This window comes from Lutjanus erythropterus, chromosome 6 (genome assembly GCF_056507025.1).
Source record: "Lutjanus erythropterus isolate fLutEry1 chromosome 6, fLutEry1.hap2, whole genome shotgun sequence".
NCBI lineage: Eukaryota > Metazoa > Chordata > Actinopteri > Lutjaniformes > Lutjanidae > Lutjanus > Lutjanus erythropterus.
This window is the reverse complement of record NC_139322.1, coordinates 42,934,471-43,077,734: the sequence shown is the minus strand read 5'-3', so window position 1 is coordinate 43,077,734 and position 143,264 is coordinate 42,934,471. Positions and strand designations below refer to the sequence as shown.

The 143,264-nt window shown below is 39.4% G+C and overlaps 5 protein-coding genes across 6 annotated transcripts in view; 3 read left to right on the top strand and 2 right to left on the bottom strand.

Moving 5' to 3' along the window:
* The window catches only part of foxp3b (forkhead box P3b), a 29,705-nt gene extending 29,079 nt beyond the window's left edge, over positions 1–626 (top strand). The window contains exon 13 of the mRNA XM_084722012.1: positions 248–626. Within this exon, the coding sequence (XP_084578138.1) occupies positions 248–305 (58 nt within the window). The 3' untranslated portion in view covers positions 306–626. The remainder of the gene's footprint in view (positions 1–247) is intronic.
* Positions 627–3,710: 3,084 nt separating this feature from the next.
* On the top strand, positions 3,711–12,415 carry trappc6b (trafficking protein particle complex subunit 6B). Its single transcript, XM_084722011.1, has 6 exons — positions 3,711–3,988; positions 4,099–4,166; positions 6,743–6,860; positions 9,989–10,072; positions 10,227–10,320; positions 12,179–12,415. Exons 1-6 carry the CDS (start codon positions 3,908–3,910, stop codon positions 12,208–12,210), a joined length of 477 nt encoding a protein of 158 aa, XP_084578137.1. The 5' UTR covers positions 3,711–3,907; the 3' UTR covers positions 12,211–12,415.
* A 4,384-nt stretch (positions 12,416–16,799) lies between these two features.
* Positions 16,800–19,499, bottom strand: LOC146326246 (guanylin-like). Its single transcript, XM_084720091.1, has 3 exons — positions 19,425–19,499; positions 18,593–18,782; positions 16,800–17,054 (listed from the first exon to the last, which is right to left on the bottom strand). The coding sequence occupies exons 1-3, from the start codon at positions 19,497–19,499 to the stop codon at positions 16,990–16,992; spliced, it is 330 nt and encodes a 109-aa protein (XP_084576217.1). The 3' UTR covers positions 16,800–16,989.
* Positions 19,500–36,706: 17,207 nt separating this feature from the next.
* LOC146326245 (beta-lactamase-like protein 1) lies at positions 36,707–47,922 on the bottom strand. Its single transcript, XM_084720090.1, has 7 exons — positions 47,727–47,922; positions 47,439–47,577; positions 44,020–44,123; positions 43,770–43,927; positions 43,125–43,330; positions 38,313–38,418; positions 36,707–38,158 (listed from the first exon to the last, which is right to left on the bottom strand). The coding sequence occupies exons 2-7, from the start codon at positions 47,542–47,544 to the stop codon at positions 37,180–37,182; spliced, it is 1,659 nt and encodes a 552-aa protein (XP_084576216.1). The 5' UTR covers positions 47,545–47,577; positions 47,727–47,922; the 3' UTR covers positions 36,707–37,179.
* Positions 47,923–79,443: 31,521 nt separating this feature from the next.
* Positions 79,444–139,933, top strand: ephb2a (eph receptor B2a). 2 transcript variants are annotated; one of them, XM_084722009.1, is made up of 16 exons: positions 79,444–79,531; positions 113,310–113,374; positions 113,690–114,374; positions 119,519–119,674; positions 122,968–123,303; positions 123,616–123,740; positions 125,135–125,297; positions 125,426–125,534; positions 127,258–127,322; positions 130,871–130,993; positions 131,308–131,555; positions 134,161–134,376; positions 135,222–135,371; positions 137,601–137,794; positions 137,896–138,051; positions 139,661–139,933. In XM_084722009.1, the coding sequence occupies exons 1-16, from the start codon at positions 79,444–79,446 to the stop codon at positions 139,767–139,769; spliced, it is 2,988 nt and encodes a 995-aa protein (XP_084578135.1). In that variant the 3' UTR covers positions 139,770–139,933. The 2 variants fall into 2 exon arrangements, with proteins under 2 accessions (XP_084578135.1, XP_084578136.1); XM_084722010.1 differs by lacking the exon at positions 79,444–79,531 and having other exon boundaries at positions 113,306–113,374; positions 127,255–127,322; positions 134,161–134,383; positions 135,151–135,371.
* Positions 139,934–143,264: the final 3,331 nt, after the last annotated feature.

Genomic DNA, 143,264 nt, shown 5'->3' with positions numbered 1-143,264 from the left:
TTGAAATCTCAAGAGTTAAGTTATCATAGGCATCCATTTTGCCATGAAATCCTCTGTTTTAAAATTAAGATTAATTGTTAAATCTATGTAATACACCCTTTTAACCATCTGTCTGACATGATGTCTGACTTGATTCGATGGGTTAGGGTTAGGCAGTTGTGGCTGCAGCCATGCAGTTGTAATATGCTTTCTTTGCAATAAGAAATAGGAGATACATTAAATATTTCTGTGTGTGTGTGTTTTTCAGGGACTGTCCTGTGAAGTGGCTTAAGTCCTACTCTCATTACTGTCCAGAGGATCCCTGAACAGCAGCAGGTGGCAGCACTGAGTTGCAGCAACTGAGTCACATCTTCATGCACTGAAGAACTGAAGAATCTGTATAAATGTCTGTTGGGTTTATTTTCATATGACTAGTTCAAAATGTTTGTATCGTCTGTAAAGATGTTTTGTATCTGACATCAGTTTGTCATCAGCTTTTTTAACATGACATGTTGTTGCTAAAGCACAATTACAATATCAAAGGCAATGAACTAATTAATTAATTCATTCATAATAATTAATAATAATGTAACTATTTCATAGAATAAAAGAAATAAGTATTGCAGAATAAATTAAGCCAACCTGTGTGTGTGTGTGTGTGTGTGTGTGTGTGTGTGTGTGTGTGTGTGTGTGTGTGTGTGTGTGTGTGTGTTTTGTCTTCAGCCTGATCACATTCCTTCAGTCAGTAGGTCACAGGTCAGATGTCTCACATGATCCCTCAGTGCACTGAACGGAGAACATCCTCCTACACTCCTTTGTTCTTTACATCTGTGATCTTCACTTTCATGAAGTGACTTTCCCTCCAACAATCACCCATATAAAAACTTCAAAGGCAGATCACAGCATTCTGTGACATGATTATTGATACCGAAACATACTAGGAAAGTGAGCAACACATTGAGCAACACAACAACATCATAAATTTCAAGTACCGATGTGATGGTATCCTATATTTTTCTTGCTTTCAGCAAATCCCATGAAAAGAGCCAAAGCTACAGTGTGTTGGTGTGTTTGTCTCTCAGCACTTCCTGACTTCCTGTCTCGGACACTAGAGCCCACTAATTGCTACTGAAAACATAATTCTTTAAAAGTTATAATCTTGATGTCCCCCAAAAGCCTTAAATCCAGGACTCTTACAGACTTACTGGGAATTCACCTCAAAGTCTGTGAGTCTGTCAGGGTGGACATTAGGACTGTGCCAACATTTCCTAAAGTAATTTCCTAAAATAGCTGTGCACTGAAACTACTATCTGAAATTCCTCAGGGAAAAGGGAAAAAGTGCCTATGTTGGAAATTTGGTATTTCCTGAAGCAGATGAATCCACATTTGCCAGTGCTAGTGAGTATTTTGGGCAGCAGGACAGTATATGTGAGACTGAGTCAAAAGTTTTTTGTTTTATTTTGTTTAATTAATTTATTATTATCCCTACCAGGCTTTCGCCTGCAGGGGATCATGTATGATATTATATCTTAATGATATTAAAGGTCAAATGTCAAGGTCACAGTGACCTCTCTAAACATTGTTTGCCATGACTCAAGTTTTCATACACTAAACATGAAAAAATTGCAAACAAACACCTAAAATGATGACATTTTATATCCAAAATGTCAAAGGTCATAATGTTCAGCCCTCTATCAGTCCTCTGTAAAAAATAGTCTGTACGTGAAGACAGCATGTTTCTCACTGGAAATTATTCACCAGAATCACACATGTATAGTGAGAACTTCCAAGTCACTTTATACCTTTATTAAATTCCTTCAAAGTTACAGGTCAATATAGTGGTAAGTGCTATATTTAAATTCCTTCAGTGTCTTCACTTCATACACTATATGAGTCTGGACAGACATGGATGTAATCTGTAACTTGACTGGTTGGTGGAGACAAACAACTGTCAGGCAGTAATTCTATTTTCTGACTACTCTGTTTTATATGACCATTAACAGCTGACTTCTCACTCTTCTTAATCAGCCACCAGTGGCCTTAGTCCATGTCTCAAAAATATAAACATTGCCATTCAGTCCATTAAAGAAAAGTAAGCTGAAGACAGTCTGGAGGCAGTTTTATGGATCTATCTGGACAACTAAAGGAGAGCACTACTGCAATATGTTCACATACACAAAACAGATAGTAAGCTGACATTAGTGTGCAGAAACATGTTTTTCTTTTTCTAGTGTGGCAGAAGCATTGCTGTATTTTTTTTATTTATTTATTTTTTTTACTGATTTGTGTATATTTACAAGTATGTATGTAAGTATTTACATTGCCAGTGGTTACATATTACCTCAGCATTTTTCAGCTATTATGTTGATCGATAGAATGTCCCATAATTTAATTTAATTTAATTTAATTTAATTTTATTTTATTTTATTTTATTCACAGTTGATCCTCCAAGCCACCAGGTGGCAGTAGTGCAGCAGTACTGAAAACATAATTCTTTAAAAGTTATAATCTTGATGTCCCCCAAAAGCTTTAAATCCAGGACTCTTACAGACTTACTGGGAATTCACCTCAAAGTCTGTGAGTCTGTCAGGGTGGACATTAGGACTGTGCCAACATTTCCTAAAGTAATTTCCTAAAATAGCTGAAAAGTAAGCTGAAGACAGTCTGGAGGCAGTTTTATGGATCTATCTGGACAACTAAAGGAGAGCACTACTGCAATATGTTCACATACACAAAACAGATAGTAAGCTGACATTAGTGTGCAGAAACATGTTTTTCTTTTTCTAGTGTGGCAGAAGCATTGCTGTATTTTTTTTATTTATTTATTTTTTTACTGATTTGTGTATATTTACAAGTATGTATGTAAGTATTTACATTGCCAGTGGTTACATATTACCTCAGCATTTTTCAGCTATTATGTTGATCGATAGAATGTCCCATAATTTAATTTTAATTTTAATTTTATTTTATTTTATTCACAGTTGATCCTCCAAGCCACCAGGTGGCGGTAGTGCAGCAGTACTGAAAACATAATTCTTTAAAAGTTATAATCTTGATGTCCCCCAAAAGCCTTAAATCCAGGACTCTTACAGACTTACTGGGAATTCACCTCAAAGTCTGTGAGTCTGTCAGGGTGGACATTAGGACTGTGCCAACATTTCCTAAAGTAATTTCCTAAAATAGCTGAAAAGTAAGCTGAAGACAGTCTGGAGGCAGTTTTATGGATCTATCTGGACAACTAAAGGAGAGCACTACTGCAATATGTTCACATACACAAAACAGATAGTAAGCTGACATTAGTGTGCAGAAACATGTTTTTCTTTTTCTAGTGTGGCAGAAGCATTGCTGTATTTTTTTTATTTATTTATTTTTTTACTGATTTGTGTATATTTACAAGTATGTATGTAAGTATTTACATTGCCAGTGGTTACATATTACCTCAGCATTTTTCAGCTATTATGTTGATCGATAGAATGTCCCATAATTTAATTTTAATTTTAATTTTATTTTATTTTATTCACAGTTGATCCTCCAAGCCACCAGGTGGCGGTAGTGCAGCAGTACTGAAAACATAATTCTTTAAAAGTTATAATCTTGATGTCCCCCAAAAGCCTTAAATCCAGGACTCTTACAGACTTAATTTAATTTAATTTTATTTTATTCACAGTTGATCTTCCAAGCCACCAGGTGGCGGTAGTGCAGCAGTACTGCGCTCTTTTCTGCAGCGCTCCGCCCCCTCGGCTCACCGCCCGGTGTGGGAAAGCAACACGGAAGCAGCAGATAGCGTTAGTTAAATGTTTATGTGTAGTACAGCTCCTGTACTCATCTGTGAGCGTTTTATTTGTCAGCGTATGTCTGTAGGTTTATGATGTTGGTCCCCATGTGAGTGACCTGAGGCAGGCAGACACACAGACACAGAAGAAGAAGGATGGCAGACGAAGCTCCTTTCCAGTTTCTGCATAACGAAGTGATTCAGTACATTTACAAGTCAGCTGACAGCGGAGAGACGGTGAGACACAGGCAGACAGACAGAGAGACAGACAGACGTCTCTCTTCTCAACACTCACTTATATCGTTTACTGCAATGTAATGTGTGTTTACTGTCTGTCATTGATGCAGGAGAATGGAAGAAATATCACCAAACTGGAGAGCATGGGCTTCAGAGTCGGTCAGGGGCTCATAGAGAGGTAACAACATGTCCTGCTCTCACAGTGTGGACTCGCTGTGTGGGATGTGATATATGATATGTGATATATATGCTCTGGACCTCTGCAGAGGTCAGCATCTGTCTCACTGTGGGTTCTGTAGTAAAGCTTTGGACCACCATTACAGCATAACTATGTTTGTAATACATCAGGCACAAAGCAACATAAATAATTTACGAGATGGGAAGTGATTAAGTACAAATACTTACTGTACTGAAGTAGCGTTTTCAGGTATCTGTGCTTTACTTGAATATTTACTTTTCTGACAATTTTTACTTTTGCTCCATACATTTTAACATAAATATCTGTACTTTCTACTCCTTAGATTTTCAACACTGGCTGCTTACTTTAGCTTTAATGCATTTTAGGGGAATTATTGGTTATTATTATTTTGCATCACTGCGTCACATCAACACTGATTTCAGCCTGACAGGATTGGAACAATGTAACACATAAAAAGGACAAGTCCTTGGCGTATCCATCAGTACATATCACACACCACAGAAGTAACAAGATGAAAACAACATAAAATAGATAGCAAGATGAAAGGAATGTTAACAAGATGAAAAAGATGTAACAAGACGAAAATAAAGTAAAAGGTCTAACAAGATAAAAACTATGCAAAAGATGTAACATCATGAAACTGACAGACGTAACAATCCAAAAATAATGTAACAAGACTTAAATGAGGTAAAAAATGTACAAAACGAAAATGACATAAAAGACAAAACAAGACAAACACAATGTAAAAGACATAAAGCAATAAAAAGATGTAACAAGTGGAAAACAAATGTAAAAGACAAAAACATCATAAATTACATAAACAATACAAAAATGTTGCAACAAGTGACAAATGTATCAAAACAAAAATTACATAAAAGATATAACAGCCCCAAAATGATTAGTATTTTAAGAACATTTAATGTGCAGAACTGCAATAATAATTAGAAAATAAATGCAAAATCTTTTCAAATATATCAAGTATTACCCGGCTTTCATCTGACATGATTTGCAGATTATTGTTCTCTGCCTGTCTGATTCTTAACCAGAACCACATGCATATAATGGCAGTTGCACCACTCTTTTTTCCAGCTCCTCTTCCTCTTTGTTGTGGTCACTGTAGTGAACTGTCAAAAACCAAAGGTGCCTGTAAGCAGTCTGTTTAGCTTAGTTTGCCATATAACTTTAATTTTCTATCTTTCTATCTTCTTTTTCTATCTTCTGTCTCTTTCTATCTTTCTTTCTTTCTTCAAAGCTCAGAAGTTACTGATTCATTCTATATTTGCTTTTAACATTTTTATAGCTCATTATCATGTTGCTTTTTGTATAATAGTTTGACCTGTGACACTATTTAATAGTGCTGTAAATACAACACAGTGCAATACAACACAATGTCACCATACCCTAGACATGCAAAAGTGTTTTCTCCAACAGAGCTGGGTCAATAAGAGGACAGTGCCATCTACCAGACTCACAGACGTGGAGTGAGAATCAGTACTATGCTTTTGCTTTTGATTTTTGTGTAGAATACATTTAAACAGAACAGACAAGACAAACATGACGGACAAAACAGTGCTAAGAGTATAGCTACAGGTAATGGGCTCTCAAATATTAGTAGGACTTTACCAACAAGTTTACGTATGGTTTCCATATTATTGTCATATTTCCAATTTTTATTTCCTTTTGTAATATAAATAATCAAGAGGGACATAACTTGACATATCTGACTTCCATTAAGAAAATGTTGGGTGGATAAGAAGACCTCCAGCTGACAGAAATATGCTGTTTTTTTGTTTTGTTTTTTTTGCATCAATAAATGCAAGATTACAGAGTTTCCTTTGATGGCAGTCGCCAACAATAAAGTTCCCAAGCAGACAGAGAAGTGGAATTGGTATTAAATTGACTCCAAAACATGATGAAATAACTGAAGATATTTTCTCCCAGAAGGGGAAAAGTTCACAAAAAGACCACAACATATGCAGGAAAGACCCCTGTTGCTGTTGGACAAAGTGAGGCTCTACCACAGTGTCATGTTGCAGTCAAAATTAATAATATAGGGCAAAGTCATACTAGCGTACTTTCTATTCTGTTTATACCTGCATCTCTGGAGCCACATGTGGCTCTTTAGTCCCTCTCTAGTGGCTCCTTGTGGTTATGGCAAAAATTACATTCATTACATTTTAATTTTCATTTATCATTGGTCTCCACCCTAAAAATGAAAAAGTTGAGAAAACTTAAAATTTTAAGGCAACATACTTCAATAGATTTTTGCCTTGACCTCTAAAGTTAGTTGTCTTCTTGAGGCTCTATAAGCTCATTATGGATGCAAAATCACAAAAACAGAAAAGTCTTCAGGGAAAAGAGAGAATTCAAAACTTGCGGTCCAGACAGATTTTCTTTTTTCTTTTTTAGGCCAAAAAGGGCCCTTTTGACTGTAAAGGTTGCAGATCCCTGGTTTATACCCTCCGCCTGTATATCTAGTGACAAACTAACACACTGGGCCTCAGTAACGACCAGAGGTACAAACATTTCATCTAAACAACTTTTCTTGTCTCTAGGCTGACTAAAGACACAGCTCGCTTCAAAGACGAGCTGGACATCATGAAGTTCATCTGTAAAGACTTCTGGACCTGTGTGTTCAAGAAGCAGATTGACAACCTTCGAACCAACCACCAGGTGACACTGAGCTCAGCAGACTGCACTGTGAGCCAGCTTGGGCTGGACCCTATGGCTTATCAATAATATCATATAATATATTACTAATATTTTTAAGCTATGCCTTAATGTACTCTACATACCTTGAGATATGCATTTTCTCTATAAATAACATAACATTAATTCTCAAATATTTCAAACATGTATGATCTTATAGAATATGATGCATTACTTTAGATGAAACTATCCAACAGTAGATGAAGTCATTTTAAAAAGCCATTATAAATAAATATTTATAGCAGTGAAATGCAACATACACATAAATGCAGCAGTAATATTCATCTAAAAACATCAGATAATAATAAATCACTAACAGGGAACATTTCACTGCACAGTGACTTCTTTAAGTAGATTTTAATAGTAATACTGACATATTTTTACCTTAGTAAGGTTCAGAATTCAGAACTGTTACTACAGTGGAGTGTTTCTAATGTGGGTTTGATATTAGGGCTGTGTGATGTGGATAAAATCAAATATAATACTTTCACCAAATACTTTAACACTGAGGTTAAGGCAAATACTAGAACAGTCTGGTAAGTTCAAAAAATGACATTACTTTTCTGTATTGTAGCCTTTAAAACCAGGAAAACACAACACTTATGACTAGGGGTGTGTATCTCATTGACTGAAACCGATTCAATATGTATGTCGATACATATTCAATGATACAAGGTAGACTTGCACCGATTAATCCGCAATGCTTGGAATCAGGCTGGTTTTCATATGACCGGCCCTGATCGGTGACCGGCCGGTCAGCATCACATATCTGATTCTGTGCCTGTCATTGTCACACACGTGTTCTGCACGATGGTCACGTCATGTGCGCAGCAGACAAACTGACCGTGATATCACCACAGTGCTAATAACAGCTTACACACACTCAGATACATGATTGCTTGAAGATGGTGTGTGACAGACAGAACAGGATAAAGAGAAGACTAGGGATGCAACGATTATAGATTTTGACTGTACGATTATAGTCTGAGGAATAATCACGGTTTCACGATTATCACGATTATTATGCATTAATTAATTTCACAACACTACTAATGAAGTAATGTATCAAATCACATGAACATTGTTTAGAGATTTTAATGTATTATTTACTGCTGTCAGAAATAACACAGTAATCAAATAATACAGTACAAAATAATAAATAAAGATAAACAAAAAGTCTGTCTCTTTCTTTGGAATTAAATAAAAGTGACCTCTGCTCTGTAAACATGCATGTCAGTATTTCCTTTTTGAACAAAACAAATGGAGTCAAAGGCTGCAGGATGTCTGTCTGCACGGCTCTTTTGATAAAAAATATCACAACATTATTTAGTCATTTCAGTTTGTGTATTCTTTCTACATTTCTTTTGGACCTGAGTAGAGAACTTAAAAACATGGTGGAAAAATATTTGAAATAAAGTATTTTAAGTATTATTATTAATATAAGACTAAGATTAACTTTACTGATCCCCCAGGGGAAAATGTTACTCATGTGGGTAATAAACTTAAGTGTTATTGTCATCAACTCTCATCCATGGCTGTTTTTTAAATTATTATTAATTTAATAATTATATGTGTATATATATATATATATTTTTTTTTTTTCCTTCTCTGGTGTTATTTCTTTTAAGTTCCATTTGCTCTTCTGAAGTACTGTAATTATTAAGATTGTATGGGAGTATGGGATTAATGTACTACCTTGATACTAAATAAAATCAGTTAAAAAAAAAGTCTGATGCATCAGATGCATGAGTGAATTGTTACTCCCCTACTTATGACATATCACCACATAACAATATCCACAATCTATTCTCAAATCACAATATTAACATAATATTGATAAACACTGCCTCGCCAAAAAAAGTCACCACCTTTAAATAAGCAAATAGGTAAGATCCTTCCATTGGATAATTACTGCAGTGATTAATATGTTTCAGCTGGCAACAAATCATTGAACTCTAACTGATGCAGTGAGTAGCTTCTTATTTCTTAAATAGGTATGTCAGAAGACATATCCTGTGGTCAGGAAAAAGATGTTACTTAAACTCAAATTATTGGTTTGCATCAAGCAAATAAAACAACTAAGGAGACTGATGAGACTACTAGAACTGGGTTAAGAACTGTCCAACACATTATTAAAACCTGGAAGGATAGTGGAGAACCATCATCGCCCAGGAAGAAACGTAGTCGGAAAAACATCTTGAATGATCGTGATCAGAGATCATTTAAATGTTTGGTGAAATCAAATCATAAAAAAATCAACAGTAGAACTCTTGGCTATGTTTAATAGTGAATGTAAGCGCTTTTCCACGTGCAATGTGAAGAGAACTCAATGGATTGGGACTAAACATCTGTGTAGCCTTAAGAAAACCACTTATCAGTGAGGCTACTCGGGGAAAAAGACTTCAGTTTGCTTGGGAACATAAAGATTGGACTCTAAGAAGAGGAGGATGAAGTGATGCTCCCATCATGCCTAGTGCCTTCTCTACAAGCCAGTGGGGGCAGTGTTATGATCTGGGGTTGCTTCAGTTGCTCAGGTCGAGGTTCAGCAACTTTATGTGGCCAAAAAATTATGTCAGCTCACTACCTGAATATACTGAAGAAGCGGGTTTTTACATCAATGGATTTTTTCTTCCCTGATGGTGCGGGCATATTCCAAGATGACAATGTCAGGATTCATTGGGCTCAAACAGTGAAAGAGTGGTTCAGGGAGCATGAGACATACATACATACATGGATTGTCCACCACTGAGCCCAGATATTAACCCCCCTGAGAATCTTTGGGATGTGCAGGAGAAGACTTTATGCATAATAAATGTTGTGAAATTGCATAAGCTTATCAAATACGATGCCATGGCAAATGCGTAATCATGCATAATCAAAGCTAAAGGTGGTCCAACAAAATATTAATGTGTGACTTTTTTTGGCCAGGCAGTGTATTTCCCAGCCCTAGAGGCAGCAGTGCTCCACAGACTCTGACCACTCAAACTTTATTTTAAACAGAGCTAACATACTTTGTGTTTATGGGATATAAATGTATTTGTCATTATTGTTGACTAGTCTGTCAGTGCTGATGTTGTTCTTGTGTGTTTCAGGGTATCTATGTTCTCCAGGACAATAAGTTCCGGCTCCTGGGTCAGCTGTCAGCTGGGAAACAGTACCTGGACCAGGCCCCGAAGGTGCATTACTCTGCCTGTATTGATCTGTTCTACAAGGCTCTCTGTCATCTCAAATACTGTTTCTTTTTGTGAAGCATCTGATCTCAGAACAGCATAACTTCAGACTCACATTGAGAGATCAGTACTTTAAAACTGTGTGTCTGTCTGTGTGCAGTATCTGGCCTTCACCTGTGGTCTGGTGAGAGGAGCTCTGTCCAACTTGGGAGTGAAGAGCATTGTGACTGCTGAGGTGTCCATCATGCCTGCGTGTAAGACCTGAATCACTTGTCCGTCATGCATTCATAGACATTCTCACAAATTGTATTCTTTGTCTTTGAAACTTGACAAAAATAACAAAGGAGCTTAAACAAAACAAAAAAAAAACTGTTACCACTGGCAAACTGAGTTTTTCTATTTTCCTTAGGCAAACTCCTTCCACTGAAAAACGTGATGCTGTTGAAAGCTCAAAAATTCACACAAAAATGAAATGACCCATTTTCAAATGTAAAAAACAACTGGGAAAAAAAACCCATAAAATGTCTCTGTACTGCTCCTCTGGTGCTGTTCACACACTGTCACACTCCACACACCCAGTTCAGAAAGTGTCCATGTGCACACTGTTTGAACTGTGGCTGAAGTTAAGGATCTAAAGTGAAGGTTCAGGCTAGAAACAAAACGAAACGTTGTCTTTCAGGTCAGCTATGCATATTGGGGCTTTAGAAACTTGGATTACACCAGACAAGCAGTATGGAGGCATTTTATGTTTTTACTCAGTTGTTGTTTTTTCACCTTTCACCACTCATTCATTCATATTGTTTGGGCGATTCTATTTTCCTGTGAAACTCCAGCAGTGTTTTGTGGACTAAAAAAAAACTAAACCTGACTTCAGTCTGCATGTGGATGAGTAGATAATGACTGAATTTTCACTTTTGGCTTAACTATCCCTTTACATTAAAACTCTGTCAGACATTTTTTTCAGTGTTGGGGACCAAGGAGGTGTCTCCCTGTGAGAATTGTTCTTTCTTCCTCCATGACACCTCATGGGCTCTGTAGTTTTTAGTTCATCCAGGTTATTGAAATCTTCCTTGTCACAATCTCACCACACATACAGCTGAGCACGGTTTTAAATGTTTCATGGAATGATTTTATGGTTTCAAATGTGTTTAGTGTGACATGAAACAGGATGTCTGATCAGGGCTTATCAGGAAATTGAAATTGGTCCAGTAATGAGGGACTGCAGCCATCAGTTGCAAAACGGGCGACACTCTAAATCAGTCTCTTTTCTTTTCTGATTCATTCTGGCCAATTGCAAACTATCAAAGTATGTCCACTGAAAGTGCTTGTTTTTCCACTGACAAGCTCAGATTGTTATTCTAAATGTCTGACAACACGATGGAAAGGATCCTTACAGAGACAGAGCTTTATCTTTAAGAGTAAGATACATTACTCCATCAACAAATACAGCAGTTTTACTCCACAGATCATCATAGAACACGACAGAAACAAAATAAAGCTCACCAAAACCATGTTGGTTTCCACTGTTTTGACATGCACCAGCTCTGGTTTGGGATGTGTGTTTTTTCAGCAGATATGATAACTGATTATTACCTTATGGCTGATAACGGTAAGATAACAGATAATTTCACAAGTTCATATTACCTGTAGATGATGTTCACATGAGGGTAAGACAGTCAGATGTAGTGAACATTGATTCAGTATTCCACAACTTTGACCAACACCACTAATTCGACAAAAATAAACAGTACTGACTCTTCAAATTTAGTTTTTCTTGTAAAGTTCATCAAAAAATTCACAAACACACTTTGGCTTTGATGGGGCATTTCGACTCAGAATTAAAAAACTGAAAAGGCATGGCAGTATTGTTGGAAAGTGAACAAACCACCCGAGCCATGCTGCTGCTCCTCCTGTACATTAACATGAAATGACTAAATTAGATATACAGTAAGAAACCAATATGTCAGTCCTGCACTGCCTTTGTGAAACATTCTATCAAGTCAAATGTTTGAGCCTGTGTCAGATAGCTGGGATCAATCAAGTTTGGTTTCATTTTTGAAATAGAATAAATTGTGAACATGTTTTCTTCTCTTTCTGCTGTTATCTCCGCAGGTAAATTCCAGGTCATGATCCAGAAAATGTAGCGACCAGAGGAGGCCATTCCACCCTGCATTCTCTTTTGCCTTCATATATCCTCGAATTTTTGTCATGAAAGGGACATGGCAGCCATCCTCTTCAGTCAGATATACTCATCTATACTTTGTGGAATGCAGTGATGACTGACTTAAGTTTTGTCTGGACTTAAACCGTTCAGAGCTGCTTTTTCTGCAGAAAAGAGGGAAACACAGTCATTATCCAAAGTGCACAAACACTTTCTAACGCCATGATGCAATTTCTGAGAATAATTATCTAGAAATGTTGTCTCTTTTTGACTGTATATAGTTTGTGAGTGATTTACGATTGTCATTATGGAAGTGCTTTGGCACCTTCTGATGGTGAACTGCACAATGGCAGTTTTAAGGGTTACGCAGTATGTAAACATTATTAAAATAGAGTATACTGACAATTATCGATAATTGTGTCAGGGTCGATCCATTTTTAGGATAATACGTGTGTATTGTCCAGGCCTTACAAGTTAATCTATGATTATTTGAGCTTTTCAGGAGCCTCTTTTATGTTTAAAGGAGCAATATGTCGCCTTTGTGTGTACAAAAATGAGCACTGCAGTCCAAATAGTGAGTTTTAGCCATAGACTGTATAATGATTTGGTTCTAATATACGATCAATGGTTGAAGCGAGTTGTTCCCCCTTGCCCCTTCCTCCACAGACAGGGCAGAGACAGGCAGGTTGCATGAGCTCTGCAGGAGCACAGGATGCACTCTACCTCGTAAACTGACAATAACAAGCGAGTCCTCCACTGTAAGTTGATCAGCTGTCAGTTGTCAGTCGTCTGTCAATGTGAATTTCAGCCTGTTATCCTGAAAACAAAAACCCACTGCTCTGAAATAACACTCTGGATGATGAGTAGCTGCCTGTCTCACTGCCTGCCAAACTCCATCAACATTTTGCTCAATTTAAAAGTTATTAACGTCTAAACATCACACATTGTATAAGATTATTAATGGTTTCTTATTACTCATCAACAGACACTTAATCATTCAGCAGAAAACCTGCATTAATTTGAACTCTAATGTGAAATTAATGTGAAAGAGACATACGAAACAGTTATTCCACAGTGGCTATTTCAAAAGAGGATGCCACGGCTGTAGGATTCATATCAAGTGAAGTGAGTATTTCAACGTAACATGTTTCCTTGATCTTTGATGACACATTGTAGTGATTTTATGATTAATTACAGTAAATATATTGCAGATTTATCCTTTCAGTGATTCATAAAAAAAACCTAACAATATATAGACCAAAAATAGATACATAAAAATAAGGAAATGAGTCCATACTAAACAGCTTAGATAACATTTCAGTTTGTTCACAATTCAGTCTTGGAGCATACTGTCTTCAGATGTGTCAAACTTTGTGTGTGATCACAGTGCTCCCCACAGAGTAAAGGCACTCACTGTAGCACTGATAATGGTCTGCAGTCCTGCTAAAGCATGAAGGAGCCACAAACTCTTTGCACAACTTTATAGATGGATTTTGTTTTTTATGAGAGTTGTTGGTTTGAACCTGGACTCCATGTTGAATCAGTTGCAATAAATTCCAGTATGAAATCAAACTCTGAGCTCCTCAATGTCTGCATCTTAGATGCCACCTTAGATTCATATTCTGAATGAAAAACAAAAACAAAAACCCATTCAAGTATGACAAATTGTTTGTTCAACTGATTATTAAAAAAACGGATATAGTATAGTATGTACTTTATTTGTATACTTGATAGGGACAGTGCACATAAGTGAACATATCTAGGCAGGTAACAAAAACAGACATTACAAATGATAATGTACAAACACAAATATACACAAGACCTGTAAGCAGGTCTCAAAAAAAGACATTTTTAGAGCAGAAGACCAGATGCTGCTGACTTGAAAGATTACAATTCTGATATATTTTGGCTCTTGACTGTTTGAGCTATTTGCTAAAATTTCATAACATTACCTTGAGGTAAGTGAGTGTCTTTATGCATGAGTACTGTTAGTACAGTTTCACCATTAAAGCTTAATGAATACAGAAGGCAACATTGTTTTGGTATAATTGAGAAATCATTTCATAAAATCCTTTCAGGTTATTGTAAATCAGGTGTTATATTCGTTTTGTTTAATTATATAGATTCGTTCAGTGATATTACGAACATACAGCTCAGCAACTTTTCATTTTTAATGTCTTTCCTCAGTTTAAAAGCTCTATCGCTCATAAACAACCTTGTTAGGACAATAATTAGTTAAAGAACGGTGCGTTTTACAGACAATTTAATCTGAAACTCTGAACATAACCTGCTCCTGACCAGGTTATGAGTTTAGCATAAGTTACCATGGTGATCTAGCCAGGTTAAAAGAGAGACACCTTCGTGACACTGAAAACCCTGGTTTTAGACTCAACATAGCTCGCTAACTCATTAATCTCGCTTTGTAATTCACCCCTCGGGGCGAGCCACGCTGACATGGACCCAGCATGAGCCCAACTCGCCTCCAAGTGGGCTGCAGTCACGTTGCGCTGACCGCAGCCCAACGGTGGCGAGCCTCCTCTCTGTCCTCCTCCAACAAGTGTGTTGTGATACTGAGGTCATATGTGTGCAGGAAAGCAGAGAGAAAGACATTTTTAAAAGTCTCATTATGTTCAGCTCTCAGTACTTCTGTATCTTCACACTGAATCTTTATGTGTTTAAATGTAGTTTCTTTCCTCTGTAGGTGTTTTTTTTACTGTCAGGTGTCTGTTTCATTACACACAGTTGATGTCTGTCGCTCTGTGCTTGCTCATGATAGCCTCAGTAAACTGATGCTTGCGCACCTGAAGCGTATGCCACTACTGGGAGGGGCTCAGGACACTGAAAATGAAACCTAGCTCAGATGAGACTCAAAAATAAACCGTCTTCAGGCTTTCTACCTACTGCAACTTTAATGCATTGACTTCCACTGCACTGAGGCCCTTTTCATCTTTTTCATTGCTGCCCCTCAGAGAGCTATTCCAGCACCGCCCAGATGGGAGGGATCAGTCCACCACTAAACTCCAGATCCAGATCCAGTCCCATGGTTGATAGATTTGTTTTGTTTTTTAATTTCCCTCCCCTTTTTTCTGTCTGACGAGCTTAGTCTTTGTCCTATTATTTTATTTTATCTAACAATTTCCACCGCGGGGTTGGGAAGTCAGGCTTTCCCCATTCATTATTAATATACTTTTTTATATTGTATCTTTGCAATTAGGTAACATGTGACTTATCAGTCCATTTACCTGATGATAATATGAAAGTGGCTGAGGCTGTTACATTAGCTGTGATTTTCTCACATACTTGACCTGTTCCTCTGAGATAACACTGGCCATTAATGACGTAGCTGCTGCACTTTAAAATCCAATTTATCATCTTGGAAATCTGACAGACATATTGGCGACAAAAATGCAAATGAAAATGTAAATCCAGATTGTACTCTCTTATGATTTTAAAAGTAACAAAGTATATCACATAGTGTAATGCATACTTAAATACAAGTAAAATTATAGACTTGAAAAAATACTGGTACCCAAAACACTATCTAATTACAGCAATTTGAGGAGTTGAAATAAGTTACTTCCACACCTGTTAAACTCACAATTTTTAATTAATATGAACTTTACTAAACACGAATTAATGGTTTTTATACTTAAAATGATTAAATTCTGTTAACTTATTGCAGTTAGAGGGGTAAATAAAAATTCTGGTTGATATTTGAGTTGGCTTAATGAACTTTAATCAAAAAAACTTCATGTATCTAACTCCAATTGCCTTAAACTTTTGAGTTTATGAACTTAAAAAAAATGATTGCTGAAGCAGACCCTGACACCTCACAGCCGACACCTCCATGTGTCCACTCAGGTCCTGTTCAACTGCCCCACATCAGATGTTAGATGCTGTCCAGTGTCCAGACAACCACAGACACTTGCACAGATAGCCTTAACAGTTGCCAAGATTTCAGTGGCACTTAGAAAATGAATTAGGGTAAAATCAATACAAAGTAAAAAATAAAAAAACAAAAAAAACTAAAGATATGCAGATGAACCTGTTTGATTTGTGATGTCTTTCTTTCTCAATGAAAATTTTAAAGACTGCAATCCTCTGTAAAATATTGAAGATAATATTAGAAATATTCCAAATGATAAAAAATATTTCTGTAATTTAAATCCTATTATATATATATATATATATATATATATATATATATATATATATATATATATATATATATATATACATATATTCTCACTACTTGACCTTTGTCATGCACAAAGACAAAAATGTTTTAGTCAAATGTAAGTTGTGTCTACTGCCCAAAATAGCAATTCAAACCTGTTGAAACACCTACAGAAATATATATATATATATATATGTATATATGCACTTATACATTATTTTGCACAAATATGTCAGCACTCAAACGTGCATCAGTGTGCTACTGAGTGTTCTTAGATTCTGTTCTTATCTAAGAACATATCTGACACAAGAAAACTATGGTAAATGCCAGAATCTTTGTCAAAACGGCCAAAAAATTTTCCTCTTAAGAAAGGTTGGTGAATGAGGCCCAATATCTTTTGTGATTTTCAAACATTTATTGCTAAACTTTATCCTGATGCACAAAACGTTGACCAGGTGTATTGAGAACATTTATAGAAGACATACAGAACAGTATAATCAATGAGAACTTAAACATTTTATATATGTAATTCTTGATTTTAGAGATATTAATATGTGAAGGATGACACCAGTGCAGGTATCCCTTTCAACAGCCAGTGCAGGCAACAGATTCACAGATCTCACAGGCGTCAGAGCGGGCAGCCACCAGCGCTGGAAAAAGAAAAAGAAAAAAAAAAACATGATTAAAAATAATATTAGAATGTATTTTCTGGTGGCCAAGAATGTCCACAGCTTTAAAATCTCAAGATGCATCAAATATGTGGCCATTCAGAACAGCTTCTAACACAGTTTTCTTTAGATGTGGTTTGATCATTTTTATCTGTTAAACAAATTGTTTAATTTTGTTTAACAATTTGACCCCCAAAGCCAATAAAACCTAATTGCTAAAGACTTTATTACTTCAGGTGCATTTTTATATATATGCACACACACACACACACACACACACACACACACACACACACACACACACACACACACACACACACACCAGTGCTGGTAGAACTAACAGTTCTAGCAGTTTTCCCATCTTTTTATACCAGGAAGTGAGACAGGGGTCCTTAGGGTGTAGTTAACCCTTTTTATGCCTGATTAAATCATGTTTTTATAAAAACTTTAAAGGGCAACATTTCCATCAAAAATTAAAATAAAATAATTAAAATAAAAGCACATTTTTATATTTATGTTATCAGTAGGTATTGTTAGTTTCAGTGTTGTGCTAGTTACTGAAAACCAGTAACTAGTTACCGTTACTAGTTACTTTATTTCAAAAGTAACTCAGTTATTTTACTGATTACTTACATCAAAAGGTAACACAGTACTGTTTTCTTTAGCTCGGTTTCCATTTTTGCGTATTCACTCTCCAGGTACTTAGAAAAAGTGTTTCGTCCCATTTGCCATGTGACGCCCGGTATCATGCTAACTAGCTTCCTGAAAGCAGGCGACTCCAGAATAGAAACTGGCTGCATGTCTTCTACAACATACCTCGCAATGGCTTTATCAACTTTTTCCTGGTTAGCAGGAGCAGTCATCAGTCACGTGGACACATTAGTCATTAGATTACTAGTTACTGCAAAAAATAACGGCGTTACTTTGTAACGCGTTAGCCCCAACACTGGTTAGTTTTAGATTTTGAAGGCTTTTAACACATTTTTAATTGTTTAAAGTTTAAATCCTTGTCTGGCACAAGGCTGTTTTCTGACAGAGCAAATTTAGAAATTAAAAGAATTAAAGCAAATCAGAACATTTTATAAATTACATAAATTTCATATATATGTGATCCTAAAAGGATACATTTTCATCAAAAGTTTGAATTAGAGTGTTTTTTAATTTTTTGGTCGGTCATGATTTGTCTTTATTCTCATGAATGGGTAAAATATTGTAGTTTTCTGTCAAGTATTTTTTGCTCTTTTATTCCCCAAAGCATTTTGTGACCTCTTTCTCAGATTTATAAAAACCCTACATTGGGTTTCATCTGGATGGACTGTTGGTTGGCTGAGCATCTTACTGCATGTCTGTATATCTGTACCTGTTGGACTTTGTTAAAGTCAGCCTATGTCACCATATTAGCAGTGTTATTATAGCTGATAAAATGATGGACGAGACGACATGAGGTGGAATCAAACCAGATGTGTGGTTATGACAGAAAAGCTCTAACAAAATGAGTCAATATAGGTTGAAATCTTTACCCAGCCTGGCCAGAGACACTCCAGCATCCTTCCTCAGACACAGAGGTCTGAATTCTGCAGGCAGGGCAGGGTGAGAACACATAGCTGCTGCTTTGACCTCCACCAGCTGGAGCTCCTGCTCAGCAGCATCTCTGCTCATCAGAGCCCCCAGAGCCTTCACCGACTCCAGAGAGAATCGAAAGTCTCCCTCCTATAACACAGAAACAGAAATGTTAGTCTGTTACTGTCATTTTGAAATATTTCTTACTTTCAACTCACAAATCAAATATATTTGTCACTTTTTACATGAGAACAATATATGACTTAAAACAGAGTTTGATCCCCCGGCTTGCTGGGTCAGGGCCTTTCTGTGCGGAGTTTGCATGTTCTCCCCTTGTCTGCGTGGGTTCTCTCCTGGTTCTCCGGCTTCCTCCCACAGTCCAAAGACATGCATGCTAGGTTAATTGGTGACTCTAAATTGCCCGTAGGTGTGAATGTGAGTGTGAGTGGTTGTCTGTCTCTATGTGTCAGCCCTGTGATGAACTGGCGACTTGTCCAGGGTGTACCCTGCCTCTCGGCCAATGTCAGCTGGGATAGGCTCCAGCAGCCTGCGACCCTTACAGAATAAGCGGTTACAGAAAATGAATGAATGAATATAAAATAACAAGTTACCATGTGCAGTAATAAAGAAGTGGGGCAACACTAATCACCTATATCTGAATTTTTTACTGTTAAAATCAAACAGAGACTGAAAAAATGTCAAATTACATGACGACAGAATTCCAAAAACAGAATCACAAGACAATGTGCTGATTGCAGATGTTGTGTGTTTTCAGGTTTCAGGTATTCTTACTGTGACAGTGACAGCGGCGGACAGCTGGAGCTGCAGAACCACGAGGAGGACTGTGGCACAAATGGTGCTCTTCATCTTGATGATTTTCTTCTGGTCCCTCTCTGAGAGTCTCTCTGTAGTGTGTAAGCAGCATTGCTTCAGTGTGTTTATAAAGGGTTAGGCATGTACAGGCCACACCTAAAGACTAGTTAATGATGAACACCAGGCTCTGTTTATGATGCCATAAAAACTGCACTGTTTGTTCTAAACTGTGGAAAAATAAGAAAAATGATTGTTTTATATTTGTGTGGTTGATTGGCATGAGTAGAGTACTCTGCACTGAACACATGATAAAGACCATTAACAGCTAATACTGCCTCCACACCCCTTTGACAGGGTCAGGCATGGGAACCGGTCTGTATGCAGAGAACACCAGATACACTCTGTACAACACATATACACATGCAATGGTATGTTCACTGAGGAGGCTGAAGTGCATCACAGATTTAGTTTCATTCATCCTTCATTTCCTATGACAGGGTGAACACATCTCAACAAAATATAAATATATTTGTGTAGGACAATGTGAGACATGTTACCAAAGCTGAGAGCAGGTCTGAACAACTAATTGAAATTTTGTCAGACTCACACTATGGCCTTAGTGCAATGTCCAATCGTATGTTTAGAGAAAACAATCGTTCAAAAGTCATCATATTTAGAGAAAAGAGTTGTCAAAAAAGGTGTCATGATAAGAGAAAAAAGTTGCTAAGTCATGTTTTAAGAAAAGTTGTTAAAAAGTCATTATGTCAAGAGAGAAAAGTTGTTAAAAATGATGTCATGTTTAAAGAACACATTTGTTTGGTACAGACCCCTGCAAAAATCAAAAATTACCATACAGAACTGAGAATAATTATATAAATATTATTATTCCCTCTAGTGTCAGAAAACCTATCATAATTACATAATCAGTCTTTTGACTGATATTGTAATGGTATCGTGTATGATATCGCAAGATATTTTGTCAAAATTGTAAAACCCTTGCTGAGTATAATCAAAAAGGTGAGTATTAAAAACAATTTTTTAAAAAAGTTTTATTTATTTAAACAATACAAACTACACAAATACATTATAACATAACATAAACCATCGATAGACACATAGACCATCAAAACAAATAACAAGGAGAAAACCCCATGAACAAGGACAATAAAAAAAAAAAGTCACAGACACACACACAAAAAAACAAATCAACAACAAAACAAATAACAACACCAAAAATAAAAAATGTTTTTTAATTTAATTGGATCTTTGTATTGACCATTTGCCTTTTGTTTGAAAAGAAGAGAGATCAAACCTTCCTGTTGAGTTCCACTCACTTTACCAATCCAAAATGAATAACTGAAGCATGCTAGAATGGGATCTTTTATATAATCAAAAAATGTCTTATAGAATTAAATCAGAATCCCTTCTAGATCTGGTGATTTACCTGATTTAAAGGAAATAGCTGCTTCATAAAGCTCATTCTCAGAGATAATACCTTCACAGTCTTTTCTGCATTTTTTATGATAAGAAGCTGGGAAAAAGGACTGGTTAAGGCCTAGCGTTGGGCAGCTTTGTTCCGCTAAAGTATAAATATTTTGGAAAAAGGATTTTCCTTCTTCTAGAATTTCTGCTGATGATAATAATATCAAACCATTCTCAGTCATTAACTGATTGACATCTTTCCTTGTTTGATTCCTTTGCATACATTTTAAAAATTAAGCTGTACATTTCTCATCCTTCTTCAACCATGTAGTAATTTTTTGTGGTAAATCTCTCTGACTCCTTTTGTTTGTTTTCCAAGGTCTCATAGAGATCTGAGGGCACTTGACTAACTTGATCAATCCTGACACTTAAACTATTTATTTCTTGTAATAATTCATTTTCATAACTTTTATTCAGCTTGTGTTTCCAGGAAGAATATGTAATGGAGTGTCCCCTAAACGAACATTTAAATGAGTCCCATACAGTACGGGGGGATTGGCACTACCAATATTGTACTTAAAAACTGCTTTAAATAAATGTCTTATTTTTTTCAACAAAAAGATTATCATCTAATAAAGACTGATTAAAATTCCAGAACCCCAGACCTCTGAGAATATCATCAGTCATCACATGGAGTGTTATACACACCAGGCATATATATCAGGCATAACATTATGACCACCTGCCTAATATTATGTTGGTCCGCCTTTTGCTGCCAAAACAGTCCTGACCCATCGAGGCATGGACTCCACTAGACCCCTGAAGATGTGCTGTGGTATCTGGTACCACAATGTTAGCAGCAGATCCTTTAAGTCCTGTAAGTTGCGAGGTGGGGCCTCCATGGATCACACTTGTTTGTCCAGCACATCCCACAGATGCTCGATTGGATTGAGATCTGGGGAATTTGGAGGCCAAGTCAACACCTCAAACTTGTTGTTGTGCTCCTCAAACCATTCCTGAACCATTTTTGCTTTGTGGCACGGTGCATTATCCTGCTGAAAGAGACCACAGCCATCAGGGAATACTGTTTCCATGAAAGGGTGTACACTGGTCTGCAACAATGCTTCGGTAGGTGGTACGTGTCAAAGTAACATCCACATGGATGGCAGGACTCAAGGTTTCCCAGCAGAACATTGCCCAAAACATCACACTGCCTTCGCCGGCTTGCCTTCTTCCCGTAGTGCATCCTGGTGCCATGTGTTCCCCAGGTAAGTGACACACACGCAGCTGGCCATCCACATGATGTAAAAGAAAAAGTGGTTCATCAGACCAGGCCACCTTCTTCCATTGCTCCGTGGTCCAGTTCTGATGACCATTGTTGGCACTTTCAGCGGTGCACAGGGGTCAGCATGGGCACCCTGACTGGTCTGCAACTATGCAGCCCCATACACAACAAACTGTGATGCACTGTGTATTCTGACACCTTTCTATCAGAACCAGCATTAACTTCTTCAGCAATTTGAGCAACAGTACCGGATCTGTTGGATCAGACCACACGGGCCAGCTTTCACTCCCCATGTGCATCAATGAGCCTTGGCTGCCCATGACTCTATCACCGGTTCACCACTGTTCCTTCCTTGGACCACTTTTGATAGATACTGACCACTGCAGACCAGGAACACCCCACAAGAGCTGCAGTTTTGGAGATGCTCTGATCCAGTCATCTAGCCATCATAATTTGGCCCTTGTCAAATTCGCTCAAATCCTTACGCTTGTCCATTTTTCCTGTTTCTGACACATCAACTTTGAGGACAAAATGTTCACTTGCTGCCTAATATATCCCACATACTAACAGGTGCCATGATGAAGAGATAATCAGTGTTAGTCACTTCACCTGTCAGTGGTCATAATGTTATGCCTGATCGGTGTAAATGCATGGTCTGAGTGCATATGTTCAGTTATGTCTGTCATTGATATCTTGGAACATAGTGTGAAGGATCCAAGGAAATAATCAACCTGACTGGCCTGTTTTTTCCCACGCCAAGTGTTCTGAATTCCCCGTTTTCGCCAGTAGGTGGTGCCATTCCATAGGATCTAGTAATTTGGTCAGGCAGTGAGCAGGACTGCTGTGGGAGGCCTCTAAAGGGTCCTTTACGTGTGCTCACCGTAGTTTTGTCATTCTGGTCTGGACTGTCGGCATCTGAGCAGCATATGTGTGGATGAACAAAAGACCATATGACTGTTCAAGATTATGTCGCTGTCTCATTGGCATTAAAGTGAAAAGAAACTGAGATCCCTATTTCCATGTCACTCTGAGCTCCACTGTAGATGAAGAGACTACCCCAAGTTTTCTAAGCAGATCCATCCACCCCAACTTTGATCTGTACTACCAAGTATATCTGATTTTGTTAGGGTTTTTACATTGCCAGATATCAATTAAATCAAGGGTAGATGTCACACAAGGGTGTGGGGGTTCTTATTGATACCAGCACTTGATATTTCCACTGTTAAAAAAAATGACTTGTTGGTGGCTTTAAAAAAAATTATTTAAAACCAATAAAAACACAGCATTTAGAAATGCAGGGACATAGACAAATGAAGATAAAAACTATTAAAAATACACCAGTTAAAATGGGCTCTTAAAAATGGCTGACACAGATAAAAATGTTCAAATAAAACCTTCAATTCAACCAGTTTGCCCAATGGAGTCTTTAAAAGCAGTTCCCAACCAATCTATGGGACAATTAAAATCAGTTCAGGAAGGAGTAGTAGTAAGGGATAGGCCTCGCAGTACTCTCGCCGTCCCTCGTGGTTCCTTGGCGTCTCTTCTCCACGTGGTCCCGCTGTCCTTCCTCCCTCCGACTGCGGCGGTGCTGTGGGGAAGAAGAGCGTCCTCAGTCACGTGGACACCAAACAGGGGGTACCATAGCCACACAAACACACACGCCAACACGCTCAGCTTGGTCTACTTTCCTTTACTGATAGCCTCGTCTCGGCAGCTTTCCTCCTCTGCCTTCCGCCGATGCAGATCCTCTGTCCGGTCGCCTCTGCTCTGCGTTCCGCCTGTGAGCTGTGTGTGTGTGTGCGCGCTGTCCTCCTCTCGTCCTCCTTGTGTTTCTGTGTCCGCCTTGCTTCCCTCTTCCGGTCCCCCGATACCTGCGTCTAAGCATCTTAAAAAGAGAGCACTGACCTGTGCTGGCCTATCATGAGTCTTGGGGGGTGTGGTCAGGTAATCAGTTCTTTTCCTCCTTAGTCCACACAGCATGTCCATCTACAGTCTCCATATGCATGCAATACAAAAACCAAACCATAAAACCATGCAATAATATAGAAACTGATAAAAACAATAACTCTAAAATATAGATCTAAATAAATATAGATAAAACTCATCAATAAATCCAACAGTATAAATAATTAAAAACATGCATTAGGAATAAAACAAACTCAAACAAAGCATGTACAATAACAGGAGGTCTCACTCTGACAGTAGACATAATCACTGTATTAAAGTCACAGTGGAGAATTGATAGGTAGTCATCATCATCATCCTCACTTTCACCTTTGTTGGGCATTGTCAGGGGCACTTCTGATTGGTATTTTCAGAAGTTTCTTGTAACTGTATGTCCAAATCTCTGTGCAGTGACCATTGTTCCTTTCACTGATGTGACCTTGTAGAGCTTGGTGTTGTATGGTGTCACAGTTTTCCTGCCTTCCTCTGACGTATGAGTACGACATTTCCTTCTCTGAGTTCTGAGTGGGGTGCATTCATCTTTTTGTCTGCATAGATCTTTATCTTTTTCTTTTGGCAACTCTCTGTTTGACGAAGCAAGTCGTTATCAGGACGATGGGAGATGGATGGCAGCTTGATTGATATCGGTCAGCCATAGAACAGTTCAGCTGGGGAACGCTTAGTGGTGTGATGAGGTGTAGCTCTGTAGTTTCTCAAGAACTTGTGCGGGTCTTGTTTCCATGGCTTGCCTTCTAGTGTTGCTGTGGTGACTGCTTTGCTAAGTGTTTTGTTCAATCTTTCAACTTCAGCATTAGCTTGTGGCCAATAAGTAGTGATTTTTTTGTGGTGGAAACCAAGGTACTGAGAGCTGAGAACTGAGAAGTCTGAGAACTCTTTGCTTTAGAATGGTGGTCCATTGTCTGATTTTACTCATTTTGATATCCCTGCTCTAGAAAAAACTTCATTCATTACTTTGTGTGCAGAAGTTGATGGGGTTATCTCAACAAATGGGAACCTTGAGTATTCATCCAGTATGACTAATAAATAGTCACCTGAAGGGAAAGGTCCGCAGAAGTCTACAGGGACTTGCATCCAAATTCCTTGTGGGAGCTCTGACATCTGCAGTGGTTGTTGCTCAGTTTTGGCTGTGTAGAAGGCTTTGAGATTGGAGTGATTAGACTGCGATGTGAGGTCATCATACAGTGTTCCACTTTCCTGAGTATATGACTCTGAGTAGATGTTTTAGTAGCGGGTCGTGGAGTGTTTCTGTCTTTACTTCCTGGAAGACTTTAGGCACTGCATTCTGAAGCGGTTGTGCACTGCTGTGTCAACATCGTCAGTGACTGTTGTGAGCAAAGTCTTTGTGGGTGTTGAGACATGTAGTCTGCTGGATTTGATTTTCCAGCTTTGTGAATCACCTTGAACTTGTAAGGTTGGAGTCTGAGAGCCCATCTCTCAATCTGGATTTGGTGGTTTGGATTTGGGGTTGTTAAAGATGAGTTCTAATGGCTTGTAGTCAGTGATCATGTTGAATTCACAACCATAGAGATACAGATGAAAGTACTTGCATCTCTAGACGATTGTAAGGGCTTCCCTCTTGGTCTGGGAGTTTCTCCGTTCAACTGGTGTTAAGGCTCTGCTCGCATATGCCACTATGTGTGTTTTGTCCATCTTTCTGACTGTCTGTGCCAGGATTGCACCAAGACGGATGGGACTTGCATCAACAATGTTTGTTTTTCTCTCTGGATGAAAATAGCTCATCACTGGATTGCTTACTAGCCTGGCTTTGAGCTGATGTTCAGAGCATCTCTGTGTTTGGAATCTCATGACCATTCAACACCTTTTTTTGTCAATTCTTGCAGTGGCTGGGTGATTGAAGAGAAGTCAGGAATGACGCATGCACTGTAGTTGGCCAGGCTTCGGACTTCACTTGGATTTTGTGGAGGCGGCATGTGTGTGATTGCCTCAATCTTCTTTGGATTGGCAGAAATGCCGGTTTTGGAGAAGATGTATCCGTAGAACTCTAACGATGTTTTGTGGAATTTGCACTTGTCAAATTATTCTCATGTAGTCTCTTGAAGACTGCCTACAGAGAGCGGTCATGCTCCTGGGATATTGTGCCATAGATTATGATGTCATCTCTTAAGTTTCAAACTCCTGGTATTCCATGGAGAATGAGTTTTGGATTGTATGCTAGAAGACCTCAGATGCTGATGAGATTCCAAAGATGAGTCTTGTGTATCTTCTTAGTCCAATATGTGTTGAGAATGTTGTGATGTATCTTGACTCAGGTGCAAGTTCTAGTTGGTGGTATCCCGCACTGAGGTCTCGCTTGAGGTTGTGTACAATGTCATCAGCTGTGGATGCAATGTGTCGCTGTCTTTGGACAGCTGTGTTGGGCAGGCGCATGTCCACACAGACAGGCACTTTATCTGGGTTCTTGGGTTTTGGCATTGCTGCATTGGGTGAAACCCATGATGTTGGACCTTCTACTTTCTCAGTGATCCCTTGATCCTCCAGATACTGTAGTTCCTCTTCCACCTTTTTCCTGGTGTGAAATGGAATGCGGCGATGACTTACCAATGCCCACCATGATATCTGGGTAGCGAAGCATGAGTTGGTCAGCTTTGGACAGGGTAGGTTCTGCAGTCTGGGTGGAACACACTACATGTATCAGTCCTAGCTCAGATGCTGTTTTGTGGCCAAGAAGTGAGCTGTGATTTCCTTAAACTACATAGAATGTAGCCTGTGTGGCTTTACCATTTGCAGAGACTACTGCATCTGCCTTTCCTTTGAGTGGCAGTGGAGTCCTCACACCACAGGGTAAGATTCTCTTTTTAGCGTGCTTAAGTGTGAGTTGCTGTTGTTGTAGGCATCTTCATTCAGAAGGTTGACTGTGGCTCCAGAGTCAAGAATACTGACCAGCAATGAGAACATCCCGTATTGGTGGTTGTATGTCCTCTGTGTTTCATGTCACAAAGACATATTTATCGTTTGTGCCTTATTTGCGTAGGCTTATCTTTATCAATCTGGATATTTTTCACTCTTTGCGTGTCTCCTGGTTTGTAATGTGGTCATTTCCATGTCTGCTGGTTACGTTCTCCTGCCTTGTCTTGTTTGGACAGACAACAACGAGCAAAGTGGTTGGGTCTACCACACGCACAGCACTGCAGGCCTCTTGCTGGACAAGCTGATTGACCACCTTGATGAGGAAACCACCACAGTTCCTGCAAGTTACCTTTTGTGTTCTCTGTTGCATTGGTTTTGTATGTTGACATTTGCTAGGCCACTTCTTATTTCTGGTGTCATGTAGTGTTGCTACCCTCTCATTTTCATATTTATTTTCAATCCCTGAAGCCTGCAGTTCAGATGTTTCAAAGGTTCGGGCAAGGTCCAAAAGTCCTTCAAGTGCCATGTTTGGGTCTCTCAATGCTTTCCTCCAAAGGCGTGAAGATGAGAAGCTCAGTATGATTTGAGACTTGATTTCTTTGTCTATGTCAGAAAAGTGACAATTTTGGGCTAGCTGTCTTAACCTGGTGTGGAATGCATCGACTCTTTCTCCTGTGTTGTGCCTTGGCTGGGGAAATATGTAGATCTCATATTCCACATTGTGACTTAGACTGAAGTGGTCTGTGAGTAGTAGTACTTCTCTGTCATAATCATTTGATTCCCCTTTTCTGGAAATGTCTCAAATATGCAGTGTTCAAATATGTGTTCGAAAAAGATGATGACGCGTGTAGATGCAGTGATCCGGTGCTCTTCAGGTAGCAGCTACACACTGAGAAGGACTTACACCCGAACTGAACTTAGAAGCCTGAAACAACACTGGACTGGCTGGACCCTGCTAGAAGGGTTCGACTCGTTCCCGGAGAGGATACGCCAGCGAGAATGGACAGAAAGGAGGCGACGGCTGTGCTGCGAAAGACGCTAAAAACGAGGCAAAGGAGCCGGCATCAGAGCTAGGCTAACCACAACTCCGCATAAACCAGTGGTTCCAAGTGTCTTTCTCGCCAATGTCCACTCCCTGGTTAACAAGATGGACGAGATTAAACTTCGGGACGTTAACAACTGGATAGACGGCTGTATCATGGTGATAACAGAGACCTGGCTGGATGAAAACATTCCAGACCTAGCCATGGAGCTAGCAGGACGCACAATCTCCTGGGCGGACCACACATCGGAGTCTGGTAAGAGGAGAGGAGGAGGTGTGTGTGTCTATATTAACAACAGTTGGTGCACAGACGCTGCCGTTATTGGGAGACACTGCTGCCCAGACCTGGAGTTTCTAATGTTGAGGTGCAGACCATTTTATTCGCCCAGGGAAATCACCCAAGTGTTTGTAGCTGCCGTGTATATCCACCCGCGAGCTAATGCTAACGTAGCTATGAGAAGGCTGCATGACAGCATCACTAGGCAACAGAATAAACACCCAGAGGGCTTCACCTCACCGTGGCTGGAGACTTTAACCACACCAACTTAAAGGGGACCTATTATACTCATTTTCGGGCCTTTGTATTTGATTTCTGGACTCCTATAGAGCAGCTACACACCATCGCCCGCACAGAAAGCTTTGTAGATCTTCAGGATGCTGTGCCCCTCGCTGCATCTCTTCCTTGTATTTTCTGCATCCCGCGAAAACTGTCTGTGTAATTTACTCCACCACCTGGCTCTCCTCCATGTACGCCTCCCGCCGAGCCCACTCCGCTGTGATTGATCACACTCCCGAGGACTTCCGAAGGGCTGGCGAGCACTGGCGAGCCCGGCTACCGGCTAATCCAGCTTCGTACTGGCCCATGTTGACAAAACAGTCCCCTGTGAAGTGCAGTAGACAGACAAACATGGAGGTATTTTTCCTTTGCTGGTCGGGAAAAAGCAACTCTATCCACTTCTGCCTGGTGCTTGCCTCTTTAGGAAAGCTAAGCTTTAGGAAAGCTTTAGGAAAGCAAAGTTAACTTTCTCTCACACCCGAACAATCATTTTCTGGGAGCCATTGCTCAACAAACTAACACTGTGAAATCGTTGTAGACAGCAGGGGGTGTACTACGAAGGAAGCTCAACACAGCTAGGCTTTCTCTGCATGATCTGGATCAACAAAGCCTAAAATGCAATCAGAGATAACGGGTATCACGATGGTGGTTATCAACTTGCTTTGTTAACCCAGGCTTTCGTCTTCAGACTCTGTGCGCGTTCATATAAAAGGGGTGTTTGTTGTGTCATTTGACTCTTCTTCCACATGAAATGAAGCGATCACGAGCCACTTAAGTCAAAATCATCAAGTTGTTAGAATTATGAGCTGTGGAAAATATACAAAATACATTATGGTAAAAAGCAACATTGTTGCTGCAAATAAAGCAGGAGAAGAAGGATGTCAGAAAATTACTGATCGACTAAATGCGGTCTCAATGCTGCGGTTTATTCTAACATGAAAACTGCACATTAAACAATAAAACGCCATACAGCAGATTTAAATATGATGAAGTCTGTCCGACACTGTCCTGTGATGACAGAGACGTGGACATCACTGAAGTTTTTGACCAAACCAATGTAAAATGAGTGTAACTGATTTAAGATTGTCCGTGATAAATGATAATGAATTTTCTAATCAGTGATCTGAGCTGCAATATCACCAAGACAAAACAGATAACAGTAAAAAGTATTCAAAGTGTCTGTAGTTCTGCATCACCAAACGGAGGTTACCCTGACAGCGCGATGCATTCAGTTTGTGTCGCTGTTACATTTTTACATTAATATGGATTTGTTCGGTGATATTACTAACATACAGCTCAGCAATTTTAAATGTTAACGTCCTTCCTCAGTTTAAAAGCTAAGAACAATAATTAGTTAAAGAACAGCGCGTTTTACAGATGATTTAATTTGAAACTCTGAACATAACCTGCTCCCGACCAGGTTATGAGTTTAGTATAAGTTACCATGGTGATCTGGCCAGGTTAAAAGAGAGCCACCTTCATGACACTGAAAGTCCTGGGTTTAGACTCAACATAGCTCGCTAACCCATTAATCTCACTTCGTAGTTACACCTCTCAGAGCAGCGATATAACTTCCGAAGTAGAGCGGGGTAGTGGGCAGGCCTAGAGCACATGCCGGGGTATGCCCATATAAGTAAGTCTGGCACGCATTGATGTCAATATAACTACACCATTAAAAAAAAGGCAGTAAAACACTGTGTGCAGAGCCATTCAAAACAGCTTGCAGGGCTCACTTCCAAATGCATGAACCTCAATATTTGAAGCTTTGGAATCGTTTAAGTAGTGTAGAGTATCCGACATTGTGACAACATTTATAGGTCAGAAAAGAGGAAAAGCATAATAGTTCCCCTTTAAAGACTGTGCTCCCCAGATTCTACAAGAATGTTGACATTCAAACAAGGAAGGGCAGAACACTAGACCAGGTCTATAGCAACATCTCTGGAGCCTACAAAGCCCGCCCCTCCCCCCACCTCGGACACTCAGACCATCTTTCCTGTTCCTGACACCAGTTTACAAGCCCCTCATCTGCAGGTCTAGCCACAGTATAAGCTAGTGCAGTGTTGGATTGAGGAGGCCACATTATCCTTGCAGGACTGTTTTGAGGACACCATATGGTAGCTCTTTGAAGACCAAGACATTGAGCTCCATACCTCCTCTGTACTAGCATACATCAGTTTCTGCATGGACAAGGTAACATCAAGGAAACAGTTGAAAACATTCCCCAACCAAAAACCCTGGTTTAACGCCAATATCAGAGCACTACTCCAGACCAGGGATTAAGCACTGAGGACAAGGGACAGGGAAGCCTACAGGAAGGTTAGAGTGGAGGCCAACTTCAAGGAGAACAAACCCCACTCCATGTAGAAAGGCATACAGAATATTACGGACTACAAACAATGCCACTTCCAGGGTACTGGAGAGGAGAATTTGGCCGATAGTCGAACCTCAGATTCAGGAGGAACAATGCAGTTTTCGTCCTGGTCGTGGAACACTGGACCAGCTCTATACCATGGGAGTATGCCCAACCAGTCCACATGTGCTTTGTGGACTTAGAGAAGGTATTCGACCGTGTCCCTCGTGGCTTCGGGAGTATGGAGTCCAGGGCTCTTTGCTATGGGCTGTACGGTCTCTGTATGACCGGAGCAGGAGCTTGCTTTGCATTGCTGGCAGTAAGTCAGACCTGTTCCTGGTGCATGTTGGACTCTGGCAGGGCTGCCCTTTGTCGCCCATTCTGTTCATTATTTTTATGGACAGAATTTCTAGGTGCAGCCAGGGGCCGGAGGGAGTCCGGTTTGGGGACCACAGGATCTCATCTCTGCTTTTTGCGGATAATGTTGTCCTGTTGGCTCCTTCGAACCAGGACCTTCAGCATGTACTGGGGCGGTTTGCAGCCGAGTGTGAAGCGGCTGGGATGAGAATCAGCACATCCAAGTCCGAGGCCATGGTTCTCGACCGGAAAAAGGTGGCTTGCTCCCTCCGGGTTGGAGGAGAGTTCCTGCCTCAAGTGGAGGAGTTCAAGTATCTTGGGTCTTGTTTACGAGTGAGGGGAGGATGGAACACGAGATTGACAGATGAATCGGTGCGGCGGCAGCAGTAATGCGGTCATTGCACCGGTCTGTCATGGGAAAGAAGGAGCATGCTCTCGATTTTCCGGTCAATCTATGTTCCTGCCCTCACCTGTGGTCATGAACTTTGGGTCATGACCGAAAGAACAAGATCTCGGATACAAGCGGCTGAAATGAGTTTTCTCTGCTGGGTGGCGGGGTGCTCCCTTAGAGATAGGGTGAGGAGCTCTGTCACCCGGGAGGAGCTCGGAGTAGAGCCGCTGCTCCTCGTTGAGAGGAGCCAGCTGAGGTGGCTCAGGCATCTATATCGGATGCCTCCTGGGCGCCTCCCTGGGGAGGTGTTCCGGGCATGCCCCACTGGGAGGAGGCCCCAGGGAAGACCCAGGACACACTGGAGTGACTATGTCACTCGGCTGGCCTGGGAACACCTTGGGATCCTCCCGGAAGACCTGGAGGAAGTGTCCAGGGAGAGGGAAGTCTGGGCATCCATGCTTAGACTGCTACTCCCGCGACCTGGCCCTGGATGAAAGTGGAAGAAAATGGATGGATGGATGGATGGATGGATGGATGGATGGATATGTCTGTTAATTATTGTCTGGATGATCTATCTGGACTCAAACTGCCATGGTGTAATTTCTTTGACCTTAAACATTCTGCCATCTATGTAAAGTTTATCCAGAACAAGTCTTACTGCATCTTTCTTTGAACGCACCCCTTCAGTTTGGGAATCTATTTTCTCCTTCTTGCAACAATCTCTGGTGGAAACTGGTCATTCAGTCCATATGGCTTACCTGCTAGGTGTTTGCTAAAACTTTTAAACAAGAGCTTTATCCCTGGAGTGCACAAACTTTGAATTTCAAACTTACAAATATTTATGTTCTGCGCATTCTATTCTATTCTGTTTGACTGTTTGACTAAAAACTAGAGCCAGTCAAAATGGACAAAGCCTCAATATGTGAAACGTGGGACAAGGGACACAAATGTGCTGTCTCCCATAAAGTTGGACACCTGGTCACCCTAACTTGGGGGTCTGCAACCTGTGGCTCCGGAGATGCATGCAATGCTTTAGCCCCTCTCTAGAGGTTCCCTGTGACTCTGGCAAAAAATTATATGGAAATGTATATGGAAATGTATTTATTTATTTTGCATTTTATTTTCATTTAATTAATTTGTCTTTGTTATAGGTCTAGACTGTAAGAACAAACAAGTTTGTTTGTCTTCTTTAGATAAACTTAAATCTTTGAGTCTAGTACCCCGCAGGACTGCTCTTTTTCCAAGAAGGTATTTACATTTTGAAAAAGGCTACAAGTTAATCACAACATCAGCTTACATGAGGCAACACAGCATGGTTGGACTGGGTTGGACGATGTGGTATGGTCTGGTTGGGAGTCAGGAAACAGAGGAATGGGTGGCCTCAGCCATATACATATAAACTTAGACGCCTCATTTAGCGGGTTGGCCCGTTGCTGTGATACGTCAACATGTCCGCCATATCGGATGTGGCAGATCTGCCCCATAAACTAATGCAAGGAAATGGACCGAACTTAATAAAGCACCTTTCTACAAAGTGATTTAATCACCCATTCACACACACACTAATATATTTGGGAAACAAACAGCCATCAAAAACAACGTATGTAACTATTAATGTAATGATTATAAATGTTTACTCCTTATTTTTTGTTTAGGACATAGGTAAGCACCAAACCAACAAATGTATTTTTCTAATGTTTTTATGAGTTGTTACAGCTATCAATGTACGTAACACTGTTATTGTGATGATAAATATTGAAATATTAATATTAAACATCTGTGTTTATAATAACCAGATCCTAAAACGTAGATGTGACAGGTGAGTTTTCTGAATAAAGAGCATGGACGTTTACATTTTGATTTTGATTAATCATTTTGATATTCAGTGATTGATGATTGATGATTGATGGGATAATAGTCTCGCCCTGAACACATCTATGTCACAATATTCTGTGATTGTCATAGCGCCCCCTGGTAGCGACAGGAAATGACATGTTTTACTCTTTGAGGTCCTGCTCCAAGCACGTTGACCATATCCAACTCAAATCTGGTCAAAACATCTTTAACATGTTGACAATGGTGTATTATGAAAATCATGTCGTGACGTCACACTGCATTTCCGTGACGGCGCGGCAAAGTTGATGTTTCACCAAAAATGAAAAATCCGCATTAACTTCACTATACTTAGTCGAATCTGCCTGAAACTTGTGCGTTAACAGTCCAGGCCTGAATATGTAATATGAGTTTCGTTAATGGCCACGCCCTTTAAACAGAAGCCCCTGCGGCACATTTCACAGACATGCATGAAAATCGGTACACATATGTATCACACTCAGACGCACAAAAAGCCTCTTGGACCCATTGGCCAAACCCAACAGGAAGTTGGCCATTTTGAATTTTGGAGCCATTTTTGGCCTTTTCACATGTCGTATTTTAACAACTTCCTCCTACAGGATTAATACGATTGTCTTCAAAATTGCTGTGTATCATCTAGAGAAGTTTGTGATCAAAAGTTATTAAAAGATTTGGTCAGCCTTGAACGGTGTGGCCGTGAGGTGGTGGCGAAGGTTGATGTCTCGCCATGAAACACGAAATTGCTATAACTTTACCATAAATGGTCCGATATGCACCAAACTTCACATGGTTGTTAATAGTCCCCCCCGAACATATCTATGTGATAACATTCTGTGATTGTCATAGCGCCCCCTGGTGGTGACAGGAAATGACATGTTTTACACTTTGAGGTACTGCTCCCAGCACGTTGACCATATCCAAATCAAATCTTGTCAGGAAGACCATAAAGCCTTGGTTATGCTATATTTTGAAGATCATGGTGTATCGTCAAATGGCGTTGCACTGAGAGAACGGCGAAGGTCAATGTTTTGCCAAAACGTGTCCTAGATTTAGATCAAAAAGGGTTAGCTATATCCTAAGCTCCTCTGTCTAACTTCCATGTTTAAAAAAGGCTGGAATACTGCTCAAGCACTGATAAGCTACTATTTTTTGATAAATCGATTAAATAACATTTCCATGTGTTTTAACCATAGCATATCAACTGCATAGCCCCTCTACATCAAAGCTAACTAAGAATTATGGGTTAAAAATGTGCCTTTTTGATTAGCATTAAGAGAACTCTAGAGCAACTTTTAAAAAAATTAAAAAGAGGCACAGACACATGTGCAGTCACACATTGAGAAACCAACCAACCAACCAACCAACCAACATTTGGGGGATACTGAAGTTTTTAAGATGAATCTGACAAAGTAGCCACAAATTAATTTGGGGAATAAAAGAGCAAAAAGTGTTTAAACAAAAAACTACAATATTTCACCCATTCTTGAGAATAAGGACAAACCATGTCCTACCAAAAGAAAAAGTACTAATACAGCACTCTAATTCAAACTTTTGGTGAAAATGTTTCCTTTTAGGATTTATATACCGTATTTCGGACTATAAGTCGCACTGGACTATAAGTTGCATTTTTTTGGGAAATTTATTTTAACCATTGTCCATGCTCTGATAGAGAAGCGGTTGCGTTGAATGAAGCTGTAACACCAAGAAGGTCCTCCCGCGAAGTCATTCATATTCGTTGCCTTGGCAACTACCAGAGTGTGGAGACGTACCTGCACCGTTGACAAGCCTCTCCCGGCAGCACTTTGTTCAGGCACTCATCTGTGAACTCGTTCCTCCAGCTGTGGCCATCTTGCTTTTAGCCTGCGATTAGCTTTCTTTGTTTTCTTCATTGCAGTAAGAGTAACCTCCGCTTTTCGCCAGTCCCTCACAAGTTTCTCTCAGTCCAAACTTTCTTTCTGCTGCTCGATTACTGTTTTCGGCTGCATATTTCACTACTTGCAGCTTGTAATCTGCAGAATATGATTTTCTTTTGAGGGGCATTTGTGTTAAGTCTTTCTCAGTTGTCTTTAAATTAATGTTTAAATAAATTTTCAGGGGTACAGGAGTAGCAGATACCGGTAGTTGTCACAAGCCTAGAGTGCCCTCTCGCTGCTGTAGGTAATGTTTACTCCTTGGTCATGTCAGTCAGTGAGAAATAACATTTAAGAACATGTTAGATTATACATTTTAATTTATACAAGTCGCACCTGAGTATAAGTCGCAGGACCAGCCAAACTATGAAAAAAAGTGCGACTAACCCTAACCCTAACCCATAGTCCGGAAAATATGGTATGTACGAAATATGTGTAATTTCTAAACTTGCTCTATAACAGAAAAAAGCCTTATGCCAGACAAGAATCCACAACTTCAAATAAAAATGTGTTAAAAGCCTTCAAAATCAGTCAAATCAAATCAAAACAATACCTACTGATAACATAGGTATAAAAATGTTAGTTACACTCATCTTTGTTTCAAAATCAAATTTTAATGAAATAGTTGGCCCTTTAAAGTTGTGGGCCAGATTTCTGTCAAATATGTCAGATTTTTACAAAAACTTTAATCAAACATAAAAAGAGTTAGCTAGGGTTAGCAATATTGCTATCAGATGTGTCTCAACCATAACATATTGCCTCTGTAGCCCTTCTAAATCAAGGACAAATAAGAATTATGGTTTAAAAATTAGCATTTTGATTTGCATCAAGAGAACTCTGAGACACTTTGAAAAATAAAATGGCTGCTCACTATTATGCTGTGAAATGAAAAATCGTTTAACATTTGTCAACTTCATAACATGTCGACTCATCTACATTAAATTAAATATTTAACCCCTAGGAGGTTGGCCAGTTATTTAATGTTGTTGTTGTTTTTTTCTTTTCTTTTTTTAAAAAAGCTGATTAGTCCTAAAATATTATTAAAAATATCCTTATCTTCAGAAGGGTTAGGGAAAGAAATGCTGAATGGGAGATGCATCATGACTTCAGCCCAAGCCCAATGTAAGCTCATGAAATATGTGATAAATACAGCCTGACCCGTCCCAGTATGGGTGTTACATATTGCACTGGTCATATAAGTGTAACTGTCTACCAATATGTAGAAAACTTCATAAGAACTTAATTAACACTTAATAAACACTTTAATGTTCATAATATGCATTTTATTTAGCATCTGATCTTGTAAATTTCCTGTTTATTGTACATAGACAAGATGGTTTCATGCTTCCCTGGTGAAACTTGAAAAACTTGACCACTTGACATTTCAATCACCTGTGATTTTTCCTTTTTCCAGGTCACACTGTAGGCACTTAAAAATTGAGGAGGAATATTACCACACTGTCCATGAAACAAACATTACATTTACAGTAAACATTTACATCAGTTTTGCTTGTTGCGGTTAACAGACGAATGATGTTCAGTGAATCCTTTGGAGATTTTAACAAGACTAAATGATAGAATTAGTATATAATAATAATATTACAATAGTATATAATAATATTAAAATACAAGTTCAGATTAATGACATCAACCATAGCAAGACATCCCATAACACCATATGCACACTGACCCAACAGTCGAAAACTCCCAAGTTTTGCATCTGTCCTTGATATCTTATGAAGTAAAGTATGGTCTGCCAGCTATCCTCGTTACCCTGTAAGTGTTGAGTCCTGGGGAATCAAACCCTGGTGACACACCTTTCTTATTGAAGGGATAAAAGTTGAAGAGCTGTCTGTCCTGTGTCTCCAGAGAGACTGACGCACTGTTTACCTTCAGCTTGCAAGGATATGGGCTCTCAAACACCACCCTGAACACCCTGTCCTGCAGATAATCCAGTCGAATAGTTTTGTACTTGGATGGCACAGTTGTGTCCACCTGTGGTCCAAACTGCTGCATCACCAGCACCCTGTCTGAGTCTACCTTAATCTCATAGAAAGTCATATTCCTGTAAGTGAAGAAACCCACATATGGAGCTGGGTTGGGCGGTGGTCTGAGGGTTTGTGGAGTGTCCCTGAAGGCACTTTCCACTGCAGGGATGAGATAGCTGTAGGCCTGGCGCACCAGGTCCTGGTCCACAGGCCGAACCCCTGCCATCAGGACCACCATACCCAGCTTGAGCCGTGGCACCAGGGAGAGGGTGGCTGCATAACCATCCAAGTCTCCATCCTTCCTCACTACATCATAGCCAAACTGCTCATTGATCTCCCACGGTGTGCCGGTGGAGTTGGCGAAGTAGCTGCTGTGGCATCTGAAGATGGGGGTCAGCATGGTGTTTAGGGTGTCCTTGCGGAGCAGATTCCCATTGTAACTGCCTAGAAGAGCCATCATGAGTTTGGCCATGTCAGCTGCTGTGGAATACATCTGGCCTGCAGGTCGGTACCAGCTCAGGTTGTAGAGGGGAGCTGGCTGGCCATTGCTGTACACACCCACAGCCATCTGCTTCTGAATGGCTGAAGTTATGTTGAAACCAGTGTCATCCATGCTGAGTTGTTCCAGAATGTTGTCAGACACCCAGCTCTCAAAGTCTGTGCCAGCCACCTTTTGGGCCAAGATGTTAGCAAATAAGGAAAAAGCAACATTGCTGTAGTGGCATCTGAAGGAAAAGAAACACAAATGTTCACTCTGGATAAAAAATAGCAAAAGTGCTATAAATAGACATCCTCCCACTCTTTCCTTTCAGAACATAGAGATGCACTGATTGTCTAAAATCATCACTGTCAAAAATAGAGCAATACTAGAGGTCTTACTTGGTGCCTGGATCTGCAATGAGGACATCATCCTGTAACAAATTAAGGGCTGCCTCTGTGTCTCCACTCCAAAGGAGATTAGTTGACCTTAATCTTCTGGGTAACCCTGTCAAAACATTAAGAAAAACCTCAGTGAGTAAACCTGGTGAATAAATCTGTTTGGCTGTTCATGAATTCATGAATGCACTGGCGGCTTTAAAGAAGGCACTGTGCTGTGCTGTTATCATACATGAAAACATTTCAGAGATAATTTGTAAGAATTTAACCCGCCACTTCATGCACCTCTTAGCATGACAGTTTCTCTGTTAATATGTAAACAGAACACGCTATCCCTTCATTTGCTCACTTTTCAAACAAACAGGAAGACTTGACCTCAATAAACAGAGTGATAAACAGCTTAAGCAAGTAGCTAGGTTAAACAACATTTCAAAAGTTGCTGCTCCAGGGATGCATCCCAAAGAGCACTCACTTGAAAGCTCAGTGGATAAGCTATGAATGCAACGTGGTGCAATGAGTTTCTGACAGTATTTGAATGGCACTGATGTGACTGACTTACTGGACAGGGTTTTTGTTCCACTGGTCTGAATTTAAATGTGCTGTCTTAATATCCCTTTACAAAAATGGGTATGGTAAATCCACATTAACTAATTAATTTATTAACCCAGGGACAACTTAGTCCTTTTTCACACACACATTTTTAACCCAGGGCTAAGATAAGGCCAGAGCTATGTGATTCACACTGCCCTTCTTCTAGCCCTGCATGAAAAGTAGGTTGGTACAGCAACTGATTTTAACATTTTAGAATTTCCCATGAATACTCTTCTGGCCTTTTAGTCCCATTTCACATTGGCAGATTTTAACCCTGGGTTTGGTCTATTCTCAGGGGATAACTGCACAAACTCGGGGCTAAATCTGCTCCAGAGCAGGACCAGCTAGCCCCAGGCTAAAGTCGGGGTTAGTCCACTTTGGAATATACCAGGATTGTGCCAGTGTGAAAGCTAGCCTAGGGCTAACAGCTCCATTATCCTGGGGCTAAGTGTAATGTGAAAGCCCTGTTGAGACTTTTTAGACACCCTAGCTGTGGCTCTAGGGGTGTAGTGTTGGTCAATCCATTGGTTAATCAATTAATTTGGCCCCAAATCATCTCAGACTTTCATGATCCAAAAAGGAAATATCCTCTGATTTGAGAGGAGGAAATATCCTCTGATTTTTCCTTTTTTGGTTCAGAGTGAAATGTCTCAACTACTCTTGATTGGATTGCCTTGAAATTTAGTTCAGACATTCATGTTTCCTTCAGGGTGAATTAAAATAACTTCAGTGATCCTCTTACTTTTCACCTACTGCCCTCATCAGGTCAACATTTCAACTTGTCCAGCACTGTGGCTGCAATGTTAGCAAGTGTTAGCACGTAACCTCTTCAATAAATCTGTGTTGTGGTTTGAGTCTTTGTGCAGACTTCTACTCTCAGCAGGGCCTCCCCCTCAGTTAATCCCTTCTTTTCACAAAGCACAGAGCTGATTAGCTCCAGCTCAGTATAATTATAGCTCCTCTCTGTGTTCATGTGAGTCCAGGTTAGCTAAGGTGCTGTTGTGGGTGGTGGAGATGTGTCCTGAAAAAAGAATCACACAGTGTCCAGTATAAGAGTCTAGACCTACTTTTAAACCAGAGTGATTCCTCACAAACTGCTGTTGAGCTAATTGACTGCGATGTAACAAGACAGAAAGTGGAACCAACCATTACACAACATAACAGCTCTGTTATAATCATTTATCACACTTTTCTTTGTTTAGTTCTGTCAGTTTTTCCTCAAGTTTCAATGTCAAATGAAATATCCATGAATACACTCTTAATTGGTTAAATTCATACCCTTTCTGCAAAGTTGTGTTGTTGCAGTGTTTAGTTTTTTGTCCATATGTCCTGCATATAATGTATATTTAAGTATAAGGAAAAGTACAGACTTGAAAATGTACTCATAAAAATACAAGTAACCCCCCCCCCCAAAAAAAAAATAAATAAAAAACTTAATTACAGTAACTTGAGTATTAGTAATTAGTTACTCCCACTCCTGTGTGGCCATCCAAGCTCATCTCTACACAGATATCTGCATATGAATGCAGGTATGAATAAAAATCTAAATTGTCATCACACAATACAAGATGAGTTCTGACATTGCATTTTGTTCAGTGCCTCTCATCTCTTTTATTCTCCACATGAACTGACAGACAAATCTGCCAAGCTCATGTGACCTCTTTCATTCAGATAGCATTCTACCAGCCTTGGATCCAGTTGGGCCAACTGTTTATTTAATATTGGGCAGGTTCTGTACGATGACTGATACAGGATGTTAATCTTGATAAAGATACTTAACTGCTCTGGGTTGCATGTTAGGATGTACCTTGGTGTTCTACCAAGGTCTCTGAGGTATACCTTAACAAAGGAACTTTTTTTCCCAGGCTGTCCTTTAGCTGTAAGCTGTCTTTCACTGTGTGGACACATGGATTGATCACTTGTAAAGGCTCATAAATGATGTTTTAACATAACAAGAGTTGCCATAATCAATTTTACTCAATCTAATATTTCAACAGAGGAAGCTATGACTACTAAAGATCATCTGCATCATCTATTGAAGAGTCCAGACAAGACCTAGTTCCAATAAATGTAGCTTATAACCTTCAAAATATAAAATGAATCAAGACATATGACAGTCTGAGACTTGTTGAAAGGTCAGGATAAATGATAGAGCTCAATGGGTGAATGATTTTGTTCTCATACAAACAAAAGGTCTAATACAAATTTGTTGTCATCACACAAAAGGCACCTGTAGCAGCATTTCCACGTGTAATTGCAGTGTGTTTGTATGTGTACATGCGCACACATGCACATGCATGCATGCCTATGTGGTCTCTGTCAGCACTGTGGTCCTCTGCTGGAAGTGTTCAGCACTCAAGGTCAGTCTGGGGTTCAGGCTACTATAGCCTAACCAGACAGTCAGAAAAGCCATATCCTCAGTTTGCTCCATTACATTAAAAAAAAAATCACAAATTGGATTAGTGTTATAAATAGATTCTATATTTTTTATGCTACCATCATGTTAACAATAGACAGATTAAATGACAACATTCCCATGATGTGTTCTGCACAGGAACATTAATTAATTTTCATGAAGATAATTTTAAACTAATGATGTAATTTGTTGGAGTAGCCTAGATGTGAACTATACTGCAACTGTCCATTTGAAAAGCATGCTGGCTTAATAAAGCTAAAACTGTGACAGGATGAATGGAATGCATCATTAGGGGACAGCTTACCAGTGGTTCAGACCACCCTTCTGAAAGGTAAACCTCCAGAGGGTATACCTGCGCTAAGGAGAATCTGGGAAACAATCTGTAAGCTTAAAGGAGACCGTAAGGTACAGCTTATGATGCACATAGTGCTAAGGACGCTCTGGGAAACAGGGCCCTGATTGGTTGTAAGTCTGTTCAGTTGTATCCAGTTTCCAGTCTCAGTTGTATCCTGCTCAACACATCAGGCTCTTGAAACTCAGATCAAACTGTAAAACTAGACAGTGTTGATCAAATATGGATCATGGTGATGATACTGCTCTGCCTATGTTTCACAGATTATTTTTTTTCCAGAATTAGGTGGATGTCCAATCAATGGAAAAATCACCATAAATTGTCTTAGCAAGGTGTCATGGTTAGAATTTCTGAGTTATTTCCTGTTTTATTTTGTACGTTTATTTTTGTCATTTGCCCGCCTCTTTTGATCACCATTTGTTTTACCTGTGTCTGATTAGTTTGTGTCTATTTAGTCTTCATGCTGTTCTTTTATATTTATCCCCAGTGCTCAGACTTGTCTATCACTTTTGTATTTTTGATTTTGTCTTTTAGACTTTGTGGTTTTGACCTGTCAGCCTATTGAACATACTCTTTTTTTGATATCTCTAAACATGTACTAGTCTGCTCTGTTTGCATTTTGGCTTCATCACCTTGTTTAGTGTGAAACATAGGTATGCCTGTTTTGCCACCACGTGCCATCAGAACAGCTTCAGTGCACCTTGGCATTGACTCTGTCCTCTATTCCAAAACATATTCCCACATTTGGTGTTTTGATGATGGTGATTGCGGGCGCTATTTAAAATGATCCAAAACCTCCAATTAGGGATAGTTAGGATGAGATCTGGGGTCTGTGCCACCAGAGCATCTGATTCACATCTTTTTCACTCAACAAGCTATTCAGTGACCCCTCATGCATTGTGGATGTTGGACCTGTCGTCTTGGAGGAGACCACTCCCATCAGTGTAGATCATAGGATAGAGGTGATTTGTACTGATTTGACCATTCCATCTAAGGGGACAAAGGACCCAAACCATGCTAGCAAAAGCATGATAGCCACTGAATCCCCTCATTGTAGGGGTCAAGCATTCTGGTTTTGGAGTTGGAATTTGTCACTTGTCTGTATTTTTGTGTACTGTTTAGCTGTAATACAAGGATGGCTGTGACACCATTTTGAGATCCAACTGTGTCCAGAGGCATTTTGCTCTGCACATATTGATAATGCCTCTTGGAAATCAAAAATGAACTGAACGGTCCCAGTCTGGCAATGCCAGGCTATAGCTAACCATGATACCATCTTGAGTATATAATCCCGCCTGCTAAGCTCTGAACCTGAACCTATTTTAATGACTGGACAAGTCAGATGTGATGGCAGGGATTCAGAGTTCTGGGAGCAGGCTACACTTTGATGTTTGTTCCTGTGCTGAAGATGAATCAAAGATGGCCATGATGTCATTAAAACAGATTGTGGGGTTACCAGAGAGCTGGCTTGCCATCCTGCGCAGGGTCAGTCCAGGAGAGCGGATTGATGAGGATACTTGCCCCCCACTTTTCCCCAGTGGGTTCTTGATGGTGAAGTTGTCCACATACTTCTCCAGGGGGTCATCCAGAGAGTCCAGCAGGCCATCCTCCCACAGTTTGTAAAGCATCAGTGTGGGGAAGATCTTAGAGAGGCTTGCAATTCTGCAATCACAGTGCTTATAGTGAATGCAATACATTCTGCTTGATTAAATAAATGTATGCTGGTTTAATAATATATAGCATCCCCACTGCTGAACAGATCAGACTTAAGCACTTCATTTAGTGAGTGGTTCAGTCCCATTGATCACAGCTCCTATATGTAGTTTACCTAATACACATGAGGTCTAATCCTAACCCCTACCCCTAATTCTGACTAAAGGCTCAGATCAAATGTACTGTAATATCCAACAGAAGAATCAGGCTGCAGTGCATGTGTGCTAATGATTATTATATTATGGTCTGGCTGAGCAGCTTTTAGGGCTCATAATATTAATAACTAAGTATTTGGCATGTAGACAAATCACCACTTCCCTTTTTACATATCTATGTCATATTTTATTTTAATCTGCCACACACCTGTTCCACACTCTATAAATCTCACCTGTACACTGTGTACTCATTGGGTGCAGACGAGGAGGGGTCGCTTATGTTCTTCTTGCCAAAGTTTCCATTCCACAGAACAGAGTCATTTAAAACCACAATGGCAGATATGGCTGGCAACTTGGTTGTGTGAATGCTTGATCTCAGGAGTATATCTATCTGTGAAGAGAAACTTCAGTCAGACTCAATATAGCTATACAAAGAATATCTACACTTTAATATGAATTAGAAAAAAATTGAAAGATATTTACCTTTTCTAAGGCTACCCTCAGTGATGTGATGGGATGTTTGAGGGGCACAGGCTCAGGGAAGTGAGGGCACATCTCTTCTGCTGTCATTTTTTTTATAACCACCTCTGTGGAAAAGAGGAACACAGGCAGTCTCATCATATCTGAAACAGTCAGACACAACTTGAATGAATCTGCCAAAACACCAGAAATTAACAAGCTGCCATTGCTGAGGTGGTGTCTCCCTACAGTATCAGTTTGAATGAATGCAAGCCAAGATAAGAACTTTACAACTGTCTACTTTTACACTTACTTTTTATGTAATGATACTTTTCAGTCAAATTTCAACTTTATAAAAACAAACCTTTACTTGATGAAGAGAGCTGCTGTCTGAGAGCAGAGAGTCTACAGAGATTCACTGAGTGTACAGAGGACCACCATGTGTTAGAGGATCAAAAATATTAATAGGAAGGAACTTTGTTCCTGAAAACCTTGAATGCCTGGTTGAAAATATGAATTCATATATATTTATATATATATATTACACAGTACTTTATCACTTAAATGTGAGGGAGGTGGTCTGGCTGTTGTCACAACCAATGTCTAACTACTGTGTAAAATTTTAAAACATTAATATCACCATCCTAAAAGGAACCTTCATCAGTTACTGAGGGCCGCTGTTTAATGTCATCAATCTAGTTATCTATGTTGTTACTGTCAGCAGGCAACAGCAGACACGGTGTCGAGAAGGGAACCCCAGACCCACAAAATCTCATGAGAGTGAACATTTTGACAAATACTGGGAAAATCTTGCAAATTTGGGGTTCCCCTCTAGACACAACCAGCAGACACCGAAGCAGTGGCTGGATTTGTCTGTGTGTCATGCAAGGTTATACACTCTAACTTTACAAGCAGAGATGCACATTAAGACTGGTTTTACTGTGGTTAACCTTTTGAATTTGATGTAGCATGGCACCTCAGATCCAGTGTATTCAACCCAAACATTTTAAGATTTTGACCTTTAGGGAATTTGTCTGTCTGTTCTGAATCCTACATTTAGATTAGAAGATCAATATGCATCCGACACAATGGCAGACTAGTTCCAGGACCTGTTAGCTTAGCTTATCGCAAAGACTGGAAGAGGAGGAAATTGCTAGCCTAGCTGAGTCAATATGACAAAACATAACTTCCAACAAGTCCACTTCTCTCTATCATGTGTGTTTAAAGGGACAATTCACCCCCAAAATCAAAAATACATATTTTTTTCCCCTGACCTGTAGTGCCATTTATCCATCTAGATGTTTTTGGTGTGAGTTGCAGAGTTTTGGAGATATCGTCTGTAGAAATGTCTGCCTTTTCTCCTGTGTAAGGGGACCTAATGGCTTGTAGAGCTCAAAGTGCCAAAAAAATATGCTTGAAAAATTCAAAACCAGTGTGTCTTTCTAAAAATCATGACTCAGTTACTCAAGACAATCTGCAGACCTTGTTTTTAGCAGTTTCCTTTATGAACTACTGCCTTTTTGCTGTAGAAAGAATAGAAAGAAAGTAGTTCCTACATGCCACTGCTCACAACAAGGTGTGTGGATTTTCCAGAGTAACAGGTTATCATTTTTGGAAAGAGACATAGTTTTTTTTTATTTTCTCCATTATATCAGAGAGAAGGCAGACATCTTTATGACTAATATCTCCAAAACTCTACAACTCGTACAAAAAATCTACATGGATAAATAGCACTACAGACTAGAGGAAAAATATGTATTTTTGATTTTGGGGAGAATTGCTCCTTTAAACACATGTTTTAAAAAATGAAAAGAAAAGACTGTTGAAGGAGTTAATATTGAACATATTTCTGGTCCAACGACTGGCTCTGTCATCATGGAATTTGGCAAGTTTGAACCGTCTTGTATCAAATCTCTGGCTAAAATAGCTACACTTGATATTTTTTTCGGTACCACAGCAAAAAGAAAACAAATTTCTGGTCCTTTTTTTTTTTAAATATTAAGATCCTGCATACAGTGCTAGTATAGAAAAAACACTGAACACTCTGGTTTTGCTGCAAGCCAAATTTCAAACAGAACACAGGTTAGAAAGAGCACTTCATTTTTTTTATAAGATTGTTACTTTCACAACTATACTACCATAATTAATGGATACTGCATCATTTTACATAATTTTCATCAACATCATTTTGACAAGTAGTATGCAGGCATTTTATGATTTATTCTGTTGTTCTTTTATGTTTGGAAATTGGTCACCATTCACTTCCATTGTTTGGGAGATTCTGCAGTGTTGTTTCCTGTGAAACTCCAGCAGTGTTTTTGGACTAAAAAAAAAAGTGAGATAAAATTCCTGTCCATTTGGATAACAGTTTATTTATTTAATTATCTAATACATTCTTGCATTAAGACAGTATTCTACAGATTAATATACTGAATTAAATACAGGTATTACAATTATTATGCTAAAAACCAAAGCAATAGTGATAGTGGTAGCAGACAGTGGGTTTTGTTATAACAAGAATCCACCATATAAAGCCATAAAACAATCGTGTTGTTCAGCTCTTTTTCCCAGGGCTATGAGGTTATAAATCTTTATGATGTGACTCACTGATTCCTCCAGGCACAGTGTTTGACACAGTCATACAATCCAGCCTGAACATTGAGCTGTCCCTGAGACAAATTCACATTCATGTCACATACAAAGCATGAGCATTCTATCCAGAAACATCCACCTTCCCTCCTCCTCCCATCTCTCAGCAGGAGTTAAAGACTGCTTTAACGTGGCTGCTAATCCTGCTGCTACTATTTCCATCTTTGTGTAATCCTGCTGTTGCTCCTGCAGACGAGCAATTACACCAAAGAGGCTAAGGAAAGACAAAAGTAGTTCCAGGTCAGAAAAACGTAACCTGTGTCTTAAAAAAGTCTGTGTGTGGGTGTTCTGAGGGTTTAACTCTATGTTGGCTCCACCGTGGTGGTAATTGCAGGCCACCCCCTCACTAATGTCCTATACAGACTCAATACACAATATATAAGTCTTAAGTCTGTATTTATAACCAAGTGTGTGATAATGAAGCAGAAAAAAAAACACTGCGTTTCAAGTTGTATGGAGTAATGTTAGGTTTTCTAAACTGCACAACATTTGAATTGTGGACCATTTGCAGCAGCACCACACATGGGCAAAGAAGGTCTTAGCATAAACAAACAGGTATTCAATGGCAATATAAAAACATAAAAACACCACATTTTTCTGTATTCATATATGTGAATTAATGTTTTGCTATTTGAATGATAAACAGTGGACATGGCAAGCTTTTAAAAGACATTTTAGAGACAAATATTCCAAATAGCCCCTCCAAATCTTGCTGTTGAGGCATTCAGGGGGTCTAATGTGTCACTAAAGGGACACCATGTGTTTCTCACTGTGACTGACTCAGTCAATTTTACCTGTTTTCAGCTTTGGCATCCTATACTGCCATATGAAGCAGCAGGTCATGACCACGGACAGCAGAAGGAAGACAACCATGCCCAGCATGGTCCATTTCACCTTCATCTTGCTTACTGCCTGGTATGGGCAGAAGACAGTCTAGAAAAAAACCCAGATATTAATCTTAAGGCATGTTTTGATAACATTTGTCTTTTTATGTTGACATGTAAAATGATTGGTTTGGCAGAAGAAGAAAAAACCTGATGACGTCACAAACAGCATCTGCAGGACAAATCTTACCATCTTACCTAAAGAGCAAAAACAGGTGTCAGATGTCTCTCATGATCTCTGCATTATTCTTCTTCAGATCGCAAAAAATCCAGTTTCATTTCCTGCGAGGTCCACAGGATAGACACCAGAAGGACTGCATGAAGTCAGCACCACTGCTCCTGAGCATTCACTGGACACAAAACCACCACCTAGATGTACTTAATCCTGGCTATGATCCCTGGCTCCAGAGGGAAGGCTCATTCTATTCCCACTCCAACATGACATCATAATCTGCTGGGAGATTCAGCTGCAGAGCCAAATGTAAGGAGCGCTGAATTGCAACCTGCTAAGCACTCATCCTCTGCAATCAAATCATCTCACATTCTGTGGGGTTAATTCCATGCACGCATCACTTATCCATTGGTGGATGCTCTTCATCACCATATTACAAGCGAGGGTTAAGTATCATGTGGAAATGAATGAAGGTATACCAGAAATGAACAATAAGAGCAGCATGAAGAGAAGAACTAAACATATTTTTGGTTAAATCTTACAGCTCCCTTAACAGAAAAGTGCCATGTAGACCCATCATGCCACTGCAGGGGAACAGTTTCTCATAAGCTGGAGAATAGTTCATGTGTATAATCAAGGGTGGAAGTAACTAATTACGAGTGCTCAAATTTTTGTAACTAAGTTGTTTTTTTGTTTTTTGTTTTGTGTGTGTGTGTGTGGGGGGGGGGGGGGTACTTGTACTTTTATGAGTAGATTTTTAAGTCTGTACTTTAACTCGTACTTAAGTATGCATTACAAGATGTAATCTACTTGGTTACTTTTAAAATCATAGTTGAGTACTGACTACAATTTAAGTAATATCCAAACCTTTCATCTGCATTTTAGTAGCCAATTTGATGATCTGATCGCAAGCAGGTCAATGAAAGCAAAGGCATCCAACTGAAAAACCAAACAAAATGGAGGTTATGATTAATAATAATAATTATGATTAATCATTAATCAATTAATTGCCATTAAGAATTTAGACAATTAAAAATGTATTCATGGATATTTAATCAATAGTCATGGCTGTAATTGCACCTTACTTGACATTGTTTTGACTGGCGGAGCCATTTGTTGAGTTAGTTAAAATGGGGAGAAAATGACACACACACACACACACACACACACACACACACACACACACACACACACACACAGACACACACACACAAACACAAAGAACTGAAAATGAGGAAATAAACATGTTTTGTATCTTAAACATTAGCAGTTATTAGCATTTTCAACTATTGGTTGAGGATAATGCACAAAATTTGCAACTCTAGTTTGGAGAGGTGACAGTGACATTAACAGTTAAAAGTAATTAATAAAGCAAGTAAGTAGAGTGATTTTTGCAATGAATACATTGTACTTTTACTGAAGTATATTTCTAACACCATTAATTTTACTTGTAACTGAGTAATACTTTAGCAATGTAACAGTACTTGTACTTGTACTTTCAGTACTCGTTCAACCACTGTGTAGAATTATTGCCAGAGAACTTCAGCAGTAAGAGTCCTGCATCTGCACCACATTTCTAAGCCACTTTAAGATCTGTTTTAAGCTCATGCAATGTTTCTGTGATCCATAATTTCAAAACTGAAGGTCTGCTTGCTTGCTTTTTCTGAAGATTTCATCCAGAGGCTTTCAACTTTCAATGGCCTTCTTCACGCAAGCAAGTAAAACTTGAATAGAACTCTGGTGTCATTATGAGCATTTTTCCATTAAAAATTTTTTTTGGTAATACTTTGCAATAAAGTTAATAATAGTTAACTCATGTGTGTAGTAATCATTTCCTAATGGTATTCATTAGTTCATAGAGATGCTATTAACATTATCTAACATCATAATAAACATTAACTAACCGTTAATTAGCACTATAATAAGCATTAACTAACACTGACAAATGTCTCTTGTTAATATTTATTTAAGGTTACATGTTAATCAGGGTAATTTTAGTATATGGTAAACAGAAATGTTAATTAACATGTATATCATTAAATTCACAGCTATACTATTTAATTAAGAGAAATTGTTTTTGTGGATGTTTATTTAAGGGTAATAATTAATCCTCCAATGTATGACTTATTGTTGGAAAAGGTCAGTGGACACAATCCATGCAAAAGTCTGCTTATTCTTTTATGTTAGATTAACCTATAATTTTAATTTTATTTGTGCATGTTAATATTACTTAACCATACATAACCATGTATTTGTGAGCTTTACTGTAAAGTTTAAATCATGTATCCCATAAGTAAGACTTCATAAATGCATAAGGATACTGATTAAGCATTACTTGGCCATAATTAACCATTAGTAAATGATAACTAGACACATTAGTTAACTATGAATTAACTGTTGTTAATGCTTATTACTGCATTAACAAATGTTCATTAATGGACCCTTACTGTAAAGTGTTACCTATGTTTTTCACTGACTGTTGTAAGACATTGCTTGAACATTCACATTTAAACCAGCATTTCACTTACCAGTGAATTATGACTTTGAAGAAATGCCCTCATGCTAACTTTGTCTCTTTCAACATACAAGTTATTGATGTCATTAAACAAATTTGTGTTTTGTGACATGTTGATGTTGTAACCACTTGTTGAAAAGAGGGTGAGGACAGGTCTTAGTTGATGGAATATCAACCCGTTTTCAGCTACATATCAATTGGATTTCCGGTTCACTGGGAACTAAGTACGACATTTCACTCAGGCATGTGGTTGTATATGTTGGGGGGGAAGGTAACTCCCATCTCTGTTGAAAGATGGTCTCTTGCATCAGATCTGAATGTCTTGATCTTTCTGCACTTATCTTGGACTCTCCTGGTTGATTACCTTTAACCTCTTCCCAGTAGATGCCAATCACTCTTGCAATCTTTGGCAGATCTTGGATTCAGATACAACCTACATTCTACAGTCCAAGGTTCTTGCTGTTTCACTGTAGTGTGATGATGTCACACACCACCCACGGTGGCAAAGTCATGACTTGGCCTACTCTGCCTCTGATTGGCTTACAATGATATTCTTACCCTAACCCTAACCATTGTCACTCTTCATGCCCAAACCAATGAAGGCAACAAATATAAGCCAACTAGAGTCAGAGGAGGGTGTGTCATGACTTCGCTCTCCTGAGAAAAAAAAATAAAAAATCCTGTGGCGGGTCTACCAGCAGAGCCCTTAAGGTGCTGAATGTTTTGTGGTAAGTGCTGACTGGAGTCGCAGCAACTTCCAACTTACGTTGACATTCAACATAAAATGAAGAGTGCAGTGAAGAGCACATTATGACTACTTAAGGACTTAAAACTCAAAGTTCCAAATCTTAAACTCTGAGTTTCAAGTCTGAAAGAAGTCATAATACACTCTGTCTTAGGACTTGAGTACAAAAACTTGAAACTTACTTGTACTTACTTGCAAGTATGTTGATGTAAGGGGATTGCTCAGGTGGTCCCTGTCTATTTGATAGGGCTTGTCCTGGTCTTAGATACTGTAAAGCAACAATAAATGTGTGCTCTGAGTTTGTCACACCAGAGACTCAACACAGTGTTACATTACACTGACTTGGAAATGACCTGAAACATAGATGCCCTGTCTAGGAACTTTATTGGACATGTCCCGACCTATTTGAGCCACCAGAGCCAGAGAACGGTGGCATGTTTTTTCCTCAGTGTCAAGTTGTTGGAGCTGAAGTGAGCTGAAGTGAACTGCTGGACTGATTTGGACTGAGAGAGTTGCTAAAGGTACATTGGAGGGGGAGGCAGTGTTGTTCATGTGTCGGTTTCATGGGGCTTATACAGTGTTGGGGGACCATGGCTTCAACATGTCAGAGAGCTATGTTTCAAGTCCACCCAAAAAATCCTGAATACAGAAATTGTGAACTCCACAATTCAGTTCCTACATATGTCTGAGTCTTTTCACATGTTTTCAGCAACTATTTTCTAATGTGTAATCTAACATGTTCAGAAGAAAAACTCCCCTTTTCCTTTACACAGTCCTAAAGTTCGGGCAGGATTCTTATCCTGCACTCAGCCCTAGAGTGCCTCCACCTCTTCCTATGTGTAGATGTAGTGAGAGGTGGGCAGAGTTTAGATGAAGCTGCTGGTCTGAGTGAGTGTTCTTCCTCTTCCTGTCAACCTTTACCTTTATATTTTTCAGCTGTTGTCACTTGGTGCCCCCAAATGATATATTTGCGTGCAGTTACCTACAGTAACACACAGTTGTGTGTGTGTGTGTGTGTGTGTGTCATTTTCTTTCTACAGTCAGTCCACTAGAGGGAACTGTAGACTAATGAATGTTGTTTAAATCATGCAGCTTGTCTAGTTGTAAGACCATTCAACCTTAGTGTCTTCACTTATTGACTAAATCCATGCTCATCAACAGGCCTTATAAAACCATGTTTCATTTCCTCACCTCATACATATAACAAGCATAAGCCCATATATCAACATTGACCTTTATTTCTTGAATATTGGATCCAAAAAATGTTTGATACTTTTGGATCAGTTGTTTAATTTATTCACTTTTATATCAGTATATGTGTAACAATGCCACAACCAAAAAAGAACTGTAATATTACCGATGAGGAAGTGGACGAAATAAAGAGAGCATTGGAGTTTATGTCAGGAGAAATTACAACTGTTTCGAAGCAGTAGAAGATGATAATGGAGTTATTGGGGGAAGTAAAGGAGTTGAAGAGACAAAACGCTGAGAAAGATAAGAGGATGGCTTTTCTGGAAGCTCACGTGGAAGACCTGGAGCAGTACACCTGAATGAATGACATTATCGTCTGTGAGCTGGAGACCAGACCCTGGTCGTACGCCCAGATGGCAGCAGCGGACAGTGGAGAGCCCACCAAGCCTGACCTGGACTCCCTGGAACAACAGGTGATTGCCTTCTTCCACAACAAAGGCATATCAGTGGAAAACAGTATTGAGGCATGCCATCCTCTCACTTGCAAAAATAAAAGCGAAAAAATAGCCATAAGAATTTGCTTTGAAAACAGAAAACACAAATAGTCAATACTCAAGGGAGAAAGCTGAAAGGAACCAACATGTACAGAAAAGAAAAATGCAGACCTCGCCAGACAGACTCGGATCCTGAGGAAGCAGAACAGAATACAGTCAACATGGACACTCAACTGTAAGGTATTCATAAAGCTGAATGGTTCACTAGAAACAGCAAAAGTACTTGTGATAAAGGGTATCCAAGAATTGGACTAATATCAGTAACCATTGATGACATGGAGATAACTTTTGGGACACCAGCATATGAGCTTGCAAACAACACATGAGCACTTTTGACATTCCAGGAGACTTGGCAGACACAATACATCTTCACTTGGAGATACTGAACATCTACAAGGACAACTTAGAGAATATGAAAAACTGGATCTGAAAACTACTGTGAACAACAACTATGAACAAAATATTGACCCTGTAAATAACTTTTTCAACAACATAATCAATAATTGTTCTTACTATACAGAGGAACAGTTAAACAACCGCGAAACCCAATCATGGATTATCAACTATTCACTTTAAGAGTTTATATTCAAACTATCTGAACATAAAATAATATTTGTATCAATTCAAGAAGCCATTCAGTGTTATTGCTATATCTGAAACATGGCTCAACTCTGAGAAGGGCATGGATTTCAAGTTGGATGGATATGAAATGAATTACATAAACAGAGAGAACAAAAAAAGAGGTGGTGTGGCACTTTATATAGATAAAAACCTCGATTACAAGGTGTTGGAAGGCATGTTATGGAATGTAGAACTATAGAAATCTACATGAAAAAAATGAACTGTAATTGTTAGTTGCCTGTACAGAACCCCTGGATCAAATATCGTAACATTTATAGGTAAGATATGGGAGATATTTGCTAAAGTAAGTCAGAAAGTAATGTTCATTTGCAGGGATTTCAATATTGATCTGTTAGATCCAAACAAACACAAAATGACTGACGATTTCACTGACACCATGTACAGTATGAGTCTATATCCAACAATCACCAAGCCAAGCAGAATAACATCACACTGTGCCACTTTAAGACAACACATTTACTAATAATATGGATAAAAATACAGTTGGGTCATTCCAGAAGTGGAGGACATTTTATGTCCCACCCATCAAATTTTAAATAATCCACATACAAAATACTAAAACGTGCAGTTTCTGAGTAAATTTACTTGTCCTGAGACCAAATCTAAAAAAAACTAAGAGAAAAGAATGCTTGAAAATGGTTTTAAAAATACCAAATAAGTCTGGAGTACCCCCTAAAATGCCATTTTTCTCTTGCCCCACCCCCCTAATGACCAAATTGAATCTCAAATAAAACAGTTAGAATGAAATTTAAATTTCATTTTTTTGGTATTATTTGTTTCATTGCTGTCTCTTGTAACTGTGGGAACATTTGTTTTAATAAACATAATATTTCAAATAATAATTATTATTCATTGAACGTGTGTCCCACAACATGCATGCAACCCTGTTACCATAACCTTTTTAGCATGGTAGAAGAAGAAGAAAGCAGTGAATCACATGATACACTGGACTTGACATCATCAAACAGTTTTCCAAAAGAATGGGTAGAGCAAAGGTATGTCCTCTCTACTATTTTTCATATTTTTATAACATAGTTAGCCTTGATCGAATGTCTCACTCTACTTCATGCAACCCTGTTATGCATATGATCAGAATAAGACAATTATTTTTTAATTTTTTCTTTACTTATTTACATAAGTAAGTTTGTCCTCTTGGTCAGCAGTAACAGCTAGCTAAACAGCTAGCTTCTACTCCTGAGAGAAAGCTAACATTCGTCCGGATTTGCAACCCTGTTGCTGTGATTAGAGTGACAGGGTTGCACTACATTAATAGGGTTGCATCTCCTCCAGTTTACTCAGACTTTAGAAAGTATTATTTGTAATTCAATTCAACAATTTACATTATCTGAGATATAATTTAGTTACTCTACATATTGTAAACACATTTCTGAATTTTACATACTGAATTGTTTCCTTTTATTTCCTAATGGTAGTCCAAATATATTAAGGTTGCAGCAAGTACCTCGATGGGGTGATTAACTTTACATAAATAAAACTATATTCAAACAATGAGTTACAATTCATAATAGGTGACACTAAATTAAGTTAGATAAATTGTTTTTCAGATAGTGTGGCCCACCATTGAGTGCTGCTGAAAAGCAGAGATGCTACCGAGCCAAGCGTGATGCTGATGTACAGGCTTGTCAGCCAAGGAGTTGATATTCCCACAGCAATGTCACTTTACCAAGCTCTGAACGATGGCCAATCAAAGGTGAAATTGTTTTACATCCAGGAGCAAGATGTAGATGATGCAGTGAAGGAAATGTCGGCTGACCTTCCAGCAAATGAAAACAGCAAAAGTTGTTCCAGTATTTAGTATTGTGCTCAGAGCCCACACACAGTCTCTGGGTTTCAGTCTCGGGGAATGGGTTGAGCCAAACCTGAAAGCGAGACTGAGGGTGAAGATGTGAGCCCTCGGACCCGAACAGTTCTGTTCACTGGCTGGCAGAAATGACAGAGAGGGGCTTACAGGAGGCGAGGAATCCAGAACCGATGATGCAGAAGTCATGGTCAGGGACAGAAGGCTGGTGAGAGTGCTGGAGAGGCTTATATACTGGGCTGACTGGGGATGAGCTGCAGCTGAGCTTGCAGGTGAGTGGAGTTGGGCTGATGAGGTGGGAGTGACTGACAGGTAGAGTGGAGCAGAGGCAGGGAGAGTGGAAAATTACTGAGGCAGAGGGACAGGAGGGAACTGGAAGAATTAAGCTGTGACAATAGATGACAAAAAATATGCAATAGGGGAATTTCTCAATTTAAAAAAGGCATTTGATACCATTGATCAGGACTTACTAATCAAGAAACTGGAAAGGTATGGTTTGGAAAGGGGTTGTGTTGAACTGGCCGAACAGCTATATATAGAACTGTCAACAGTTTGTACAGATTGGTGAACATAAATCTTTATACTTGGACATCACTTGTCCCAAAGGGGTCAGTTTTAGGGCCAGAATTGTTTGTTTTGTACATAAATGACATATGCAAAATATCAAAAATATAGAAAATTGTGTTTTTTGCAGGTGACACTAATATTTTCTGCTCTGGGGACAATTTGCAGCAGCTTTTAGAGGTGATCATATCAGAAATGAGTAATGTGACTGGACTCAAACAAATTCTCATTAAATTTGAACTCATGCTACATTAAGATAGACAATGTTTTTATTGAAAGAGTATATGAAAACAAATTTATTGGTGTGATAACAGACGCCAGAATCTGCTGGAAACCACATATAACATATGTACAAAAAAAGTTGATGGGGAGTGTTGCAGTTCTGGGCAAAGCCAGATACATACTGGACCATAAAGCACTGCATACTCTGTACTGTGCTCTGATATTGCCATATTTAAATTATTGTATTGAGGTATGTGAAAACACCTACAAAACCACCCTACAACCATTATCCATACTGCAAAAAAGAGCCATAAGAATTTTACACACTAATAAGATGGTGGTGAGTGATGGTGGATTTTAAAACTGCTCAAGTCATGTACAAAGCAAGAAATAGTTTACTGGCATCGTACAAAATATATAGAGAGGAGGGGTATAACAATGTAGTTTTCACACTAAGAAAAATATGTGCAGATCAATTTGTGGGGTGATTTTGTGGAACGCACCGGGTGAAGAAATCAAACACAGTAAAGATATGAGACAGTTTAAAGACGCACAAAGACTATTTTTGCAAGGTACAAAAATGATAGAGAGAATGTAAAACACTCAGGGTGATACTGTTGTTGGTTTTGTTTGGTTTTGTATTTTTGTATTTGTTTTATACATGGGCTAATATTGGTTATCTAGTATAAAGAGTGCAGTGAGGTAAATGTAGGTTTGATTGATAGAGGGGAGAATATATGTATGAAATAGTTTGATTAATGATGGATCAGTATAGTGTGAGAGCAGGGGTAGGAGTGCCACAGACAACATCAAAACAGCCTCATGGACGCAGGAATTTACTTCTCACAGCAGAGTGAGAGGGGCCTCATGGTGAGTGAAAGAGGATAGTGTAGATAAGATATAGATTATCCAGGCCATCTAAATTAATTTAAAAAATATGAATATATGCATATATTGTGGCTTTGTTAAATGAAAAAAGCTGCCTTTAAACAGTTTGTGTTCACTAGCTGCGGTTGCATTAATGACGAAGGGCCTCACTGTTTTTTTGTCTGGGGCCTCCAAATCACTAAAACTGCCCTTGCCAGTCGTATTCATGCGAGATGATGTTTGTGCCCAATTTCATTTTCATGAGATCATTTTTGAAACTTGACCTGTGTATATAAAATGACCCAGAGTGACCTCCAGGATAATAACAGCCTCATCAAATGTCACAACCATAAACCAGAGACCTATGGCATTCAGAGGGTTGATGGCCTATCAGTTTACATCAATATTGTCATATGAGACAAAATAGAGGCAAGATATAAGACAAGATATGGTTTTACCTTTGTGATATGACATAAGTGTTGTCTTTTATGTCCCTATGGGGACACTTGTTTTAATTATTCATTATTATTAATTATTACTGTATATGAGGTGCTATTCTTGTTTTTGTATAGTGAGAGCCATTGACATAAAAAAAAAGATTTTTTCCTCATTATTCCCACTGTACAAAAATGAAGACAAAACATCCCGGGCAAGAGCACTGCCATCTTGTGCTGGTGATGTCATTTACAACAAGTCTGTGCAGTAGTGATCAGAGCTGGAGTCAAAATAACTAATGAAAATGAACATTTGAACAAATATCAGTGTGATAAGAACTACCTAACATGCCAGAAACCATGTGAAAAACTGATCTGATATGTACTTTGATGTTTTAGTCCCATCCGCTAACATGGAGGGGGCTTGGTTTATTATCCGTGTGTCTATATATATCAATAGTGTGACCTCACCAAACTAAATTTGTATCGACTCAGGTGAAATGACAGGTAAGTATTAAATTTTGACATACAACATAATTTATTTTATCAAGTCATTTTTGAAACTTGTGTGACAAAAACTACATAAAATAAACTTAAATTTTGTGTTGCGCTTTGATTGTGCCTGAAAAGTTGAGCCTGTCGGAATCTGATGCCAACAAAATTTTGTCATTAGCATACATCAGCCCAAACTCAATTACAGCTCGTCACTTTTCGTAACAAACTTTCCTCTATGTTCCAAACACTAGGCATTTTCAGTGACAGGGACAAGATGTGGGGGGGAATTGGAATTGTCAATTACTAAATTTGGTAGAAAAATAAAAATAAATAAACAAATACAGCACAGCCCAAACCCGACATAAGCCAGTGAAAGAAGAAATAAGGCTTGACCCAACCCAAACCTGCTGGGTCCTGTCGGGATCTGTCGGGTTCGGCCACAGATATAAATCTTTAATATTCTCTCACTATTTTCTGAGCTCTCTTTATCAGTTCATAGTGTTAACTCAGTTGTTCTGGAGAGTTTTTGTAAATCTTTGGTTTTCTGTGCCTGACAGTTAGATTAGTCATTAAATGTTTTGTGTTTGTTCCTGCCCTGGGGTTTGGAAAACACAGTTGTGATATTTGACTGTGTAAATTGTTTCCTGGAGGAGACCAATGTCACATCCCACCAAGGCTCATTTTGACTATTTGGTGCAGAAGCCTGAAGGAACAGCCTGACTTCACCACTCCTAACTGTCAGGAATGCACTCAGCTGACTTTACGGTATGCGCCTCCATCTCAGGTGCGGCTCACCACAACATAGGTGGTAATGGAAATGCAAATCAGCAGCGACACAGTTTGACAAGATGGGGCCAAAAATGTTGGTGTCAGCCCATGTATATGTGTTTCATTACTCACCAGAAAAAGTCAATTATTTCCTTTACATCCCTCTTTACTCTCACTCTGTGGCTTTCAAATACACTTCTCCAGTCAGCAGTCAACATGGACACAGAGAGTTTGGTTCCTCCGTAGTGCTACTGCACACAGGTTTACAAGCAAATGTGAAGATAGAGGCACTTATTAACCCCAAAAGTTGAAAAACAAATGCTTTCTCTCTCAGCTCTCACCTGGCCTGTCCGCGGCTCCACGATTTCTTGGTTGCTGCTGCAGAAGGTTGAAATACAGGAGAGAAAATAGCCTTACAAAACATACACTCTGAGCTCCCCCCCCCCCTACCAGTAAAGGAGTTACTCTAGTGTTTGTTCCTCCAGAAGCTCCACTCTGCCACCCTCTCCTTCAAAGGTCCCCATAACTGTAATGTTTTTTATTTGGTGAATGACAGTAAGTATATGGCACCATGAACTGTGTATTGACTAAATAAGCACTATAAATAACATCCACGCCACTGACATCAGTTGTAAAGTAAACTACTGGAAGCTTGTGCACACAGGTCCTGTTGGGTTGTGGGCCCTAATGCAGCCGCATTAGCTGCATATATGGTAGTTCCGCCTCTGATTAGCACTAAGAAAATTCTTAACAACTTAAAAAGATTGCTGCTCACTACGACCATGCTGTAAAATGAAAAAAATGTAACATTTTGTCAACTTTGCAGCATAATTTAGGGGTTAAAATCAAATAACCCTTTAAATAAGGTTTTGTCTCAATTCTCAAGGAAAATTTTGTACATTTGTTACCCTGATCTTCCATGGTGTCATTTTATGACACTGATCTGTCATCATGTGTGTGTCTGTCCTGGGGGAGGGTCCTGAAACGAGGCAGTGAGGACAGAGGGTGTCACATGTTGTACAAATTGTTAAGCCCCTTGAGGCAAGTTTGAGATATTGATCCATCTATTAGCTACACCCACTCATCTTTGGGGGTTGCGCGGGACAGAAGCTAATCCCAGCTCACAAGTCAATCACCGGCTGACACTGACATATATAAACATGGACAACATGACAGCTCCCCAAACATGAAGCCAGAACATCTCAATCACCCCCAGCTCTAGTGAATTATAAACCCTGCCCCCTCCATGTTAGCAGATGGGACATGGGCCAACCTAAAAAAGTCAAAGTACATCACATGGCACAGGTAGAGGGTTTTATTTGGTGGCTTATATTTATGTTTTTAATCTTTAGTCCTGTTATTTCATATTGTATAATTTTAGTATTGTACTTGCATGATTTCACGATGTGTTTTGAATGTCTTGGTTGGTTTTTAACTGCATGATTTTAGGGGAGGGGGGCTGGGCTTGAATGAACGTGGACCCTCTTGACCCCTTTACCATGATTACAGAGCATTTAGACCTGAATAAACAGTTAACACTGATTTGTGTTCACATTTTTTTATTTTAGCAATGGAACATTTACTTATTTATGCAACTATCCATCCACCCATCCATCAGGCGCAGTGTTATGGGTGGGCCTAACAGGCCTGGGCCCACCCACTCACTCTCTCTCCTGTTAAAAGTCGTTGTAGCTCACCCATCATTCTGATCACTTCGTTTCTCTCTCTCTTTACAATCAATTTAAAGAGTAATCCAGCCAGATCAAATGAAAATGCATTAAAAAGGAATAAAATGACAGTTTTCTTAATGGATTGATATACTGATCTACTTGAGATAAGGAGATATCCTGTGCCATTTGAAATAAATATAAACTGCAGATTGAAACTGTTCGAAAGATTTTAAGTGTCATAATCAACTGGAAGTGCTCGTCGCCATCCACAGTATGATACCAGTGATTTTTGTTAAAGTGAAATTACCAGTTGGAAACTTTTGCAATTAAAAGGCCCAATCGAAGTTACAATGGCCCACCCAAAATTAAAATCCTGGCGCTGTGCTGCCATCCATCCATCCATCCATCCATCCATCCATCCATCTTCATTAATCAATTCACTCACCAAGTTCGCTCTTGTACAGCCATGTGGAGTATCTACGGTCTGACAGCCATGCTGGATCAAAGCCAGACTGACGGTGGTGACCCGTCTGCAGCTTTTTACTGCGTGCTTCAGTGGAAGGGCTGGAACAGTTGTGTTTGGGTGTAGTCGTGGCGACGTTAACAGGGGCAGGAGATTGACAAGAGCTGTGGTCGGGACTGGGAGAGATGCTCTCATTTTGGCTAACACTGGCCACAGAGCTACCTGCGCTTCCCGCCTCGCTATTTTTGCTCGGCGGGGCAAACAGTTGGGGAACCTTTGGTCGTCCATTTACAATTTTTGTTTGTTTGTTGTTGTTTTTTACCATAACGGTCAGAAACTCTCTCTCCTCTGCTCTCTGAGTGTGGGTGGGTGTGTCTGAACCGGTGCATCAGTGTGTTCTGTGAGAGAGGAGCGAGGGGGGAGACCCGCCCGTCACAGAGGAGAGGAGAAATGCATTGTAATGAATTTAATGAAACGATAGCAACGCATTCGACTCTGAAATCGCACAAATTAGAGTTAGCTTTTTTTATTTGATAAAAAGAACACATGTTATAGGCCCTTTTAAAATATAAATTAAATAATGAAATTTTAAAAAATCTACAACATGAATTTCTGTGTGGGGGTCCTGTTGGCAGGGAGGGGGTGTCTACTGGGAGGGCGGGGTGCCCTGCCAAATACACTATAGGGGAAACACTGGGTTTTGTTTAGACTTATTTCCAGCCGTGACATGTGGACAGTTACCCCCTAATTATTTGCACCTGAGGCACATTCAATCTGCAAATGGTGTACACCATTTTTCTTCAGTTTCTGGATTGATCAACATGCTTCCTCAAAATGCTGCAACAGTGTTCAGTTCCGTTTTCCCCCATTTGGTGGGTGTGTCACAGGTGTTACCCTATCAGCAGCTATGCATGTATAAAAAGACGTATAACACAGTGTGGTTGCATACATAACAGGATGTTTAACACACCACTGTTTCTGTTTGAACACACGTTTTGTCAGGAGTTTGATTCAGCCCTGATCAGTATTGCGCGTTTCTAAAAGATTTTTATGCAGTGGGACAATAGATTATGAAAGCTGTTGTTATATTACTTGCAGAAGGTACACATTCACATTCATATAATTCATATAATTCAGAATCTTAAAACAATTCAGAAATTGTAACTTAAACACTGCATAGCATTGCATGCACTGCAAAGTTTACATTAGCTATATTAGTCAACTAAAACTAAGCACACAATCAAATATTAGAGTGACTTCATGAAGAGTTTCATCAAGTTGAACCTGAGAATATTACACAGCTATCAGTCCACATGAGCACTCCCTGTCTCTGTTTGACAGTCTGTCTGCTGCTCTCACAGATGCCTCACACTACAAAAACTGCTCTGTGTCTGATTTGGACTGTAGCTTTAGTGATTACTCTTTAAACTTTTTAAAAATGGATTTTGTCAACTGTGAACTATCTGTATGTTGCACACTTGAATAAACAGTCAGTGTGATTTTTGATTTTCTTCCTTTACTTTCATTCCAGCTTGTTTGCTGAAAATAAACAGATGAAACAGTACATTACATTTTCACACACCTCTGTCCAACTCAGCACAAAGTGCCTTTATTTACATCTGAGTTATATAAAAATTAGTTTCTAACAAATACACACATTACTGTTTTTTAAATGGGTACAAGCGATAAAAGCACACACCTATTTTAATACATGCTGGAGTTCCTACACATTATAGCCAGTTAGCATAGCTGCTGCATCTACACACTTTACATACAAAAGCTCCAGTTACACTTCAAATACACAGTTGGAATAAACAGCCATCTTTCCAGACTCTCTATAAATCCCTGTACACTTCTGTCCATTTATTACCCAGTTTGCTTCCCTGAAAATAAACAGATGAAACAGCACATCACATTTTGACACACCTCTGTCCAACTCAGCACGAAGTGCCTTTATTTACATCTGGCAGAGATGCTTACTTTAGGGGATGCTCCCTCTTTTGTCGAAAAGAGGCAACAACACCTATTCTTGTATGCACTGTTTGATATGCAGGATTTTGGCAGGCAGGACATTTTACCTTTGGAACATTGTGTGTTTTATATTGCTATAATTAAATGAAATTACAATTGAATGAAATTAAATGACAATTACATTAAACAAAATGTTGGGGTGGCTTTTTACAATAACATTTTGTATTTATGAACTTCTTTTTCTTTGAACTCATCTTCACATGTATGTCCTCACGGACTGGCACGGCATCATTCCTGTGCCTCCTGCAGCTTGACTCCAAATGTTTACTTTGGGGAGTGCTTGTGTTGGTGTGGTGCTGTCCATAGTATTGAAAGCAGAGGAGACGCATTGACAGACAGAATGTGTTTGTTGTTCCAGCTTATAAATAGTCTCTTTGATACTCTTTGAGTATCTACAGGGGTTGACAGACTGTACGTAGTACAGAGGGAGGAATAAATTTTGTTCCCACCAGAAATGAAAAATAATAATAATAATAATAAACTTTATTTATATAGCACTTTTCTTAACAAGGTTACAAAGTGCTATACAGAAAAAATAAAAAATATGAGCAGCCAAAACAAAGAAAGAAACAGCAAGTAAAGCAACACACCATAAAAGCACAAGGAGTTAAAAATGCAGAAGGTGAAATCACATCACAAGTACAGAGATAAAAACTGGTTTAAAAAAAATAAGTAATATAAATAAAAATAAATAAATAAATTTAACCAAGCTGAGCAGTGTGGGAAAACCACATGACTTGGATCAGCAGTTTGCAAAAGCTTTCCTATAAAGGAAGTTTTTCAGCAAAGATTTAAAAGAAGCTAATGAAGTAGCCTGCCTAATTTCGATAGGGAGACTGTTCCAAAGCTGTGGGGCTCTGACAAGCAAATGCCCGGTCACCTTTGGACACGAGCCGGGATCTGGGGACAACCAGGAGAGCAGCATCCATAGACCTCAGTGACCGCTGAGGCACATAGCGGATCAAAAGGTCCTTCAAATAATTCGGAGCAAGGCCGTTTAATGCTTTAAAAGTTAACAGAAGAATTTTAAAGTCAATACGAAATAAAACTGGAAGCCAGTGTAAATTGGCAAGCACTGGAGTAATGTGTCCAAATTTTTTTGTGCCTGTTAAAATTCGAGCAGCAGCGTTTTGAACTAATTGGAGACGATGGATGGAGCTCAGGTTGATCCCAGCATAAAGTGCATTGCAGTAATCTAATCTAGAAAAAATAAAAGTGTGAATAATTTCGTGCGAATCAGTAGAGGACAAGAAAGATCTTATCTTTGAGATTTTTTTGAGCTGAAAAATAATTAAACAGAGGCAGGGATATACAGAGCAGATGGAGGGAATGCCCCCCATCCACCCAAGCAAATCACACCCTGGCCGCAGAAGCCAGTGGTGACCTAGAGACAAGGTCACACCCTGAGGATCAAGAAAATAATGGATGGAGGATCTGAAAGACAGATGCAAGAAAGAGACACGAGGATGAGCTCCTAACAGCTGTATCAACTGTCAAACTGTCTGCTACTGTCAAACACCAGAGAGAATCCACATGCAGAATCACAAGGCAGAGGCAGGAATAAGGCAAAAACTGAAACTTTACTGAGTCTTATCAGTAGCAGGAGTCAAAACCAAAAATCAAAATGATCAGGCAGAGGTACAGAGGCAACAGGCAAAAACACAAACCAGGTAAACAGGCACAGGTCACAAATCCATTAGGCAAAAAGAGGAAACAGGCAGGATACAAAGCAGGCATGCGCACAAACAACAATATGGCAAACAACAGGGGGAAACTGACAGTCAATGCAGGAGGAGTGCTATTGGGTGTGGACAGAGTACTGGCGAGAAAAGCTGGCAGGGGCTGACTGGAGGATGAGCAGAGGGGTGTGAGCAGGAGAAGCAGCAGGAGGGTGGGGCTAAGAAGCTCCAGCAGAGTCCATGACAGTTACGAATGTCCACAGAAACAGTTTCAATACCTGATATAGATTTTAATCATCATTTAATATTCCCTATAAATTTTCTAATTTATATAGGCTAAGGATCATTGTTTACTTAGGTTATTTATTTACTTCCATTATTGTTATCTGCACAATAATACAGCACTGTGTAAAAATGTGTCAATTTTATTGGAAAATTTAGAAAAAAAAAAAAAAAGACAAACTGATGCTTTGTGTTATGCCACAACTCTTTGAAATGAAATGTAAGAAGTTATAATGTTATAAAGCGTTAAATGTCGACACTGTCGATGGAGGATGGATGACAATCACCAAAACTGTCAGTCAGCATCACACCTCTTAATAAAAGACTTAAGTATTGGATACACCACAATGAGCTCCTCCAGAGGTCTCCTCTGTCCTCCAGGTGTATTTAAGGAATTTTAAGGAAGATTTCATGATGGTGGACAGGGAATGACTTCCAAGTTGATGGAGAAGACAGGAGACCAGGAGGCAGAATTCAGTGTAATGAAAAGCCCCCAAAGACTGCAGATGACTCAAGCAAAAGGAAGGACTTCCTTACTGCTCTGTGAATGGATCAGAAGTAGGCAGATGGGCAGAAATGGATTTTGATCAAGACAGAGAGATGAAGTGTATGAGGGGAAAAAGAGTGGACAGATGACAGAAAATTGATGATATTAAAGAATAAGAAGAGACAATCAACAATAAGGAGACACTTGAAAAAAAATGGGCTGCATGGTCGAGTCGCCAGAAGAAAGCCATTACTATGCAAATGTCATAAAGCATCCTGCTTACAATACGCCAAACAGCACAGAGACAAGCCCCAAAACTTCTGGAACAAAGTCATTTGGAGTGATGAGACCAAAATTGAACTTTTTAGCCACAACCATAAACGTTACATTTGGAGAGGAGTCAACAACGCCTATGATGAAAGGTACACCATTTCTACTGTGAAACACGGAGGTGGGTCGCTGATGTTTTAGGGATGTGTGAGCTACAAAGGCACAGGAAACTTGGTCAAAATTGATGGCAAGATGAATGCAGCCTGTTATCAGAAAATACTGGAAGAAAATTTGCACTCATCAGCCCGGAAGCTGCGAATGGGACGTACTTGGACGTTCCAACATGACAACGATCCAAAACACAAGGCCAAGACGAGTTGTCATTGGCTACAGCAGAATGAAGTGAAGGTTCTGGAGTGGCCATCTCAGTCTCCTGACCTCAATATCATTGAGTCACTCTGGGGAGATCTCAAACATGCAGTTCATGCAAGACAGCCCAAGAATTTACAGGAACTGGAGGCTTTTTGCCAAGAAGAATGGGCAGCTTTACCATCTGAGAAAATAAAGAGCCTCATCCACAACTACCACAAAAGACTTCAAGCTATCATTGATGTTAAAGGGGGCAATACACGGTATTAAGAACTGGGGTATGTAAACGTTTGATCAGGGTCATTTGGGTAGTTTCTGTTGTCATTATGATTTAAAAAGAGTAAACAGTTGTTTGACAATAAGTGGCTTCACCCAACCACTAACCATGAGTGACAAAAAAGTTTTTGTCTTATCATTCATATTCTCTGAAAAATGGCCAAAAAAATCACAAATTCTGCCAGGGTATGTAAACTTATGAGCACAAATGTAGATGCTCCTGGATGACGTATTTCTGCTTTCACATCAATCCCACTTAAGAGCGGGTGCTGTGATTGGTTTACTTCTGTGAAGAACACAGTGTGTAGCCAATTGCATTTTAGAAAAGAAATAACAACAACAGCTGATTTCAAAGCTATGCTTAGCCTAAACGTAGTGAGTGACAACAACCTTCCTAAAAATGTGGTAAAGTCAAAGGTACTCTGGAGCAATGGAAAAAGGTCATGTGGTCAGATGAGTCCAGATTCACCCTGTTCCAGAGTGATGGGCGCATCAGGGTAAGAAGAGAGGCAAATGAAGTGTCCATCATGCCTATTGCCTACTGGACAAGTCTGTGAGGGCAGTGTTATGACCTGGGGTTGTTTCAGTTGCTCAGGTTGAGGTTTATCAATCTTATGTGTCCAAAAAATTATGTCAGCTCACTACCTGAATATACTGAATGAGCAGGTTTTTACATCAATGGATTTTTTCTTCCCTGATGGCATGGACATATTCCAAGATGACAATGTCAGGATTCATCTGGTTCAAATTGTGAAAGAGTGGTTCAGGGAGCATGAGATGTCATTTTCACAAATGGATTGGCCACCAGAGTCCAGATCTTAACCCCACTGAGAATCTTTATGATGTCCTGGAGAAGACTTTATGCAGAGGTCTGACTCTCCCATCATCTCACATCATCAATCTTGACAGAAAAATTAATGCAACTCTGGACAGACATAAATGCTGTGACATTGCATAAGCTTATCAAAATGATGCCATGGTGAATGTTTGCCATACTCAAAGCATGAGGTGGTCCAATACTATATTAGAGGCCAGGCAGTGTAGGTACCTTATATAAACCTGTCAAAGACATTTAACCACAGAGTCACAAAAAGTAAATTTTAAGCCACATTTTTTTCATTTCTAATATAATGCCAGATTTTTTTTTATTCTTAAATCTTATTTTCTAATAGGTTTTTAATGTGCACATAATTTTCTACCATTGTCAGGTTTGTGGTATCCGATTTATTTCATTCTTATTCAGGCAGTTTTTGCTGACTTTAGTCTTTCAGCATAAATTGTAAAATAAAATCTAATTATTATAAAGGATTTGCACTAACTGATGTATCTTACCTTACTTTAACTAGGCAAGTTCCATTAGGCCAAAAAAATGTTAATATAGTTTAGTTAGCCTGATTTCAATACAGCTATCCCTGGAGAAAAATTCCCCACCCACCACTGCTCCCCAGTGTCTCCCATTTTGTTTTTCCTGAGGGTTTTTAATACCCTCATTTGGACTGATTCTTTGTTAGTCTGACTTGTTTTTCCTTGACTAAGCTGTCCACCTTTTACTGAACTCTGACAAGAATGAATCAGAAATGCAGCAGTTTGCTTCAGTGTCCTCTGTTTCTCTATCTTTTACTTTGCATAAAGTTTTTTTTTTTCGAACAAACTCCTGGTCTCCTCATTGCCTCACTGCTTGGACCCTGACAATTGGTGGCAGTGGTGGGACCATCCAATTTTTTTTTTTTTTTTTTTTTTTTTTGAAGCTCCCCCCGGCATCAGAAGAAGAGGAAAAATGAATCGAGGAGGAGAAAGTGGAAGGAAACCAGGGGGCCTGCAAGCCTAACAGGTGTCCAGGAGAGGCAAGCCAGTTAAGAGGAAGAAAATGGTGCTTCTGGAGTGGTAGAAAGCACTGAGGGTGAAGGTGGGGAGCCAACCCTGTCAGAAGTGGTGGCGATTCTCTGGGCTCACATGGGGCAACTGGAGGCCCAGGAGGCAAAGCAGAATGAGAAAACTGCAAGACAAGAACAGTGTTTTAAAATGCTTCAACATCAGTTTCAGTTTTTGCAGTTACAAGTTCAGATCCAAACATCTCCAGTGCCAGATCCTCTGTTGGCAGACTCTAATCCATCGGGTTTGGAGGTTCCATCATACACCCCCCTCAGGCCCAAGTTGAACCCACCAACCCAACCATGGCCCCTAAAGGTCAGTCTCATTCACACCATGAGCCCAGATTGGAAAAATTAACTGATAATAATGATGAGTGAACATTTTCTCATTACATTTGAACACATTGCTGTAGCATGCCGGTGGCAGAAATCAGACTGGGTTTTTCACTTAATCCCACTGCTAACTGGCAAAGCTAGAAGTGCGTATGTGCATTTGGACATGGATGACTCCCTTGACTATGACCAGGTAAAATCTGCCATTCTCTCTAAATATGACTTTAACTTTGAGACCTACAAACAAAGATTCTGATCCCTAGAGGTCAACCTTGATGAGAGCCATGAGGAGTTGTATGTAAGGTCAAGGAACTCTATGGGAAGTGGAACCAAGCCTCCCATGGGGAAGAACCAGCCAGCTAGCAGACCATTAAAATATTTTGGTAAAAAGCCAATCTGTTATTTCAGTGGAGTAGAAGGCCACACAAATCTAAAAACTCCACCAACATGACTCATATGTGCTTCGTGCCACACCCTCAGGTGGATCCTGAGCTGAAGAAAGGCCAGTCTATTAAAATGACAAACATTCAAGTAAGTGGAACAACTCACAAGGCCTTACTTGATTTGGGGAGTGATCAAACTCTTGTGTACAGGAAGTTTGTGGCCCCAAATGTAATCAGTACCAGTGACCAGTGTTGGGACTAATGCGTTACTATTTGCAGTAAGTAGTAATGTAACGCATTATTTTTTAAATTCAGTAACTCAGTTAATGTTACTACATGATGCATTACTCCATTATTTTATGTTATTTTTTGTGTAGTCTCGGCTAGAGACTGAGCTGCAGCCAGAGCCGTGTAGTCCTGAATCTTCCTGTGTGTGTGTGTGTGTGTGTGTGTGTGTGTGTCAGCGGGGAGACAGGAGAAGACACGCTGTGTGGGCGTGTCTGTTTACAAGACTGGTATCATCATGGCGTCGGCGGCGGAGCCCAAGTCAAGTTTCTTTACATGGAGATATTCTCACTACTTGACCTTTGTCGAGCACAAAGACAAGAATGTTTTAGTTAAATGTAAGTTGTGTCTTGGATCAAAGATCTTATCTACTGCCCAAAATAGCAATTCAAACCTGCTGAAACACCTACAGAATCAACATGCTGCGACAAAGCCAGTAGCTAAGAGTACAGACACAGACTCTGATGCCACTTCACCTCCACCACCTGAGCAACAGCGGCTGGATATTAACCGAGGGACTGACTGCTCCTGCTAACCAGGAAAAAGTTGATAAAGCCATTGCAAGGTATGTTGTAGAAGACATGCAGCCAGTTTCTATTCTGGAGTCGCCTGCTTTCAGGAAGCTAGTTAGCATGATACCATGCCTCACACTGCTTTTTCTAAGTACCTGGAGAGCGAATACGCAAAAATGGAAACCGAGCTAAAGAAAACTTAACTCAAAACTTAATGTGAGACCTTTTTTTTCATAGTAACTAAAAAGTTACTTTTCACAGTACTGAGTTACCTTTTGGTGTAAGTAATCAGTAAGCTAACTGAGTTACTTTTGAAATAAAGTAACTAGTAACGGTAACTAGTTACTGGTTTTCAGTAACTAGCACAACACTGCCAGCGACACCATGTAACTGTTGTGTACATGGAGATGAGAAGAGCTATTCAACAGCTGACATTTACAAAAATGGATGGGACGTACCTGTTGAACATTGAAATTGTTGATAACTTACCTTTTCCTGCTGTGCTAGGGCAAGACCTTCCTGTACCTGCTTGATTTGTTAGAATCTGGCCAAAGCCGGAAATATAATGTTGTTTTTACTAGAGCACAGGTAATAGAATCCAGTGACCACTCTGAGACTCTCAGAGCACTACCCTTCTAAAGTGACGAGTTGGGGACCACACCCGGGAAGTCACAGAAAACTTGCAGTCAGAGAAGCCAGGAGCCATTCAAGTGCACAGTTGTGAAACCAACACTGAACCAGAGTTACCTTTAGGATTTAAAATTTGGATTTAAAATGCCAGACAATATCAGTGAGATGCAAAAAATCCAACTTTAGTGTCGCTCTTTCAGAAAGCAAAGGAGGAGCCAATAGCTGAGCTGGACTTCAATAGAGATGAGTATTTTGCATCTGCAAAATGTCATACTCTACCGTCAACAAGGGTCAGTGTTGCAGCTATGGAACATCAAACTCACCTTGGGGCACTCTGTTCCCTGGGCTGGCCACCTAAGCACAAAACCACAGCACACATCAAACATCACTTCCACTGGCCTGGCCTGTGCAGAGATGTCACTCAATTCTGTAGAAGTTGCCATCAGTGCCAAATAACATCTCCACTCTGACCACTACCCATTATTGGCACCACATTTGAGCACTTGGGGATTGACATTGTTGGTCCAGTTGAAAGGACCAAGGCCAGAAACTGTTATATGCTAGTTATAACAGACTATGCCACAATGTACCCTGACATTTTCCCACTGAAATCCATAAGAGCCAAATCAGTTGCTCTCTGTCTGGTGCAGTTCTTTTCCGGAGTAAAACGTTAGAGAGTTAGTGAAATACTGAGTGATCAGGGAACTAACTTCATGTCCACTCTGCTGAAACAGGTGTAGTTGTTACTTGGTATAAGGAGTCTGAGAACCAACAGCATCATCTCCACACGGATGGACTGACAGAGCACTTCAACAAGACCCTAAAGCAGATGCTTTGGAAGTTTGTCAACAACAGTGGTACAGACTGGGGTCATTGGCTGCCATACCTCCTTTTTGTATACAGGGAAGCACCCCAAGCCTTCACTAGCTTCTCTCCATTTGAACTTTCCTATGTGCATGAAGTCCGAGGACCTCTTTCACTACTGAGAGAGATTTGAGAGAGAGGCAAAAGGAGGGGAAATCTGTTAACATTATATCTTATGTTGTCCAGATGAGAGATTGGTTGGAGAAAATGAGTGAGCTTGCCCAATCACACACAGTGGACACATCTCAAACAAACACTAGACTTTCACCCAGGAGACAACAAACACAACCCTGCGAGCTTGGTGCTATTACTTGGCTAAGACTCGTGGCAAGGCCTTCCAAGGCATGGCCTCTCATGCGTGTATAAATGAACAAAGATGAGTTTTCAGGTGCCAGGCTAAAGGTAAAGTGTGTTGGCCAACCTGTTCCCTCACTCCCTGTGCTCCATTAATTAATTTGTAGACTTAAGACAGTGTGTGTGCATGTGAATGTGGCTGCAAGCCAAGGATTTACAGTGAAGATTCAGTCTAAAAACATGACATTTTTAGTCAGTTCGGCATGTTGGGGCTTTAGGAGACTTTGATTACACCAGATGAACAGTATGTAGGCATTTTATGTTTTTTATTCTGTTGTTTTTTACATTTGAAAACTGGTAACCATTCACTTCCATTGTTTGGGAGATTCTGCAACACTGTTTTTCTGTGAACGCAGTATTTTGTGGTTAAACCATTTAGCAATATTTTATTCATGCTCAATGCTAGTTAATTGTTTCCTCTAAGGTGTTATGCAGTCGCCGCCACTGGTCAGGGCTGCAGACCCATCAGACGCTGCCCCTCTCACCCAGCGCGTATACCCTGATAGCCCTCCCAATCACAGATGTTGTTATTGGACAGATGACAGCTCATAAAACCAGCACAGTTTGGCAGTGTTTTGAGATAGAAAATGGAAATAAGGTTGAATGTAGGCTGTGATAGAATAAACTGATATATAATCACGTGACAGGAGCAACATGTGGCCACATTCAGCACAGACACGGACATTAACCTGCAAGGAGCTGTTAGCACTGCTAACATTAGCTACACTGTGTGTCAGGCTGACAGCTAACATCAACTCCGGGTAAACTATGTAGTTTGCCCACAGAAACGGTCTGAAAAAGTGAAGCTTTTAGTGAGTTGTTGTCATGTTTTGTGGGTTAATGTGCAATGTTTGTATTGCATGGTGCATTATCAATTAATAAATTGTGCTCAATTTTAACTGCTTTCTGAGTGTTTTCTTACTGTTAGACTAGATGACTAGTCTAAATCAAATTTTGCATTTAATTGACAGCAAAATTAGTTGCTAGGAATATCTCTAACCTAAGCCCAATCTTGGAATCCATCAGCTCTCGTCTGAAGATGATTTAGCTGCTGTTCAAACCACTACAGATGATCCAGATTTATGTGCTATGCCACTGGGAGAGTTTTAGAGGGCACAGATTAATTATGTTGTTTCATTTTGACAACTTGTTGGTTTTTTTGGACTTGTTGTTCTATATTTACCTTGCATTAAGACCTGCTTCACTGTGCAGTGCAGCACTGATTCCAGGGCCTCTGCTCTGCTCTGCTCCACAGTGAGCTGTGACTGGAACCCCGACAGTGAGAGCAGCCACAGAAAGGCACCAGCTTTACTGCTCAATCTATGACCCACAAGTCAAGACAGATTACGTCTGATTGGATCGCTGATGGCGCGTCTGACCTACAATCTGCTGCATTCTCATCTCTGTCTCTCTGGGCAAAGGTTTCCATGGGAACAAGCCCTGGGCTCCTCTAATCTGTTGTTTGCAGCCCTCACTCATCTGGAGGCAGACTGGATTCCTTTTTGTCAGGCCCATATTCTTCTGCTCCATTTACTTACTCTGCTCTCTCTCTCTCTTTCTCTGTCTCACTCTCTGTGTGTCTCTCTGCCGCCAGTGTTACCTCCTCTCCCTCCCTCCTCTCCCTCTCTCTGGTTCTCTCCAGTCTCCTGTTATGAAACAGCTCAGACGGATCAGCTGCAGGATCTCTGTGGATGTGACAGCAGTGCTGCTAAAACACAAAACTCTCTTAATGACAAAAGCATCAAACAGAGACCAAGGAGGACATTTGTATTAGAGACCACCTCTGATCAGAGACAGAGATTACCAGAGGTACCTTCTCCACACCTAATATAGCCACCTGTTACCATGGCAACTGAACAAACTGTTGATTGAAGCTGTGTGAACGATTAAAAGCTCTGCATAACAGCTATAGAACTTGAGTTTAATATTATGTTGGTAAACTAAAGACCAGTGTGGAGGATTTAGCAGCATCTAGTGTCGAGCTTGCAGATTGCAAACACTTTGTCTCACTTTCCCTTTCCATGATGCTTTCAAGACATGGGAAGTTAAGGGCAACACAAGATTTTACCAAATGCATAATGAAGCAGGGTTGGATTCTTTTGTTGAGAAAATCAAGGTCATAATCTCAAAAACACAAGACAAATTTACCACACAGAAAATCAACATCATATTAAAGACAAATGGGAGAACAGACAGGACATAATCATACCTGACAATGACTGGAATCAAAGCTTCAAACAAATGTTCCTCAACAAAAGAGCACCTTACTGGCAGGGTTATGCTTGAGAAATTATTATAAGGTATTTTAGAACACCCTTTATGGTATCCAAGTATATACAAAACTACTGAAGTTGCTGGAGGGAATGTGGGTAAAGTAACCTGACTATACACTTAGATTTTTTGCATGCACTTGCACGCACTTAAACAAATAACAAAGCTGGAAAAAATTGTCCCCTCTCAAGGTAAACAAGTGGCTGGAAGCAGTTGAGGATATAAAGACAAGGGTACCTACAAAAGCAATGTGAATGGAAAGTTGTTTGAAAAAGATGGGCTTTCTTTAAATTAAATAAAGGCAATGGATCAATAATATATTCAATAAATATGAATGGAATATTAGCTGGATTGTGTCTGAGAAGATGTACTGGGAAATTGTAACAGAAAACAGTAGGAGCAGCATCCCTATCTGTAATGAAATATTGAATCCTTAACTTTCTGTTTTTTGTTTTTTTATTATTATTTTAATTTTGTCATTGTTATTATTACCTTTATTTAATCTATGTGCATATATGTATGTAGGAAGATAGATAGGAAGAATGTATGGATATGTATGCACTGTGTATGTGAGCATGTATGGGCATACATGCTACGATAACAACATCTCCATGGTTTATTTTGTATTTATTTATTTATTATTGCATTATGAATTATTCAGGTAATTATTGTATTTTGTGTATGGGTGAAGGATAACAAAAAGCAAAATCATAAAACAAAATTGTGTTTAAATGGTTGTGTATCAATGTATTAATGATATGTATTGACATAATGAAGTATTGAAAAAACAGGTGATTTAACACATATGAAAACATACTTAGGAATATTACATTTCATTTCTGCCAATAGATTCCCCGTGAATCTTACATCTTTAAGTATACTACAATACAGACAGTAAAGTTACAAGCTCATTCATACTTTCAGGATAAAAACTTTTGGTTTAGATGTAGTTTGATACCAACATTATTATTTCCTCGTTACTATTTTGTCTGCATGTTAATATCTGTTATAACTTTTTTAAATGAACTATCTCAGGATTTGGATCAGTGATCAACATTTTCCTCATTTTATGGACCAAACAACTAATGATTAATCAATAAACTAATCAACAGATTAATTGATGATGAAAATAATTGTTAGTTGCAACCTTATTTGAGACAAGCTGCTTATCTTACAATAACCTACCTACCTACAGTTTAATGCACAATATGTCATTTCTGCTACTTAGAGTCTCTCACATTAAACAGTGACAAAAGACGTAGTTTGATGATGATGTGAATTAGCATGGCATCAGTGCTGTGTATGTGGGAGAAGTTAGTCTTCAAGGCTTTCTAGCAGAAACCTGGCCATTTTAACCCAAACCCTCATTAACCCTCATTTCAAGAATAATTTCAAGAAAGACTAACTTCTACCAACATCCAATGCTCCAGTTCTTTTTAATACATCTGTGTGTGTGTGAGACACAATGTCAACTCACTGAAACTTATTAGAACCCCTGAATTGGTGCCTTGCAGTTAAAATATTAAATAAATTAAAGCTACAAGCACTCCCATGCCACTCGGGGGGTTGGCAGCCACGACTTCATGGCCAGATTTGCCCCAGGCGAAGAGGCTCTGGATTGTCACGGCCTTCCGACATCGTCTTATGGAATTCAACATCGCTTTCTGTTGCCGCTAGGTGGTGCTACGATTTTGTCTCCTGATTGTCATGTGGATGTGTTCAGACTGGGACTTTTATGACACCTATGAAATTTGGTGAGGATTGGACCATGTACACACAAGTAATTTCATCTTTCATGGTGAGACATCAAAAGTCAACGCCACGCCACGGCCACACCGTGTAACGCTGACCAAATGTTTTAATAAGTTTTGATCACACACTTGTCTAGATGGTATACACCAGTTTTGACATCAATCGGATCATTTCTGTAGGAGGAGTTTGTTAAAATCCGACACATGGAAAACGCCAAAAATGGAGGCAAAATTCAAAATGCCTGACTTCCTGTTGGGTTTGGCCTCTGGGTCCAAGAGGCTGTTTTGTGCATCTGGGTGATACATAAGTGTACTGATTTTTTTTTTTTTTTTAAGGTTATTTTTGGGGCATTTTTGCCTTTAATGACAGTGACAGCTGAAGGTATGACAGGAAAGGGGGGAGAAGAGACAGGGGATGACACGCAGCAAATTGGCTGCAGGTGGGATTTGAACCGGCAGCCTCTGCAGAGGACTAACAGCCTCAATACATGGTGCGCACGCCCTACCGACTGAGCTATAGGGGCACCCAAGTGTACTGATTTTTGTGTATATCAGTTAAATGAGCCGTGGGTGCTGCTGTTTAAAGGGTGTGGCATAGCCATTTGGCCACACCCATTAACAAAACTCAAACCATATGTTCAGGTCTGGACTGTTAACATGTGAAGTTTCAGGCAGATTTGACCAAGTAGACAGAAGTTAATGCAACTTCACATGTTTTGGCGAAAGAGCACCTTTGCCACGCTCTCAGGGCAACGCCGTTTGGCGATACATCACGATCTTCAGAATATAGCATAACTAAGGTCTGAAGGCCACTGACCAGATTTGAGTTGGATATGTTGAACATGATCAGAGCAGCACCTCAAAATGTAAAACATGTCATTTCCTATCGCCACCAGAAGGCGCTATGACAATTATTGAATATTTTCATGTAGGTGTATTCAGGGTGGGGCTATTATCAAATGTGAAGTTTGGTGCAGATCAGATCATTTATGCTAAAGTTGTAGCAATTTCGTGTTTCATGGTGAGACGGCAAACTTTGCCACCACCTCACGGCCACGCCCTTTAACGATAGCACGATCTTTTAATAACTTTTGATCACAAAGTCCAAGTCCAAGAGACTTTTTTGTGCATGTGCGTGTGTACCGATTTTCGTGCATATCAGTTAAACGAGCTGCAGGGGCTGCTGTGTAAGGGGCGTGGCCTAGCCATTTTGGCCCGGCCAGCGCCAACAACCCTAATACACGTAAAGTTTCACTGTGACTGATGCGACTGCGAACTTTGGTGAGTTTTTGAATATGTTAAAGTCCCCAAAAATGTGATTCATTTGGTAACTCTTGCATATGACAAATAAAAACGAAAAAAAAACAGAAAATAATAATAATAATAATCATCTAAGCAATTTCAATCCTTGCACCCTAATAAATGTTGCATCACAAAGTGCTAATGTGAGAATAAACTAGCAAGTTGAACTGAATAAGGCCAGAGCTAACGAAATTAGAATTAGGTGACTGTTGTTTAGCTCAACTAAGCTGTTAAAGTAAAGTTAAAGTAAAAAAGTTATTTGCTATGCTATTTTCCTGATCACAGGAGCTCAGGCACAGATCATTCAACACGTCCCAAGTCTGGAAACTGTGAGGAAACAGAAGTGTGAAGAAGCTGAAGCAACATCTTTCTTGGACTGTGAGTGACACATTGGTATGAGTGTCTTCAGGGGTTGCGTTAACCGAATATTTTCCGTCGTTGACCGTTTTTTTAAAACAGTGACGGAAAAAGCTGAAGGTCATCTGTCATTTTGACAGGTTGCAATTCACACTCATAACCACTTGGTTGCGAGTGAGCATATTAATTAGCTATTAGGTTCGTTCGAGATTAACTGCGCCTCGCCTGGAGAGTAGACGAGATCAGGCGGCCGCAGCAGGAGGTGGAGACAAAAAGCTGCAGTCAAGTCAGACAGACTTATGAGAGAGTAGAGGAAGAGACACGAACATCCCATTAGATCACCTGTAGGTTACCTGTAGTCTGCAGATCATGATCATAGCTGAAGAAATAAAGTGTGTTCTTGATCGTTGATTGAAGTTAAAATAGAAGAGATCCTCCTTTTGACGCATGTAACATCTGTTCTTTTATCTGCCTTGAAAAGCACTAAACTGTTCTTTTGATAAGTCATAACCTTTATTATTATCAGACACAAAATATCTGCTTGCTGACAGATTAAAGCTTCATTGCACAACAGAAGACTGATATGTCCAGCATTAAATATTACAATTACACAGAAAATTAGTATTTTATACAACACGTGGTGTTTGTTGTCAAAATTATGAGCCAATCAGAGCCTGTCAGCTTGTCAGGTGACAGCCAGGCGTGTGCAGTCGGTGGAGAGCAGCTGCGGCATCTGGCTCTACAAACTGCGGCCGCCTCGATCTCGTGAGGTTATTGTTGCCCACATGTGCAAGTCGGGATCAAGTCGGGACACAAATCTAACCGACATGCACTATGCGGCGATCACCGCTGATCAATTCTGGGCAGGGCTGGATCATCTCAAACGCACCTAGTGTCACGGCAGCTGAGTGTCAGCAGCTGAAGTTTCTTCAAAAAGCCCATTAACAATGATGGTGTTGATAAAAGAGGTACGGTGTGGATTCTCTGTTCAGCTTGTTTGGACTGAATATTAATTAAAAATGAATCAAAATTAAATGCTATTGAATATGTAATTATTATTATTTTAAAAATTAAAGTGACAGGTAAAAATAGATTATGATGGGATTTTTATGACCCTGTCAGTCAAAATGACAGACAATGAAAAAGTCTAGCGCAACCTCTGAGTGTCTTCATGACTTTCTTCCTCTAAAGCCAGTGTTAGCTGCTGAAGCTATGATGCCTTTGTGTTTTCATACCAGGATGTAGTCACACAACAACATGTCTTGCTCATTTTTCCTCTTCACTGCTGATAAAAGGACCAGGAGTCCCTAGAGAAAACACTTCATGTGCGATAACGTTTGTGTTGATTATGTAAATTGTGAGGGACAACACGTACTCACTAAGTGGTTTCACACTAAATTAAACTAAACTACAACAAACATACCCCAGATTATGACTTTCTTATCTTGTAAAATTATGTTTTAATTCGACAAAAATCATATGTAAAATCTTTGGCATAATTCAAATGAAACAAAACAAACAAAAAAAAATGTCTCACACCACAGACTTCCATTCATATTTTTTGTGAAGTTAGGTCCCATAAAGCACACGAGAAGGGACATAACTTTGCCTCTCTATTGCTGTTGTATAGCAATTACTTAGTAACCAGTCAGTTAATGGAATGATTCAGTACTCACTTAGTACTCAGTACTATGAATCAGTCTACTTTAGGGGACTCAAAAGTGTAAGTAATATAAGGTATTGATGAATTGATTAGGGACCACTTAGTAATTACATGGCACTATGTATCACCATACTTTAGGGGACACAAAAAGGTTAAGTAGTTATAAGATAATGATGAATTTATTGGGCAGTACTTAGTAACTACTCAGTACTATGCATCACTCTAGAGGAAACAAAAAGGGTAAGTAATCACAAGGTAATGGTGAATTAATTAATGACTACTTAGGAACTACTCAGTATTATGTATCACTTTACTGTAGGGGGACACAAAAGGGGTCAAATGAAATCATTAAATAATGGTGAATTAATTAGGAACTACTCAGTAAGTGCTCAGCATTATGTATCACTGTACATTAGGGGACACAAAAAGAGTAATTTAATTTAAATAATTAGCTCAGCTCTGATTAGTTGATTTATCTCCAGCTCCCCCTAAACAAAAGTTTCATAAATAGGTATACCGTATATTCATTCATTCATTCATTCATTCATTCATTCATTCATTCGTTTGTTTGTTTGTTTGTTTTGTTTTGGTTTCGTTTTTCCGCATCCGGATCCAGTCAGTGAGGGAAACGGGACGGTGCTGTGTCGTTGTTCCGGTGTTTTTCCGCCCCCTTCCTCTTGGTTTCGCCCAAACTGGCCTGAGCAGCAGCTCGTCAGCCTTTATCCCTCTGCTGCTCATGATGATGATGATGAGGAGGAGGAGGATGATGCGCTGCAGCTCTGAATGAATGCACAGTCAATGGCCTGCTGCTGGACGGCTGCGTGATGAACGCATTGGCTCTGTACAGTCAACCTGTGATTATGGATATGTTGTATTTTCTGTGGATGCTGCCGGCGGTGTGGGCTGTCGAAGGTAAGCCGCTGTTTCACTCTCCTTCACTGGGGATGGTTGGTTGTGTGGGGACGGTGCGGGGCAGCGCAGCAGCACAGAGCGACAGGGACAGCACAGCTCCATCATTAATGCAACAAAACTGCACATACATGTTTGAACTGGGTCTACAGCCAACAGGGCTGCTCTGGGAGCGGTGTTTGGATGCAGCTCTGTGTTCTGTGAAGGACTGAGGTTACCGACATGTCAGTAGTCTAGGCTGGCTTTAATCTGCTGCTCTGGATCTCTAGTCTTTATTGTACATCAATGAGGGCCGCTTGAATATGACTCACTGTTATTATTCTCAGTATGTTGTTGCACCTCCACACTGTTAGTGCTCACTTTGGGCTTTAAGTCTCTTTAAGTGTCTGCAAAACAGACAAATGACAGGGAGTCAGTACAGATCTGATCTGAGTCTGGATTCATTTTGGACTGATGAATCTCCAGATTCCATGAATAGTAATCTACCCGTTTATGACCTAATTAATATACATATATATGTATATATATATATATATATACATGTATATATATATATATGTGTGTGTGTGTGTGTGTGTATATATATATATATATATATATATATATATATATATGTATAATAAAATATTACTTTGGTATTTGCATTATAAAATATACATTTAATTTATAAAATATACATTTAAAAGACTTCAAATATTGTTAAAACCCAAAAATGAAAATTCAGTCATCATCTACTCACCCTCATGCTGACTGAAGGTCGGGTTTAGTTTTTTAGTCCACAAAACACTGCTGGAGTTTCACAGGAAAACAGTGTTGCAGAATCTCCCAAACAATGGAAGTGAATGGTGACCAGTTTTCAAATGTAAAAAATAACAGAATAAAAAACATAAAATGCCTCCATACTGCTCATCTGGTGTAATCCAAGTCTAAAGCCCCAACATGCTAAATTGACTAAAAAGATGTACATTGACACCATGTTTTTAGTCTGAATCTTCACTGTAGATCATTAGTTTGGTGCATGGAGTTCATGTCTGAACTGGGTGTGTGTGGTGTGATGGTGTGCAAATGGCATGTCAGGGTTTCAGGAGACTTGGATTATGCCAGACAAGCACTATGGAGGCATTTTTTATTCCTGTTGTATTTTTTCCATTTGAAAACTGGTCCCCTTAATGTTGAGTAATGGAAGTGGATCTTCCATTGTTTGGGATACTTTGCGATGCTGTTTCTGAAACTACAGCAGTGTTTTGTGGAGTAAAATAAAATAAAACTCGATCCTCAATCAGCATGAGGGTCAGTAGAAAATGACTGAATTCTCACTTCTGGGTGAACCTTTAACAACCTGAGGGACATAAAGAATAAAATATGCAATATGCATATCATATTTTTATGGTGCTACTCTGTTGTGTTGTGACTGGTTACACTGTTTATCTTTTAAATAAAAACTTAAAACACAGGAATGTAAGAACCTGCATGCTCACCTGCATACTTCATGCCACCCCCGCATAAGTCAGTGCCACACTTGGGCCACCACAGTCGGAAAAGTCTGAAAATGCCCCATCATGTTGAGTGGCAATATTTCTTCAGACAAACCAAACACTGGTTTTAGATGCAGACTTGTGCGTTTCAAGTTTCACTGCCACTAGAGATTCTCCTATATGTTTGGCTTGGCTGTCGGCAGATGAAAAAAATAGTGGTATCAGCAATTATAACTTGCGTAAACAATTATTATCTGGATGACATCTTTTCATTTACTCTCATTTCACATCTCACTTCATCTCAGTTCATCTCATTCCACTTTTTCAGACCAAGTACAAGTATTTACGTTTGGATACTTGCTGATACTGAGTGTCAGTATGAGAACTTACAATGCCATTTAAGTTCTTACAATGACTTTAGAAAAATACATTCAATGCATTTCTTACATTCCTCACTTTCCAAATGTAACAAATTGTTATATATTTCCCACTGAGCCTCAGTAAACTCTTTGAACTCTGTATCGTGTTGGTTCTTTAGATGTTTTATGGAATTGCTCGCGTTGAAGGTGCTGCTTTTAATAAAGTAGTAATGGGTGGGTAACGGTGGTGTTATTGGAATAGTTTTACAAGTATGAGTACATGAGCACAGTATCAGACTGGTATCCAATACTGGTATCTGGTATCGGTATTGGTTCAGAACTATCTATCTATCTATCTATCTATCTATCTATCTATCTATCTATCTATCTATCTAGGGGTTGAGTAATATATGGATATTTTATTGATTGGGATATGATACTAGACATACTCTTACATTTTGTTTTTTGTTTTTTGTTTTTTTGTTTTTTTTTTGGGGGGGGGGGGGCGTCTGAACTTACCATTCTGAACTTACCATACTGTTTCAGTTTTTCTTGTTATTATTATTATTATTATTATTATTATTATGTGCCTTTTTTAAAGGATAGTTCACCCAAAATCTTATCTTCTCACCCTCATGCCAGTTGAATGTCAGGTTTATTTTGTTTAGTTTGTTTTGTTGTTCAAATAGAAAAAAATAACTGAAAAAACAAAACCATGTAATCTGGCATGATGCAAGTCTCCACATCATGGCTGCTAAGCCATGACCACACTCATCATGGCTGCTAAGCCTGTGACAGCAGCTGTAATGTGTTTCTAATGTCTAAGAATGTAACCTGAGGCTGTCACAGTACTGTCATTGTAGTTTCTAGTTTTATTTTGCACAATTAAAACACAAAAAAGATATAGATGAAAAATGAAACACAGTGCAGGAAGACGCAAAACTCCCACCTAATAAACTTTTTACAAAGTTATTAAGAACTCAAAAATACAGAACAATACAAAAAATAATACGTTATAACAAACTAATGGTAACAAAATATGTAAAAAAAAAACAAACAAAAGAAACAGTGATAATAGTATTCATTTAAAAGCAGAAAATGTGAGTTTGTGATGTGTAAGGAAGTGTGTTGGTGTATTCAGGCGTGTATGCTCAGGCGTGTGTGTGTGTGTGTGTGTGTGGGTATGTCAGAGGGAAATTAGTTTATACTGTATTGATCTCTGAACTGTAGTAAAAATGCATCACAATGAGTAAAACAAATTAAACTTGGACAATAATACATGAAGAAAATCAGTTACAAAACAGCAGTTAATGCTTTTTCAGACATCTTTTGTGACACTTCATAGAGATGCAGCTTTTGCCAGGTGGAAAAAGTCATTCCATATAAATCTTATTGAAAATTGACTCCTGCAAGTAAGAAATTTAGGAGGTTAGATGAAGATCTGATGATTTACAAGTTGAATATGAATGTAACTGTGAATTAGCTTTGAAGTAAGTCTTTAATGGCTCAGGAATATTCCATTCACTTAAAAGTATTTTGTAAATAAAAACACATTTTGAAAAATATTAATGTCATAAATAATCAGAATCTGAAGTCTCTTAAATAAAGTGGCAGATGAAATGTCATTAGAGAAAAGCAATACTAAATTGCTGGAGTGCTCTTTAAGACCTTGTAATGCTGCAGGAAACTGAATTGAACAAATTCACTAAACACAGACATGTTAGAAAGAGCCATCAAACACACTGATTTCACACCAAGCACTGAAAAAAAGATTTGGTTAAGATAAGAATCAGGTCATCAAGACATTTTTAGATGTGCAACATGTAACATACATGAACCTTACTCTGCATCAGTGAACATGCATATGAGTCAGAGCTGAATAAATGGAAGTGAGGAGCTGTAATATTAATTAAGAAGTTAAACACTTATTTACCTTATGATCAAACTGTGGACACTTAAATTTTACACAAAACTTCAACATTCAACACAAAAATCATTGCTTGCCTATGAGTGTCATTTTATAGTTGTGATGAAGCAGTTTAATGTGCCTCTATGCCTGAAACAAGTTCTTCAAAATCCATCTCCAGTCTCTGACCTGTTCTCTGGAAGCACACTCCAGTATGAGTCTAGTTTTTATGAAGTGAAATCATAATTCTGCAACATGCAGTAATATTTTTTGAAAAGTTTTCTTCAAACTGTGGTAATGCTTGTCCCTTTCCTGTTTCAACATAACTATGCCCCTGTGCATAAAGCAGCTTCATAAAGAAATAATTTTCCCACTTTAGTGTGGAAGAAGTGAGCCAGGTCTTGTGATCCAACATCACTGCTGGATGCCATAAATGCTCCTGTGTCTGAATCAGCTAGGTTCAACATCTGTTGTAATGTTGAAAAGCCTGAAAGCAGAAGAGAGCAGCACATAAATTATCATGCTGTCTGAGTTTGTTCAGATATCACCCATGGCTGGAAGGTTTGGATGTCCACATACTTTTGACCATTTAGTGTGTAACTTTAAGGAAGAGTAGGCACATGCTGCAACAGACAACAAAATACATGCTAGATATTTAGTGATTTTTTTCACCAACATGACACAAAAAAATTATGCAATCTGAGAACTGAAGTTCTTGATGAAGTTCCAACAAGCCAGATTAGGTCTGGGCTCTAAAACAACAACATTAGCTATTGGCAACAGACACAACATTGATAGTTATAATAAAGTAGTCTGATGAAATATTTGATAGTTTCATTTAAATGCATTGAATTCAAACCGCTGCGAAAGCACAAAACGACTACATCCCCACTCGAAGACAGCCTGTCATAGTCCTTTATAATGAGCATCCTATAAATGACGTACAACCAGCCAATCATTTAACAGACAAGCCCACATGTGCTCCTTCACCTGCCTACAAACAGCCTATCATATCCCTAGGTGCTGCTTTTACCTGCGAACAGCCAATCATTTCACAGATATGTTTTTACCCGTCAAAATGTGAAGTTACATGTGAGACAACAAACAGTGTGAGTGACAAGTCAAGTTAGCCCTCTGGTGTGGCTGTCTGTTGTTGTTTTTTTGTTTTTTTTTTAAGTTGGACAACAACTATCGGAGGGCCACAAGGCTTATTCATAGGTTGTTCAAACATTGATGGACGTTATGCTCAGCCTGCTGCCACCGCGACCCAACCGTAGATAAGCAGAAGAAAATGAATGGATGGATAGATCAGCAGCCTCAGAACATAGCTGTGTGTAACTTAGAGAGCTGTGTGTGTGTTGTCTCACTCCAACTGCTGGCCACTCCCACCTGATCATCCCACTCCACTCACCTGGCTCCACAGCTGCAGCTCATCAGGCAATCAGCCCTGTATATAAGCCTCTCCAGCTCATTCACTCATTGCCAGATTGTTCTTTGCCCAAATGCAAGACTTTCCAGTGCTCCTTACCTGCCTGATCTCCCATTGCTAACTCTGTCTGCCTCTGACCTGCCTGCCTCGTCTGCCTCCCGGTAAACACACCTGCCTTCTGTCCCTGACCACAAATTCTGCCTCAGCGTCTCTGGTTTCTGTCTGCCTGTGGCTCTGTGGTGTTTCCCTGAGACAATGCTTCAGCTTGAGTGTTTCCAACTGCTCATCTGTTGCCTGCTGCAGCTGCCATGTTAGATGGATTGATCGATCTCACCAGCCGCATTGACCTCCGCCTCCAGGCAAGGAGATGGGAGAGACGTCAGAGGGCAGCCAGTTCCCCCCCAGCTGCCAGACTGCAGTTGGGACACATCAACCTAACTCCTGAGGAATGAGAACATCATTGCCTAGGGAAGCTGTGTCTGTACTGTGGCCAGCCCAGCCACTTCATTGCCCTGTGTCCAGCATAATCCCAGTAGAGGGGGAATTACTGGTGAGTTGTACCCCCACGAGAATTCCACCCACATCCAGGCCCATCAACCATGCCAAGCTTCTGCTGCCTAGTGTGTCCCATACTCTTGCCATCTTTATTGATACCAAGGTCGTCAACTTCATAGACGAGGAGCTCGTCAAACAGCTAGGCATCAACCTGGTTCCTCTACCTCGACCAGTACCGGCCAGTGCTCTGGACGGCCACCTTCTGGGTACCATCACCCACACAACAACACTGGTCCATATGCTCCTGTCCATCCTGCAGTCCTGGCAGTTACCCCTCATCCTCGATTACTCCTGGCTCTGCTGCCACAAACCTTACATAGGCCTCAGTCTGCTCCAGCTCCAAAGCCAATGCCACGTCCCTGACACCTCATCACCCCTATGACTGTGCTATTGACCTGTAACCTAGCATGTCACCACCCAAGGGCTGCCTGTTCTCCCTGTCTGTGCCTGAGAGGAAAGCGATGGAGGATGACATAAATGACTCTATGGCCGCAGGCATCATCTGGCCCTTCTCGTTGCCAGCGGGGGCTGGGTTCTTCTTCATTAGCCTTACTAAATGTTAGATCTCTAACCAACAAATCATTTTTAATTAATGATCTTATTACAAATCATAAATTGAATTTTATGTTTTTAACAGAAACCTGGTTAGACCTAAATAGCAATGTGACTCTAACTGAGTCATGCCCACCAGGTTATAACTTCTATCAGTCAGTGAGACAGGGAAAGAGAGGGGGTGGAGTCGCCACCATCTATTCAAAACAGCTTAACTGCACAAAGGTGGACCTGGGTACGTTTTTATCTTTCGAGTATCTTGCACTTGTGCTTAAGGCTGATCAAGCAGTACTCATTCTAACAATATACAGGCCTCCAAAACAGCTATCTCTATTTCTCACAGAATTCTCTGATCTGGCTGCTCTTATGGCCAGCAGTTATGACAGAATCATCTTAAATGGAGATTTCAACATTCATATCAACAACAGCACCGATATTAAAGCAATGGAATTCATAAATCTGCTTGACAGCCTTGAACTCCCTCAACATGTCACAGAGGCTACACACCAGCATGGCAACATTCTTGATCTGGTTGTGTCAAAAGGGCTAGCCATTGATAATGTTTCAGTGTCTCAAATCCCAATCTCTGATCATTATTGTGTATTCTTTGATAGCACCCTGTTCTTAGCTAGGACCACAGATGAATGCTTGGTTCAGAAACGATTTCTAGATGCTGCAGCAAAAAATGAATTCTCTGAGCTTGTAAGTTCTTATGATCCATGTGCTGTGAACTGCTCTGTAGATGAAATGGTTACTGCTCTCAACAACAACCTGAGTACCGCACTAAACAAAGTCGCACCTGTAAAGGTTAAAAAGCAGTCATACAATAAAACACCGCCATGGATAAACCCCACCATCCATAATCTCAAAAGATCATGCAGGGCAGCGGAAAGAAAGTGGAGAAAAACAAGACTTGAGGTCCATCATATCATCTACAAAGAATGCATGGTAACTTACAATAGCACTGTTCGCACTGCCAGAAGGGCATACTTCTCCAAGATCATCACTGAAAACAAAAATAACTCTAGAACACTCTTCTCCACTATTGACAGACTATTAAATCCGGCACCCAGCACTGACTTCCTAAGCCATGCCTCCACTTCAAATGTGAGGAATTTGCAAGGTTCTTCAACAATAAAATCTCAGCAATCAGAGCCAGTATTCCTAGAACTCCAGCTTACCCTGTCATTCAACCTTGAAAAAAAAATTTCAAAATTGGGCAACCATGTGCAACTTCAACAGCATATCAATCACCGACCTCTGTAAGATTGTCACCCAGAGCAAACCATCATCCTGTTGCCTTGACCCAGCCCCCTCCTCACTCCTTAAGAGTGCTTTCAACAGTATGTCAAAGTCTGTTCTCAAAATTATTAACACATCCCTTGAGACTGGAATCTGCCCCGAGGGTTTTAAAACTGCTGTTGTGAAACCTCTTCTGAAAAAGCCTAATCTAGATCCTACTGTGCTGAGCAATTACAGGCCCATATCAAATCTTCCATTCCTAAGCAAGGTTCTAGAAAAAGTTGTTTTCCACCAGATTAATAACTTCCTTAATGAACACAATATTTTAGAGGAACTTCAGTCTGGTTTCAGAACTAACCATAGTACAGAAACTGCCCTTACAAAGTTAGTCAGTGACCTGAGACTTAGTGCCGATACCGGCAAGGTCTCAATCCTAGTTCTCCTTGATCTAAGCACTGCATTTGTCACAGTTGACCAGGAAATTCTCATAAACCGCCTTGAGCACTATGTTGGACTCTCTAATTCGGTCTTAAACTGGCTCCGTACATACATTACAGGAAGAAAATTTTTCGTTTGTCTTGGGAACCATTCGTCAGGGAGTTATGACATAACTTCTGGTGTTGCACAAGGAAGCTGCCTTGCCCCTCTGCTGTTCTCCCTATACATGCTGCCTCTCTGTAATATCATCAGGAAATACAATGTTAATTTCCATAACTACGCTGATGACACACAACTGTATATATCCGTAGAGCCAAATGACATAGATGCTGTACGCTCCCTCACTACCTGCCTCTCAGCAATAAATAACTGGATGAGCAATAATTTTCTAAAATTAAATGAGGACAAGACAGAAATTTTATTAGTCGGCCCTCTATCAAAAAGGAAAGACCTGCTGGAAAAAACTGGCCATTTGTCCTCCTGGGTAAAACCAGAAGTAACGAGTCTGGGGGTTATCTTAGACTCTGAACTCAGTTTTACCCCCCACATAAATAAACTGACCAAGGTGGCATTTTTCCACCTTAGAAACATTGCCAAGGTACGGCCATTCCTGAGTCAGCAAGATGCTGAAAAACTAATCCATGCTTTTGTGTCAAGCAGATTGGACTATTGCAACGCAGTACTTACAGGTCTTCCAAAAAAGTCCATTGACAGGCTACAACTAATTCAAAATTCGGCTGCTAGATTACTGACCAAAACAAAGAAGAGAGAACATATCACTCCAGTTCTAGCCACATTGCACTGGCTTCCTGCTTATATACAAAGCTCTCAATGGCCTAGGACCATCCTACATTAGAGACTCTCTGCTGTTCTATGTTCCATCAAGACCTCTCAGGTCCTCCACTGCTGGGTTTTTAGACGCCCAAAACTATAACAAAAAGAAAATTGGAGATGCAGCTTTTTTCAGCTATGCTCCCAAACTGTGAAACAACCTACCCAAACACATCAGAGAGGCAGGCTCTGTTGAGATGTTCAAACGGCAGTTAAAGACACATCTTTTCAACCGAGCCTTCACAGTAGTTTTTTTTTACTTCATGTCCAATGGCTTTTTCTAAATTGTCATTTTATACTATCTTTAGTATCATCATTATGTGTATGTTGTATGTATGCATTGCATATGTGTGTGTGTGTGTATATATATGTATATATATATATGCACATATATATTCTTTTTAATCTTCTTTAAATTGTGCTATTCTTGCTTAATTTTTATTGTATGTATATATATATTTGTACTTTTTACTCCTATTCTTCATAGTCTCTATTATGTGAAGCACTTTGAGCTGCATGCTTTATATGAAAGGTGCTATATAAATAAAGCTTATTATTATTATTATTATTATTATTATTATTATTATTCATTGAAAAGCAAGACGAGATGCTGAGGCCTTGCATTGATTATCTCCACTGCATTCAAGCTGCTACAGGGCACCACCATTTTCACTAACCCCAACCTGCATAACACCTATCACCTTGTCCTGATCCAGGAAGGGGACAAATGGAAGACGGTGTTCAACACCCCTACTGGTCAACTACAAGTATCTAGTCATTCTCTTTGGCCTGACCAATGCTCCAGCCATTTTTCAGGCCCTGCTCCGGGACATGCTCAATTGTTTTGTGTTTGTCTACCTTGATGGCATCCTCATCTTAAAGTCCCATGAAGAGCATATCCAAAATGTTCCCACCGTCCTGCAGTGCATCTTTGAGATCTCACTGTACATCAAGGCCAAAAAATGCAAGTTCCATGCATCCTCCTGTGTCCTTCTTGGGCTACATTGTGGCACAAGGCAGTATGCAGATGAACCTGGTGAAGGTAGCAGCTGTCACCTCCTGGCCTGTCCCTGAAAACTGCAAACAGCTCCAGTGCTTCCTGGGCTTCCTGGGAATGGATGGGTTTTGTTTATGACTGTTTTACTTTTTTTTGTTTCTTTGGGTTCTTATCCATGTACATTGTCTTGTAGAGCTGCAATTAACAATTATTTTCTTTACTGACTGATCTGATCATCATTTTCAAGATTGATTGATCAACAGCAACATTGATTTGTCTATGAGATTCAAGAAATTGTGAGGGATGTTTATTGCAATTTCTTGTCTTGGGATTTCTCTCTTTGTGCAGGTGGAGTCTGAAATCTTAACTTGTTGTCATGGGTGACAGGGAGGGGTCACAAATCCTTACATTTCAGAGGCTGGAGCTAGCTGATGCTTGATATCTTTGCTTGGAAAATGTCTGACCGATCAATTGTCAAAATGGATGGCAATTAATCGATTAATTATTATAGCTACACCGGCCTAGTTCACCATGTCAGGGCTGGAGGGTGGGGGTGGAGCAGGGTGATGGCAAGAAAATACAGGAATGGGAGGTAAAGAGATGATTGTGCAGTGTTTCCCCTATAGTGTATTTGGGAGGGCGCCCCGCCCTCCCAACAGATTCCCCCACCATGCCAATGGGACGCCCACACAGAAATTCAAGTTGTAGATTTTTTTTTAATTCCATTATTTAATTTACATTTTAAAAGGGCCTATAACATGTGTTCTTTTTATCAAATAAAAAAGCTAACTCTAATTTGTGCAATTTCAGAGTCGGATGCGTTGCTATCGTTCCATTACATTAATTTCAATGCATTTCTCGTCTCCTCTGTGACGGGCGGGTCTCCCCCCTCGCTCCTCTCTCACAGCACACACCGATGCACCGGTACAGACACACCCACCCACACTCAGAGAGCGGAGAAGAGACAGTTTCCGACCGTTAAGGTAAAAAAACACCAACAAACAAACAAAAATTGTAAATGGACGACCGGAGGTTCCCCAACTGTTCGCAAAAATATCAGCATTTTTTAAATGAACCGTACGTGGCGAGGCGGGGAGCACAGGTAGCTCTGCAGCCAGTGTTAGCCAAAATGAGAGCATCTCTCCCAGCCCCGACCACTGCTCTTGTCAATCTCCTGCCCTTGTTAACGTCGCCACGACTAGACCCAAACACACCTGTTCAGCCCTCCAACCGAAGCACACAGTAAAAAGCTGCAGACGGGTCACCACCGTCAGTCTGGCTTTGATCCAGCATGGCTGTCAGACTGTAGATACTCCGCATGGCTGTACAAGAGCGAACTTGGTGAATAAATTGATTAATGAAGATGGATGGATAGTGGTCAAGCTGGACAAAGGTTACACTGTTTCCAACTGGTAATCTCACTTTAACAAAAATCACTGGTATCATACTGTGGATGGTGACGAGCACTTCCAGTTGATTATGACACTTTTCAAATTTTTTTAACAGTTTCAGTCTGCAGTTTATATTTATTTCAAATGGCACAGGATATCTCCTTATCTATGTTTTCACTATGAATCATGTAGATCAGTATATCAGTTCATTAAGATACATTTTATTCCTTTTAATGCATTTTCATTTGATCTGGCTGGATTACTCTTTTTCTCGTGGCAATGGGGTCCTTTGGCGAGAGGGTTCACGCTCATTCCAGCCCAGGCACCCACCCCCCCCCCGCAAAAGCAAAAACAGCTAGGGGAAACACTGTTGTGTTATTTTTGATTTTGCATTGTGTCACTTTTGTGACTGTAGTGTTGCTTCTCCTTCCAATAGTCAACAACTGATCACCAAAAAATTACAGTAGTTACATAATTTTATTGTTTGCCCTCATTTGGAGGTTTGTTTCTAACCTGTCTGACACAGGTTGTCTTAACTGATGCTTTTTTAAAAAGAAGCACAAAATGACGGTTGACAACATTAAGGAACTACTTTTTTCATTGCTAAGGAAAATCTAAACTTGAATTTGAACGATAAGACTGTTAATGGTTAATGATTTACTTAAGTATATATACAAACACTTAAATCAGTTTCACATTTAAGTAATATGCACTGTTCTAACACTTCAGTAACAGTTACAGTATTAATAACACAAAAATAAATTTTGAGTTGGTATTCATATTTTACAAAATTAAGCTTTAAGCTTTAATTGTCTTGCAGAAATATGGTCATGACTTGAGCAAAGGCTGCTGTCATCAGACATGTTCTGTCTATATTGTCTTATATCTCCAGGGTCAGGGACACCCATACTGCCTGCTGATGAGCTCATCATGGGGTCACACAAGCAGTTGAGCCAACCCAGTGCTATTTCTGTAAACCTCCAGAACCCAATCGATCCATTCAAAGCTTTACATAACTTGACCTTTGCCGGCTTGTAAGTGTTTTGTAGTCCAACACTTAACTGTACAATATTTACTGAAAGTGAGCTGTGAAACACTGTGCGGACATATGCATGAAACATTCTGCAATGGAAATCACTATTTGATGCAAGATTGGTCTGATACTTTCTATAAGAAATGTGCAAGATCTCTTACAGTCTAACTCTAATTTTAATGGTAAAATTCATGACGGAAAAAAAATCTATTTACATTAATGAATAGCTTAAAATAAGATTGTGTATTACCACCACTAGATGCCAAGTAAATGACCTCATTTCAGTCTGCATCAATGTCTGATTAAAGTATTAATTTAAAATTGGCTGTCATTCAGACTCAGTCACTCAATGCTTCAAACTGTCCAGCATCCAGTACAGAGTGCAGGCTGTTTTTGTTTCAAATAACTGTCATTATATAAAAAAATAATTAAATTGTTTGAATTCTTGGCTTTTTCTTTTTTTAATAATAATTAAAAAAGAAGAATCTGCCTCAGACCCCTGCCATTATGTCAACTTTCCTCTCTTTCTTTCCATTTTTGGAAGCCAGATTATTCTTTAATATGAGACATGATGCTGCTCCGACATCACTCCAAACCAAACCATGCTCCTTGCTTGCAGTTCACTGCTTGCAAACCATTTCATGTAATAGGCAGGGATGTGTGTGATTAGTTGACTACACAATTAAATGTTGCCACCCTCGCTAGTCAGCACCAGAAGTACTAGTTGGTTAAGATAATTAACAATATTTTATTCATGTACAATGCCAGGTAACTGCTGTCTCTTAGATGTTATGCAGCCACCTGCCACTAGTCAGGAATCCAGCCTTGTCAGACAGCAGCCCCTCTCACCCAGCACATATGCCACAATGGCCCACACAATGCTACGCATTTTTAATCAGCAAAGTTGGACATGTTAGCTTGTAAAATGAGCAGGGTTTGTCAGTGTTTTGATAAAGAAAATGGAATTAAGGTTGAATGTCAACTGTGACAGAATGAACTGGAATATAACCATTTGACTGGAGCAACATGTGTGTTCTGTCATGGTTTTGGATTTTGGACACTTCCTGTTTTATTTTGTAGTCTTGGTTCCCTCTCATGTGTTTTGGTTTTACTTCCTGTCTTTGTGTGATCACTAATTATTTTCACCTGTCTTTGACTGCCCTCACCTGTGTCTTGTTTTCCTCCCCCTCCCTAGTGTATTTAATCCTGTCTTGTCCCCTTAGTTGTTGATTCATACTCGGTTTTTTTGTCTGATTCTGGTTGCACGTGTTTCTTCTCTTGGATGGATTTGTTTGGGTTTTTCTTCCCTGGACTTTTATTATTGCATCTCCTTGAGTTTTAGTTGCCTTGTAAGTTTTTTGTGTTTGTTTTTGGCTGCTTTGTTTGAGACTCGCTCCCTTAATTTGGCCTAAGTTTTTGTATCTTTTTTGTTAATCATTAAATTTCTTGGATCTGCTCTGCTCTCTGTTGTCTGCATTTGGGTCCTCCTCTAGGTTGCCTTTTGAACTGTAACACATTCAGCACAGATGTTAACCTGCAAGCAGAGCAGCTGCTGTTGCTAGCAGTGCTGCTGTTAGCCACATTGTGTAGCAGTCTGCAGCTAACATCAGCTCCAGGTAAAAGATGTTTAGCCCCACATTCTGTGATCCTTTTCAGTCTGAAAAGGTGAAGCATTTAATGAGTTGTTTCAACTGCTCTCGAGTGTTCTCTTACTGTTAGACTACTTAACTAGCCTAAATTAAATTTAGCATTTAATCCACAGGGAAATTGCCGAAAACATCCCTAGTAAGTAAGCCCTGACAGTTTGAGCCATGTCAGCGGCCATACAGTCAGCCCTCCCTTTATAGTCGCCTTTCTCTGCTCTGCTCCTGCTCTCCATTCATTCATACGCACCATCTATTTTTACCTGGCAGGACACATTTGCAGCAGTGAAGTGCAGATGCTACAGTGCTCATCCTGTATCACGTCTCCTCGCTGCCTCTCAGCTGGAGTTGTATTGTACATAATTGCCATGTCTTGTAGCAGCCTGTGTTGTGGCTTCCATATACACTCCATTGTCTCGCTCTGCGACACTCACACAGAAACAGGGCCGTCGTTCGTGATAATTGTTTCCTTAACAACAGGAAGACGTGTGATTAGATACAGAGAGGAAACACTTATCAGCCTCTAGAGGATTATTAGATGCTCAATAATTTATCCTATTTCATTTACTTCCAATTGTCAGGCCTGATGTGAAGATAGCTGTAGTGTTTTTTTATTCATCTTGTTCAATTTTAAAGTTGATCTCCTCTTAACTTTCTAATCTATTTGTATTAGTGTTTTAGATTGTTCCACCAATATTAGCAGATGGTAGTCATTATGGTCATTATGGTAGTCAAACCATAATTTGCCTAATTTGCTTATTTTAACTGTTTATTAATCTGCCAATTATTTTTTAATCAATTAGTTGTTTGGTTTATAAAATGTCAGAAAATGGCAAAAATGTCAGTCAGTGTTTTCTAAAACCCAAGATGACATCCTCTGGTATCTTGTTTTTCCCACAGCCCAAAGATTTTCAGTTTACATACATAGAGAACTAAATACTTTCAATTTCATTGAAAAAAAAAAAAAATACTCAAGACAATTAATTGATTATCAAAATAGTTACTGAGCAGTTTAATCGCTGACATCAATCCTTGGAGCTCTAGGTATTTCAATTTTTATTGAAGCCATTTATCTGCAGCAGGTCCCTACAGGTGTTTTTCAGTGGGTGTAAATTGTTTGGACCTTGTGATGATCTCAGAGTTGTGATGTGCTTGGTATAATATCAGTGTGCCACTGCAGTAGGTCATCGTGTTAATTTCAGCACCTTGCTGTGTAAACCTGAACCATTGAATTTCTGATATTGAAAAGAGCACTCATGTCAACATCCAAGTGGTAATGTCAAGTCAAACTCCTAAGCCTTAAATAATCATGGAATGGACTCTGCCTAGCTTGCAGAGGGCACTTTGGTCACAAATTTGACAAATTAAGGAAAGATAAAATGTTCAAAGTTAATTGTATTGTAATTTTACCTGCAGTTGAAATTCATGATTGTATGGTTGCACATTTAAAAACACATGCATATTAAAACATTTATATAATTTAAAAGCACTAAAAACATTAGCCTGCATAATTTAAAACATTGTATAATTTAATTTGATTTAATTTAAATAAATATGATACATAAATATGATTTAAAATGCTGCAGCAAATATTTATGATGATAAATGTTAAAACACAGTAAGTGGTAAGATATGTTAAATGTTCCTGTTTTTGTATTAATGCAGCAGGATCATTTACATGACAGTTTACATCAGTGAGGATGTTTTAGACCACAGCAGACAGGAAACTGGACACAAACACAGAGAGTAGATGAAGAGAAGAGACAGAGTCTGGACATCAGACTCATCATTACTCTTATTAAGTCGTCATGGCTTAATAAGATAATGCAGCACAGTGACAAACATTTTGTGGAGGAGACGAGCATCTGTCAGTTTGGTCTTTACTATGACACATATTTTAATCTGTAGTGTTTAAACCACAGAACTGTACAGTTACATCAAGATTCATCATCAGTAAAGTTTTTATATCTGTTGGCACTTCACACACTCACTCTCCTCCCTCCTCTCTGCAGCTCGTCTCTCCTCTCTCATAGTTGCCATCAATCAGCATGAAGTAATTAATTATTTAGTGCACAAATCAGACTTGGAGTAACAAAATCATGCACCACAGAAGTGTACATTAATATTGTGATTCATGATCATAAAAAGTTTTATATGAGGTCGACACATCTGTCCATATTCACATGCTTTCTCCCTCTCTCTCTGCTGTGGGTCAGACTTATTCTTACTTTTACCTGGTTACACTCATACATCCCCCTCCTCATTTACTTCTATTTCTTTGCGATGAGCCAGTTTTGTAAACAGACAAGCCTGTTTACATTGTTGGGTAACAGAAGCTCATTTCTCATTCAACCTATTGGTCAGGCCAATATAAGAGAATGTGCATTGATCGTACATAAAAAAGAAAAAAACAGTGGCGTTAAAAGGAATTTGCGTTAACACATTATTAATGCATTAACTTTGAGTTAAGTTGAGCCTAACAACTTAGCCTGGTAAGTTGTTAATTTTATCTCCTGTGGGAATATACCAAACAATGCAGTCAGTGGATTGGGATCAGTAGCCAAGAGATAAATATACCGGTCCAGAATGCGGTCAGTTTAGGACACAGCCAGAACATGTGACTAAGGCTAGCTGGGTCTTACCTGCACCTGATGCAGGTTGGGTCTAAACATGGGTAGGGTTTGGCCAACTTACTAGCAGATAAATGCAGCCTATGGAGAACCTTAAACTGCAGCAGATCATGTCTTATGCTAATTGATGACAAGTTTACCAATGAATTAGCAGCCTGGCGTTGGATTTATCCAATCCAACTTTATTTGTAAAGCACTTTAAAACAACCACAGTAGATCAAAGTGCTGTACAGAAATAAAATACAATAGATTAAAATACATAAAACAGCTATACAATTTAAAACAATAAAAATAGAGCAATAAACAAATAAAAAATAAATAGAAATAAATAATAAAATAAAAAATAATAATACATTTAACATCTCACATGGTGTTAAAAGCCAAGGAGAAAAGATAGGTTTTAAGATGGGATTTAAAAACAGACAGAGAGGAGGCCTGTCTGATGTGGAGAGGCAGATCGTTCCAAAGTTTAGGAGCTGCTACAGTTTATTTATATCTGATATAGCATTCCTAACTCTTCCTCTCACTGCCTCCTGATGTGGTTAAGTGATGGGGAAGTGACCCTCTGAATATTATCATAACACAGATAATGGCCCCTGCCAACTGGATCCATGTTGAAAGATTAACTTGTATTTATTATGTGGATGCATTTTTTATCTGCATGATGTGTACTGAATTCTCCTGTGTGTGAAATGTGCTATATAAATAAATTTGCTTGCTTGTTTGCCAATACAAGGTCACAATATACTCTGTTATACTCTACAAGTCTTAAATTTTAAGGTTTTGCGAAGTAAAAGTCCTCATTCTTTCTATTACTGCAGCATTTTACACAGATAGTCCCCACTTTAGGGTTTGGGCCTCTTCAAAGAGTCACAAGATAAATCTGAAGGGTTGTGAAATGATTACTAAGAGCAGATTCTGATACAGAAATCTGTCTTCATATTTTGGACTTTTTCTAATGTTTACTTTTTGTGAAATATTGGATAATGTCAGCTCTTTGGGCCTCAGATGTGAAATGTTTAGAGGGGAAATGTCGCTTTGATGGAAATGTAGTTTAAAGAGAAACAAGTAAAATAGTACAAGTAAAATACAAGTACTTGAGTAAATGTATTTAGTTACTAACCACCACTGTGCAATAATTTTATGATTTCATCATGTTTTATGTTCAAATCTCACTCCAAGCTAGAGTCAAAAGTTGTCAGGCCTGAGTATGATGTTCTCCTGTCTGTAGCTGATGGAAGTTGACGTGTCTCTCTCCCTGAACTGGTTTCAGTTGTCCATCAAATTGCATCATACTCTTTCAGAGTAGGACACGTCTAAAAAGGTTTCAGGCCTAATCTTTTGAAATTTGTACTCAATAGCTGTAGTATCGTTGATGCATCCTTACGTAAACAGTGAGAAGACTTCAAATTTCAGTTCAACCTTAAAATTACCATTTGAACTTATTCAACCTACCATTTGCCCTCATTTCTCAGAGGCAACACTTTTTGTTTGTACTTGGAAAGAAGCCAGCCTGGCCTCAGTGCCCTTTACTGACATTTCTCAGTGGGACTCAGTTATCTAAACCAATCAATATTCAGTGTTGGGAGCAGCACAGTGCTCTTTAGCCTCTGGAAGCACAGAGGGAAAACACTCAGGCCATGACCCAGTTCTTCATTGGTCTATGGTTGCTTCACCAGACCCGCAGACGATAGATGGATAGATAGATAGATAGATAAGAAATGATATGAGCCTCTTTCTGACATGATTTTTGCACATTTTAGAGTCTATCTGAATTTCTGCTTTGTATGTGATTATTTGCAATGTACAGGGTGGAGCAAGTACCAATCATCTGCTCCTGAATGGCCATCAGGTGCTCAGATGAATTTGTGATGTGATAAATGTTCAAAACCATGAGTCGATTCCCCCTAGGTCAGAGCCTTGTTTCTCACTGAACCTGCACCAAGTGGTAAACAACGCATCTGAAGATGCCATTGTGACACGAGGTGTCATGTGGACAGAAAATATGGACAGGAAAACATAGCTAGCACATCAACAATTCTCTCCGTAAAATGGACAAGCCATACTGTCCACGTCTTCCTCGCCACCTAAGAAGCCATATACCCTAACGCTAGGGGTGCAATGGATCACTGTTGTCGCAGTATAGTATTTGAACTACGCTGTATCGTATTATTATCTTACTGTAATGTCAGAAATGTCCACAGGGGCCAACGGGCTGTTTTATTTGTTTTACATGCACAGTGTGAGCACTCAGGACGCGGCATGACGATTGGACTGTACAATGTTAGCACATAAATCACATGAGCTTTTACTTCGCACTGTAGAAGATTTATTTGTACAGTAGGAACTGCAATTAATTTACAACATTTCTAAAATCCTACAATGTATGTCCAGCTTAGCCTATCTTTGTTCAAGAAAAAAGCAAAGGCTGAGTTCTAAGTGAAGGTGATATGGTATTTTTGGTTGAAGTCAAGGTTTCATACTGTGTAAATGTATTTAGAAGATATGGACTCGCTTGCTTATGTCTTCTCACAAATTATCACTCAAGTGGCTGCTTATATTCATATTTATGCAGAAAACATCAAAAATAGCTCACTAACAGTATAAAAGCCTGATGAAATGCTTGTCTAATATGTTGTAGTGTGAGTAGTGGTCATAGTAAGTCAGTCTGTGATATCAGGTAGGCATTGCAAAATGTTATTTTCTGGAGTTGTGATGTCAGACTCAGTGGACTCAGGAATAAAACTGATTTTTACAGAACTTCCTCTGTGAGAAAAGGACGCCGTATTATTTCTGGCATATAATGGACTAGTTTCACAGCAGATGCTTTGACATGTCGCACCAGGAAACACAGGTGTATTAATGATTGTTCCATTCCACTTACGGGAGGTCCTCCTATTGCGCATGCCATTACTCATCAAGTCCAACTGTGTTTTTGTTGGTCCAGCAAGTCAAAATGTCTGTCCATTGTAAAACATATGATGCTTTTGAGGAACCATTACAAATAAATTAAAAACTAACTTCCTGTTTACAACTTTCTTCGAGCTGTGTTTCAGCATAATTTGCTTGTCAGAAACCGCCCCCTCATGGCTGTCGCTGGCTGGCACTGTGGTGCACCCCCACTAATTTCAGATGCACCCCAAGTCACATGTCATCTTTTATTTTTAAACATGGAAGGAGCTCAGTAGCTGATGTCAAGACATGCAAGCTGCATTTTCCTCCAGTGCTTTTCTCATGATGCATTACGTATCTGCCTCACCTTGTTACTGTCTAAACCAGTCATTCCCAAAGACTGGGTTGTTTTCCTGAAGAAATAAAAAGCCTGTTAACTCAGCCTAAATTAATTTATTTCTCATTTAGAAAGTTTTAAGGTGTATATATTTTCAATAAAGCATCAAGATAATATAGGGTGATGCTAAAATTGTTACGGTTTTAACAAGGTGGAGGACCCAAATGTAGAAACAGGAGGCAAAAGGTAGAGTTCAAAAGATATTTAATTAACAAAAGACCCAAAAACAAAACTTACGAGTGACGAGGGAGAATCCAAAAACAGGCAGGGAGAAAAAAACAAAAATCCATGTGTCAAAAACTCAGGGAAAACACTGACCAACACGGAGACGGACAAAGGAAAAAGGACAAGACAGGATTAAATACACTAGGAAGGGGAAGGAAAACAAGACACAGGTGAGGGCAGTCAGAGACAGGTGAAAATAATTAGTGATCACAAAGGGCGGGAAAACAGACAAAGACAGGAAGTAAAAAGAGAACACATGAGGGAGGACCAGAAAACTACCAAAATAAAACAGGAAATAACAAGCAGAATCCCAAACCATGACAAAAATGGCAATAAAAATTGTCAGTGGCGGAATTTATACACATGAGCAACTCTTCACAGAATAGATTGTGTATCAACCCTGTCATGTCTCCTAATGTTTCAGAGTCTGTCTCTGTTTTGCTTTGTCTCACCTGTTATGTCCTGCTTCACCAAATTAAAAAAAAGAAAAAAAGAATTGATTGCTAAGGCTTGGGTCACGGTGGTTTGTCATTTTTATAAAGGGGGTCCCCAGCAATAAAGTTTTGGAAACACTGGTCTAAACCACCAGTTATTATAATAGACACAGAGTATTCTCCCATATTTCTGTATCATATTCCTTAATAATTTGTACATTTCACTTAAGAATTGATCTGTTCATAATACATGTGATTCTTTCATTTAAAGTGCTGGAGTACAGCGCCAGTATAACAAAGAGGTGTCGCTGTCTAAGTCACTCTATCTGTCAGAGCTTAATGAGAATCTTTTCTGTCATTTTTTTATTTTTATTTTTATTTTTTACAGTTTTCCTCACAGTTAGTCAGATACACACAGTGATTGAATTTTGCAGAAATGAAATGATAAACCACCCAGTTTTAGTCACACCATGTCCTGCTTCTGGCTGCATTATATTTTCCCAAAGGCAAAAGAGTCAAGCACTGCAGTGCATTCTCCCCAACAAGACACTGAGACTGTGAATCCACTGAAGCATACATTTTAGTAAAGTATAAATCCACTGAAGCATGTTCTCTTTCCTCAGGAGATCAGTAGATTCAGTCCATGTGACATCTGCTCAATCAGTCTCTGCACTGACGGTGTAATCCAGCAGCCCGATGACATGACAGGAGAAAAATGGAGGCGTTATCAGTAGTTCACAGCAGAGAAAATGCACATATGACTATTATGGGTTAAGTTTTCAGAAGTGTTTTTCAATTGCATTTCATTTAAACTCATTGCTTGTGTTAGAAAGACACATTTTGTTGTATTAGCAATGTATCGTCTGCACATCCAAAGACCTGCAGACTCCACTGCTGAAATAATATAGTAGTTGATACCAGGTGAAATTACACGATGCTTGATAGCCAGTTTGATAACAAGTTGAACTCAGAGTGCAGTAGTATATTAAATTTACAGCCATAGACTATCACAGACTGAGCAGTTACTACAATTACTACTATCAACAAGTGCCAAACTGTGACTATTAGAGCTGGGACTTGAGACAAAACTTAACCACCTAAAATACAGCAAAATGGAAAAAAGATCTTGCTGGAATAAGAGGTAGGCAGCAGGTAGCTTGTGACATGTGTTTGTAGTGTGTAGTTGCACATACAAAACAAAAACAAAAATGGTAGAGGGCAGCAAACACCACACAATGATAGCAGAACAAGTAATGTTTTTTCTAGAGTTTTCTTTACTTAAATTTGTATTAAACAGTAAATGATTGATATTTACTCTGTTACTATTGTTTGGATAAGTTATAATTAATAAATAATTAATAATAAGTTTGTGTTTGATAGTAAGAACTGTAATAATCTATATGAATCATTCTGAATTTCTTTTTATCATTCTTATTTCTCTGTTTCAGTACCACACACAGTTACATAGATCTCCTGTTATATTATTTCTGTCTACCAATACAGTGCTGTCTGCTGTCTCTCTGCCTCGAGACAACCACAAAAAATCTGATAGTATTACTCTCTTTTGCTGTTTTCAAGACAGCAAACTTTTAATTTCTGAAGCAAGGTTGATAGAAAATGAAGTTTAAATTAGACCTAGAACAGAATTGCCTAATAATTAAATGAAATAAATCAAATATAATATAATTAAATATATCATTTGAAATACTGATGTTATGCCCTCTCTGAGGGCCAGGAAGGCCACACAGGGTTCCCCTCTGCTGCCAGCTATGGTTACATTAAGTCAGCCTAACATGGTAGCCTTTAGTGTTGAGCTATTGCAAATGTTGTGTATTTCAGGATACAAGGATAACACTTTGGTAGATTGTTAATTTAACATTAACATGAACTGAAACTCACTCATTTTTAATTCTTTGAGTAAATCTGATGTCTTTGAGCTGCTCTGCTAACTTGGAAGTTTTTCCTTCTTATGTCTGAACAGTGTGATGGTACGGTGTGCATACTTGTTTTGCTTCTTTATTATTAATCCCTGATGATCTCCTTCAAATGCAAAGTACTTCCATACACAACTCTGCTGTTTGTGAGGTGGAGCTGTCACTGCAGCTTCAACGTGCTGTTGATATGCTTCTGAACAGTGCACAGCTTGTCATGTTTGCATCATGTTGTGTGGTATTGCCTTATATTATTCCATTACATGAACCAGTCTTGGCTGCCTAACACATACACAGCAGGCCACATGCAAGATAACTTATTATCTGAATCAGACTAAGCTAATGCAACGTTAGCTCCTTTCTAACTTCTGACATGAGCTACTAGCAATGTTCTTGAACATGTTTCATTCAGGTTGTGATGAATGTTCAATCAACAAGTAGATGTAGTTTATAAAAGTCGCCTTATTTTTCATTATTAATAGAGCAGCTAAAAGGAGTGCAACTTTGCAGAGCTGGATTCAAAGTACCAGCAGGCTTTATGAAAGAAATGCCAAGCAACCATAATTACTTTAATGTAAGGTAGGCCTGTTCTCTCATAAGTTGGAAGTGGGCTAATAACTAGGCCCAACAAAAAACAAATATTTCAGTCAATGATAAATACACAGGATATGATCTGTGGATAGTATTGTGAATGAGTTGCATCTTTTCATTATGTTAAAGATCAAATGAAGTTAAATCACCCGTCACAAAGGTTTTCATAGTGGAGTGTGGCAGGACATTGCCTTAAATCTGCTCTTGCTTCCTTTCTGTTTGTTTTGTTGTCATGCTGTCAGTAGCAGTCCCTTCATAAAATAAAGTCAAAATAATTAAATTATTAAAATAATTAACCATGAAATGTAATATATATCGTCATAGTTCAGTACAGTATCAAGACATATTTTATATATTGTTACATCCCTATTATCTAGTCTTGTACAACACTGTAAGAGATGATATCGCACTAACCAGAGTACATGTGATGGCTATCTGTATTTAAATATCATCTCTACATTGTGGATAGTGAATCAGCTGTAACATCATCACTTTACCATTACAAATCAGTTTACATTTAGTCTCAGGTAATGGTGTCTAATTAAGAATAAATCATCAGTGTAACACAGGAGACTGAAAGCTGGTGCTGAAAGCAGCATGGCGGCCAGCACCGTGACATAAAACAAAGTGAATTTCGCTGATGTATCCCTGTGGGTTTAATCCAGCGTGGCATACAGAGCGTGGCGCAGCCTACAAGGATTATGTGTGCTGGACTTGGCCCACTCTCTCCTCCTCTTTGCCCTACTTTTCATTGAATCATGCAGAAAGGCAGAACAAGAGCTCTCTCTCTCTCCCTCTCTCTTTCTCTATTTCTCTCTCTCTCTCTCTCTCTCTCTCTCTACATATATGTGTGTGTACATATATATATATACATATATGTAGAGAGAGAGAGAGAGAGAGAGAGAGAGAGAGACAGAGAGAGAGAGAGAAAGAGAGAAAGAGGTATATATATATACACTCCAGCAATGCAGGGACAGATGGAGCCAGTGGGAAGGAGAGGGAGACATTATTGGACAGAAGAGTGAGCTCTATAGAACAGACATTATGTCCCACATGGCTTTAACTGAAACATAAATTCCATCACTAAATAATAATAATTCAGTATCCAGCTCAGTGAGAACCATAGAGTTCCAGCTTGAATCAGACATCATTTGTGTTGATATTCAGTGGTTCCTTCATGTCAAGTGACTTCCAGCAGCATATTGTGTCCAGTCACTTGTGTTCAAACTGCAGAGACTGAGGAGCTGCCATGACGAATGTCTAGTCACGAAAGGAGGGCAACATATACTAATGCACCCCCGCCCTCACAGCCCACGCTGTCCCCATTTCCCTGCTCCAGCTCCCATCAGCAACTCTAGCCAATGCCAGCCTGCCTGCATTTTAGATGCTCAACTGCTGCACTGCTCTTCATTATTAACAAATATATTAACTTGTGTCTTTGAAGCTCCTCTCTCTCTCTCTCTCTCTCCCCCCCTCTCTCTCTCTCTCTCTCTCTCTCTCCCTCTTGGAATTTATGTTTGCTGTTGTCTGCACACAGTTGCAGCGCTGGTTGAAAATTCACAGGTCCTCATCATCCAAAGTTAGCCTGTTGAATGGATGCCATTTACAGAAAATGCAAGAAAAATGTCTGTATTTGTGTGTAAACAAATGATAAGTAGCAGTGTCTGTAGTTGGTATCAATCAATAAATATGTTGTCAAAATATGAAGGTATCAATATTTTACTATTTACCAGTATTTATAGTATCATTCCAACCATATAAAGCCAACAGAAAATATGGACACCCTCTCCAAGATTACAAAACTCAGATGTATGATGTATACAACTACAGTACATACAGTATATTAACACAATAAACAGCATGTAACGATTGTACCAAAGAGACAAAAGACAAAGACAAAAAATATAAAGACAATATTGTATAAATATACAATATAATATTTGCACAATATTGTTACAGTACCAGACAATAACAATTAGCCACCATGTAAATAATAAAATGTTTATTTTCTTCAAGTTAGCTGGGTATCAAAGTCATTATTCTATAATTATTATTTTGTAAATTTACATTGGTTACTAAGGCTGAGTGTAGTACCTCACATCTACCAAAATGTGTCTGTGGCATCAAGTGTAAAATCTTTTTCTCTGAAAACAGCTGCTGTTGATACTGGAAATCAGGCTGATGAGAGTGGTGAAACTGACCTCCCCCCCAATGAAACAGAACAATTAGCTGACAGCAGCTGAAAAGGGGCATTTAGTATAATGTAATATTTTCCCAAAAATGGGAACAGAGGCACACTATCCTGATATATGTGCATTCCAAACCTGACAACTTTAGTGTACTATCTGGTGGTATTAATAATTATATTGAGGCAGAAGAATGTGATTTCAACATTAATCAATATTATAATAAATATTGTAAAATGTGCATGCTGCACGCAGCTTGACCTTCACTGCAGCTGCACGCAGGGATGAAATGCCAAGTTCAGCCAACAGCCTCATGGAAGTGATATTATGAAATTCTTCATATTTTAAACCAAAAGAAACATTCAGTTTGTGTTCAAATCTCTCACACACTTGGTGTGAGGCTTTGGATGGATTCTTTGGGAGATTTTGGTGTCTTTCTTTAGTGAGGGCCACAGCCTGCTGAAGATAAATCCATCACATGCTGTAGTATTTAGGAGGGACTACTGGCAGCTACAGGCATGGTTTTAGGTGTGACAGTAGCACAAAGCGTCCATGGAAGCATTGATCTGATTGTTTAAAATTAGCCTGCATTAGATGTGATAGACAGATCATCTAATCACCAAGTGTTTTTTTTAAGTGCCTGCCCTTTTCCAAACACTGTCTATGAATGACTTCTCAGATTGCTCTGTGTAACAAACCATCTGGTGTAGGTGTAGGTGAGGTAAATCTCTCATGTTGCTCTGTGTTAAACTCAATGTAAATGATCATAGAGTTCAGTGGTTGGACAAACTCAGTAGCCGTTTGCTGGTTTACTAAACATTTCTATGGTAACAGCAAGATCCGCCATACTGTGACACTTCAGGATTGTGTAATACTTTTCCATGAATAAATAAAATAACATAACATGTTTCTCTTAAATAAAGGTTAATATCATATCATATTATAAATATTAATATATCGATAAGTATCAATAACTTTTGAAATGCTTTCAATGCAAACTTTTTACTGTATTGATACTCCAGTTCTTGCTTTCTCTTCTCTCCAAAAAAGAGTAGAGCAGTGCCCAGAGTCCTGCCTCTCACTTGCTGTGTTGTCTTCTGCTCTGGTTGAATATTCGTTGTCATGTTTTAGCCTTGTTATATTTATCTTTATATTAAAATCTAAAATGTTATACCCATATTTTCCCCCTGGTATCGAAAATGATAATCAAATATCAATATTTTTCAAGGTATTGTATTGAAATTAGAAATTCCAGTGTTGTGTCAACACTATATCATTTGGACTTGTGTTTTTTATTGGAGCATATACCATTGAGTCACATTCTCATAGCTTGTGGTTAATCTTCCTTGGATGGTTACGACATTATGGCTACTAATCAAAATCCTTAATTCAAGCTATGAATAACTTCGGAAATCTCACTGATGGCTAGTGTTGTTTTTGGCGGCCTGTTTTGATTTTAGTTTTAGTCTAGTCTTTGTGTCAAACTGTCATTTTAGTCTGAGCATTTTAGTCTTATTTTAGTCAGAATAACCCATGGCTATTTTCGTCTAGTTTTAGTCGATGAAAACTAGTTTTAGTCAATGAAAATTGTATTTTACTCTCTTTTTAGTAATGTAATTCTATTTAACCCAATCAATATAGTATAATTTCCTAGTATATAGACAAAACCAAATTTTTCTTTTAGTCAAACCCATTTCACAAATTAAACATGGTTATCTTATTATTATATTATTGTTACCATATAAACTTGTCATGTTTTTCCCCGTTATTTTGTGGCCACATTTCTCCCCATCTTTTCCCACGACACATTCTGTTTTGTTTTCCACTCGTTTGTGCTCAATGTCCATATATCATGTCTTCATTTTCATCATGATTCCACCGCAGCTTCATCTAAATAATGCCGCGAGTGGGGATTGGAAGTGACGTCGCCTGCATCAGCACAGTATGACACACAGCCTAGGAAACAGAAATACTGCAAAATAATAAACGCGACTAGAGTTTTTATTTTGTAAACCACATTTCGTCTTGTTTTTATTCGTCAACAATATTGCATTATATATTTTATTATAGTTATTGTCACATAACCACCATTTACGTTTTGTCTCGTCTCATTTTCGTCACGTGATAAAGGTTCGTTGACGACGATATTTCGTCAGAATTTTCGTTGACGAAAGCAACACTACTGATGGCGCTATAGACCAGTGTTTCAAAAACTTTTTTTTCCTGGGGACCAAATTTTTTTAAAATGACAAACCATTGCAACAATAGTTCTTATCAATTAGTTAATGAGTTAATTTGTGAATAAATGAACATTCCTGACCATTTTTACTGCCATTTCCTGTCACCCAATATCATTTTGATGCTTTATTGCAAACATATACACATGTATGACACAAGACTTTATAAATGACAAATAAATTCATAATAGGCTATTCCTCTTATCAGGAAAACAATATGGGACAATTTAGCCTACTTCCTATATTAGACAGACTAAGTGCGTATAGATGGAATTAGCAGGCTCTTGTTTTTTACTAGCATCAGTAACATAGTAAACATTGTGAATGCCTTATAAAGTTTTATATAGTTTTTTTTTTATTTGTGGACCCAAATAAAATCGCTTGTGACCCACTTGTTGGTCCTGACCCAGTCTTTGGGAATGACTGCAATAGACAGTTCAGTTTTAGACCTGTTTATTGTGGAATACATCCTCTGGCTGCTTCTGTTTTGATATTTAATAGAGGTTGTTGCCATGAGTCAAAACTAGAAAAAAAATTTGGTATCTGTCATTTTTCCTCATTTGATTTAAGGGAAATAATGTCTTACAAAGAGATGTGAAGGGATAGTTAATCCAAAAATGGAAATGTAGGTGTTTTCTACTCATCCTCATGCCATTTGAAGGTCAGGTTTAGTTTTATAGTCCACAAAACACTGCTGGAGTTTCACAGGCAGAATCAACTGAACAATGTAAGTGTGGTGACCAGTTTTCAAATGTGTAAACAAAAAAAACAAAAAAAAAAAAACAGTATATAAACATAAAATGCCTCCATACTGCTCGCCAGCTGTAATCCAAGTTTCCTAAAGTCCCAACATGCCAAATTGACTTTAAATATGTAATTTTACAACATGTTTTTAGCCAGAAAGCCGGAATCTTCACTGTAGATCCTTAGCTTGGAGCCCTGTGCACATGTACACTATCTGAACTGGGTGTATGTGGTGTGACACGTAAACAGCATACTGGGACTTTAGGAGACTTGGATTACACCAGACCAGCAGTATTGAGTAATTTTATGTATTTCGGGGTTATGTTTTTACATTTGAAAATTGATCACCATTCACTTCCACTGAGCTTCTGCAACACTGTTTTCCTGTGACACTCCAGCAGTGTTGTGCAGACTAACAAAATAAACTTGACCTTCAATCAGCATGAGGGTGAGAAGATAATTACTGAATTTTCATTTTTGGGTGAACTATTCCTTTAAAACAAAACTCTCTGATTAAAGAAATGTGCTCTTCTATAAGAAAATGTCAGTCAGTCAGTATCTTATACAAGGCTGATGAAAGTGTTGGTATCGGTGCTGCAGCACAGAGACACATTCAGATCCTCAGCCTCCTCCATCCCTCCTGCTTCCTTCTTGGCTGAGTCTGTGGGAATTGGTTTCGGGTCAGTGCTCTTGGCCTCTTTATTCCTGTTTAGCGGCGGCTCTGACACCTGGCTCGCCGCTCCCTCCCAGCTCCTCATTAATTGCTGCTGATACTAACTGGAAGCGAGCAGCCGGAAAAATGGGCCATTTGGATGCAACAGTGGATGCTTGCATTTCAGCCTGACTCTGAAAAGCAACACAAGACTGACAGTAGCATGAAGTTATAGTCTTTGTGTGGACATGAGTTTGTTATACAAATACTGGTGTGTTTTGTATTGCATGGTAGTGTTAGTTGTGATGGTAGCCCTTATGGATTAATTTTGCCCTATGAGTTTAAGATGGTCAAGAAAACATTTGCATACATGATTTTAATGTTTATATAACCTGATGTGCCAGTTTTTACTGCTCACGACCAAAGGAGTATTGGACTTTCTGAAGGTCTTGATCTAATGGAGCCTCCAGACTTGAGCAGCCCACTGAAAGGTTATATGTGGCCTGCAAGGCCATCAAGGAAGAGTCACAAATTAAAAGTCTAGCAAAGACAGTCAATAGCATTTTGCTTACCATTAAAACCATTATCAGACACTTATTTTGAAAGGAGTCTGTGCTCTAATGCATATAATTTAATGATCTGTCCTGGCCACATTTTAGGCTAAATGATATTCAATTTAAAAAATACATGTATTTTGAAAAATGTCTCAAGATTTGAATATAAAATAATTTATTGCTTTTCATTGCCACCTATAGATATTTTAGTCACCCCTGAAAGTCCCCATACCACACTTTTGCCACCCCATAAATATTTCTTTAGCTCCGCCTCTGCATGGCAGCCTGATTTCTCATGTGGCCGCACATGAAAAATCATGTTATGTGCTGACAGTCAAACAGAATGATCAGAGGTGCTGGTCTAGGTCAGGTCTTTTCTTCTTCTTTTTTTTTATACCTTTATTTAATCAGGGAGGTTTCACTAAAAAAAGAGAGATTGCAGAGTCACCACTGGAAGTGGTGATGTGTGTGTCAAAATTAAACAAGATAGTGGACCCAAAAATGCAGACAGCGACACAGGAAACCATTCAAATGCATTGAATAACAAAAGTGAATGAAAAAAAGCTTACAGAAAAGCAGTCAGGTCAAAACCAGGGTCCAGAAAAACAAAAGAATCCACAAAAGGCAAAATGAAAAAACAGTCCAAGAAAATGAGAGTCAGGTCCAACAAGAAGGCAAACCAAGAGAAGGCAGGATGACACACAAAGGCCAACAACAAACTGACAAAGAAACAGAGAAACACAGGGACTAAATAAAGAACTAATCAGACACAGGTGGACAGACAGATGAAACCAGTGGCAATCAAAAAGAGTGGGAAAAGGACAAAGACAGGAAGTAAAGACAAGACACATGAGGGAGGACCAGGACTACAAAATAAAACAGGAAATAACAAAAACAAAAACCCCAAACCGTGACGGGATGCTGCCCAAGTTATAGTTTGTGCTCAGTGCTACCCCAGTTGTGGTATAACCCTGCATGGGCCAAAAACGTCAGCTCAAGGCCAGCCCCAGCCCAACAAAACCAATTTTAACTTTAACCAGTATAACTCTCTCATGCATGCTCTGTCTGATATGCACTAAAACACATATACTACTAATAGGTTAATATAACTACCAGTGCCACTGACAGTTATGCCCACAATTATTAATACTGACTGATAACTTAAGAGAAGCATCAGCAGAATGCCGTGGAGAATCCAGCCAAGCTACTTGATAATAAAATAAAACAGAGATTTTGCACACCTTTCTTTGTTTTATACAAGGCCTTCACTGTTTGTAGTGGTAATCAAATAAAAACTTCTAGCTTTTCCTTTGAAATTTTTTGGAATTTCCTATGCTGCAACTTGTCTCTGTTGCTCTGCAGGGTCACTGCCCATTTACTCATAACTGTAACTGTCATGTGTAAATGCACATGAATAAAATGTGTGTAATTAATATGTATAATACTGATACTTAGAATATAATATACCTTTTAGCATCTGTATGAGATTAACACTGAAAAAATTACAGTTTGGGTAGGTTTAGGGACATAAACTACTTGGGTAGGTTTAGGATAAAGACCACGTTTGGGATAATAATAACTATTATTACTAGACTTGCACCGATTAATCGGCAACGCTCGGAATCGGGCCGGTTTTCACGTGACTGGCCTTGACCGGTGACCGGCCGGTCAGCGTCACAAATCCGGTTCTGTGCCCGTCATTGTCACACACATGTTCTGCACGATGGTCACGTCATGCGCGCAGCAGACAAACTGACCGTGACGTCAACACAGCGCTGATAACAGCTACACACTCAGACACGTCTGCTTGAAGATGGTGTCAGCGACAGATTCCAAGAACAAGATAAAGAGAAGACAGACAGTCTACAACGAGACAGAGCAGCTGACAATGTCGCAAAACAGCCGTAAATAAACAACCTGAGTTGATGTGTATCCTCAAACATTTTCTCATCCAGACTCCTTTAACTTCTGTGTTTGTTTTTCTCACGGCAAAGTTTTACTTCAAACTGTTGCACCGCGTTAGTCTCCGGTTTGTTTACATCTGCTTCCACAAAAGATCACGTGATATCGCGTCCCACGAAATCCTGCGAGATTATCTCGCGAGATCACGTTCACCCAATTCATAATCTTAATATAAAATTATAATAAGGCCTGGTTGTAATCTGGAGGATTTTGGAGAAAGTATTAAATGAATATTTAATAGTCAGTGTCTTATTATGAACATATTAACAAGAAAAGTTGCAAAAATGTTTGTGAATGCTGTCTATTACAGTTCTTAGAAAGACTGAAAATCGGAACCGGCCAAAATCGGAATCGGTAAGTCAGACCCCTCAAAAATCGGAAATCGGAATCGGCTAAGAAAGTTGAAATCGGTGCAAGTCTAATTATTACACTAAGTATGTAATGTGATGTCAGGGACAGATCTAGAAAGGTGGCATGGGTTGCAGTTGCCACCCCTAAAAGATGCCTTATTTTTATTTTTAATAGTTATGAAAAGTTGTGGCTAGGCAAATCTCAGATATCTGAGTCTAAGTGAATGCAGCAAACCATTCTGCTCTGTTTGTGGCCTAATAGCTACTTCTGTGCATTGGCATTTTGAAGTGGGCATATTGAGTGTGTGAGTGTGTGGTTGTGTGTATAAGAGGGAGTGGGTCATACAATAAAATCACCAGAATGAAACAATCGTCACTCAGAATTCTTCTCCTTGTCTTTTGTAATGAGGTTTGGGAACATGGAGGCAGGCAGTGGTGGGTTGTGATTTGTTGCCAGATTAGTAACATTATGTGATCATCCCTCAAAGCCAGTGAAGGAGAAGCTTTACTCAGCAGCAGCAGGAGACTCTGAGGATAATATGAATAATTGAACAGTGTTGGATACACAGTCCAAGCAGTGTGGTCTCATTTGATATGGTTTCTTCTTTGTGGTGGGGGGATGGCACAGAGATTATAGACCTCAATCACAGGCTTATGGATGTAGTGACACAGAGAGAGCAGATGTCTCCAGGCAGGCAGAGGGCCTGTCAGAGTGTTGTGGTATTTAGCACATGCTCAGAACATAATTAGCACAGTTTAAAAAATACAATGGGCTGTGTTGGTGAGGTCACACTGTTACAAGAACAGTGAGAAAGTAAAATACAATCCAGGAAGCCCAGTTTGAGTAATAGAGCTACCATTCTTCTGAAAAGGGAGAGTGCAGCTCTGATTCATTACTGCAAAGCTACCATACAATGAGATCAAATAGTCATTCAGCTGCTGAGCTGAAATAGACAGATTGTGACCTGCCTCATCTTATGATTATTTTAGTTACTGGATGACAATGTTAGTAATTACTCTATTACAGCTTTTGCTCTGCAGTGCCTCTGCTCTGTCCTCCAGAGTGTTATAACATGAGAAACCCTGGCAGTAAAATTCAACATCTGTGGTCATAGTCTGACTCACCAGATGTGTACTGGTGGTGCAAGTCCTGCCACTTGTCACTTGATCCAAGCAGCATTGTGTCTGCGTCTATGTTTTCAAAATTCCCAGGAAAAAACAAGAACCCTCCAAGCTGCAGCCGACATGGTGAAAACTGGAAATTAGTGCATGGGGCCTGTGAGACCTTTAATCATAGACACTGCATTTGCCTTTGGATCACATGTCAAATGGCTGCCGTTTTTCTTAAATCAGACTGAACTGTGAACAAATACAAATGTAAATAGGGAGCTGCATTTTTTTCCTTTATAAAAAGCTCTATGTTTATTTCTCAAACAATCCCAATGAGTGGTGTTAATTCAGGGGTTGATGATCTACATGGAGTAAGGGAAAAAAAAGTTGTTGTTTTTCTAACTTACATTTCCTCTGGTTTCTGTTGGTTTACTTCTTATCTTTGTCTTTTTTGATCACTAATTAGTATCACCTGTGTTTCACTCCTCTGTTTGCCAGTCAGTCTTCATTCTTTGTGTCAAGCATCCTAGCAGCATCCTAGTGTTTTGCAGTATTCTTTAATGGATCTTTACCGTGGTTTTTGGACTTAACAGACTTTGGGTTTTGGCCTGCACTCTGTTGGGTTTGTTTGCCCTCTTTCCCACCTGTGCCTGCCTGACCAATCCATAAGTCTTTTGTGTTTTGACTGTCAATAAATTTTCTGCACTGCAATTTGTTTGCAACATGGGTCAGCCTTCTTGTTTTCTCCTGGTTATCCCACTTGACATTGAGGCAATCTTGAAGGGACTGTGTCATTAAGTCAGATTTGATTGGCGACCTGCTGGATTTTGTTTCAGGATATATAAGTTCTATTTTATGGTTAACGGGTCAAGATGTATATGAGCTCTTTCTAGTGCTGTTATGAACTTGTTTTGTTCTTTGACAGACTGATAACATTCTCTAATGGCAGAAACTAACAGATTTTATCTTTAGTTTCTGTAACTACTTTCTAAAACACAGTAATAACTCTGACTTTCTCATTTGTGTCCTCTGCAGAAGTTTTAATGGATTCAACAACAGCAACTGCAGAACTGGGCTGGACTATTAACCCATCTCAGGGGGTGAGTGGACCAAACCACAACATGCAGCATGTTTGTTCTCTATGTTTACATGATCTTGACAAGCAACCTCTTGTGGGCCATACAAATGATAATGACTTTGTGTAGCACAGCTGGAATTAGAGGGACATTGTTATTGTACTGCAAAACCTATTCAGGTACTCTGGGTGAAGGTGTAAACTTAACCCACTAGATTTCAGCAGAAACAAGATTTTCAGCTGCTTTTAACTTACCTCTCAGTCATATTGGTAGTTTGAAGGTAATAACAAACTGCCAGTTTTGTCTCAGTAGTTTTGTTTGTGTCTATCTGTCTTCCAGTGGGAGGAAGTTAGTGGCTATGATGAAAATATGAACACCATCCGAACATACCAGGTGTGCAATGTCTTTGACAGCAGCCAGAACAACTGGGTACGTACCAAGTACATCCGCCGCCGTGGGGCTCAGCGCATCCATGTTCAAATGAAGTTCTCAGTGCGAGACTGCAATTCTATACCCAATGTCCCCGGATCCTGCAAGGAAACCTTCAACCTGTACTACTATGAGTCTGACTCGGACACAGCCACTAAATCATCCCCACCCTGGATGGAGAACCCCTGGGTGAAAGTGGACACTATAGCTGCTGATGAGAGCTTCTCGCAGGTTGACCTTGGTGGACGCATCATGAAGATCAACAGTGAAGTCAGGAGTTTTGGACCTGTGTCACGCAATGGTTTCTACCTCGCTTTCCAGGATTATGGCGCCTGCATGTCCCTCATCGCTGTCCGAGTCTTCTACAGGAAGTGTCCCCGTGTGATCCAGAATGGCGCTGTCTTTCCTGAGACTCTGTCTGGAGCAGAAAGCACCTCTCTGGTGGCAGCCAGAGGAGTGTGTGTTCCCAACGGGGAGGAGGTGGATGTACCCATTAAGCTGTACTGTAACGGTGATGGGGAGTGGATGGTACCCATTGGGCGCTGCATGTGTAAAGCTGGGTACGAGGCGGTGGAGAATGGTACAGTCTGCAGAGGTAAGGAACCTGCCAGTTCTGCTTTTACAGTTGTTTCTCTAGTGTATGTTACTTCTCTTGATAACTTTTCATAGCAGATTTTGTACCTTCTTGGGTTTGCTACTGACCTTGGGTCAGAAGATGAAAATTTCCTTCTATCAGGTGAATATTTGATGACTTGGGTTTATTCCCTGACTTAATCTGGTGGTATGAACCAATCACCCTGGCAACCCCAGATGTTTATATCAGCAAAGTTGGACAGATGAATGTACAAATATATAGCATATATAATATATATTCACTCAACTGGAGAAATGTGCCCACATTAAGCACAAACAGACATAAACCTGCAAGCAGTGCTGCTGCTGTTGCTGCTGCTAGCACTGCTAATGTTAGCCACACTGTGTGTCAGTCTCTGGGTCCTTTACCTGCAGACACTGTGACCCTCTTCGGTCTGAAAAGGTGAAGCGTTTAGTGAGTTGTTGTCATGTTTTGTACATTGATGTGTAAGACTTGTATTGCACAGCACAAAGTAGTGTGAATTTCAGTGGCATTTAAAGTACAATTTGGCAATTGTAGACTGATTAACGGCTTCAAATGGCTCTTAACACACACTATTTTTTTCTTACAGTGTTCAACATTATAAATTAATAAATTCTGCTAAATTTTAACTGCTTTCTGAGAAACTAGTCGACTATTCTAAATTAAATTTTACGTTTAATCGACAGGGAAATTAGTTGCCAGGAACATCCCTAGTTAGAGATTTTATGTCTTGCTCAAGGGCAACTTGTCAGTAGTTATCGTGAGACAGGGTCCTAAACTGCTAATCTGCTGCAAAAAAGTCAGCAAATATTTTAGTCATAAATAGTTACATTTTGGGAGCGCTTAAAGTGCTAAAGTGGCAGTCAAATTTATTAGATTTGTCCAATGCTACAGTACAAACTGTAAATGGACATATAAACTAAATTACATTTAATGTAGTCTAAAGTCAGTGTTGCCAAATTACAGACCACGTACTGACTGCTAGACTTGATGATTTTTAAGACGATTTTTAAGACAACTTTTTTTGGCTGATCTGCAGCAAAATGGGGCCAGCAATTCAGGGCTGTCCCTGACTGAGTGAGAAATGAAAATACACCATTGGCTGGTGGAACGTTGGTGATTCCCTATTTGCTACGGCAAATTTAAAATGAGTGGGCCCAAACAGTCCTCAGGTTTGTCCTCGGGAGGCTCTGCAGATGCCAGCGAATTTTTGCTCAGTGCGTTATCCATTGTGGTATTCTCTGAAACACCAGGGGGCGTACAAAAGAAAAAGTTCAAACAGTGAGCTCATTCAGTATGTACAACAACCTTCATTTTACCAGGAAGTCCCACTGAGATCAAAAGTATACCCTGGACAAGGTAGCTCCTGTCAAAAGTCACAGCATATTAAAATGCAGCTTATACAGCCCAGTGCATTCTATAGACACTTTTCAGACAGGATTTAGCTTTGGACACTGTAGAAAGGAGGTTTGATATCACTTTCTGTCTCCACTAGGTGGCACTATGACTATAACTCCTGGTTTGCATGTTGATGTGTTCAGGCCAGGAGTCGGCGTGACTTGGCTACGCCCTTCAACATTAGCTAAATCTTTGAATGGCACACACCAATTTTGAAGTCAGTTGGATTAATTCTGTAGGAGATGTTTGTTAAAATACAATGCAAAGTTTCAGGAGTGTAAAAATTAGAAATGGTAAATATCCAGTCCCTTTCTCATTTTTGCCTACTACTGAGACGAAGTCTAGAAAATGGAGCACTATATGACTCAACCTTTCATCAGTAGGACTAATCGGTAGTGTCACTGTAATGTCACTACACTCAAGTCCCCGCAGCAGACCCACTACTGTCTCCATGGTTCACTCTGTCAGCGTGTCATTGTTTCAGAGGTATGCTGGATGGTGATGTGGCCTGACAGTCTTCATATTATTGCCCAATTAGATTAGTAGCTTACTGACCAACAGTTGTCTTCCTGCTTCCTTTGTATACAGTGGCATACTGTGTACCATATATAGTAACGGTATAGATAAATTGAGAATTCAACCATAATGTAAGCCTGGGATCATCAGACTTAATCACATCATTTACTTCAGTTCCTTTTTGTTATCAACACATTACCTTACAAGGCAGCTGGATATGGAAGATGACGTGAGAATCCATCTTGATGAGGCTTCAAGTTATCCATTTGTGTCTGCACCAAAAGTGGTGCAGCCAATCCTAGGAAGCATCCTTGAAAGCAACTTGTCTCAAACAAACAATGGTGGCTCCTGAAGAGGTTAGCATTGATACTGCCATAGCATCAGTTATATCAGAACTGGAGAGAATTTCTTCATTGAAAGAAGACCAAAGAATGGCTTTTCTCGATGGATATAAGGAAATCAGCTTCAGCAAGAGTTTGATCTGACTGGTTGAAGTTAGCCTGTGTTAGACATGATAGACAGATGGTTCATCCAATCACCTGTCAAGTGTTTTTTGAAAGTGCCTGCACTTTCCAAATAGTTTCTAAGGACAACTTCCCAGATGGTTCTGTGTAACAAACCATCTGGTGTTTCAGATTAATCAACACATGCAGGCCAAAATGTCTCTGGACGCAATTATATAGGAAATCCTCACATGATGTTTGGTCCGTCACTCCAGCTAAACAGTACAAAACATTTGAGGTGAGAAATAGGCAGTGTCTAGTTTGCCAGTTTGATCTGAGTTCAGGAGCCTGAGGCATTGTGCTGTACTGGACATAATTGGACAGACCTATAACCAATCAGAGCAGCAAAACATGAAAACATGAGCTTAGCATACATGTCCAGCTCCCAGGCTGCCATATCTGGGCAGAAAGAGGAATGTAAGAACAGCAGTTTATGGGTTTGGGTTTAAGTTGTCTGATAGACCTGTTTCTTGCTAAACAACAGCTGTTCATCTTCCTGATGTCTTGTCATCACAGTGAGGTTGTCAGGTTTGGTATCATTCTGTGCAGTGTTACCTAAACCACTGACTGCTCACTGACTGTATCTGGCAACATACACCAAAGCAAAAGACACAGGCGCACCTGGAGTGGGTTGTGTGGTCCTAACTGCTAGCTAAGACCAGTCTTTAGAATGGACTTCAGGTTGGTTGCACCAAACAGACATAAGCTTAATCTTAACTATGCCCAGTCTTAGTTATGCACGTTCATGTGAATGCTCATGTTACTGTAATAATTGCCTAGCAATGTACGTTGCTATGATACAGTTTAACTACTTTAAATATGAAGGATCAGAGAACAGGGATGGGAAACTTCACAGGCATAGAGATCCAAAAATTAAACAAGCTGTATAGTTGACATAGACATGGACGGCCAAACAGTCAATTGTTATTACCAACAAGAAGAAGCAGTCTGTCTGGAGAGACAAAACAAAGGCAATTAACGACTGTTTAGACTTGGGCTGCTGCCACTCAAAGAGTGATGTCCAAATGGAATGGAAAGACCTGCTGAGCGAAGCCAAGAAGGATATTTCTCTGGAAAAAAAAAACTCATCAGAATGGCGGGTGCTTCTCAGCTCCTCGTCATACATGTCCAATGGATTGCTTCTGTGCCTAATCACTCTCTCACATCTAAAAGCCCACTTATTGTACAGCCGATAAATGTGTTAGAAGTTGGAGTTACTATGAGTCATTACCATAGAAGCAGCCTTGGATTTTGACTTTACGCCTGCTCCTGACTAGGTGAAAGATTTATGTCCGGTCTTAATGAGAGGAAGGTTTAAGTCTAGTTGGTGCAACAGAAATAACTGTGAGGTTGGACTTAGAACGCAAAGTTATGACTGTCTTAGCTTAAGAGCAGGTAAGTCCTGTTGATGCAACCTGTCTCTGGAAGTTGGATACAATGTTGTCCTTCAAGAAAGGCCTGCAACTCCTCCTAAAAACTATACATTTCTGTTTGTGTGCAGACTAAATAAATGGCATACGTATTAATTGGTGAACTTATAGGAAAAGTCTGGGGTAGTGTTAAAATAAAGTGCTCTCAGACCCTAAGGAGGTGGGCAGTTTATTAGGGGTTGACAATCAGTTGAGTGGTTTTATTTTGGTTTGTAAGGGCAAATCGGTTGACCCTGCCTTCCTTCCCTCTGCTGCCCATTCCAGATAAAACACCATCACGGCACCCCTAATGTAGCTCTAGCCACCAAGGACAGGGTGGAGCACGGCCCTGATATTTTATTTGTGTGTTTAAGTTGTCATGGTGGTAGGAGAGGTATTAAGAGATAAGTCAACTAGGAGGGAAAATATTTTTTTTAGGTGAAACTTTCTTTATAGTTAAAATTTCATCTTGAAATGTCTCCTGTGGAGCAAAGAAAGATATTGAAAAATGAATATGACATTAACATGTGGATGTACGTACATGAGCTCCACATGTTTGGACCTACTTTCCAAGTGACAAGATTGTGACAAGATTAAATGATGAATTTGTCTGGGGTGCCCCTATTGCTCTGTTGGTAGAGCATGCGCCCCATGTACTGAGGCTGTTGGTCCTCTGCAGTGGCTGCTGGTTCAGTTCTCCTCTCTTTACCCACTTTCATGTCATATCTTCAGCTGTCACTGTCTAAAATAAAGCCCCAAAAAAATCTTAAAAGAATAAATAAATAAAAATATTTGATTAATTAAGAAAATAATTGACAAGGAAAGTAATAGTTAGTTGCAACACTATTCACTTGATTTTTTATTTTAAATATCAGTGCAAACTGAGCTTTTCTGTCTGTCTTGTGTAATCCTAGACAGTCTCCTCAGCTCCACATATTCTAACATGTTATACAAGCCTGTGGACAACAGACCTGACAGCATCTAAAGGAGTCCCAGGATGTGTCACTTCAATGAGCTGACCTTTATGAAATGCAGACGTCCGGCCTCTCATGACTAAACATATGCTCAGTGGGGGAAATGCAAGATGAAAAAGCCCAGACATAGTATTTTAGGATGTGACTCATACAAATACTGAATACTTGTGAAAGCAGTCGGTATGCTGACACTGTAGACTGATTTGATAAGATCTTTTTCTATTGTGCAGTACACCATGCATTTTGTTCTGAACGTTATAATATTTTTTGTCTTTTTTCTGTACCCTGTCCCCCTCCTTGACTGCTGTATGCCCCCCTTACAGCTTGTGTATCAGGTTTCTTCAAGGCTGCACAGGGAGACCACAAATGTCTGCAGTGCCCCATCAACAGCAGAACCACCAGTGAGGGAGCAACTAACTGTGTGTGTCGCAATGGTTACTACCGCACTGACTCTGACCCTCCACAGATGCCCTGTACAAGTATGCGTGTACCAATTCTCATGATAGCACATTCATGAATATCAATGTACCTGCTGCAATATGAGCACCTATCCATCTCTGAAGTGCACAAAAATTATGTAAACATTACATTATTTACATGTTTACCATGTCAATGTAGTTACAGTAGCTTACTCGTAAGGCAAATGGAAACAGAAATTAAACTGTGGGCATGCAACCAGCATGCTGGTTTTTGTAGCAAGGTTTGTCATAGGCAACTGTATTTAATAGAGTTCTTAAAGACATTTCACTCTCATCCAAGAAGCTTCTTTGCTTCTGAACTGCAGTGAAATATCTTCAGCAACTCTACGACAACCCTTGCTGCGAATACCATGACCTGGATGACTTAGAATCTTAACAGACATGTCATGCTGGTTATTTCCATGATTAATCCTTTGTAGAACGGGCCTGAAAAGTTGAGTCCGTAAAGGCCCGTGCCTGACAATATTTTGTCTGAACCCAACCTGAACCTGTCCCTCTTTAGCATATTTCAGCCCGAACCCAATTACACCCCAACAATTTTCTTAGCAAGCTTCCCTCCATGTACCAAACAGTAGGAGTCAGCAGTGACAAGGACAATACATGTGGGGAATTTGAATCAGGAACAACAAAACTGGAGAGAAAAATGAAAAAAAATTTACTACTACTACAACTACTACCACCACCACCACCACCACCACCACCACCACCCCAAACCTGACATAAGCCTGTGAAAAATAAGGCCCGTCTTCAGGTTCTAATCCTGTGTTGCATATGAATGAGGAAGTATAGAAGAACCTGACAAATGCTTTGTGTGTACCGCCGTCTTGTGGTGCCACCACTGCCGCGGTGGCATGTTGTGTCCATCACTCTCACTGTCTGCTGGCTGGGTCCAGAAGGGAACTCCAAATTTGCATGTTTCTCATAAGATTTTTCATATTCACTCTTGTGAGATCTTGCAGCTATGAGGTTCTGTTCTAGACACTATGTCTGCTGTTGCCTGCTGACAGTGACAACATAGATAACTGGATTGACGATGTTAAACAGTGGCCCTCAGTAACTGATGAAGGTTCCTTCCTGGTGATATTAATGTTGTTGAAATGTTACACAGTCGTTAGATGTTGGTTGTGACAACAGCCAAATATGGATAATGCAGAAGAGAAAAACCAGACCACCTCCATCAGATTTAAGTGATGAAGTACTGTGTAATATATGTCAAAAAATATATACAACTTCACCTTTTTCATCAGGTAGTGAGAAAGTTCCTTTCTATTAATATTTTGATCCACTATTACACATAGTGGTCCTCTGTACAATCAATAAATCTGTAGAGTGTATGCTCTCAGACAGCTTTCATGAAGAAAGGTTTGTGTATTTTGTAGTCTGTTTTTGTCCAAAGTTGAAGTTTGACAATTGTGGGAGCAGCTGAACCACACAGCTTCTTCCTGACCTCCTAGATATTGTTGTCAAAAGTAACCGTTAGATTAAAAGTAAGTGTTAAAGTAGAAAACTGTAAACTTCTTATGATGGCTGACATTCATTCATGCTCATACTGTAGCCTCAGCAACAATAGTGACTTGCTAATTTACAGTATTTTGCTGGATTCATCTATATGTTCTATGGTGTCTAAGACTTAAAGCCACGTGGAACAAGTAAAAATCCGTCCACTCAACTGCTTTCTGATGATGACCATGATCCACATGCTGCACCAATTTGCCTGTCAGTCTTAGTTCCATCTTACCTTCACTTGTGAACAAGACCCCAACATGAACTCCTTCTCATGGAGTTCAAGTTCAAAGTCACACCTCACACACTCACTGTTGAAAGTGAAGATGAAACTTTTTTTTATAATTTATTATTTATTATTATCTCCACCAGATGAAGTGGTAGGTTGTGTTCTCAGCTGGTTGGAGCCACAAGTTATTAACGACTGCTAGGCTAAAAACAAGGCTTACCTAGTCTGTTGCAGGACACATTTGACCTTTGTTGTGTCTCAAAAACTGACATCCATAGAAAAGTTGGCACAACATGAGATGAACAAGTCCCTGTTTTGTTAGCTTCACTGCCATCTCTATATGTCTGTGCTGTCACCATACGAGCATTTAAGGACCACTAGTAATGAAAGAAGATATGCAGACTAAATTTAGGCGTCAATTTTTGTGAGTTTCTCAAAAAAATTTAAATTTCTAGCTTGCTTGTTTATAAAGAACCCAAAAGTCTCAGTTACAATGCCATCACGCTATTCTACATAAAAACACAAAATGTGCAAATCTCCACAAGTTGCATCTGGCAGTAGGTGTGGCAATTCAGCAGGTGCATCACCATCTGTTACCTGGTGGAGGTCTGCACTCTACTAGTTTATTTTGTGAACACAAGAAAATTATTTGTCATCTCAATAAAATCTCTGATCTCAACATAAGAAATTATTATTTTAACATCTGGATTCGAGAACAATAAGAAATATTAAAGGAATAGTTCACCCACAAATGAAAAAGCAGCCATTATCTGCTCACACTCATGCTGATCGAAGGTCAGGTTTAGTTTTTTTTATTGCACAAAAAACTGCTGACTTTTCACAGGAAAACAACATTGCAGAATCTCCCAATAGAAGAGAATGGTGATCAGTTTTCAAAGATAAAAAACAACAGAATAAAAACACTGGTGTAAACGTCTGGTGTAATCCAGGTCTACTATAGCCCCGACATGACAAGTTCACTTGAAAGATGTCATTAACACCATGTTTTTAGCCTGAATCTTCAATCTAGCTTGGAGACACGTGGGTGTGAGTAAACAGCATGTCAGGGCTTTAGGGGACTTGAATTATTCCAGACAAGTGGCATTTTATGGGGTTTTTTGGTTTGTCTTTCTCGGTTTGAAAACTGATCATCATTCACTTCCATTGTTTGGGAGATTCTGCAGCACCGTTTTCCTATGAAACCCCAGCAGTGTTTTATGAACTAAATAACTAAACCTGACCTTCAATCAGGATTAGGCTGAGTGCACAATTACTGAATTTTTATTTCTGGGTGAACTATCCCTTTAACATGAATATCTCCTCCGGTCCAAAACACTGCAAGAGCACCACCTGCAGAAACTTTAACTCCATCAGAAGAAAATCTGAATGAAAACAGTATTGGTTTCACTGTTTGCTTGACTTGTAAGCTCTGCTCCCAAAAAAAAACAAACAAAAAAAAAATTCAGAAGCAGCAGAAAGTAGAGGCAAATAATTATAGTAATGAATAATTGTTACAAGCATTCTCTACAATAACACATCAGTATAATTTTCTTCTCTCCAGCTGTTCCATCAGCTCCACAAAATGTCATATCCATAGTGAATGAGACATCTCTAAGGCTGGAGTGGAGCCCACCACAGGAGGGTGGTGGCCGAGAAGATGTCGTCTACAACATCATATGTAAGAGCTGTGGCAGCGGGCGGGGCGGCTGTACTCGCTGTGGAGACAATGTTCAGTTTGTGCCACGTCAGCTGGGACTGACCGATACCCGCGTCCACATCAGCGACCTCCTGGCTCACACTCAGTACACCTTTGAAATACAGGCTGTCAATGGAGTGTCTGACCAGAGTCCTTACTCACCACAGTACGCATCTGTCAACATCACCACCAACCAGGCTGGTGAGGACAACACCAGCTCAGTTTAATGTCTGCTCATTGATATGATGAGTGATCAAACAGTGTCAGTTTAAGTAACCTGTCTGTCTGTTGCTCTGTCTATCTGTCACTCTATCTGTCTGTCTTTTTGTCACTCCATCTGTCTGTCTGTCACTGTCTGTCTGACGCTCGATCTGTCTGTTTGTCTGTCTCTCATTCTATCTGTCCATCTGTCTGTCTGTCTATCTGTGTCACTGTTTGTAGAAAATACAGACAGAGCAACACACAGACAGAGTAACAGTCTCTGACTTTTGCCTCCACTTGTTTTGTCTTCAGCACCGTCAGCAGTGTCCATCATCCACCAGGTTAGCAGAAGTCCTAACAGTATCACTCTGTCCTGGTCCCAGCCTGATCAACCCAATGGAGTTATCCTGGACTATGAACTGCAGTACTACGAAAAGGTATGTCAGTGCTGTCAATGAAGAGTCAGTCACTAATTTCCTCAGTCCTTCCTACAGTGGCTCTCACAGACTCCTTATGTGGTAGAGACATCACACTGCTTTAGTGACTTAATTGTAGTTTAAAATGCTGTATTAGTTTTGATTTTGGTTTAGGTTTAGTCATATTTTAGTCAACTGAATTATTATAGTTTTAGTCAACTGAATAAATTGCATGCATTATTTAACAGTTTCTCTAGAATTTCCAAACCCATCCTGGTGGAAACATCTATTAACCTGTTATTAACATTAAAAGGTGCATTCTACTTCATATTACATTTGTTTCTATTTGATTGCAGTCAGACTTAACATCTATTGTCCTTACCATGACAATAGGTCTATTAATGTATGATCTAAAACTAGTAACTCATCATTCACTTTTCTAAACATTTTAAATTCAGGTTTAGTGAAAAGACATCAGCTTGGATGAGCTAATAAAATAACATTAGCTCAAAAAACATTAACTGTGTTTACTATTGCCTGAATTTTAGGTGACTCATCTGCAAACGTCGCTTCATTTTTGTTGTGTTGTTACTGGTGATTGTTGCTCCACACAGTACAGACAGCCTTTTGTTTTCCTTTCAGATGTGAAATTTATCCACAAGTGTTCCTCTGTTTCTCCCAGATATTGACATTTCTGCATGTTAATTGACTTCCCAGATCTGCCAGACTTTCCATTCTCACACTGCATTTATACAGTTTACATTAATGATGGTGGCTGATTTAACATAGAAACTGACAACCGTGGATTTTGTCGGCTATAATAGTAACTCACAAGCAAATTTCACAAGTGTAGCTGGCAGATGTAAGCGAATGCTAACTTGACTTGATTTGGCTGAGTCTTATTGCTTCCTTCTCACATGTTTTAAATCAAGAGTCCTGTGAAAGTTACCTAGCAGTGGGTTACATGATATAACATTAATGAATATCACTCTTCTCAGAGCCTCCTGCACACTGCTTCAACATGTAGAGAAATGCAAAGCTTGACAGCTCTAGTTACGGTTGGTAGCCTATGATTGGACGGTTACTGTTTGGAGGTGGGGCTTAGAGAAGGGTCAGTTGTATACATCTACCCTCCATCCTCCACAAAAAGATTTGATCACTTCCCAGCTCATTCCTCCCTCACATTTCCATTTCACTTTTATTTTTGTTGGGAAAGTGTCAGTAGATTTCATCACGGTTTTTGTCATAGTTTTTTGATTTGGTAACTGTGTCTTTTCTTTTGTTACAATAGAAATATGTCAAAACTATAGCAAAAATTGTTAGTCAATGAAATTCACTGCTAAAATGTTTTCAGGCATTACCTCAGACAGCATTTGTCTGAACATTATTTATGATTTCTGATGTGTGTGTTTCAGAACCAGGCAGAATGGAACTCATCCCTCACAAGAAGTCAGACCAACACTGCAGTCATACGAGGCTTGAAGCCTGGAACTATCTATGTCTTTCAAGTTCGAGCTCGGACCGTCGCCGGATTTGGACGCTTTAGTGGCAAAATGTACTTTCAAACCATGACTGAAGGTAGGAAGAACAATCAGATGTACTGGCGTGTTTTCCTCTGTGGATTCCAAAAAGGTAATCCATCCATGGATAAAGTCTGTATTTGAAAATGAGTTTCATTTCTTGGCTTTCTGCCTTTTGACCTGTAGAGGAATATAACTCCAGTATCCAGGAGAAGCTCCCCCTCATCATTGGTTCGGCTGCTGCAGGCGTAGTCTTCATTATTGCCATCACTGTCTTCATAATTGTCTGTCGCAGGTAAGCCAGTAATGTTACAGGACATGAAAACATGTAATTATAATGTGGTTCTTTGAAAGTACTAAAACACAGAGGAATATATTGTCAGAGGAATATATCCCTTAATGATTTCCCTTGCTAGCTGTTCGATCAGACACATCTATAGTTACTTAAACAACACACTATTTGTGACATGCAACTAAAACAATGAGCTAAAAGAGCCTAAAAAGTCTCTGAAACACTGAGCACGTTGTGACGATTCTCTGTTGGTTCATCACTGCAAGCTACCCCTGCCACATTACATGTCAGTGAGTTATTGATACCAGCAACAAAGGGAAGATCATGTAGAAATACTGTGGGTTGATTGGGTACACATTTAAAATGTGTTACTTTGGTCTTAAGAATATCCATTATTGCTTTCACAGATGTTTCCAGTGGTTTATCATTTAAACCAAGAAAGAAACATGGATTGTACACTGTAGCCACATCTTGAAAGGGAGCTGGCAGAGAGGAACCTTCAGAGAAGGCCTAACATATTAGTATTTCAAATGTTATATTTAAATATATTATATTTGATTTCATTGACTTATTAGGCTATTCTTTATGAAAAGGTTACTGTCCTGAAAACAGCAAAGTAGAGTTGTCCAATCAGATTTTTCTTGGTGTTGTTGTCTCTAGGCAGAGAAAGGTCTCACTCATTGGTTAGGACTTCATCATTGGGACATAAGGCCACAGCCTGAGTGTTTGTTTTTTCACATTTTGATCTACAGTGGGTGGGACCAAAAATCATTCCCTCAGTCCTTTGCAAAGGACTGTGTTATTTATGAGACTGAAATTGCACTTGTCTCTGAGTCTGTTAGAAAACAATTTTCAGACACTTGAATCTTCTTTTTTAAAGCTCCTTCCATCAGTGCAGCACAGCAGAGAGAGCTGTGTTGGTAGACAGAAATAATAGAACTGGAGATCTATGCTACATGTAACTACATGTATGGTACTGAAACGGAGAAGAATGATCAAAAGAAGCTGATTCATATAGATTATTCCAGCTCTTAATATCAAACACAAACTGAATTATAACCTATTGTAACAATAGTAACAGAATAAATGACAATTTTCTACTGTTAAATGCAAGTTGAAGTAAACATTAGCAAAAACATTGCTTATTCAGCTATCATTGTGTGGTGTTTGCTGCCCTCTAATGGGTTTTTTGTATGTGGCAACTACCCACTACAAACACATGTCACAAGCTACCTGCTGCTTGCAGTTTATTCAATCAATTTTTGTTTCCATTTTGCTGCATTTTTGGTGTCCCTGGATAGGTTTCAGCCGAACTGAAGTCCCAGCTCAAATAGTCATGGGCCGCCACTGGGAGCTGAAATGTGAACTTCATGTGCACATCTCTCTTTAGCACAAATCCCCATGATAAATTGCACGGTACTGTTTTGGTGCCACAAACACCTCCCACCCCCAGTGCACATCTCTTTTTACTTGTCAGTCAAAATCACAACATTGCACAGCCAAAACACACCATTCAAGGCAAGGATAAAGTTCTTCTTTGCTGATATCAAACTTCATTGTACACTGTCACAAAAATGTTCTGTGTTCTATGTTTTGACAAAACAATCCCAACTCAAGGTCCACTTACCAGCTTTTTCCAGAGCTTCATCCATATCACATGGTCTTCATCAGTGAAGCTGCTCAGTTCTTGTTGACATGCAAGCCTCTGTGTGTTTGTCCCCAGCAGGAGAAGTTCAGACAGACCAGAATCAGACTACACAGACAAACTTCAACATTACACCAGTGGTCACAGTAAGCAACACTTTACTGCGCATAGTATGTTGCCATCAACATGGATGTTTCTGATGTTCGCTTTGGTTTGGCAGAGTATGAGTATGTGTGTATGAAGGTGCGTGTTTGTGTTTGCCAGTTGCCAAAAAGGGATTGCAGCAAAAAGGTGCATAAGTTTTAAATTGATTCACGTAATATGACTAAACTTGGTCTGTTTGCGTTTAGGCTGAGTTATGTGCCTAAATCCATTCCTCCCATCAAGAAAACAGACATGAAAAAACTTCAAGGCAACTTACTTCAATGGCATTATTCAATTCTTGAAATACAATTTTTGGGGGATTTCTAAAACTCAAAGATTCAAGTTTATCAAAGGAAGAAAAGTAAATTATCTCAACAAAACAGAGTTCGAGTTGGCCTCAAAGCTCAAAAATCTATTGAAATATGTTACCTTTAAATTTTCTATTTTCTCAGATTTTTCATTTTTACATTGTAGAACATTTAGCCACAAAATAAATGTATTTATGAACAGGCTCTTGTTTCTTTTTCTCATCAGTAAAACAATAGAGACATTTTAAATGTTTCATAAAAGCTGTACTGACCCAAATAAAATCTCCTATGACCACCTGTGGGTCACGGCCCAGTCTTTGGGAATGACTGGTTTAGAGAATATTATATATCCAAGAAGAGCTGCAGTGATTAATCTATTATGAACTGATTATGAAATGAATTGACAACTATTTTGATTACTGATCAAACCATTTGAGCAATCATTTCAGAAAGACAAAAATTCTCTGATTTCAGCTTCTTAAATCTGCATATTTCCTGGTTTCTTTACTTCTTAATGACCGTAAACTGAATATCTTTGGGTTAAAATGGGTTGTGGACAAAACAAGATATTTAGGCTTTGCCAACCCTGATCACATTTTTCACCATTTTCTGACATTTAATAGAAATTTAATGAAAATAATCAGGAGTTGCTGCCCTCCATCTAAGACAAAACTGACAAAAGGGCAGAACTGAGAAAAAAAGTTGCAATTACAAATCTATCTGGTACTTCAACACCACTGACAGATCAAAGATTTTTCAATACACAGCACAGTGAGGCTGCTGATATTTCAGAGCTGTCACAAACCTCAGTCAGAAAAACAATAAGTGTGTCAGACAGACTAGACTAACAGAGTCAACTAAACACAATCAGGCCTGAAAAGTTGAGCCCGAAAAAGCCCAAGCCTAAAAAAATTCTCTCCAAACCCTACCTGAACCTGTCCCTCCTTAGCATATTTCAGACTAAAGAGCCCAACATTTTTTTTCATAATAATCTCTCTATGTGCCAAACATGAGGGGCCCTATCTTACACCCGGCGCAAAGCTGTTGTGTTGCCAGCACAAGTGGTTTTGCTATCTTACAGCAGTGTAACTGCCATTTTTGCCATCTCTGCAAGATAGCAAATGCACTTGCACCTGGTCTGCACGGCTGTGGGCGGGAGGTCCTAACATGAAGGCAAAATGAAGGCGTGGCCCGGCGTGTTTGCTATCTTGTGTTCAGTACATTGGCGTAAAAACCACTGGTGCCTTAGACCAGCTAAAACCTGGTTGAAGCGCAAAGTCTGTGGTCTTTCAGCAGAAGATAGCACCCGATGCATTTGGCCAAAACACACACTCACATCTGCACATTCACAAAACAACTTCATTTATGTTCATTATTTTCCTCACATGGGAGTGTGATTAGTGAAGTGTCATTTGAACATATTTTCTGTCAGAAATTAAGTGTAAATATTGAAGTTAAAAACGTGTGCATATGTCTGGTGCTTGGCTGAGGTGCACACAAGTCTCCACATTACAGAACACTTTTCATTAATGTTAAACAGCCGTGCGCGTGTGTGTGTCTTTAAAGATAAACTCACTAATAAGGAAAAATAAGTTATTTTATAATTATGAAGCCTAATAAATCTAAACAGACCTGCAAAGTGCGCATGGGACAGGATCACAGCTGTCAGATCGTCTTTATCTGATGAGTCAGCATGACAGCTGGAGCAGAGGGGTGAACTACGAAGCGAGATTAATGGGTTAGCGAGCTATGTTGAGTCTAAAGCCAGGATTTTCAGTGTCACGAAGGTGTCTCTTTTAACCTGGCTAGATCACCATGGTAACTTACGCTAAACTCATAACCTGGTCGGGAGCAGGTTATGTTCAGAGTTTCAGATTAAATCGTCTGTAAAACGCGCCGTTCTTTAACTAATTATTGTCCTAACAAGGTTGTTTATGAGCGATAGAGCTTTTTAAACTGAGGGAAGATATTAAAAATGAAAAGTTGTTGAGCTGTATGTTTGTAATATCACAGAACGAATCCATATAATGTAAAAATGTAACAGCAGAACAAACTGTATGCATCGCGCTGTCATGGTAACCTCCGTTTGGTGATGCAGAGTCATTTTTCCCGTTTGCTCCAGATTATATTAACACTTTAAATTGACATGGTATATAATCCACACAGTAAAATAATGATGAAACAACTACAGATACTTTGAATACTTTTTACTGTTATCTGTTTTGTCTCAGTGATATTGCAGCTCAGATCACTGATTAGAAAATTCATCATCATTTATCACAGACAACCTTAAATCAGTTACTCATTTTACATTGGTTTGGTCAAAAACTTATGTGATGTCCACGTCTCTGTCATCATAGGACAGTGTCAGACTTCATCATATTTAAATCTGCAGTATGGAGTTTTATTGTTTAATGTGCAGTTTTCATGTTAGAATAAATGGCAGCATTAAGACCACATTTAGTCCATCAGTCATTTTCTGACAGCATTCTTCTTCTCCTCCTGCTTTATTTGCAGCAACAGTGCTGCTTTTTGCCGTAATGTATTTTGTATATTTTCCACTAATTATAACAACTTGATGATTTTGACTTAAGTAAGTGACTCGCGATCGCTTCATTTCATGCGGAAGAAGAGTCAAATGACGCAACAGACGCCCCTTTTATGTCAAGGGCGGGGCAGGGCAAAATATCACTCCTGCCCCTGACACAAGACGGCAAAGGTGGATTTGGACACACCTTGAATAAATTAAATCCACTGCACTTTGCACTTTACTTGCGCTTTGGGTCAGCGTAAGATAGGGCCCAAGGAGTTTTCAGAGAAAGGGACAATGCGTGGGGAGAATTTAAATTGGAAACAACTAAACTGGGCGAGAAAAATGCAAAACAATCAAAACAAAAACAATACTACCACTGATAATAATGATAACAATAACAACAATGATTTTAATCATAATAATGACAATGATAATAACAATAATAATAATAATAATGATAATAATAATAATAATAATAATACAGGTCATTTTGCGAACAAGAGGATCGACATCCACCCTCATCCTCCCTCATCCTAGAAACTGCCTGCAGCATACACCTATCACATAAACACACAGCCACAACTTTCAATCTATGAGACTGAAATTTGTCATGGAGGTCAAGTGTTTGGGAGGTTGTGTGTGTATGCATGCAAGTACGCACCTGTTTGTGTGTATAGCTGTTGCTGTCTCCTCTATCTCTCTGTTGAAGTGTCACCAGGAATGAAGATCTACATCGACCCGTTCACGTATGAAGATCCCAATGAAGCAGTCAGAGAGTTCGCCAAGGAGATTGACATTTCCTGTGTCAAGATTGAACAAGTCATTGGTGCAGGTAAAGAACAACAGGTATAAGGAATTGACTGGGGAATTTGGTACAACAGGTATCAGAGAAAGAATAGAATAGAAAGCCTTTATTGCTTGTCCTGATCAGTAAGAAGAAGGTGAGGATTTCACAAGAAGGCTTACTACTGGAACCACTGTTAATGATAGTTCTGAGGATCCTCAGAGCGTGCCCTGCCATATCCATGCAATATGTCATATTACTGTTTAAGATAAAAACTCAGTTTATGTATCAAAATGATGTCACAGACATATGACTTGTTTATCTATGTTTTTTAACTCCACTGACCTCTCTGTTCCTGACAGGAGAGTTTGGGGAGGTGTGCAGTGGAAACCTCCGGCAGCCTGGGAAGCGAGAGATCCTGGTGGCTATTAAGACGTTGAAGGTGGGCTACACAGAACGCCAGAGGCGGGACTTTCTGAGCGAGGCATCCATCATGGGCCAGTTCGACCACCCCAACATCATCCATTTGGAGGGTGTAGTGACCAAGAGCAGCCCTGTGATGATCATCACTGAGTTCATGGAGAATGGATCCCTCGACTCTTTCCTCAGGGTAAATGAGACACTTTAACTCCCAGATATTTTCCCCACCTTTGACAAGGTATCTCGTCATTTCAGTCACAAGCCAGCCCCTTGGCCTCTCGGAGTCTTTTGGGTGAGCGACAGGGGACACAGACAGCTAATGTAAGCCACACTGGTGACAGTGATGTCACACATGTAATATGAACTGATACAAAAACAAAAATAAACACATGAAGTCAATATTCTGCTTTAAAATGTCTCCTTCACAAAAATGCTGTTTTCCTCACTGATCATGATCTATTCTTGCACTGAACTGCGCTTTTTTTCCAAAGCGCAGACTATAATTCATAGGTCAGGCTGTGAGTTAAGGTCAGGGTTTGGATTGTTGTAGTCAGGGAAAAGTACAGCTGTGGCTAAAAGTTTTGAGAATAATACAAATATTAATTTTCATAAAGTCTACTGCCTCATTTTTTATGATGGCAATTTGCATGTACTCCAGAATGTTATGAAGAGTGATCAGATGAATTGCAATTAATTGCAAAGTCCCTCTTTGCCATGAAAATGAACTTAATCCCCCCAAAAACATTTCCAATGCATTTCAGTCCTGCCACAGAAGGACCAGCTGACATCATGTCAGTGATTCTCGTTAACACAGGTGAGAGTGCTGATGAGGACAAGGTGAAGATCACTTTGTCATGCTGATTGAGTTAGAATAACAGACTGGAAGCTTTAAAAGAGGGTGGTGCTTGAAATCATTGTTCTTCCTCTGTTAACCATGGTTACCTGCAAGGAAACACGTGCAACCATCATCGCTTTGTACAAAAAGGGCTTTACAGGCAAGGATATTGCTGATACTAAAATTGCACCTAAATCAACCATTTATCGGATCATCAAGAACTTCAAGGAGAGAAGTTCAATTGTTGTGAAGAAGGCTTCAGGGCGGCCACTGAAAATCCAGCAAACGCCAGGACTGTCTCCTAAAGTTGATTCAGCTGCGGGATCGGGGCACCACCAGTGCACAGCTTGCTCAGGAATGGCAGCAGGCAGGTGTGAGTGCATCTGCATGCACAGTAAGGTGAAGACTTTTGGAGGATGGCCTGGTGTCAAGAAGGGCAGCAAAGAAGCCACTTCTCTCCAGGAAAAACATCAGGGACAGACTGATATTCTGCAAAAAGTACAGGGATTGGACTGCTGAGGACTGGGGTAAAGTCATTTTCTCTGATGAATCCCCTTTCCAATTGTTTGGGGCTTCTGGAAAAAAGCTTGTCCGGAGAAGAAAAGGTGTGCGCTACCATCAGTCCTGTGTCATGCCAACAGTAAAGCATCCTGAGACCATCCATGTGTGGGGCTGCTTTTCAGCCAAGGGACTGGGCTCACTCACAATTTTGCCTAAGAACACAGCCATGAATAAAGAATGGTACCAAAACATCCTCCGAGAGCAACTTCTCCCAACCATCAAAGAACAGTTTGGTGACAAACAATGCCTTTTCCAGCATGATGGAGCACCTTGCCATAAGGCAAAAGTGATAACTACATGGCTCGGGGAAGAAAACATCGAAATTTTGGGTCCATGGCCAGGAAACTCCCCAGACCTTAATCCCATTGAGAACTTGGGGTCAATCCTCAAGAGGCGGGTGGACAAACAAAACCCCACAAATTCTGACAAACTCCAAGCATTGATTATGCAAGAATGAGCTACCATCAGTCAGGATGTGGCCCAGAAGTTAATTGACAGCATGCCAGGGCGAATTGCAGAGGTCTTGAAAAAGAAGGGTCAACATTGGTCAAATATTGACTATTTGCATAAACTTACTGTAATTGTCAATTAAAGCCTTTGACCCTTATGAAATGCTTGTAATTATACTTCAGTATATTATAGTAACATCTGACAAAAAGATCTAAAAACACTGAAGCAGCAAACTCTGTAAAAACCAATACTAGTGTAATTCTCAAAACTTTTGGCCATGGCTGTAGAATCAGAGATGAAAGTTCTATTTACAACCATCAATGTTGTGACATGTTGTGTCTGTCTGTCTATCCATCTCCTCTGCTCCATGTCAGAACCCTGGACAGTGCAGCTACTGTGGTGGCACATGCAACAAACTGTGCACACAGCGTTGTGTTAATATAATGAGAGAATAAACACACAGCATTTGCAAATTTTTACTATTATTTTTTTGTTTCAGAAACATTTCAGGGGAGCTCATGTCCTTTTCAGGGGTGCTGAGCTCCCCTTAGCTCCCCTTCAGTTGTTAACTGAAATCCTTGATTCTGGTGTTCAAGGAAAAATCATCCTCCAAAATTAATTAGTGCAAATTTAATGATAATTTCAGATAAATTTAGAGGAACAAGACCTCCTGGGAAACGAATCTGAAGAAAATCTATAGGAATAAAAATAGAAAGCTCAAAAGAATAATCCATTCAAGAGTGGCTGTTAAATCCTGTCAAATTAATTGCAGTAACCACCAATGATGCTGACTACAGATTAGACAGGAGGAGAAACCTTTGAGGAGATCTGGTCCCAAACCAGCAGATATATATGTGGTTGATTTGTAGTGGATCCCATTATTCAGCACAGTGTTCAGTCATGATTCAGTCATCACAAAAAACAAACCTTTTTCTCTTTTTTCTTACAGCAAAATGACGGGCAGTTCACGGTGATCCAGTTGGTGGGAATGCTGCGTGGCATAGCAGCAGGAATGAAGTACCTGTGTGACATGAACTACGTCCATCGAGACTTGGCAGCCAGGAACATCCTGGTCAACAGCAACCTGGTGTGCAAAGTGTCTGACTTCGGCCTGTCCCGCTTCCTTGAAGATGACACTTCAGACCCCACCTACACCAGTGCTCTGGTGAGTCTCCTTCAGAGACTATAAAGACTCATGTCTTACCACTAGAAGTTGCTAGAAGTTGCACTGCACTTACTGGCAAAGAGTTTTTCTGGAGAACTTTTCACAAAGCTGCTGAGAGAACTCTTATTTTCTTATTTAAAAGACTAAGGGCCCTATCCATTGCACTGCTGGCGCAAGTGGTTTTGCTATCTTACAAGTGTCATTTTTGCTGTCTCTGCAAGATAGCAAATGCACTTGCGCTTCTTAAAGGTGATGAGAGCTGACTTTCTGATTGGTTTGTTGCATGACCTAAACTCACTCGTGAATTAATGAGGGCACTTGAGCACACCTGATAGGTGTATCCCAAGTGGCGAAGCAGGGCAAAATACCACTTGTGCCCCTGGCACAAGACAGCAAAGGTGGATTTGGACACACCTTGAATAAATTAAGTCCATTGTGCCTCATGCTTTCTACTTGCGCTTTAGATCAACATAAGATGGGGCCCACAGAGACAGCATTAATCCCTTTCTATGGATGAAATCATCATTCTGAGAGAATTTGCAGTATTGGAGGACCAGTCTGTGTCACTGAATGAGGAATAAAATCTTTAATCAATATGTAGGAGCATAAAAAGGATATACAGCTGTAAATAACATTAGTTAATATAAAAATTCAGATGATAAATTGGATTGATTGACATGAATTGAATTACTAAAAGTCAAGGTGGAAAACAGGAAATGGAACAAATGAAAAAACAAAGTGGGCCAATAGGTTAATAAGTTTATATTAGGTAAAAAACAAACAAAAAAAACATTATTAATGTTGTCCTTCTGTCCACTGTTGACCTCCACACTTATCTTTTTCAGGGAGGGAAGATTCCTATCCGGTGGACGGCTCCCGAGGCCATTCAGTACAGGAAGTTCACCTCCTCCAGTGACTGCTGGAGCTACGGCATAGTCATGTGGGAGGTGATGTCATACGGAGAGAGGCCTTACTGGGACATGAGCAATCAGGATGTGAGTAAAGGCCTGTAGAGCGCTGAATATTTTAGTACATATCACAGAGCTTACATAGAAAGGTTATAACCCTGCCTTTAAATCATTTGCCTTTGGAACCTAATTAAAATTTAATATTCATTTTTAAAGGCCCTGTGTTTCCAACCATCAATTAAATACACTGAAATTGTTATTTAATTATTGAAAGGAAAAGTCTCAAACTCAGTTATTAGAATTATTATAAAATGGCTCACAGGATAATGGACATTTTTTCTTTATAAAATGAAGTTTGTTTTTTTCAGAATTCTTTGACCTGAAGTATTAAAGCCACATCTGCTGTTATCACACAGTAACTACAGGTGTCACATGCACAATAACGGTACAACTGCTTTGCTAAGGCTAAGGCCCACCCCTTAGTTACTGTTGCTAAGCCTGCATTTATGCAGTTTACAGTGATAACGGTGGCAGATTTAACATCAAAATTGGGAGTAATTGTTGAAAGACAAGGTCTTTGAATCCTTAGAGACATAAGCATTTCTAGCTGACGATGGTGGGTTTTGTCAGCTAAAATAATGACTCACAAGCAGATTTAATCAGTGTAGCTGGCTGATGTAAGCTAATGCTAACTCGACTTGAGTCAGCTAAGAAGTTTTTTCATCTGACATGTTATAAAAGAAGAACCCTGTGAAAGTGTAAATGTAAAGTTAGCTAACAGTTAAAGCAAACAGCTGCATACATGATATAATGTTAATGCTATATATATGTATGTGTATACATACATACATACATACATACACACATGTATATATTTATATTTAGAGGATAAGATAACAAGCAAAAATAAGTCGGATGGTGAAATACAGCAGGTATATCTACATGATGACAGAAATACACCCATTAATGTGGGAAAAGGAAGCGCAGAAACTCAGTTAGTGCAGCAGAATTTGAGACGGGTCACCCAACCAGACCAGCGGGACCACAATTGCAGAAGACAGCCAAGATGAGACCTAAGTAACTCAGCTTACACCTTAGACAGCGAGCCAGAGAGAGATGCACTGTTGTTGACCCACTTTGTGCATCAGCCCACATCCTCCTCCTCGAACCCCCACAGAACAAATGCAGTGGGATCTAACAAGTTTGACTGGAGGTAAAGGTACTGCAGCTAGTGAGCTAGTGATAGTTAGACAGACATGCTAACATTTGCAGCTTATGTTAGAGCAGATGAGGAGTGAGTTTAATCCACTCACCACACATTTGCTTTTGTGTTTCACGCTTTTGAACGTCTACAAAAAAGACTGCACTGTCGCATGAAACAGGGTATTGTTGTTCTTTGAGCCTCCTGCACACCTTCAACATGTGGTGAAATGGAAAGCTTTGACAGCCCTGATAACATTTACTAAGCAATGATTGGATACTTGCTGGTTGGAGGTGGGGCTTAGCGAAGTGTCAGTTACATATCTGACTCATCAGTCGCCGATGAACTGCCCCCTTGGTAGAGCTCTAACAGCATTTTCTAATTAACTAGTTACATCATTGTTATTATGGAATTCTCATGTTTTAGGCAAATGTCTGGCTCCCACCATGTCCTTGGAAAAATTCTGGCCCCTGGGCAAATGTAATTGAAGACCCTTGATCTAAAGAACATATGTGGGAATATTGGTAACATTTGAATGAAGACTTATGGAGATAAAATGGGGAAAAATCTATCCAGACACAAATGGTCTGGCTCTCCCAAATACAGGACTGAAAATGCTTTCTTAGGTTTCAAGAGTTATAGGCCAAAACGTTCATTGTTATAGCACCATCTGGCCAAGTGGTACTTTTTCTGGCCTGAGTAGTGGCTGAGTTTAAGAGCTGCAGCTGTTATTATTTCTGAGACCCAGATATTTTTAGGGCACAAGAGGAATAATCCTAACGGATACAATAGAGTTCCAGCAATTTGCAGCTTTGACCTATAAAAATATGTGTGTGAAGATGTTTCAGATAATACTATTAATATCAGTGGAAACTACGAACCAAGCTCTGTCAACGATCAAAAAGCGTACTTTCTAACAGCTCCAACTGAAGTCAAGTGTAAAAGTGGAGATGTATAACAGAGACATTTTGATTTTAGAAACAGTTACCAGTTGGTTGTTTTATCTGATTTCATTTGTGGTTTTGAATGTGCTTCTCATCTGTTGAGTGTGATTCTGAAGCAGGTTCTTGTCATGTTATAATACTCAAAATCAGTTTCCATGTGAATTCCTGTAGGTTATCAATGCCATAGAGCAGGACTACAGGTTACCGCCCCCTATGGATTGTCCTAGTGCTCTGCATCAACTGATGCTGGACTGCTGGCAGAAAGACCGCAACAACCGGCCCAAATTCAGCCAGATTGTCAGCACCTTGGACAAGATGATCCGCAACCCCAACAGTCTCAAGGCTACAACACCGCTGTCATCAAGGTATGGTCAAAAGGATGCCTCACACAGTGAATGACGCCCCTCACAAAACAATTGTCTCACAGGCTGCTATGTTCTCCTTCTGTCCTCTTTCTGTCCTCCAGCGTTCACTTACCTTTGCTTGACCGGAGCACTCCAGACTTCTCCTCCTTCAGCACAGTGGATGAGTGGCTGGATGCCATAAAGATGGGCCAGTACAAGGAGAACTTTGCCAATGAAGGCTTCACCAGCTTTGATGTGGTGTCTCAAATGACCATGGAGTATGTTAGATACTTCAACTACAATTTCAGTTCTTGAAGGCTGTATAAAGGAAAAAGAGTTTTTCTTCCAAACACATTAGAATCCATTTGCTGCAAACGTGAATAGACTGAGAACTATGTAGTACAGAATTCTGAAGTTAGAGCAGTAGACAGTTCAGTTAGAGCAGTAGACACCATATAAACCACACGAACAACACCACCTTCCCCTCCCTAATGGTTAGCTACAATCAAACCTTCAGCGACTATCTGAGTTCAAAACAGCCCAGCAGGTCACTTGAGCTCACTTCAGTTCCACCAACCTGACACAGAAAAAAAAATGCTATCCTGTCACCATCCTCTGGCTCTGGTGGTTCAGATATGTCTAGACATGTCCAATGAAGCTGCTAAATGAAGCGTCCATGTTTCAGGTGGTTTTCAGGTTGTTAGGGTGTTTCACACTGAGACAGTGGAGCGGACACACTCCAGCACTGAGCACTGAGAACTGATCATTTTTTCATGATTTCGAAACCTAATTTTATATACTTGGCGATTTTTATAATAATTCCAATTTGGCTGGGTGGTTAATAACATGTTTCTGTGACAAACTCAGAACACACATTTATTGTTGCTTCACATGATCTTAAAATATTCCATATTGAGATTGTTTGAATGCATTCTTCACAGCAAAGTTGTGAAATGCTGATTACTACAGATAAATGTTGCCAGCAGAAGCTGAGCTAAGCTAATGTTAGCTTGATAACCATAATGATGGTGGTCTCTTTTACTGTCCTTGTCCTTGTAAAGTGCTTAGCATACCATTTGCAAAACTGAGGTGATTGTTACAAAACTCACACAATTTGCGCTATTCACTTGTTAGTGGGTTACTGAGTAGGCCAACTGAGATTAATGCTAGACTTGCACTTCAATAGGACAAATGCATTAGGAGACAGGAAGACATGCATGCATTCAACTTGCATGTATATGGACAGACAGAACATATGGTACATGTCTACAGTACACAGGTTGATATGAAACTTGATAGGACTGAATAAACAGAATTTAAATGAAAATTTCTTAAATTTCATTTGGATCATTTGGATTCATAATTTTGGAATTTATTCTTATTTAATATTGGTTGTTTATGCCAGAAATGTATTGCAGGTGTCAGGGCACCAAGTTTGTAATAGAAGATAAATATCTAATTATCTATGGTCAAATTATACAACAACCCACTAAGAGAAAAGTCCAATGAAACTGCAGTAAAGACATTTTGATCTAATGTGATATGTTCCTACAAGTAAAGGCATATCTTGGCGAGGTAAAACTATGAGATGGTTTCAAATCAAATCCTTTAGATTTGATTGGATTTTTCAAAACGTAGCCCTTGCATAGTGGATATGGAGCCATCAAGGACTCCCACACCTTTTACACGCACATTGTTAAATCAGTGGATGGATAGGATGAGGGAGAAATGATCTACACACAAGCTATCAGTCAAGAGCATTTTTACTTGATGGATGGGAAGAGTAAAGAGATTTTAACATGCAGATACCCCCAAATCTTCTTTTTTGACAGATACTTGGCATATAGCACCGTCTTTAACAAAAAATGACAAATGCTTTCTCTTCAGGGACATCCTCAGAGTGGGAGTGACATTGGCTGGCCACCAGAAGAAGATCCTCAACAGCATCCAGTCCATGAGGGCCCAGATGAACCAGATCACTTCAGTGGAGGTGTGATTGCAGGGGATCTTGGGCTCTGTTTACTGTAGGAAACCCAGCAGCCAGCAGCCCTGCATTCTCTTGGAACCTCTGACGAGGGGTGATGACCTCCACCAACACATACTGTGACTTCAGTCCAACCTCAGCCTCACCCCTCCCTCCTTCTCTCCCTCCCTCCCTCCAGACTCACAGACTCACAGCACAGATGTTGAGTTTTCTTGTAGCTGCTGTATGTCCAGGTAACTGTCACAACCCAGTCTCCAAACTGCTCAGCCCATGTATTTTTAGTAGGACACCTTTTTCATTTATTTTATTAAATCATAGCATACCACACTGGGCTCCACTATAGTAAAAAAAGAAATCAGTTTACAAAATTGGTCTTGCACTTAAAATGTTTGAGTCTCGCTGTTGAAAATGAAATGAATGGAAAAAACAGCACAGTGGAACTCAACTAGGTGACTACTGAAATGAATGCAAACTACCTTATTAGCTTAAAGCTGGTAGTGCCTGTTGTTTTCAGTGAACTCATTAAGTCAAACTTTAGGTGCTTACTGACAATGGGCTCTTACTGCGAGCTTACACACAGTGATGTTGGTCTTTTAATGACAAGCATTCGCATTCTGTAACTGCTCTCTATATGTTGGTTTTTCGAGACAAATCCAGCAACCACTTTTTGTATTCCACCATCTTGCAGTGCCACCATTGCTGCGGAGGCACACAGTGGCTCCCTTGGTGTCCGCTGGTTGGGTCTAGAAATTTGCCAGACTCTTGTGAGATTTTGCGGATCTTCAGTTCCCTTCTAGACACCACATCTGCTGTTTTCTAATAGTGACAGCACAGATTATTGGAAAACAAAAACAGTGGCCCTCAATACTGGTGAAGGTTCCCTTTTAGGATGGAGAAGTTAACATTATTCAAATATTACATAGTAGTTAAATGTTGGTTGTGACAACATCCCAAAATCTTTAATGGAAAGGAGAAAAAACAGACCACCTCTGCAACATTTAGGTGATGAAGTACTATGTAATACACATTAAAAAATATATATGAAATCATATTTTTCATCAGGTATTCAAGATTTTCAGAGACATAGTTCCTTTTTGTTAATATTTTTGATCCACTATGACAAATTGTAATCCTCTGTACACTCAGTGAATCTCTGTAGGCTACAGTATTTGGTCTCAGATACCAGCACTCCTCAAGAAGTGAAGGTTTGTGTATTTTGCATTCTTTTTTTTTTTCCAAAGTTTAAGTTTGACACGACTGTTAGAGCAGCTGAACTACATAGTTTTTTCTGAACTTCCTAGATGATGATGCCAAATTAATACACATACCTAGTAACATACATAAAAAGTAAGTAGAAAGGTAGAAAATTGTAAACTTCCTATGACAGCTCACATTGATTCTCGCTCATAATGTAGGGAGACGCCACTGCAGTGATGGAGGCTTCAAAAAGTATGTCTGCACACAAGGATCCACAAGAGTCACACTCTTCTTTACTCCAGTTTGTTTGGCTGCACTGTAAACAGATCTGTTGTATTTATTTGTTGCACAGCTGAAGGTATTTACTGCTGCTGCCAGTATGTGTGATCCATATTATAAAAACATACCAGTAGTAACGACAGGTGCCGCCAAATTAAACATAACTGAAATAATAGTGATTTTAGCTATAACTAAACAAATTAACTAACATTGTTTCCAAAGTTTATTGGAATACTTTTGCAGTTGGGTGTGCTTGTCAGATTATCACAAAAAATGTTGGATACAGCTCCTGTGTGATTCTACCATCAGACAGGGAATCCCAGATCCCATTTGCTGAATAAAGTGAGGCTGTGCATTGTCTTTTACTGTAGTTTGAGTCCAAGTCAAAATATTTTATCCATCCATCAAAGGATAATAAATAATAATATAATATAGATAGATAATAGATAATAATAATAAAAGGATAAAGAAAATAATTGAACATTCATTCATTCACTTTCTGTAACCACTTATTCCCAAAGGGTTGCAAGGGGCTGGAGCCTATCCCAGCTGACAACTGGCGAGAGGAAGGGTACACCCTGGACAAGTTGCCAGTTCATCGCAGGGCTAAGAAATGAACATACAAAGGTTAATGGCAGTGATCAAACATCATCCAACATAACAGGCACATTATGTCTAAAAGGAAAGTGTCAGTCCCTCCAGGATTGTTGCAGCCTAAAATGCCTGATTTCATGGCAGCTTTTCAAAAAAGAGAATGAGAGAAGAGAGCAGAGAATGGGAGCATGCACAGTGTGAGAGTTCAAATGAGCTAAAATCCTCCCGCAGCGTGGTGTGAAAATGGTCAAATAAACTTTAGAGATTTAACTTCACCAGCAGCTAAACCTATTAAAAAAATTGCAATGCATTTTGCAGTGTTTTTAGGTGTTTTTTGCAAAGAATTGCAAGTAAAAAATATTAAAAAAAAAAAAAAAAGTTGCAGATTTTAAATTCTTTTAAGCATTTTTTGTACAATTCATTCAAGATCAAAGGCAAAGGGAGAATGAAAGCACACTATGTGTGAGTGTTCTATCTAAGCTTACCAAAAAGGCTCACGATTACAAAATACACTCACTTTTGTGGTATTCCACAAAGAAGCAAAATCTTATTGGAGTGCAAACTTAAACCAGCACAAAAATATAAAAAAAATAAGTGCAGAGTGTTTATAAATGTCAATAACTATGATAAATCTCTTCAGTACCTGTGACAAAAAAAAACAAATAATGAACACGTTAAGATGGTTCATTGATTTAATGGTTGCTTTCTGTGTTGGTGGCAGCTGTGCTGAGGGTGGAGGCAGCAGCAGTAAGAGCTCGCTCTTTGAAAGCACCTGATTTGGTTTTTTAGGGTAACAAATCTTTGCTACACTTAATTTGGCTCCTGTTGACTCATTGCGTTACAGTTGTTGAACAGTGGTTGTGTTGGGTTTTGTTAACTGTGGTTATTGGCTCCCAGTCTGGAATTGAGTGAAGAAATTTGCCCTTTAAAAGGGCTTTTCAAAAGGTCATCACATATTTCAATACCTGTGCTGTCAGAAGCTGTGCATGTTGTTTTGACTAGTAAATGGACATCTGAGACAAATGAAAGAACCACGTAGTTATTCTCAACCCACAGACTTTAAAAATGTGCTCCTTTATGAATCCTGTGTGACTTGGTCATCCCGAAATGCCATGAAATGGCATGAACACTGATATTTTTAAAAGCCAGTTAGTTGATATTCTTATTTTTTACACACTTCTTACCAAGAAAATAAGATTTTTATCCTTGAAATACACTTCAGTCACCTGAAATGGACCACATGTAAATGTTGATATGCTATCTGTCATTCACTGTGATGTCACTGTCCCATTTACTGTGAAGCTGTGTAGAGTTAAAGTCTGGGTCAGGGTTTGGTTGCTGCAGTCAAACTTTTCTCAGTGTTGCACACATGTTGTGGAGATGAGGGACAATGATTCATGTTTAATAGGCTGAGTGTTGCAATTGTCATCCTGTACA

What these genes read in the sequence shown, in the direction of transcription:
- LOC146326245 (XM_084720090.1), bottom strand. Translation starts at nt 47,544, where the DNA reads ATGAAGGTGAAATGGACCATGCTGGGCATGGTTGTCTTCCTTCTGCTG. An exon ending in GATGGCAAGCCAGCTCTCTG is followed by an intron (nt 38,419 to 43,124) that starts GTAACCCCACAA and finishes ATGTTTTGACAG; the next exon opens with GGTTACCCAGAAGATTAAGG. An exon ending in ATTGCAGATCCAGGCACCAA is followed by an intron (nt 38,159 to 38,312) that starts GTAAGACCTCTA and finishes CTTTTCCTTCAG; the next exon opens with ATGCCACTACAGCAATGTTG.
- LOC146326246 (XM_084720091.1), bottom strand. Translation starts at nt 19,499, where the DNA reads ATGAAGAGCACCATTTGTGCCACAGTCCTCCTCGTGGTTCTGCAGCTC. An exon ending in CCGCCGCTGTCACTGTCACA is followed by an intron (nt 18,783 to 19,424) that starts GTAAGAATACCT and finishes TCTGTGTTATAG; the next exon opens with GAGGGAGACTTTCGATTCTC. An exon ending in AGTGTCTCTGGCCAGGCTGG is followed by an intron (nt 17,055 to 18,592) that starts GTAAAGATTTCA and finishes TTCTTTTTCCAG; the next exon opens with CGCTGGTGGCTGCCCGCTCT.
- ephb2a (XM_084722009.1), top strand. Translation starts at nt 79,444, where the DNA reads ATGAACGCATTGGCTCTGTACAGTCAACCTGTGATTATGGATATGTTG. An exon ending in GGCGGTGTGGGCTGTCGAAG is followed by an intron (nt 79,532 to 113,309) that starts GTAAGCCGCTGT and finishes TGTCCTCTGCAG; the next exon opens with AAGTTTTAATGGATTCAACA. An exon ending in AACTGCAGTACTACGAAAAG is followed by an intron (nt 123,741 to 125,134) that starts GTATGTCAGTGC and finishes TGTGTGTTTCAG; the next exon opens with AACCAGGCAGAATGGAACTC.
- trappc6b (XM_084722011.1), top strand. Translation starts at nt 3,908, where the DNA reads ATGGCAGACGAAGCTCCTTTCCAGTTTCTGCATAACGAAGTGATTCAG. An exon ending in CAGCTGACAGCGGAGAGACG is followed by an intron (nt 3,989 to 4,098) that starts GTGAGACACAGG and finishes TCATTGATGCAG; the next exon opens with GAGAATGGAAGAAATATCAC. An exon ending in ACCTGGACCAGGCCCCGAAG is followed by an intron (nt 10,073 to 10,226) that starts GTGCATTACTCT and finishes GTCTGTGTGCAG; the next exon opens with TATCTGGCCTTCACCTGTGG.